At 32.9% G+C, this 125,040-nt stretch overlaps 16 protein-coding genes and 1 long non-coding RNA gene across 29 annotated transcripts; 9 read left to right on the plus strand and 8 right to left on the minus strand.

Moving 5' to 3' along the window:
- The first annotated feature begins 2,366 nt into the window (after window positions 1-2,366).
- On the plus strand, window positions 2,367-2,984 carry LOC138337564 (uncharacterized). The gene has a single exon (XM_069287488.1). The coding sequence runs from the start codon at window positions 2,367-2,369 to the stop codon at window positions 2,982-2,984; it is 618 nt and encodes a 205-aa protein (XP_069143589.1).
- Window positions 2,985-10,910: 7,926 nt separating this feature from the next.
- On the plus strand, window positions 10,911-12,530 carry LOC101254712 (large ribosomal subunit protein uL4c). The gene is made up of 2 exons (XM_004244266.5): window positions 10,911-12,230; window positions 12,304-12,530. The coding sequence occupies exons 1-2, from the start codon at window positions 11,402-11,404 to the stop codon at window positions 12,339-12,341; spliced, it is 867 nt and encodes a 288-aa protein (XP_004244314.1). The 5' UTR covers window positions 10,911-11,401; the 3' UTR covers window positions 12,342-12,530.
- A 3,041-nt stretch (window positions 12,531-15,571) lies between these two features.
- On the plus strand, window positions 15,572-20,081 carry LOC104648572 (uncharacterized). The gene is made up of 2 exons (XR_742547.4): window positions 15,572-16,887; window positions 19,208-20,081. It is a non-coding gene; the product is annotated as an uncharacterized lncRNA (long non-coding RNA).
- A 1,392-nt stretch (window positions 20,082-21,473) lies between these two features.
- LOC101252007 (putative callose synthase 8) lies at window positions 21,474-36,716 on the plus strand. 2 transcript variants are annotated; one of them, XM_004244335.5, is made up of 41 exons: window positions 21,474-22,035; window positions 22,473-22,573; window positions 22,760-22,881; window positions 22,985-23,066; window positions 23,160-23,267; window positions 23,345-23,464; window positions 23,610-23,702; window positions 23,785-23,876; window positions 23,974-24,100; window positions 24,357-24,494; window positions 24,573-24,649; window positions 24,752-24,905; window positions 25,635-25,760; window positions 25,865-25,982; window positions 26,067-26,395; window positions 26,474-26,526; window positions 26,617-26,677; window positions 26,790-26,871; window positions 26,964-27,013; window positions 27,107-27,193; window positions 27,260-27,400; window positions 27,481-27,584; window positions 27,668-27,752; window positions 27,828-27,988; window positions 28,185-28,308; window positions 28,405-28,499; window positions 28,580-28,718; window positions 28,846-28,997; window positions 29,125-29,234; window positions 29,340-29,459; window positions 29,566-29,634; window positions 29,723-29,891; window positions 29,990-30,101; window positions 30,312-30,431; window positions 30,500-30,615; window positions 30,804-30,887; window positions 31,346-31,458; window positions 31,544-31,773; window positions 31,849-32,697; window positions 32,825-33,010; window positions 33,118-36,716. In XM_004244335.5, the coding sequence occupies exons 1-41, from the start codon at window positions 21,801-21,803 to the stop codon at window positions 33,343-33,345; spliced, it is 5,862 nt and encodes a 1,953-aa protein (XP_004244383.2). In that variant the 5' UTR covers window positions 21,474-21,800; the 3' UTR covers window positions 33,346-36,716. The 2 variants fall into 2 exon arrangements, with proteins under 2 accessions (XP_004244383.2, XP_069143242.1); XM_069287141.1 differs by lacking the exons at window positions 21,474-22,035; window positions 22,473-22,573; window positions 22,760-22,881 and having other exon boundaries at window positions 22,998-23,058.
- LOC101254112 (acetolactate synthase 2, chloroplastic-like) lies at window positions 33,529-36,803 on the minus strand. Of its 2 annotated transcripts, XM_069287144.1 has the most exons (3): window positions 34,406-36,803; window positions 34,279-34,335; window positions 33,529-34,134 (listed from the first exon to the last, which is right to left on the minus strand). In XM_069287144.1, exon 1 carries the CDS (start codon window positions 36,801-36,803, stop codon window positions 34,722-34,724), a length of 2,082 nt encoding a protein of 693 aa, XP_069143245.1. In that variant the 3' UTR covers window positions 33,529-34,134; window positions 34,279-34,335; window positions 34,406-34,721. The 2 variants fall into 2 exon arrangements, with proteins under 2 accessions (XP_069143245.1, XP_069143244.1); XM_069287143.1 differs by having other exon boundaries at window positions 34,279-36,803.
- LOC101253806 (C2 domain-containing protein At1g53590) lies at window positions 33,529-44,840 on the minus strand. Its single transcript, XM_069287142.1, has 12 exons — window positions 44,049-44,840; window positions 43,741-43,815; window positions 43,143-43,286; window positions 42,784-42,879; window positions 42,550-42,681; window positions 41,694-41,846; window positions 41,566-41,607; window positions 40,812-40,860; window positions 38,978-39,070; window positions 38,713-38,899; window positions 38,419-38,542; window positions 33,529-38,188 (listed from the first exon to the last, which is right to left on the minus strand). Exons 1-12 carry the CDS (start codon window positions 44,175-44,177, stop codon window positions 37,181-37,183), a joined length of 2,232 nt encoding a protein of 743 aa, XP_069143243.1. The 5' UTR covers window positions 44,178-44,840; the 3' UTR covers window positions 33,529-37,180.
- A 613-nt stretch (window positions 44,841-45,453) lies between these two features.
- LOC101254405 (persulfide dioxygenase ETHE1 homolog, mitochondrial) lies at window positions 45,454-50,994 on the plus strand. 8 transcript variants are annotated; one of them, XM_004244265.4, is made up of 9 exons: window positions 45,454-46,093; window positions 47,634-47,762; window positions 47,889-47,996; window positions 49,126-49,260; window positions 49,929-49,970; window positions 50,083-50,142; window positions 50,225-50,278; window positions 50,586-50,610; window positions 50,691-50,994. In XM_004244265.4, exons 1-9 carry the CDS (start codon window positions 45,884-45,886, stop codon window positions 50,780-50,782), a joined length of 855 nt encoding a protein of 284 aa, XP_004244313.2. In that variant the 5' UTR covers window positions 45,454-45,883; the 3' UTR covers window positions 50,783-50,994. The 8 variants fall into 8 exon arrangements, with proteins under 8 accessions (XP_004244313.2, XP_069143247.1, XP_010324413.2 ...); XM_010326111.4 differs by having other exon boundaries at window positions 45,584-46,093; window positions 50,230-50,278; XM_010326109.3 differs by having other exon boundaries at window positions 45,584-46,093; window positions 50,235-50,278.
- Window positions 50,995-51,731: 737 nt separating this feature from the next.
- Window positions 51,732-55,713, plus strand: LOC101253302 (large ribosomal subunit protein eL20z). 2 transcript variants are annotated; one of them, XM_004244261.5, is made up of 5 exons: window positions 51,732-52,352; window positions 53,121-53,186; window positions 54,548-54,620; window positions 55,092-55,209; window positions 55,477-55,713. In XM_004244261.5, the coding sequence occupies exons 1-5, from the start codon at window positions 52,085-52,087 to the stop codon at window positions 55,537-55,539; spliced, it is 588 nt and encodes a 195-aa protein (XP_004244309.2). In that variant the 5' UTR covers window positions 51,732-52,084; the 3' UTR covers window positions 55,540-55,713. The 2 variants fall into 2 exon arrangements, with proteins under 2 accessions (XP_004244309.2, XP_069143250.1); XM_069287149.1 differs by lacking the exon at window positions 53,121-53,186 and having other exon boundaries at window positions 51,869-52,352.
- Window positions 55,714-61,885: 6,172 nt separating this feature from the next.
- Window positions 61,886-68,838, plus strand: LOC101251701 (cytochrome P450 CYP72A219-like). Its single transcript, XM_069287150.1, has 5 exons — window positions 61,886-62,261; window positions 65,548-65,765; window positions 66,235-66,482; window positions 67,105-67,483; window positions 68,262-68,838. The coding sequence occupies exons 1-5, from the start codon at window positions 61,997-61,999 to the stop codon at window positions 68,685-68,687; spliced, it is 1,536 nt and encodes a 511-aa protein (XP_069143251.1). The 5' UTR covers window positions 61,886-61,996; the 3' UTR covers window positions 68,688-68,838.
- Window positions 68,839-78,178: 9,340 nt separating this feature from the next.
- SppS (solanesyl diphosphate synthase) lies at window positions 78,179-82,769 on the minus strand. The gene is given in 6 exon segments (NM_001320275.1): window positions 78,179-79,092; window positions 79,192-79,319; window positions 80,648-80,751; window positions 80,840-80,967; window positions 82,112-82,221; window positions 82,324-82,769. Coding segments are annotated over 6 exon segments (1,197 nt in total). The 5' UTR covers window positions 82,502-82,769; the 3' UTR covers window positions 78,179-78,543.
- A 5,582-nt stretch (window positions 82,770-88,351) lies between these two features.
- LOC101251401 (glucan endo-1,3-beta-glucosidase-like) lies at window positions 88,352-89,622 on the minus strand. The gene is made up of 4 exons (XM_004244333.5): window positions 89,513-89,622; window positions 89,114-89,142; window positions 88,808-89,042; window positions 88,352-88,589 (listed from the first exon to the last, which is right to left on the minus strand). Exons 1-4 carry the CDS (start codon window positions 89,562-89,564, stop codon window positions 88,564-88,566), a joined length of 342 nt encoding a protein of 113 aa, XP_004244381.1. The 5' UTR covers window positions 89,565-89,622; the 3' UTR covers window positions 88,352-88,563.
- A 2,481-nt stretch (window positions 89,623-92,103) lies between these two features.
- Window positions 92,104-93,168, minus strand: LOC101251109 (glucan endo-1,3-beta-glucosidase-like). Its single transcript, XM_004244332.5, has 4 exons — window positions 93,001-93,168; window positions 92,816-92,841; window positions 92,509-92,743; window positions 92,104-92,331 (listed from the first exon to the last, which is right to left on the minus strand). The coding sequence occupies exons 1-4, from the start codon at window positions 93,050-93,052 to the stop codon at window positions 92,306-92,308; spliced, it is 339 nt and encodes a 112-aa protein (XP_004244380.2). The 5' UTR covers window positions 93,053-93,168; the 3' UTR covers window positions 92,104-92,305.
- A 2,259-nt stretch (window positions 93,169-95,427) lies between these two features.
- LOC101252704 (fatty-acid-binding protein 3, chloroplastic) lies at window positions 95,428-98,543 on the plus strand. Its single transcript, XM_004244259.5, has 5 exons — window positions 95,428-95,974; window positions 97,400-97,501; window positions 97,636-97,791; window positions 97,883-98,097; window positions 98,232-98,543. The coding sequence occupies exons 1-5, from the start codon at window positions 95,782-95,784 to the stop codon at window positions 98,388-98,390; spliced, it is 825 nt and encodes a 274-aa protein (XP_004244307.2). The 5' UTR covers window positions 95,428-95,781; the 3' UTR covers window positions 98,391-98,543.
- Window positions 98,508-101,336, minus strand: LOC101252414 (receptor-like serine/threonine-protein kinase At1g78530). 3 transcript variants are annotated; one of them, XM_026032127.2, is made up of 7 exons: window positions 101,163-101,336; window positions 100,222-100,264; window positions 100,003-100,144; window positions 99,585-99,923; window positions 99,061-99,315; window positions 98,851-98,984; window positions 98,508-98,760 (listed from the first exon to the last, which is right to left on the minus strand). In XM_026032127.2, the coding sequence occupies exons 3-7, from the start codon at window positions 100,136-100,138 to the stop codon at window positions 98,569-98,571; spliced, it is 1,056 nt and encodes a 351-aa protein (XP_025887912.2). In that variant the 5' UTR covers window positions 100,139-100,144; window positions 100,222-100,264; window positions 101,163-101,336; the 3' UTR covers window positions 98,508-98,568. The 3 variants fall into 3 exon arrangements, with proteins under 3 accessions (XP_025887912.2, XP_004244306.2, XP_010324409.2); XM_004244258.5 differs by having other exon boundaries at window positions 100,967-101,316; XM_010326107.4 differs by lacking the exon at window positions 101,163-101,336 and adding an exon at window positions 100,568-100,914.
- A 996-nt stretch (window positions 101,337-102,332) lies between these two features.
- Window positions 102,333-111,230, minus strand: LOC101252101 (SH2 domain-containing protein A). Its single transcript, XM_004244257.5, has 12 exons — window positions 110,915-111,230; window positions 109,819-109,995; window positions 108,945-109,151; window positions 108,775-108,864; window positions 107,444-107,521; window positions 107,190-107,354; window positions 106,275-106,637; window positions 104,987-105,270; window positions 103,970-104,132; window positions 102,921-103,270; window positions 102,685-102,762; window positions 102,333-102,606 (listed from the first exon to the last, which is right to left on the minus strand). Exons 1-12 carry the CDS (start codon window positions 111,050-111,052, stop codon window positions 102,588-102,590), a joined length of 2,112 nt encoding a protein of 703 aa, XP_004244305.2. The 5' UTR covers window positions 111,053-111,230; the 3' UTR covers window positions 102,333-102,587.
- Window positions 111,231-111,807: 577 nt separating this feature from the next.
- Window positions 111,808-114,666, minus strand: LOC101251797 (peptide methionine sulfoxide reductase B1, chloroplastic). The gene is made up of 5 exons (XM_004244256.5): window positions 114,468-114,666; window positions 113,612-113,723; window positions 112,444-112,509; window positions 112,157-112,354; window positions 111,808-112,068 (listed from the first exon to the last, which is right to left on the minus strand). The coding sequence occupies exons 1-5, from the start codon at window positions 114,640-114,642 to the stop codon at window positions 112,041-112,043; spliced, it is 579 nt and encodes a 192-aa protein (XP_004244304.3). The 5' UTR covers window positions 114,643-114,666; the 3' UTR covers window positions 111,808-112,040.
- Window positions 114,667-116,597: 1,931 nt separating this feature from the next.
- LOC101251203 (ribokinase) lies at window positions 116,598-121,122 on the plus strand. The gene is made up of 6 exons (XM_004244254.4): window positions 116,598-117,374; window positions 118,765-118,950; window positions 119,422-119,617; window positions 119,861-119,998; window positions 120,604-120,653; window positions 120,751-121,122. The coding sequence occupies exons 1-4, from the start codon at window positions 116,661-116,663 to the stop codon at window positions 119,950-119,952; spliced, it is 1,188 nt and encodes a 395-aa protein (XP_004244302.1). The 5' UTR covers window positions 116,598-116,660; the 3' UTR covers window positions 119,953-119,998; window positions 120,604-120,653; window positions 120,751-121,122.
- The last annotated feature ends 3,918 nt before the right edge of the window (window positions 121,123-125,040 follow it).

Below are 125,040 nucleotides of genomic sequence, written 5' to 3' on the forward strand. Positions count from 1 at the left end.
TTTATTTTATTATATATAGGCTAACATCTTCATAATTTCTTGGAAACCTTACACTTGCCAAATTAATAGTATTATTTCGTGATTCATATGAACTTAGTAGATTTTGTTTAAGTCACGTACACATGTTAAAATATTAGGTAATTAAGTATCTATAAAAATTTAGACGTGAATTCAATTATTTTTATATATTAATTTGAGATTATTGTAAAAATATATATATTTTAAATCTTAGATCTGTCACGGCCAATAATAGAATAGTAAAACAATGACTTCTCTAACTTGAAAAATAATAATGCATCACTATATTTTTTTTTTTTATAGATAAGTATATTTGATATTCATGTAAATGTACCATGTATCACTCATATTATATATAGGAAGAAATCAAATCAAATCCCAAGATACAAGGTACGTGTACCCAAAACATATCTTAAAAAGCATGGGGTGTGCCAATGCCTATAAACAAAGACAATAATGTTGCCATGAGACAAAAGTGTTTAATATCATATTAAAATATGTATAGTTGCTTTACTTGAATATATATAATCATTATATAATCTTATTACTTGCTGCCACCCTAAGAAAATTGATCTATTTAAAACCTATGATCTCTTTGATACACACATTATTCTCAACTTGTCATACACCTTCATTCCAATTCCAAGTTTTTTTTTCCTAAACATCTTCAAATTAATTCACTAGTCAATTCAACAAAAATATGGAATATTTGGCATCAGAAAACTTAGTAGAAAACGATAGCGCGTTTCTCATGTCATTTCTCGATGAACCTTCGATGGAATGTTGCGACGATGAGAAATTAAATTTTTTAATCCAATCTCTAGAAGCAGAGATTGAATATCCCAATATTAAAGGGGATTGTGTATTTGACGATGATAACGTTCAGAATTCAAACTTTATTGATAATATAAGTTTGAATTTCTATCATTGTGATCAAGATAACGCGTATACTAAATCTGCCTTTGATGATGACGAAGAGCTAGTTGATGATTTTAGTTGGATGGATATGGAAATGTCATCTTCAACTAGTCCCAGTAATAACAACATGATTGAATTTCAAAATTTTATAACATGTATTCCAATTGAGGAGGAAGTATATGATTCTCTATGGCTACAAACTGACTTGTCAATGGTAGATAATATTAGCCAATAGTAATGAGAAATTAATTAGTTGAAATTTTTCTTTTCCTTTTTTTCTTTCAGTGTAAATTATCTAATCCAATTTGGATTATTACTACTAGTTCAACTGTAAATTTAGTTTAATATTATTTTATAGATTCACACTTTTAAGTATTTTCGATCCGTCCTAAAAATTCTGAATTTCAACAATCGAGTTTACTTTATTATAAGAAAGTGGAATTATTTTTGTTGGGCAAACACAAATATATTGTTAATACGGCATGATATGTTCGCTTTACACCAAGTTTGTATTGTTTTTTTCAAATTTCTAGTATCATTAAGAATACTTTCAATTGTACAGATTTTGTTAAGCTCATCAATCAAGTGTATCCAACTTTATAAGTATTCTATTTTTTCTTTTTTACTTTAGATTTTATTTTTTTGTTCACATGGCTAATAGTATCTTCTTTGAAATAAGTTCAACGTAACAATTCATTATTTATGGACTAATTTAATTTGGCAAGTAATTTTATGTTTTTTTATTGAATTGGGTATTTACGATTATCAAAATGATTTTATTTATGTATTTTTTCTTATGGATAAGCCTTATGTGATCACTTTCTTATTTCTATATCATCCTTGTTATAATTAAAATATATAATGTGTTGACGAGATCGAAACTGAAATTTGCATAATTGGAGTGTGAATTAGAGAGATATAGATGGTAATAAAGAACGGTACCCAACATGAATACATGTACAAAGCCGAACGAATTAAAGGCTAAACCCGGAAAGTTTTGGACAAAGGATATGCTCGCCCCATCTTAAACAAAGTGGAAGTGTTAACTTTCCCATTGTTAGTTAATATAGTTAGGCTGTTAGTTTTCCTATTTTCTGTTAATACAGTTGGTTAGTTAGTTTAGCATGCACATGGTTAGTTGGCTGCAGATTCTGTTACTGAATATGTGTGTGTTGTAAACGTGAGTGGAGTGATTGAAGTTAGTTAGAGGAATTGCTGTACTAAGTCTGCATATATATACAGATCACATGTAAAATCTGCACTAAGAAATGATAAGCTTTCCCTTCTTTCTCTTCTTCTTCTTCAAACTTAACTTGTTCCTAGAAGCTACAATGGAGTAATTTCAAACTCCTGGCTAGAATTTTGTCATGGTATCAGAGCGAGGCTACAAGGCTGAGTGTAGGCTGTGAAGAAGACAACAACAGGCAACAATGGTGGCTGGAAGAATTGATCCAAATGATCCACTTTATATAGGTCCATCAGATGCTTCAAGTGCAGTTTTGATTCCTATCAAACTCACAGGACCTGAAAATTATGGAGTATGGAGTAGGTCCATGAGAATTGCTTTAACAGGGAAGAGGAAAATTGGATTCATTACGGGAGCTTGCAGCAGATCTCTGTATCGAGATGAGTTACATGAACAATGGGAAACATGTAACGCAATTGTGCTATCTTGGTTGATGAATTCAGTTAGTGAAGATCTTCTAAATGGAATAGTATATGCTACCAGTGCTTATGTAGTTTGGCAAGACTTGAAAGAGAGGTTTGACAAGGTTAATAGAATGAGAATCTATCAATTGTACAGGGAGATCAACACGATCTCACAAGGTACTGATTCTGTTTCATCATACTACACAAAACTGAAGAACTTGTGGGGGAAATTTGATGCACTTATGCCATCTCCTAGCTGTGCTTGTCCAAAATCCAAAGAATATGCTGATCATCTGTACCAGCTTAGGCTAATTCAGTTTCTTAGTGGGTTGAATGAGTCGTATGAACAGGCTAAGAGGCAAATCTTGCTAAAAGGTGTTACTCCTACCATTAATTAAGCTTATGCTATGATTATAGAAGATGAGCTGCAACAACAAACAGCTTGTATGACTATTGGTAACAAGGTATCTGATGTAGTAGCTATGAATGTTAACAGAGGAAACAATTATAATCTAAGGAAACCAGGTTAACAAAGGAAGAAGATGTGAACATTGTCAATATACTGGGCATACCAAGGAGAATTGTTACAGGCTAATTGGTTATCCAGCTGACTGGAAACACAGGAAAAAATCTGGTTTTAATAATGCAAAGTCAGGTCACATGCATTCTTCACCTGGAGGAAATAACCATAACATTGTTGGAGAAGTTAACAATACATCCAAAGAGAACTCTGGAGAAGCCTCTTCTAGTCATCATGAAGTAAACAATGCATTTGTTGCTAGAGGACATGCATTCACTGATGGAGAATACAAGCAAATAATGGACATGTTAGGGAAAGATAAGAGGGAAGTAAAGCAGGCCAACATGACAGGTTTGGCAGATTGTTTTTCAACTAATGTTGCTTCTCATTGTTGGATAGTAGATTCTGGTGCTTCTCATCATATTACATCAAATGAACATTTACTGAAAAATAGTAAATGTACAGCCAATTCCCATCAAGACAAAGTGAACTTACCTACAGGTGACAAGGTCTCCATAACACACATAGGAGATACACATTTGTTTAACAATGAGATGATCAAAGAAGTGTTGCGTGTACCTGAGTTCAAGTTCAACCTGTTGTCTGTATCACAGTTAACTAAGGAACTGTCTTGTTTTGTTTCCTTTTACCCTGAATTCTGTATATTTCAGGATCTTTACAGTGGCAGGGTGAAGGGGATTGGTAGGGAAGAAGGGAGCCTGTACATATTCAGAACTGATTCTGACTTGAAGAGCAAATGTGAAACTCAAAGTCCTCAGAAGATGGTTGCAGAGGTATCACTACAAGATTGTGAACTGTGGCATAGAAGGCTTGGTCATCCTTCAAACCAAGTATTACATTGTTTAGACATATTACATAATAATAAAGACAGTGATCTACTTACCAGTTGCACAGTGTGTCCATTAGCTAAACAAACTAGATTGTCATTCCCTATCAGTACATCAAAGACCTCTAAATGCTTTGAAATTGTTCACATGGATCTTTGGGGACCATATAAGGTTCCCACATTTGATAAGAAATACTATTTTCTTACAGTTGTTGATGATTACAGCAGATATACTTGGGTACATTTACTACAGCTCAAATCAGAAACTATAGTAGCTATAAATACTTTCTTTACACTGATAAAGAATCAGTTTGGGTGTGTAATCAAGACTGTAAGGTCAGACAATGGAACAGAATTTTTCAACTCTCAATGCAAAGGATTGTTTACAAGTCTAGGCATTGTACATCAGAGTAGTTGTCCTCACACACCACAGCAAAATGGTGTAGTGGAGAGGAAACATAGACACATATTGAATGTAGCTAGAGCCATCAGATTTCAGTCTTGTATGCCACTTAGATTCTGGGGAATTTGTGTTCAAGCAGCTGTGTATTTGATCAACAGACTACCATCATCCAATCTTAATAACAAAAGTCCATATGAGAGGCTGTTTTTTAAGTCTCCTAATATCAGCCATTTAAGAGTGATGGGCTGTCTTGGTTATGCTTCTGTTATTCCTAGGAATGATAAGTTCTCAGAGAGAGCAAAGCCTGTGATCATGATGGGATATTCAGAAACTCAGAAGGGCTATTTGGTAATGGATATACAAACCAAGAAGTTCCTAGTGAATAGAGATGTGGTATTTCAAGAACATATCTTTCCTTTTGCCAATTCAAAACCTTCCCAAGCACCTGTTAATGAGTTATTACCTGATAGCCTTGAAGAAGCAAATGATTCAGAGGGGACAGCACATGATGATTGTACACAGACAGACACACAGATTTCTACTAGTTTGAGTGATGTTCCTGATGAGATATTGCATACTCAGCATGAAGAGGTGCTGATCCAAGACTTAAATGTTGATTCAGTGTTTTCTAGAAAGTCATCTAGACCTACCAAGCCTCCCATTTGGATGAAAGATTATATGACTACTACTCTTGGACAGAATAGTAAGTATCCTCTGGCAAATCATCTTAGTTATGATCATGTGTCATCAAACTATCATAGCTACCTAGCTAACTTTTCAGATTCAGTAGAACCTCAAACATTTGGCCAAGCTTGTAAAGATCCAAAATGGATTGAGGCTATGAAGTTAGAAGTTAAAGCTCTTGAAGATAACAAAACATGGTTGGTGGTTGATTTACCTTTAGGTAAACATACTGTTGGTTCTAAATGGATCTACAAGATCAAATACAAAGCTGATGGAGACATAGAAAGATTTAAAGCTAGACTTGTAGCTAAGGGTTATAGTCAACAAGAAGGATTGGATTATCATGATACATTCTCACCAGTTGCCAAAATGGTAACTGTTAGAAGTGTAATTGCAGTGGCAGTTTCAAAAGGATGGTTTCTTTACCAAATGGATGTATACAATGCTTTTCCACAAGGAGATTTGGATGAGGAAGTATATATGGAGATGCCTGAAGGTTTCAGATCTCAAGGGTCAACCAAAGTTTGTAAATTGCTTAAGTCCTTGTATGGACTTAAGCAAGCATCCAGACAATCGAATATCAAATTGACTAACACTTTGTTATCTGCAGGCTTCACTCAAAGTTCTTATGATTACTCATTGTTTACTTTGAAGAAGCCAGAGGGGATGGTCATTGTACTGATCTATGTTGATGATTTACTCATTACTGGTGACAATGAGTTATTAATCAAAGAAGCAAAAGAAGTATTGCATCAGAAGTTTAAACTCAAAGATTTAGGAGAACTCAAATATTTCTTAGGAATTGAGGTGCTAAGGTCCAAAACAGGTGTTATCTTGAATCAAAGGAAATACATATTGGAGCTTATATCTGATACAAGATTGAGTGGTGCAAAACCTGTGAATACACCATTAGAAACTAACTTGAGGTTGACATCAGTAGAATTTGATCAAACTGCTGGAATACAAGGAGATGATGAGCTAATGGACAATTCAGCTTATCAAAGATTAGTGCGAAAATTGATGTATGCTACCATTACAAGACCTGACATTAGTTATGCTGTGCAAACTCTAAGTCAATTTATGCAACATCCAAAAAGGTCTCATTGGGAAGCAACTATCATAGTGGTGGGATACTTAAAAGGAACAGTTGGTCAGGGCATATGGCTGAAGGCTCAACCAGCTACAACATTGACATGTTGGTGTGATTCAGACTGGGCTACATGTCCTAATACTAGGAGGTCAGTAACAGGCTACATAATGAAATTTGGAGATTCTTTAGTGTCTTGGAAGTCCAAGAAACAACAGACAGTGTCTAGAAGTTCAGCTGAAGCTGAATACAGAAGCATGGCTTCAGCAGTAGCAGAAGTGACATGGTTGGTAGGGTTGTTCAATGAGCTCAATGTACCAATACAAATGCCAATCACAGTATAGAGTGATAGCAAATCTGCCATTCAGTTGGCTGCAAATCCTGTGTTTCATGAGAGAACCAAGCACATCGAAATAGATTGTCATTTCATTAGAGACAAAGTCAAGACTGGATTGATTCAAACAGAGTATGTACACACACATCAACAAATTGCTGATCTATTAACCAAAGGACTGAGTCAGGCTCAACATCTTCATCTGTTAAGCAAGCTAGGTGTGCTTAACATACTGCACCCTTCAGCTTGAGGGGGAGTGTTAACTTTTCCATTGTTAGTTAATATAGTTAGGCTGTTAGTTTTCCTATTTTCTGTTAATACAGTTGGTTAGTTAGTTTAGCATGCACATGGTTAGTTGGCTGCAGATTCTGTTACTGAATATGTGTGTGTTGTAAACGTGAGTGGAGTGATTGAAGTTAGTTAGAGGAATTGTTGTACTAAGTCTGCATATATATACAGATCACATGTAAAATCTGCACTAAGAAATGATAAGTTTTCCCTTCTTTCTCTTCTTCTTCTTCAAACTTAACTTGTTCCTAGAAGCTACAATGGAGTAATTTCAAACTCGTAGCTAGAATTTTGTCAGGATCGAATAAGGTTCAATATCTTATAAGTTCTCTTTCTTTTCTACTTTCGTTGTGAGACTTTCTTAACATGCACATATCTAATATTTTGATTTGCCTAAATTCAATAATATTAACAATTAATCAATAGCGTCTCAATAAAATTAGTGGTCTAAAGTCAATTATAATAAAATCTTTTAAATATATGAACACGTGCACAAAAATATTATTAAATTTGAATTCCTTTTTTGGTTCTTATATACTATTTATTTCTAGTGCATAGTCTTAAAACACATTTAGCGTATGAATTCACATAATAATATTATTACTTATTAGAGTAAGAATTAGTTCTAGTTAATAAGACATTTGTTTGCATTACATCACATTGGATGTTGATGTAAATTTTTATTTATTAGTATGTAGATTTAAGTTTGTTAATTTAAAATTTTAAAATATCCTTGATAAAAAGTAAATAATTGTTTTTTTTTCTAATAATATTTATTATTTTAAGTGAAATTAAAATCATAAAATTCATTTTTTTGGGGACTCAAAACTTTGGAGCCCTAAAACAGACGCTTTACTAGCTTTTCCCTTGAACTACCCCTGCAAATAATATTAAAGCTCTCCCAAATGTTCTTCATTTATCTTATGCCAATTAGGTTACAAGAAAATAATAATAATAATAAGGAAACAGAGTTATAGAGAACACTGAAAAGATATGAGAATCTCAGGTGCTAGTTATAGATATTCGTATCGCCTATAAATAAAATTATCGATTTCTTTTTATATTATTTGAAAGTAATTTAACTTTAAGTTATGAGAGTACAAACGATTTCAAGTGAGAAAAATAGAAGTTTCACCTTTGAATTATGTTGTCTATATATGTTTTATGTAATTATCAATTATTTGCTAAGCCAGACAAGTTGTTTAAAGTTAACCACTATGTCTTTTAATTAATTCAAAAAATAATTCATATAATGTGTTCATGTGCTTATGATTCATCATATCATAATTCATAATTCATAATTCAATTATTTTGAAGGTCCCTTCTTGATTCTTGACAACTCCCCAACTGCAATTAAAATCATGTCTGGTAAAATTAAGACAATTATGTTTTTCAAGTACTATAGGACAACTATAAATGTCACGCCTCCAATTATTTGACTATACACTAATATAGTTATATGATAATGTACTACTCCATCTGTCAATTATAATAATCTTAGACGCACATGATCTGTTGAATCATCAATAATGGATGTACCTAGCAAGTCATATGGACAAGTTGAATAGATTAAAATGAATTGAGTAGGTTATTAATCTGTCGAAATATTGTTTGGATTAAAATAAATTGAGCTAAACAATGGAATATAATTGAAATAAATTGAGCTAAACAATGGAATATAATTCATACCTCATTCAACGCACATGTTTTAAATATATTTTATTAAGATTTTGAATGAATCAGCTCGAATTACATATCAACTTAATTAATGTTTAGATATAGGGATAATGCACAAGTACCTCTTCAACCTATGTCCGAAATCCCAGAGACACACTTATACTACACTAAGGTCCTATTACGCCCCTGAACTTATTTTATAAGTAATTTTCTACCGCTTTTTAGCCTACGTGACATTCGTTTGAAAAAAAAAAGTCAACCAGCGTTAGGCCCACAAGATAGTGCCACGTAGACCGAAAAGGGGTAAAAAATTATTAATAAAATAAGTTCAGGGGGGTAATAAGACCTTAGTATAGTATAAGTGTGTCTCTGGGATTTCGGGCATAGGTTGATGGGGTACTTGGACATTATCCCTTAGATATATTATATATTAGACTGATCAAAATCACAGAATTACTCAATCTGCTTGGATTTATTTGTCAAAATTTGACTTGACACATTTATAAAGAAAACAATAAGTAGTATAGTGACTTTACCATTTTATCTCTATTAACCGAAGAGTCCCAAATATATTTACTCACTAATTTCAAAGATAATTAACTCAATGTAAATAAATTAAGTATATAATAAGAAGAAAAAAAATTGCACTTTCTCGATTTATCAAAAATGACAAGTAAAATAGAAAAAAATTGACAAGTAAAATGAAACGAATGAAACAGTAAAATGAGCAAATCATTAACTTGTTCGGAGTAAAAAAAAGATTATTCAAATTATATTTTAATGAGCTAATTTTATGGTTATCATATGCACCCCATGTGGTAGGATCAAGTTGTCTACTTTGATATGCCTATTTATAGGCCATTTTTTCTTGAGAGAATACATTGTCACTTGCTTTCTTTTTTTCCTCTAATTTTTTTTTTTTATCAATTAAAGCTAATCTTCTCCAAAAAAATCTTTCAATTTTTCAACTTCTCTTTTATCTCATATTCAACATGTCAATGGCCACATATTGTAATAATGAAAATCTTGCACTTAGCAATATTGAGAACGATGTTTTCATGTCATTTCTTGAAGAACCAGAATTTGAGGCAAGTGATGAAGAGTTATTAAGAAGTGTGATTGAGTCATTAGAAGTAGAGAATATTGTTCCTAGTGTTAATACAAATGATTCAATTTTGTTTGAGCAAATGAAAGTAGAGAATTCAACTAATTTGTCTTGTGATGATCTTGGTGAACTTGAATATTGTTGGATTGATTCAGACATGGATTCTTCAACTCCTAGTGATGATGATGATATGAATATTTGGTTCAAGGATTGTTACTATGATCAAAATGGAGTTGAAGATTTCACTAACTTTGTTGGTGCATGTAGGGAGTTTTCTTGGGAAGAATCTTGTGAATCTATGCTTTATGCGCCTGATGTCTGATATTCATATTGGAGCTCAACTAATCTGGATTCACATTAGTACTGAGGGATTCATTGTTTCCTCGTAAAGGTGACTTTGTACTTTGAAAGATTCAAATCTGAAATCTCTAATTAAGGATGAAGGAGTACTTATAGATAGTCATTGAGATAGGAGTATTGATTAAGACGTTTTTCATGGCAATTGTAAATCCCATATTAGTATAAATTCTTTTTACTAAAGACCTATGAACTTTCTGTTGCTTTTAATTCAATGTGGAATAAGCATAGCTTACCTAATTTTAGGATGTAAGCTGCAGAACCTATTTTTATGGTACATTTGAAATTATTAGTTCAAAATTTAATTGAGTTTGTTAAGTTTCAACATAAGTGGAACGAGGAGAAATTGATTTCTTTATATACTCTTGAACAATCATATCTCCTCGATTTATCTTTTGAATTGAGTTAAATCTAATATGGTATTGAAGTTACGTCCATCTCACTTCATTATCATTTAATATTAGGTCTCCATTTTATATTGCTTACATTCATGATATCTGACCATGAACGTGCAAAGGAGCGTTGAGTCTTAAATTGATTGATAAGCATAAATAATCTTGAACAATTATTTCCTCTTGAGCTAGCTACGATGTTACAGTTAGATTAGATTCAAGGTTTGTTTTCTTAACCGAATTCAACATACGAGTTGGGCTTAGCGTATCATGGAAAAATTGGAAAGGGAAGGCAATATGTAGCAGGCTGCATCAATAGCGCCTCAAAATAAAAGAAAATGAAGGTTTTGGGCTTATGATGGTGTAGCCCCAACTAACAAAAGACTTGATCAAGAAAATTGTATAACTTTTATATTATATCAAAATTAATAAAAATAAAGAGCACATTTCATAAAAATTTTATTTGTCGCTTACGCTCTAAAAAATTTATTTTTTTTCCTACACAAAAGAAGATTTAATTATGTTCTTAAAGTATTGTAAATTAAATAGACATGCCCTTCAACTCTTCGTCAATAGTTTGGCTTATATATGACCTTATCATTTTGAATGTGTTATTAGTCTAAATGAAACATTTGATTAACCTCATTTGTTGATTCATAAGTGAAAAAATTATCAAATATACTCTGACAACGATAAGCATAGAAAGAATAGAATATTTGTAGACCTTATCACTATCTCGTAAAGCTAGAGAGTCTGTTACGTCGTAAAGTTGAAGAGTTCATTGGCGCAAAAGGATCGGTCCTTCACTTGCTGATCGTTCGCAAGTCGAACTCGCTCTCTTGCCACGCCTTTCACTCACTCGCTTGAGACGGACTCAATCACTCTTTGAGTTTGGAGGATTCACTCTCTTGTTATTACCCGCAGGGAGCGCATGTTTCCGCAAATATGTCCCTAAATTTATCAAATATGTGCTCAATTTCAAATACTTTGAGGGTATATATGACTTTTCCATTTTCACTAAATTTATTTGAACAAAGAATATGAATACATTTTGATATCCTTCTTCCTCATTTGTGGATAACCCAATCCATAGGCTTGCAGTTTGCTCCTTCACTGCAAAAATGGCTACTTCTTCTTCTTTATCTTTCTTTTCTTCCACCATTTTCTTCTCTAACTCCAACACCCTTCACTCCTCAAAGCAGCAGCAGCAGAAACAACTCATTTTCAAACCCAAACAACAACAATTCTCCATCCGTTCAGAGGCCGCCGCCGCCACTATTCCAATTCTGTCCTTTGATGGTACCGAAGTGGGCTCCACCACTCTCAACTTAAAATCCGCCCCTCTTGATACCGCACGCGCCGTCGTTCATCGTGGGCTTACCACTGACCTGCGCAACCAACGTCGCGGTACTGCTTCCACCCTTACCCGAGCCCAAGTACGGGGTGGTGGTATCAAACCATACCCACAAAAGAAAACGGGTCGAGCTCGACGTGGGTCGAACCGAACTCCTTTACGACCAGGTGGTGGGGTTGTGTTTGGGCCGAAACCTAAGGATTGGTCAGTTAAGATTAACAAAAAGGAAAAGAGACTCGCGATTTCTACTGCGCTTTCGAGTGCTACACAGAATGCCATTGTTGTGGAAGAGTTTGATGATAAGTTTGAGAAACCGAAGACTAAGGAGTTCATTGATTTGATGAGAAGATGGGGATTGGACCCAAAAGAGAAATCTTTGTTTTTGATGACGGAAGTTTCAGACAATGTGATTCTCTCCAGCAGAAACATTAGCACATTGAAGATGTTGACACCCAGAACTTTGAATCTTTTCGACATATTGGATTCTGAGAAGCTGGTTTTCACTAAATCAGCTGTGGAGTTCTTGAATGAACGATACGGAAATGATGATGATGATGATGATGACTGGGAGGTGGTGGACGAGGAAGAAGAAGATGGTTAGTTTTTGCTTCATTTTGGGTATGAAGTTTCCTTTCAATTTTAGCTAACTCGTTAATTTGCTGCATTCAGGTGGCGAGGTGGAGGAGAGTGCTGAAAGTTCTGAGTAATATATGAACATGGGGCGAAAAGGGTCTGTTCCATTTTAGAGGAGGCTTTACCTTACAGGGAGCTTAGTATATTTCACTTTGAATTGTATTTTATTGTATGATAAAACTAGGTGATTTTGGTTGATTTCATGTCACTGACTGCATTTGTCCATTACCTTCGTTGGAATAGTTTACTCTTGATTTTCGTTCCGCTCTCATTACCACTTTGAGTTCTTGATTTTTATGATAAGAGTGATTAGTTACTTTACTAATTAAGTCTTGTGTTCTGGCAAAACTACATTAATTGCTTAGTAGATGAAGCTTTATATAAGATTTATGGGTTACAAGTTGTCAGCCAGGCGAGATTCAGCAAAGTAAAATGATTAGGAAAGCTTTGTGTTTGAGTCTTAGGCTTGAAGCAATTAAGCAAAGTTAAGAAAAGGAAACCTTTATTTGGGTGGAAAAAGCTTCATCACCTTTTTCTTTAATACAAACACAAAGTAATTGGCAGGAAAAAATGCTCTTTACTTTGTTTTGAGTCATTGGGGGCATATGGGATGCTAAGCATTATTAACCTTGAAACAGACCATATCTAGTAGACTATCTATGGAGGCAGATAACTTGGACATTTGTACTATCAAAATATGTGATGGAGAGTATATGAGTATCTCTAGGCTTTTACTAGAACTTTTGAGTTTAAGCGCTAATTGCTACTCTGCTTTTAGCCTCAAAATAGAAGGTTTGAGAATGAATCAATGGATTGCACAAACTATCTCATTGATCAATTTTACATATTTCAAAGCCAGGCTGTTTAAAAAGCAAAAGAAGAACAAGAAAAATGAAAAATTTACATTGTGGAGGGCTATGCTACACTGATGTCTGGAGAAAAGAAGTCAATGGTTTGTATAATGGCATTGAACTCATTTACTAGTCAAATATTTAACACGTGACGCTGAAACTTAGTTGTCTTAATTTTTCCATACATGATCTTTGGTGTAGTTTAAAAATTGTTATTATATTATTCAGAGACTGCTTCCAATTGGCTATATACCATCATTTACTATTTAGTCTTCATACAAATGGCATCACTTTTTGTCAAGCTTGGTAAATGCTATGAAAAATACAATAGCAAACTTCAGGATTCTAGCAGCAAGCATGTCTAGCTTTGACATCCTTAGTGTAGCATCCTTAGTGATCCACTTGTCAGTAGGTTTAAGAAGAGCAAGGGTGCTTGTATTGAGCTAACTCGACTTCAAAGGATGGGTTATTTGCAATGATGTCACTGCCAGAAAATTTTGGCAAGCCACATGGAAATTATTATCAGAAGATACCCTTCGGGAAGAAAGAATATTATTATGGACTAATCCAGGTACAAATATTAACCTTCTTATTTCAAGTTATGATATGATTTTATTTTACATAATTGTTGTATGGAAATAAATAGCCTTACTAGCGACGAGCAGATGTCATCAAAATACTGTGTACTCTATTGATCTTGACATCAATCAAAACTCTAGAAATGCATTTAATATGTCTTCTCTGTCACAACAGTGGGTTTCTTTTCTGTTGTTCCTACAATGAGTAGATTACAATCTCTGCCACTTTCAATTCTTTCTCCTTTTAAAAACTGCGAGAATATCCACTAAACTATCAGCAAGTTAAACTTAAATTGTGTAACTTTGTTCATAGTCAGACATCAGTTTGACTGACACATGTAGAAGAAACTAGAGGGGCAGGAAACACAAGCATGAGAGATGTCATTAAGAGATATATTTTCTGGTTTGTATCTGATAGTTCTTTATAAATTTGAAAAAAATGTTTTAGTTAAAGAATATTTCATCCCTCTTTGCAGTTGGAAAAAGTTTAATGAGGAGGATTTAGTTTACCTACAAGTGGCTTTTGGTATGGTAGATGGTTTGTCCCAGGGGGAGGGGCGAGAGGGTGTTCATTTGAGCCCCTCGGCAAGGTATTACAGCCTATATAGGGTAGATTTTTTGTGTTCATGTACATTTATAAATTTTGAATCATGTGAACAATATGCAAAAGGTTTGGTCAGCGGTCCAAGGCATTCAAAATGCACCCTTACGTCCAAGATTTGATTCTTAAGGACTGCATTATTTTTTAAGATTATTATTTTTCTAGCCGCCTAACTGAATACCTGAGCTCTTACTCCTCCTAATTGGTAATATCAGAACCAGAACATAGCAAAGATTAAATAAAAATGTTTTGGATGGTTACTTTTAATTGCAGATAGGATGAATTCTTAGGTTGTTGTTCTAGCTTTGACAAGTTTGCTGGGAATGTTTGAGTACATTCATCATGATGTAGGCTCGACATTTTGAATAACTCAAAGTGGGTGACTCTATGATCTATTCTTCTTTTTGGTTCTTTGTCGACAATCTCCATTTGATTATTAGAATAACTCAAAGTGGGTGACTCTATGATCTATTCTTCTTTTTGGTTCTTTGTCGACAATCTCCATTTGATTATTTGTAGTTTTGTGCTAAGGTCTTTGTGAAAGAAAGTAAATTGAACGAGTGACAAAGGTCAGTCATAATTTTTCGGCAGAGATTGAATCATTGAAGCATCTGCATCACAATTATCAAATCCAAACTTTTATAGTTTCTGTTAGGGTGTCAAATAGGAATTTGGGCGGGTCAAAGTTACTTGGGTTGAAATGAATTGGGCTTAAATGGGGTAAAAACTAGATCATAACTCCACCCGTCCAACTTTTACTAAATTCTAAATTTTTTGTTTGATTTCTTATAAATTGTTTAAACTACCTAAATCAATTTGTTTTGTTTTATTTTGACTATATCCAAATCAAATAAAAATTGTCATTCTTAAAACTATTAGTTAGTTTCTCATGAGTCAATTTTGGTTGCCTATTAGCCCAATTTTTGAATAGACAGAATTGGGAGGGTCAAATGGGTTGAACTAATAAAATAAGCGGGTTGGGTGGGTCATTAGCCCGCCAAACCTAAGCGGGTCATGATTTTGTAGGCTGGTTTTGCTACCCCTAGTTTCTCTGAATTCACGAAGCTTTTCAGAAGTTAGAAGGTTTCCTTTTAATAAGTCTTCCCATTCATGAGATTTTTTTTCTTTCCTAGCAGGATCTTAAAGACAAATCGCTAATATTATTCAAAAGAGGTATGAATGTGATAGTGTGAAGAGTTTGAGATCTAGAGAAGTACTCATATATTTCTTTTTCAACAATTTGGATGAAGCTTTTCTCTTATCCAAGTAAGTAATCCTCTTTCTATGAATACTTTAATGAGCAATTTACTTTTGCCTTCAACAATGAACTGCTTTTGTATGTGGATTTGGTAAACTTAGCTGGAATACATTGAAGTTACAGATAATTTGTGTCCATATCCATTTGGTCATCTAGTTTACCAAATATGGCTCAAGTACTCATTTATTACCTTTATTTTATTTACCAAACCAGCTCAAAGCTGAAGTGCAGAAAAAGCCAAGTTATTGCAAAATTTGCGGAAATTCACTCTATAAGGTAGGGCTTTAGTCTTTCCCTAGAAGCTCTGATTGGCAGGTTAACGGTTAACCCCGAAATAAGTTGATCGATCCCCCCCTCCCCCCCCACGTAATTGACCCCTAAGCTCGGGGGAATCAGAAACTATTGCATCTTTTCTAAACCGTCACTCTCCCTTAATTTCCGCAATAACTTTTGCATATGAAACTTTTTTTCACGTGGTTTTGGTCTCTTTTCAATTGTTTAACAAAGGGAACAAAAAGAAAAGCCTTAGGATGAGTCATCAAACGTCTTAGCTAGAAAAAGCTATCAGAAAGTAAGCCAATGAGCTAATGGTGACTAGCCTTTGATTGAAGACCGGGTCGGTATAAAGGATAGGCTAGTCCAGCTTGATTAAAGACTCTCCCTTGATTTCTGCAATAACTTTTGCATATGAAACCTTTTTTCACGTGGTTTTGGTCTCTTTTCGATTGCTTTACAAAGGGAACAAAAAGAAAAGCCTTAGGATGAGTCATCGAATGTCTTAGCCTAGAGAAAGCTATCAGAGAGTAAGCCAATGAGCTAATGGTGACTAGCCTTTGATTGAAGACTGGGTCAGTATGAAGATAGGCTAGTCCAGCTAGTTTCTATAAAAAGCTAAAAGGAGCCAAGTTTTTGTAAAATCTAGTCCCCAAGCTCTATTTCCTTCTTTTTCTCTTCTCATTTGCCGCTGCCGCAGACCATTACTTCAACATTGTTTGTTGCCTTCTCTACAGTGGTTGAAAATCACCGCCACCGATCGATAACCTCCGTTCACGTTCAAGGGACACCACTCGAATCGTCTTCTTCTCCTCTACCAAGATCCATAACTCAAAACCTTCAATTCACTCTATCACGAATTTCAGAATATCTGAAATCTCTAGTTACTCTCTTCTCAAATTTGTGAAGCTACCCTCATCTCCACCATACAAAAACCTACATAAATATATAGATCTTGGACGGATCCATCATTCGGCATCGGTTTCGGTACGAAACTCCGACAACCAATTTTTGCATCGAGTAGCTGGCAACCATTGTCCTCGATCATATCATGTCAAGGTACGTGTTAGTTATCATAAGTTGTTAATGTTTTGTGTTGAACGAGCTACATCATAGACCTCCCAATGCCTAGATGAAGAAGCACTCTTTTTTTAAAAAAATTACATAGGGGTAGGGAAGGGGAAATTGGGGAGGGGATTACAAGGTGGGAGAAGTACCTCTTCCACTGACTAGTTTCTTCCTTCTCCTTTACCAAGATCGTAACCCAAAGTCTTCAAAATCCACTCCATCTCCACGAATTTCTGAATACACGAAATCCCTAGTTTCTTCCTCAAATTCGTGTACGCTCATCTCCACCACACAAAACCTACATAAATGGATAGATCTTGGACGGATCTATCATCTGGTTCAGTTTCAGTATGAAACTATGGCGACCAATTTTTCCGGCAAGTCACTGACAACCATTGTCCTTCATCATATTTTGTCAAGGTGTGTGTCAGTATGTTTTGTGTATGAACATCATCATTGACCTCCCAATTCCCCAAAGAAGAATGTATCTTTTTTTTTTAAAATTACAGAGGGGGTAGGGAAGGGAAAATGGGGGAGAGGATTACAAAGTGGGAGAAGCACCTCTTTCTCTCTCGTCAAGCCACAACTTTTTTTTTTGGACAATTAATTTTTTTTATTAAAATTGTACAAAGATGGTGCAGAGAAGATTACAGGACCTAAGTGGCATCTCTCACTCCAAACATACTACATAGATTCCCTTAATGAATACAAAAAGTTCCGAAGACTTATCCATCCTATCAAGAGAACTTCTATAACACCAAAAATACAAGTTCTTTATACATTTGTTTTTGAATCTAGGTATCTGCAGCTTCTTCCCCTCAAAGCATGTCTTGTTTCTTTCCAACCATTACATATACTCTCCAAAAATATTGTACAGCGGTGGTGGATCCTTAAAAAATGCACTACTTTTCAAGGATCCGACACACACTCAATGACATTTTTGAAGAGTCCAAGGAACATAGCGTATAATAGTGTATCATGATGTGTGTGTAATATCTAATAGTTTATCTATTGCATATACATTTTCTTAACGTAGTATATGTAATGTATAGGAGTGTGTAAGGATGCATATGCAATATATATGTGTATATATATGCTGTTATGTAGATTTTTAAAATGAAAATTAGAAAATATGAAGAGGGTTATATAGTAGTTTGGGGAACAAGGTTATAAAACATTAAAATAGATTTGGTTACATATGTTGTCTTTCTAGTTATAGAAATTTGTTGGGTTATATTCATTGTAAGTTGTTTGTTTAGGCAGTACATATGGTTAGGTATCCCTTTAAGTTACATATAGAAAACCAAGACAATAGTTTGCTACTTGGTAACCTTAGCCTGGAATCTGTGAGTAGCTAATGAAACCGATTCTTGAAATTTTTTATGGATTCATCAACCTTCTCTAAATTTATTGCACATAAAACTGTTCTTATGGCAATTATCAACGGTGGTAGATCAAATGGTTAAACTCTTACTATTGACCAAATAGTAGAACTTTAATGTGCTTAAGAAGAGAATATGATAACAATTTATTGAGTATGATTTTTTTCTCTTTAATATTACAGGGCATCACGTGGGTACTGTAGTAGTTAGACTTTGATTTTAGATTAGTGTTCCATCTGTGAATAAGGGCACAAGTCGAAGGAAATTTTGGGCCTCTTTCCTTTTTTTATAACAGTGATGTCTGACCCAACTTGCACGTACCTCGACTATTTTACCGGGTACTTGTTATCTTTTACCAACATAGGCACTGGAGTAACTCTGTCATCAAGACAGGAGTCATCCGGCATTTTCTCTCTTGAACTCAAGTCTCCCAACTCCTATGGTTTTCGGTACTTCATTGACCACTAGACCAAACCCTCAGTGCACACTTCCATGGAACTTGTATAGATGCTAAAACCCCATTGCAAATCCAAAAGATTTGATATTGCTGCTATTATCTCTCTTATGTGTTATTTCTCTTAATCATTAGTGTTGATTGTAGTAGTCCTCGAAAAACTTAGTTGATAGAGATTTGCATTATTAGCACTAGCATCACAACTTTGCTTATTCAAGTTTTAGTAGCAGCTACAAAGGAGTGCAGAGTGGAGAACTCCACAATTTGTGGTAGAAAAATGCTACACACCAATGGTTTCAAGTGTAGAAATGCAATAGAAGTTTAATCCACTATGTCAACAAAGTCTCATATTTGTGACTTTGTCATTCATAAACCATTTACTGTAACAAGTCAAAGTCACATAGAGCTTATTCCATAGACAGTCTATTCACCATTCTATAATTATGCACTAAAAATATTTGTTTTCATGTTGCAGGTTCCAAGTTGGAGCAGCTGTGGTGATCTTTAAGGAACTTGGCAACCAGAAGCAGAGTGATCACAGCCAATGGCAGCTTTTCCCTATTCACAAGTTGAAATAATGCGTTTTGAGACTGCTGCTGATTTAGCTATGTAATGATTTGCTCGGTAGTTTTCACACAAATGACGTCCCTCTTTGTTGAGCAAGGTGATGCCATGAAAACTACAAAAGTGAACTTCAGGATCCCAGCAGCATGTATGTCTACCTTTGACATCCTTAGTATAGCACTTGCCATGTTTCTCAAACACGGAGTTCTTGATCCACTTAGGTTTAAGAGGAGCAAGTGTGACCACACCGAGCTAACTCAACTTCAAAGTTGGACTAGTCACAACGGTGATGGCTATGCTTTCTGTAGGAATCGTGGAGCACTATTGGCTTACTCATGCTATAAATGACGGCAAATACAGTGAAGGCTCTAGCTCGGTAAAGTTACCCTTGCTCTTGTTAAACCTATTGACAAGTGGTCAAGAACTCTGTGTTTGGGAAGTATGACAAGTGCTACACTAAGAATGTCAACGGTAGATATACTTGCAACTGGAATCCTGAAGTTCGCTATTGTAGTTTTCATGGCGTCTCCTTGCTCAACTAAGACTGTTTTCATTTGTGTGAATACTAGTGGGTAAATCATTATATAGCTAAATCTCTATTAGCTATGTAATAGTAGTCTTCTCCAACCAAAAAAATTATCTATTAGCTATGTAATAAGAGCTTAACCTATACACATCTTCCATTTGTTTAAAAACATTATCAGGTCTATCAAAGGATATCTACGTTGTAAACCTTTTTTTAAAAGTGAAATTTTGTACTGTTGAAAGTACAAGTAAAAATCTCACTGACCCTCTTTTAATCCTTAACAGGGAAGAAATAGCTGAATGCAGTCATAAAATAACTTATCATTAATAAGTTACTTTTCCAATGTCTAGCAAGTACTTTTTGATTGCCCCATGGCCTAATAGTAAGAAATCTAATAATTTTATTGTGATTGTGTAAATAGTCTCATGGTCTTTTTTAAAGCTGAATACCCCATAGGGTCCCCATGACTCAACAACATTGTAAGAGCATTTTTGTGTCAATTATTTGGTTGTGAGTATTAAAAGAAAAAGGTAGGTGAAGCTTTTTCCACTCAAATAAAGTAAACCCTTTTATTAACTTATGCTTAATTGCTTCAAGTCTTTAAGTATTTGTTGCTTAAGCACATAGCTTTCCTATTTATTTTACTTTGTTGAATCTTGCCTGGCTGACAAGTTGTAACCCATAAATCTGATATATGGCTTCTTCTACTTTGCAATTAAAGTAGCTTTGCTAAGACATACTAAGACTTCATTTTGTAAAGTAGGTATCTATTATCATATTAACTCTTTATATTTAGGTATCTATTATCATATTAACATAGATATGAGATAACTTTGATATGGTTTCTCTAACCGAGGATCTATCGAAAACAGTCGCTCTACTACATATATATCAGCCTTTGCGGACCTTACTTACTTGTGAAAGTGTTGTATAATTTTGTGTACCAAATATTTCGATAGATGAGAAGAACTACCTAATAGTTTGATAGTCGTTTACTTCATTGACTGCTAGATTACCTCATAAAGGTGTGTCACTCTAGGCTAATCCTACATCTTTAAAATAGAGAGGGATGCTATGTATAAAGGGAAACAAGCTGACCCTGACACACATTTTAAAGTTGTGCGGACCTAGATTTAAAGCGGACATCATCATTAACGGGCTGAGCTGTTACAAATGGTATTACAATCACTGCGTGTGCTGCATTGAGCAATGGTGTAGGACAAAACTGTAGATGTTTCCTTTTTGTTTCATATTCTTGCAATAACAGTTAATTCAGAACCCCAGCAGCACCCTATACAAGTCCATTCTCTTTGTATTTTCAATTCTGTACTAAATTTGCCTTAAAGTTGACTTGATACAGAGAGAAATTTTAACAGGAAAAAAGTAGAACTAAACAAAGGTGAGTTTATTTTAAGGCTGAATATATCAACAAACACACGAATTGCTACAGCTATATATTTTAATTGAGCATCTGAACAGATGATTATTTTGCGCATTATAACACATTTCAAAATTTTGAGATGGAAGTGTTGAATACAAGCACTTTATCCTGATGTTCATGTACTCAATCAGGATAGGCCCTCATTCGAGTATCTAAATAAAATTTACTGACAAGTTTAAGTGCTCGTCCATATATTCCGCCTTATTCTGAATGGTTTCTTTATGTAATGTCATGCCTTAACCAAGTGAACAATGGCTTTTGTTGGTCCCATTTCTTTATAGTATTATTTTAACATTAAAATACCTGCTTAGAAGTTCATTCAACTTCCTTTTTTGATTTTCACAGTGAAAAAGTTCCCTCTCCCATTCAGAAAACACAAACATCAAAAGCAAAAGTGAAAAAGATTACATCCCAAAAGCAACCAAAAAGCAAATTAACACTTTTGACACCAAACCAAAAAAACATGTATATACAGTCAAGATCCTATTTTTATACTCTCAATAACATGCATACTTGTTCCTCTTCATTCCCAACAAAATGGCAGAAATTGTTCTAGTAGAACCAATTCAAGAAAGTACTGCTAGTACCAGCAGAAGAGCTTATACCACAAGCAATGAAAGAACCTATACAAGATCAATCACTTACGGGCGTGATCATGTGCCTGAGCCCTTTGATAGTGAGAAGTTGCCAGTGACTTTGATTTCGGAGATTCAAAGATTTCTTCGTGTTGCTAATCTTATCGAGTCAGAGGAGCCTCGAGTGGCTTATCTTTGTAAGACTTCAACTAAAATTTTCTTGTGTGATGACTTGTTTTAGCTGTTATACTGAAAGTGGCAGAGTGTCATTCTTGTCTGTGAAAAAGATTATGAGTATAATTCTTTGAATTCGAAGAGGTTACATGTCTGTTTGTATGCAAAAACAGTCAAAAGGATCCACAAGCTAGAGATTTTCCAATTCAACTTTCCCAATACATTTCTGTTAGATATTACTCCCTCCGACCCAAAATAAGTGTTCTTAATCTCATTTCGCACACATAAAGAAAAATAGTAAATATAAGGTATAGTTTACGAAGTTAATCTGTTTATAAGACGTTTCTTGAGAATTGAGCACTATTAATCATAATTTGGGTTTCTCATTCTTCTTCTTAATGTTATATTAGTACTTATTTTCTTTTTGGTGATAAGTGGTTAATCTAGTTTTCTTAATCAGGCCGGTTTCATGCATTTGAAGTAGCACATAACTTGGATAGGAATTCTAATGGCCGAGGAGTACGACAGTTTAAAACTGCCCTTCTTCAACGGCTTGAACAGGTACACTCTTGTTCTGCAGAAAAAAGGATAATTAGTCATTCATTCTGATTGTATAAATGTCCATATCAAATTTTGCTTCAATATGAGCTTTCATGTCTACCTTTAGCACCATTTCATTTCATCCTTAAACTGAATACTATCTAGATTCATGCTATTGAATTGCCACGTCTAACTTATGAACTATAGGATGAAGAAGTTACTCTCAGGAAAAGAAAGGAAAGGACTGATTTACGTGAACTTAGACGTGCTTATCGCGAGTATAAAGAGTTCATAATCAAACATGGTGGGGAGAGTAATCTCGAAAATAGGTAATGATTCCACTCTTTTAGGTATTATATTTGTCAGCAAGAGTGCTGATGTCCACTACTTACTTCAGTAATATTCATGTTTGTGTTCTCTTACTTTGCACAGAGAAAGGCTGACTAAAGCACGTGTCATTGCTTCAGTATTGTTTGAAGTATTGGATACAGTTTCCAGAGCAGCAGGTGTTCAGGTTTTGTTTACGCGATTTCCTTCTCTTAGTACTTTGATTAGCTCAATCTTTGGTTTACGTGCTAATAGAACCTTCCCTGTATCTTCTTATTAGGCTTTAGCTGGGAGTGATCACGATGCCAAATCTGAACTCTTTGTGTCATATAACATTCTTCCACTTGATCAAGGAGGAATTCATCACGCGATCATGCAACTCCCTGAGGTATGTATAGATGAGTTTGGCTGGCTAAATAGTTTTGACTGTGGCAGCTCATATGCAATGAGCTTAATGTTCCACAGGTTAAAATTGCGGTTGCTGCAGTTAGGGATGTTCGTGGGTTGCCTTTCCTGGAAGATTGTCGAAAACAAGAAACCAACCTGGATTTGTTCAAGTGGCTTCAGTTTTGCTTTGGATTTCAAGTACTAACCTTTCTATCATTCTCAGTTCAAATATTATCCATTTCTGTTTGTGTCAACATCATAAAAGCTGGAAATTTCATCATATTTCTTATGGACTTCACAGCTCTATGATATCAATAGTTAATATCACTTTTCTCTTTGCCAGAAAGGGAATGTGGCTAACCAGAGAGAGCATTTAATTTTATTACTTGCTAACACACATGTTCGGCAGACTCAGAAGCAAGTATTAGTACCCAAGGTGCTGTCCTAGTGTTACCTGCCTCTTTCTAGTTAAGATGTCATTTTAATTGACTTTGTTATGCTTACTTTCTGGGTATTAGCTAGGAGATGTTGCTGTTGATGAGCTGATGAAGAAGTTTTTTAAAAATTATACAGATTGGTGCAAATTTTTGGGACGAAAGAGCAATATTAGGTAATAAGATAATCTGTGGCATGACGATAGACTTTGAATTCCTTCTGCTTTCTGACTTCTTTCTTAACATATTTTTCGTTATCTCATGGATTTTCAGGGTGCCATATCTGAAACAGGAGGCTCAGCAGTACAAACTTCTGTATATAGCTCTTTATCTTCTGATATGGGGCGAGGCTGCTAATTTAAGGTTTATGCCAGAATGCTTGTGTTACATGTTTCACCATGTAAGCTCACATTTTATAACATTTCTATAAAGGTGACCCCAAATAGGGATGGACCTGGTTGTTATACCATGTAAATATATGACGCTTGAGTCTTAAGTCAACCCAAAAGCTAGCTCATTAGGGGAGGAATACCCAAAGTCTACATAAGCAAACCACAAGTCTATTCCTCAACCGATTGGGACTCTAACCCACTCTAACACCTCTATTTTATAATACAATGCAAATATGATCGTAAAAAACATATTCTCTCTTGCAGATGGCATATGAGCTGCACAGCATGCTAACTGGTGCTATAAGCATGACAACCGGAGAAAAGGTCATGCCAGCTTACCAAGGAGATTCAGAATCTTTTCTCAACAATGTAGTGTTTCCGGTGTATGATGTCATATATAAGGTACTTCAAAGTTTGGATATGCATTTATCTCTGATCTCCATAATTTCAGTTTCTAACCTTGTCCCTGAAACACTCAAGGAAGCTATGAAAAACGGAAAAGGGACAGCTGATCATTCGACATGGAGGAACTATGATGATCTGAATGAATTCTTTTGGTAGAGCTAACTTTCTCGCAATGCCAATCTTATATTTCAGTTGAGGGACTCCTAAATATGTCAGGAATTTGTTGTGATCCACTGATTGCTTCGCTGTTTCAGGTCTCCAGATTGTTTTCAAATAGGTTGGCCCATGCGTCTGGACCATGATTTCTTTTGCACAGGAACTCCAAATAATGTCAAAGATAAAAAAGAAAAGGTTTCTGCTTCTAACGTTGAAGAAAACAAGGATGCAAATGAAGATGAAGAAATGGGGGTAAGTTACCTGTTGACATTTCAAATTATAGTAAACAGTGTACATAGACACAAGAAAACATCCCGACCTTTCATTGATAATACAAATTTGCTTTTTATCTCATCTCACTGTATCTTGTATTTGTTTTGTTACCGCTTTTCCGTTTCTGCAAAATAAAGAGAAAATGGGCTCAAAACCTTTATCGGACACTATATAAGGTCTATGGGAAAGGGGATACATGGCTTTTCTCTTTCAATGATGCAGACTTCTGTCTATCAACGTATTGCATTCCTGTTTCTTATGTGTAGCATGTTCACATATTAGCTTGAAAGGTTCTCTGTATTGGTTCAAACAACTCCTGCCTTTTATGATTTTGTCAACTAAAATGGATATTAATTGTATTGTAACAACAATTCAAATGATCGAAAAGGAAATGTGAATTAATGTATGCTCTAAGGTGGCTTTTGATGTCGCAACTAAGTAATTTGCTTCTCTCGTACATGCGTATCCGTCTTCACAAAGAGTTGATCTTCTTGCAACACCAGGACTAAGCATGTTCAGTATCAGTTCTTTTGTCCTTGTGTTTACATAGTAAATTCCAAAATTGAAGGGAGCAACAGTAAAGTTGTCTTCATCTTCATGTGACCTATAGGTCACAGGTGCAAACCGTGCGAGTAGCTGGATGCTTCATGTACCAGCTGCCCTTCTAGTAAAATTCCAAATATTACAGTTTCAATCTATGATCTGCAGATCCTAGTGGATGAAGTGCGTGAACCAAAGTGGCTGGGGAAGACAAACTTTGTAGAAATTCGCTCATTTTGGCAGATTTTCAGATGCTTTGACAGGATGTGGACCTTTTTTATCCTATCACTTCAGGTGTGTTTGTCTAAGAGAAGATATTAACAACAGCTTAAGTATACATTCTTACTAGGTTTCTAAGCTCCATTTTTTTTTTTAATTTCTTGACTGTTTTCTTTTAGGCAATGATAATTATGGCTTCTCACGATTTGGAGTCCCCTCTACAAGTCTTTGATGCAACAGTACTCGAGGATGTTATGAGTATCTTCATCACCTCAGCGGTTCTTAAACTTGTAAATGGTATGTCTACTAAGTCTCTTGTTATTTTATCATTACATATCATAACTTAAGACAAACCGTATGAAGATATTCTCATTCTTGCAGTTATTCTTGATATCATCTTTTCATGGAAAGCTCGATGTACAATAGACCCTAATCAAACTCTGAAACATGTGTTGAGGGTGGTTGTTGCTATGATGTGGACCATCATTCTTCCTGTATATTATGCTAGCTCTCGTAAAAAATATACTTGTTATTCAACACAAAATGGGAGTTGGCTTGGAGAATGGTGCTATTCTTCCTATATGGTTGCTGTTGCATTCTATTTGATGACCAATGCAGTTGACATGGTTCTATTTTTTGTTCCTGTGGTTGGAAAATATATCGAGACCTCCAATTACCGGATATGCATGTTCTTATCCTGGTGGACTCAGGTAAACTTTCAGTGTCCTGATCCTAGCATGCAGAGAAATTGTGTCAAATTTTCACTTTTCTTGGTTTCCGAAATGCAGCCTAAGCTATATGTTGGGCGAGGAATGCAAGAAAGCCAACTCTCCCTTCTGAAGTATTTCCTACTATCCCTACTCTGATCCTATCTTTTAATGTGAAGCAATCTCTTGATGAGAGTCTCATTAAGCCTTATTTCTGGTTTTAGGTATACCATTTTCTGGCTGTTCTTGTTAATAAGCAAACTTATATTTAGCTACACATTTGAGGTGAGTAGTTCTAAGGCTTCTTATTGGTTTACAAGCTAGTATTACTAATTTGATCGTTGACACGACCATCTGTTCCCACAAGCTACTAGTTAACTTATCATGAAATATCCAGATAAAACCACTTATATCACCTACAAGACAGATCATGGCAATCGGAGTAAAAAATTACGACTGGCACGAGCTTTTCCCTAAAGGTAATTGTCTAAACCTTTTTATCTTCTTAAGTACCTGAAGAGTGTAGATATATATATATATGTAATCCTCTGTATGATTTTTTCCAATTTAGTCAAGAGCAATGCTGGAGCACTAGCTGCTATATGGGCTCCAATTGTACTTGTAAGTTATATTATGATTTCATCTTCTGTTTCTGAAGCTTCATATTTTCTTTTAAAACATAAGTATCTTCCGTACTGAATCTTGTCGTTTCAGGTATATTTCATGGATGCACAAATCTGGTATTCTGTCTACTGTTCAGTCTTTGGCGGAGTGTATGGAATCCTCCACCATCTTGGTGAGGTGAGTTGTTTTTAGTTTAATTTTAAGCCATTATATAGATACTCTCATCTCTTTTATTTACCACAGATTCGGACGTTAGGAATGCTGAGAAGTAGATTTTACTCATTACCTGAAGCTTTCAGTGATCATCTTGTCCCACCCGAAGCAAAAGATTCTAGAAACACCTTAATGAATTGGCTCATCCCTTTGACATTCCAATTCCAAAAGGTTTTTACCGTTGATTTCTTAAGTTAACTTAAGGATTTCTTTATAGTTCTGTCTCATCCCTCTGGTCTTGTGTTTGGCAGAACTTTCATTTATCAGAAAGGGAAAAGAGCAATGTTGTGAAGTTTGCTCTTGTGTGGAACCAGATCATCAGTAGCTTCCGAGAGGAAGACGTGATAAGTGACAGGTTAATCATTTTTGTCTAGCTTATTTCGACATGCTGTTCTTTATAAAAGAAAGCTAAGACTTTTGTGTAATAATTGACAACAGGGAGATGGATTTGATGAAAATACCTGTATCACCAGAATTACTCTCTGGTCGAGTTTATTGGCCCATTTTTCTGTTAGCAGATAAGGTACCATGTTGATCTTGAAGCTTTGTCTAGTTTGATACTAGCATTTCTACTGTTTGACTTATCGTTCATCTGCAGCTTGCAAATGCATTATCTATTGCACGAAACTTTGAGGGAAAGGATGAAACGCTTTTAAGAACAATAAAGAAGGATACATACATGTATTTGGTGGTCATAGAGTGTTATGAATCGCTGAAATACATACTCGAAATTCTTGTTGTTGGTGACCTTGAGAGAAGGTAATGTTTCATACTATTATCTCAAATGCAATTTAATACTCTCTTACTTTCTTAAACTCCGTATCAAGTCAAAACTACACAAACGAATTGAAACGCAGGGAGTACTGAAATCAATACTAGTGAAAGTGCTTTCTGCATTTTCATTTTTTTTTTCAATTCTAAACTCCCATTCATGACATGGTTGTCTACCTTTTAGGGTTATTTCTGGTATATTAGACGAAATTGACGAAAGTATTCAAAAATCAACACTTCTCAAGGACTTGAAGATGAGCCAACTACCAGTTCTATGTGCTAAGTGTATTACTTTACTTCAACTTCTGGTAAATTCACTCACAAGCATCAACCTTTTACTCTCTTCCTATAACCAATTTCTTCATTTACTCATGCTTTCCGTATTGACACATTGGTTTATCAAGGTCGAGGGAAAGGAAAGCCTTCATAACAAAGTCGTATTGGCAATTCAAGATATCTTTGAGCTTGTGACAACCGATATGATGTTAAATGGGTCAAGGTTAGATTTCTAAAGAATTTCAAGTCATAATAGTACTTACATTTATGTTGTGTCTAACTAACCATCCTTCGTGGTTGCAGAACGTTGGAGTCACTTGATGCTCACCTGTATAGTGAGAAAGAGGTTGTTGAATGTTTCGACTCGATTGAAGTACCACTGTTTGCATCTAAGAATTCAATCCATTTTCCATTGCCAGATAGTGATTCCTTATTGGAAAAGGTGTTCCAAATACTTTACTACTTATGGTTCCGTTTACTTGTAGTGTACTTATAGGCATACCTGAAAACATATGTGTAGCTACACAAACCTATTGTATGTATGGAGACTGATCTAACTTCAATTGTAGATCAAGAGGTTCCGTTTACTGCTTACTGTCAAAGATAAAGCCCTAGATATACCGACTAACTTGGAGGCTCGTAGGAGGATTTGCTTTTTCGCTACTTCTCTGTCTATGAACATGCCAAGTGCTCCAAAGGTGCGGAACATGTTATCATTCAGGTCAGATTCATCACATTTACTTGATATTTTTGTCACTTCGCATAAAATACCTACGGGTATGTGGAATTAACTACATATTCAGGTTTCAACAAGTAAACTTACTTACAGGGACATGTTTACTATACAGTGTTCTAACTCCACATTTCATGGAGGAAGTCAAATTTTCAAAGAAGGAGCTCAATTCAAGAAAACAAGCTGGAGTCTCTATCCTTTTCTATATGAAAAAGATATTTCCAGGTTGCCACGACGAAAATTCTCTATGACTTAATAGAGTGAAAGAGAGCTTCTTCCATCTCATAAGTTTTGATTAACTAAATATTCGTATTAATTATACGTCCTTAGATGAATGGGAGAACTTTTTGGAGCGCATGGAAAAGGAAGGAATAGATGAATCTAGTGATGAAATTGAAGAAGAGGAGAGAAGTTGGGCTTCTTTCCGAGGGCAAACTCTAAGCAGAACTGGTGAATTTACCATTCCTCTAAAAGTTATTTCGATATAAGCTGAAATTTTGAACTTTATCCTTACTAGAAATGTTCTTTATATGTTTCCTTCCGTTAACCAAAACAGTCCGAGGGATGATGTACTACAGAAAAGCACTGAAGTTGCAAGCTTTTCTCGACATGGCTGAGGATGAAGGTTTGTCATATTCAGATATTTTGACTCTCCCCCTACACCGATATTCAACTCAAGTGAACATCATCTGCATGTTTCTGTCTTGCACCAGATATCCTCCAAGGTTTTGATGCAATTGAGAGGAAAAACGATACATTATCAGCTCAACTTGAAGCCTTGGCAGACATGAAGTTTATACATGTTGTGTCTTGTCAAATATATGGATTACAGAAGACTACTGGTGACCCTCAGGCTCAAGACATACTAAATTTGATGATAAGGTACTTTTTCCAAGTGAAACTTCCATTCAGGGTACTTTTGTACTTGAAAATTAGTCTCGAAACTTAACTATGTTAATTTATCGATGTTTTGCTTAAAGGTACCCTTCTTTACGAGTTGCTTATGTTGAGGAGAAAGAAGAAATTACAGCAGACAAGCCGCGAAAAGTTTATTCATCTATTCTAGTTAAAGCTGTTAACGGTTTTGATCAGGTATTGAAAAAGAATCATCCAAGCAGTTGAAAACTGTCTTTTGCTTAATATTTTTGGACACTTCACTGTCAATATGCACAACTTCTCAAGAAAATACAGCAAGGAAGATCTATCTAATTGTTTCGTGTTATGTATCAAAATGAACAATGTCTTCTAATTCTAAAAAATTGGTCTATGCTTACTCTTACAAGTCTTTTGCCTATGTTGTAGGAAGTATACCGCGTAAAGCTTCCAGGTACACCAAATATTGGAGAAGGAAAACCTGAAAATCAAAATCATTCCATAATTTTCACACGCGGTGAAGCTCTCCAAACAATTGACATGAACCAGGTATTCATCAGCTTCAGGATTTTGAAAAAGAATAAGCTCATATATATGTTTTAATAGTGTTTTTACAGGATAATTATTTAGAAGAAGCTTTGAAAATACGAAATATCTTGCAAGAGTTCCTAAAACACAGTGGTCGGCGTCCTCCTACAATACTTGGCATGAGAGAACACATATTTACAGGAAGGTCAGCATCTAAGAACTGTGATTACCTGTTTATGAAACTATCTAGTACATTATCAACAACAATATTTTTGCGCGTTATGCAGAGCGAGTTTACTCTAAAAAGAGAAAAATAGATATTAAGAGAAAAAAAGACTAAAAGAAGAGATTTTTTTGAGTAAAATGCTAAAGAAACTTTCATCCCGATTGCAGTGTTTCTTCTTTAGCTTGGTTTATGTCCTATCAAGAAACCAGTTTTGTCACCATTGGCCAGAGGCTTCTGGCTAATCCACTCAGGTAATTTAATCCCTATTTTAACATGTTTACTTTTATGTAATAGTGATCAAATGAATAATAAGGAAACTATCTTGGGGAGGGGTGTGTGGGGGGGGGGGGGGGGGGGGGGGGTAAAACCACACCTAAACTATCTCCTTTTCGCAAGTTCATACCTCAACTATCACTCCCTTTGTATTAAAACGTGTGTTGATGCTGAGTTAGCCTACAGACACCTGCTGTCAGTTAGGAACAAATATTTGGCCAACTCAGTATCGAGGTGTGTTTTAATACAAAGATAGTGATAGTTTAGGTAGGTAAAGAGAACAATGGATAGTTGATGTATGAAACTCGCGAAAAAATGATGATTTAAGTCACATGGTATCTTTTCTTGTTTAGAAGCTCTTTGCATAAAGGAAACAAAAAGTATATCATGCTGTATTCAGATTGCTTACAACATCCTTCTCCATCGAAAATTTCAGGGTCAGGTTCCATTATGGGCACCCGGATGTGTTTGACCGCGTATTTCATTTGACAAGAGGTGGCATTAGCAAAGCATCCAAAACAATCAACTTGAGTGAAGACGTTTTTGCAGGTTTTCCTGTTAATGCAAAATGTTCATTTGACATCATAAAGTTATATAGACTAGAAAACACATGACAGTATCTGATATAATGTAGGATTTAACACGACTCTGAGACGCGGACATGTCATATATCTTGAGTACATGCAAGTTGGAAAAGGTCGTGATGTAGGCCTTAACCAGATTTCAAAGTTTGAAGCTAAAGTTGCAAATGGAAACAGTGAACAAACAATCAGTCGTGATATGTATCGCCTTGGCCATAGATTTGACTTCTTTAGAATGCTCTCATGTTATTTTACAACAGTTGGCTTCTACTTCAACAGCCTGGTAACTACATTAAATCCTGTAACTAATATGCTGGTTTATATGTCTCTTTTAATCTCTGCTGTCAAAACTATGCAGATATCAGTGGTTACGATTTATGTGTTTCTATACGGTCAGCTCTACATGGTATTAAGTGGTCTACAAAGAGCACTACTAGTTGAGGCAAAACTACAAAACATAAAGTCACTGGAAACAGCTCTAGCTTCTCAATCATTTATCCAGCTTGGACTTTTAACAGGGTTACCAATGGTCATTGAGTTGGGACTAGAGCGCGGTTATCTTAATGCTCTTAAAGATTTTGTTCTGATGCAACTGCAGCTGGCTGCAGTTTTCTTTACTTTCTCCTATGGAACAAAGTCTCATTACTATGGCAGAACAATTCTTCATGGAGGAGCTAAGTATAGACCTACTGGTCGTAAAGTTGTGGTTTTTCATGCCAGCTTCACTGAAAACTATAGACTTTACTCTCGGAGTCACTTCGTCAAAGGATTTGAACTTCTACTCCTGTTGATTGTTTATGATTTGTTTAGACGATCATATGAGAGCAATTTGGCATATGTTTTAACTACATATGCAATATGGTTCATGTCATTTACTTGGTTGTTTGCACCGTTTCTGTTTAATCCTTCTGGATTTGATTGGGGCAAGATAGTTGATGACTGGAAAGATTGGAACAAGTGGATTAATCAACAAGGTGGTATAGGGATACAACAAGATAAAAGTTGGCAATCATGGTGGAATGATGAACAAGCTCATCTTCGTCATGCTGGGCTATTTTCGCGGTTAATTGAGATACTCCTTTCACTGAGATTTTTCCTTTACCAATATGGACTGGTGTATCACCTTGATATATCCAATCAAAGTAAAAATATTGTTGTCTATGTGCTCTCATGGGTTGTCATTGCTTTTATTTTCCTCTTGATGAAGGTAAGCCACTCCCTGCACATTGCCTGTCTCTCTTTTACAATGCTGATATACTTCCAGTTTGTGAATACTAGAAGACCCCACTTTGTGGAACTATACTGAGTATTGACGCTGTTGCTGAATTTTCCAGATGCTGAATATCGGAAGGCGGTTTTTAAGCGCAAACCATCACTTAACTTTCCGGTTGTTTAAAGCTTGTCTATTTCTAGGAGTTGTGGCAACTATTATTACCCTGTCCATCATATGTCATCTGTCTGTGAAAGACTTGATTGTCTGCTGTCTAGCTTTTCTACCAACTGGTTGGGGCTTGATATTGGTAAGTCCAGTATATGTTCTTGCCTATTTTGCTACACATACTTCCTCCTCTTCTCTGTCCTGTTTTTGTCTCGTTTTGAATCGCGTAAATGCTGCTGTTCTCCTCAGGTTGGCCAAGTAGTGAGACCAAAGATTGAAGGTACTGGATTGTGGCACTTCACTCGAGTGTTTGCTCGAGCTTATGACTATGGAATGGGTGTTGTTCTTTTCGCGCCTTTAGCTTCACTGGCTTGGCTTCCAATAATTTCAGCTTTCCAAACTCGGTTTCTGTTCAATGAGGCTTTCAGTAGGAGGCTGCAAATTCAGCCAATTCTTGCAGGAAAGAAGAAACATTAGTGATCTCTATTTGACTTTACATTACATAACTTGCATGTACACATATTGTTCTGTTACTGTAGAATAGCAAAATACTGGTAAAAACATGTTGTCGTGCGGATATACTCCATAGGGAAAACAATCGATTGTATAATTCTTTCATGTACAGGTATAGTTGTATACTAGACTATTGTGCATAGACGCTAATGAATAATACGCATTCTTAAAATCTCAAGGTTATCATCTTTCAGTAGAGTGTTGGTCAAAACTGAAAAATAAGTTCGTCCAAGTGTAAAACCAAATATGTTTTATATTATATCGCGTATATCACAATTCTACATCAAGAGAGAAATTAATACAAGAGAGAAGTCTCAATACCGGAGCTGGCTGTGGAACTGTTGTCAACAGAAGGTGCTACAACTGGAGGTGAATCAACTGATGAAGACTCTGCATCAGAAATATCAGATTCCACAGAGCTCATTCTTTCGGTCTCTGATGATTCTAGTTCCTCTTTAGATTTCCCTGATGACTTCCCAAACATCACTTCCTTTATGCCACCACCAACAGATTTGCCAGCATATTTAAGGATTTTCTTCATCTTGCCCTTTGTGGGGCTTTTCTCATTTCCTGCACGGTTCTCTTTTCCATCTTCTGTAGGTGTTGTTGCTAATGACACTATAATCTTCACTCTGATATCCTTGGCATTAACTGCCCTAAGATTCACACGCAGAGATGAAATAGGCTCTCCAAGATTGCTTGAACTTCTCCGGAGAACTGAGCTGATCTTATGTAAACCCCTGTGTAAACGACCTGGGGAATCCCCTAGGTAATTCAGGCTTAAACCAGCATTTACAGTGAATAAGAAGATATCAAGGTCACCCAGAGAACTGTACCGCAGAGCATACATGGTAAAAGTCAACGGACACACGGGGAGCAAAAGGGGTCAAAGATTACCTCATCAAGAATTAAAATAGTGGCATTCTTCAGTAGAGCCCTTGCAACAGCAATTAGCTGAAAACAGAAAGATGGTGTAATCAATATAACTCTGCAAACTTGTGCTAATCTGATTTTTGGCATTCACCTTTTGAATCAGCACTCTCTGAAAAATTTGAGCCCTTAAGCTGGACATAGCCTTCTCCCAAATGGAATTCATGTTCACCAAATAACAGAGAATGTAACAAAGCTTATTTATCGAACATAACTACTTCACTTGTAATTACTCTTAGTCATACTAAATAGAGCTCCAAATACTTAATTGGTGCTGCCAATAGAACAAATAATTCTAAAATCCTTCACATTTAACCAAAGCAAGATGATGAAAACTTTTAAATAAACAAAAATATCAAGTTTATTTTAGATAATACAATGCCTTGAACTAGTTATGTAGCTTCTCAAAGTCAATAGGAACGTCTCCCATCACCCTCCGTAATCACATCTTTGAAAGCACCGCCACTGGGAATCATCGGTAGAACATGCTCCTGATGAGGTACAATCACATCCAACAAGTATGGCCCAGGAGTGTCTAACATCTTTTGAATGGCAGCTCTAAGATCATCCCTGTGTGACACTCTTGCAGCAGGTACGCCACAAGCCTCTGCAAATTTCAGCATATTAGGGAAGATCTCTTCCTCATTAGCAGGATTACCCAAGTAAGTGTGTGCTCTGTTAGCCTTATAGAATCGATCCTCCCACTGAACCACCATTCCCAAGTGTTGATTATTCAGCAACATAATCTTAACTGGGAGATTCTCCACCTTAATTGTTGCCAACTCCTGCACATTCATAATAAAACTCCCATCACCATCAATATCAACCACAATCTCACCCGGTCTTCCAACAGCCGCACCTATAGCAGCAGGCAAACCAAATCCCATTGCTCCTAATCCACCAGATGTCAGCCATTGGCGTGGCTTTTTGTACTTGTAGTGTTGGGCAGCCCACATTTGGTGTTGCCCCACACCAGTACTAATGATGGCATTTCCGTTAGTTAACTCATCAAGAACCTGAATAGCATATTGGGGAGGGATGGCTTCACCGAAAGTCTTAAAATTCAATGGGTACTTCACCTTCTGCTCCATTAACTCCTGCCTCCAAGCAGAAAAGTCCAACTTCAGCTTACCTTTTTTACTCTCGAATATGGAATTCAAACCCTGTAATGCCAACTTGATATCTGCACAGATGGAAACATGAGGTTGCTTGTTCTTTCCAATCTCAGCCGAATCAATATCAATATGGACAATCTTAGCTCGGCTAGCAAAAGCTTCCAATTTACCAGTAACTCGATCATCAAACCTCACCCCAAATGCAAGCAACAAATCACTACTATCCACCGCATAATTAGCATACACAGTCCCATGCATACCCAACATTTGAAGAGAAAGCTCATCCCCACTTGGAAAAGCTCCAAGACCCATCAAAGTACTCGCCACAGGAATACCCGTAAGCTCCACAAAGCGTCTCAGCTCCTCACTCGACTGTGAACACCCACCACCCACATACAAAACAGGCTTCTTTGACTCCGAAATCAGCCTAACAATTTGTTCCAAAAGCATCTCATTAGGTAATTTAGGCAACCTAGACATGTAACCAGGCAACCTCATTGGCTGATCCCAATTAGGTATCACCAATTGTTGCTGAATATCCTTAGGAACATCAATCAAAACAGGTCCAGGCCGTCCTGATTTCGCTAGAAAAAACGCTTCACGAACAACCCTAGGAATATCCTCTACATCCATAACAAGATAATTATGCTTCGTAATGGATCTCGTTACCTCAACAATAGGAGTTTCCTGAAACGCATCAGTACCAATCATCCTCCTCGGCACTTGACCGGTAATAGCAACAATCGGGATACTATCCAACAAAGCATCAGCAAGACCGCTAACAAGATTCGTAGCTCCCGGACCAGATGTAGCAATACAAACACCAGGGAACCCAGTAGCCCGTGCGTAACCCTCTGCAGCAAACACACCACCCTGTTCATGACGTGGCAGCACATTACGAATAATATTTGAACGTGTCAAAGCCTGATGAATCTCCATGGAAGCACCTCCTGGGTATGCAAACACATCCTTAACCCCTTCCCTTTCAAGTGCCTCCACAAGAACATCACAACCCTTTCTGGGTTCGTCAGGGGCGAAACGGGAAACAAAGATTTCGGGTTCAGAAACGTCGTCATGCGTCGTGGTTGATAGGATGACATTTGAAACAGTGAAACGGCTATGATGTTGGGTGTGTGTAAGGTGAAGGGGTGATGCTTTTTTGGGGTGATTGTGGAAAGTAAAGGTAGATTTGGGAAGAAGGGTGGAAGATTTTGATGAAGATGGAGGTAGGGTTTTGGAAAAACAAGGAGATGGAGATGCAGCCGCCATTGTTGTTGAGGAGCTAAACTCAAAGGAGGGCCATGAAAATGAGGTGGTGGCTATTTTATTCAACTTGATTGAGAAAAAAAAATACTGTGCGCCACAAAAAAAAAACATTTGACTCAATCCAAATAGGAAGAATTTTTTAGTTGAATTTGAAATAATGGACAAATTCTCATCACCATTCGATGAGTCATTTTTAAAAATTTTAATCCCACTTAAATTTTTCATGTTGCGCTTTAAATCTATACGACAAATATGACAACTTTTTTTTGCATATGATTAAAAAAAATACTTATGTGATATTCACTCTTGATTTTTCTAAAATTTTCATGATACAAAGCTTGAAACCACAACAAAAACTATCTATGGTACATTAGATTTTCGCCAACATGAAGCTATTACAGGAAGGGCATAACAACATATACATTCAGAGACTATACAATGGGGGAAACTGGGAAAAACATCTTGTTATAACATATTCAAACTTCACCTCATTGGTCTACCTCAGACTTTTTAAAACTTGAAGACTGACCGAAAGCATGATTTTCGTTTGAGTTCGCTGCTACCTCATCTGGAGTTTTGATGCTTTCACTATCTACCAGTTCACTGGTTCTTATTGTGGTGTCGGAATTCTCTATACCGGAGCTAGGTGTGGAACTGTTGTCAGCTGAAGGTGCTACAACTGGAGGTGAATCAACTGATGAACGTTGAGACTCTGCATAAGAAGTATCAGATTCCACAGAGCTCAGTCTTTCTGTCTCTGATGATTCTACTTCCTCTTTAGATTTACCTGATGACTTCCCGGACATCACTTTCTTTATGCCACCACCAACAGATTTGCCAGCGTTTTTAAGGATTTTCTTCGTCTTGTTTCTCACTCTCCCCTTTGTGGGGTTTTTCCCATTTCCTGCGCAGTTATCTTTCCCATCTTCTGTAGGTGTTGTTGTTAATGATGAAGGCAAAATGGTGTCATCCACTATAATCTTCACTCCTATATCCTTGGCATTAACTGCCCTAAGATTCACACGCGGAGATAAATCAGGCTCTCCAAGATTGCCTGACTTATCCTCTTTACTTGAACTTCTCCGGAAGAGCGAGCTGATCTTATGTAAACCCCTGTGAAAACGACCTGGAGAATCTGGCTTACTTCCGTTACCACTTCCATCAAGCTTGTATTCATTATAGTGAGAGGAGCCGCCTGATGTTGACTTAAGACTTCCCTTAGAACCAGCATTTTCACTATGAACTTCTCCGCCAATAACCCTGTTCTTCCCCTTTCTTGGTTCCCATACTTGTGCTACTTCACTCCCTGGTTGGTGTACCCATATACCAGTCTCCCGCTGCCCTTCAATATTAATAGGTTCATACTTATCTCCAGTTTTTGAAGGTTCATCAACTGATTCAGTGGTTAAGGAGCTTTGTTCAGTTTTATCCACCTCAGCAGATTTGCTATCCTGTTCATTGACCATACTTCCGCTATCATATGACTGCTCCGCGCCCTGAAAATTGCTGAAAACTTAGTACTTCCTTATTTTCCGTCATTATTTATCATAATAAACTAAACTTATTCCTCAGCACCGTTATTTTTGTTTACTGAATTCATCCATTATAAAATTATGAGTAATGGAAACCATTTTTCAGGTGCAAAAGAAGATAATAAGTGAGAAATCTTTGCTTCTTAACATTTCAATTTAGTGTTCATGACAAATTTCACAGGAAAAACATATACCTTTTTGGCACAGTCAACAACAGTTATGGCAAGATGCAATCTCCCAATTTTGATGTTCTGAAGAGACAGCCACATATCATGCCTCTGGCCATCCCTAAAATCACAGATATTGATGGAACATTTTCTGTTCACAAAGAACAAATAAGAAGTGAATAAGTTGCTTATGTAGGCTTCGAATAATATTCCATTGGAGAACATACTGATGTCGAAAGAAAAGAAGAAGAAACTATAGTTAACTCATACACCTATAGAGAAGAATATTAGTATTTAAATTGCCAAGAGAACAGGACGAACCCCAATGTATCATCATATAAATGGTCTTTGTCACGAACTTCGACATTGAGCATGTTGTTAGGAGACTCCCATGTACAGACTGGAATCTTGAACTCCTCACGCCACTGTGGATTCAATGTCTTCTTCTTAGTCTTAGTCCTGAATCTGTAAAGGCCAATGTGCCCCTTAACATATGGATCAGCCAATCCTGAAAATGACCACCCAGCTTTTAGCCATACATAGCTAATAATTTGACAGAAGTACAGTAAGATTATTTTCTAGGTACCATTTAAATCTGATGGCTTCATGTCAGCTGCTTCAAGAACTTCTAAAATCACAAAAGCAATGGGCTCCTTAGCATCAGCTGAAAACCAGTTTTCTGACAAAATGAAAAAAGAAGACTTATGTAGCAGTGACAGAACATAACAAATTGAATTCAATCACTTCAAAAACAGAAGCTCAACAACTCTAATATCATATATTTATCTAGACAAAATACGCTGAGCACACAAATGCGTTTAATTAGTACTGTACAAATGAAAGATGATAAGTGTTGCATCGAGAACTATCAGCATGAGATATTAAAATCTGTGAACCACCTCCACCAGTAATAGAAAATACTTAATGGTATCCCATCCTGTCTGTATGTATTAGACATCAAATAGACTAAACTCAAGCACATTTAGGGGCTAATGCTTTTACTTCCCTTTGTCTTTATCCCTGGGGGGGAGGGAGGGGGAGAGGGGGGGGGGGGGTACATGGTAGCAAAAAAGTTCACCCTCTTATGTAGTTTGAATTATTAATTAGGTCGAGACACCCACTACAACACACTAAACATTTTAATAAACACTGACCACCAGCTTACACTTCTTTTATAGCTTATCTCCTCAAATACAATTCAATCCCCTACCAACACAGAATGGATTATATTAGAAAATTTATCAACAATATGTTGTGTATCAGCTAGTTCAAGTTCTCAAAGATGAATAACTGACACGGTTCACTCGCTGCCTAATACCACCTTACAACATTGTATATAATGAAGTTAAAACATATGAAAAGTTCTAGGCTTTCCAAACAGTCAAAATAACTTCACTGCAATTCATGGAATCAGGACTTCTTCCAACAACACTAGCACAGAATCATATATTGGTAGAATTAAAATGTTTGAAAGCCGCTATAGTCATCCCTCTGTTCACAGCTTACTCAAACAGGAAGCGGCCTTCTAAAACTTCTTTTTCTTGATTGACTTAAATTCACATAACTAACCTGATATCTGAATGGGTTAAGTAGGTTACAAATTCAGGGAGGGAAAAGGTTTAGCGGCCCTCTTAACAAAGGTAAGAGAACAAAAGCATCACAGAAAGGCCTAACACTGTAACATTTACTGGTGTCACCTTTTGGATGGAAAAGGTTTTGTGCCATGCACTTGACTCTTATTGTTAGCCTTCTCTTTTTTTGACAAAGGTAACAAGTTTTTGTATAAATCTTCAGCACTGAGGCTGAGGTCCCAAAAATTTACATCACAGAGCTACTTACAACTGAGTAGGCTCAGCAACCAAAAAAAAAAGGAAATTTATCACTAGTCTTGGACATCTAAAATAATTTGAATTGGTATTTTCTCCATCACAGTTATTGCGAAGAGACATCTAAATAATTAGTCTTGGACAGTACATTTGTGAAATTGTATGTAAAGCCTAAAAATGGGCTGCTTTTAGGCCACTCTCGTTTTTCTCGCTACACTACGGGAATCACTTTTGCTTTCTTTTCCTCTAACTACTAAGATGTTTCAGTTCGCCAGGTTGTCTCTTGCCCAAAGTCCATTTTCATTTTTTTGGTGAATAAAACTTAAACAGATTGAAATCAAATTCATCAAAAAAAAAAAAAAAATTCAACAATATTTATAATGATTTTTCAGAAAGTGAATTTCCATCTCAACCAATTGAAACATTCACTAATAAAAATAGAGTATTAAGTATTTAAAAAAAAAATAATCTTTTAGTTTCTCAAATATTGATAATCTCTTATATTTAATATTCATGTCAAATTTCCTGTCAATGAGTTGGACTCAATTATATTGGAAACCAAACGACAAGGGTGGAAGCTAGGGTGACCATTACCTGGTTGCGGCGACACAAACTTCTCAACATCCACCACCAGCATGTTGGGCTGCAAGATATTAAGAATAACTTAGTCTAAAAGCTCTTCATGGCATTTTTTTCCTTTTCTTTTGGGCACATGGAAACTAGTCCACAATACCTGATTGTAAATTATTCAAACCATTGAAGCGTAACTTCTATTTGGAACTTCTGTCGCCATCTAAGTTGCTCGGACTCGGGTGGGGATCTAGAAGACAGATCCTTCATGATCTAAACTTTAAGATTTGGGGGTACGGATCCAAGTATGGAGACTGGTGCAGGATTTGGCTAAAAATAATTCAAAATCTAAACAAAGAATTATGTCTAAATTATGAGACATTATGTGGAAAATACAAAAGATATTTCGAGGAGAAAATATTGATCAAGAGGCAATTTAGAAGGTGATATAAGGAAAAGATGATATAGAAATTTCTGTATACATGGTACTCATTGAATGATATCTTAGTTTTTGTTTAGATTTCAGAAATCATTGTATTTGTCCCGAGTTACTCCATCAATTTTGGTCAAAGTACCCAAAATCGGTTCATCAAATATGGTACGGATCCCAACCGCATCCACATTGTGTTGACATGGGTGCGGCACCAAAAGTGAAGAGTCCGAGCAACTTAGGTTTCCATTCTTAAGCACATCAAAGTCTAAAATATGTTTCTACCACAAGTATATTAGGGGGTATAATATTAAACAGAATACAGACTCAAATCTGAATGAACCGCACCTCGACAAGTGTCTGCTCAAAGGCAACAGCAAGAAGTTTATCCTGATAAAGATGACAAGCAAATCTTAAAAAGATTGTATATATGTCAATTCAATGTTAGAGAAACACACAATACTCATTGAACTAACCATCCATCCAGCAATTCCAGGAAGTTCTGTTACATCAAGTCCATGTGTGAAAATTGGCTTCACAGTCATCTGAAAATAAGGAGGCTCCACAAAGCAAACCCGCAAACGACCGAGAAATGGCCACTTCCTTAAGAACTTTACCCCAACCAAGACCTACATGGAACAGCAATACCTCCAAACATATTATTTTAGGAATTAAAATCTGGTCATCAAACAATACAAGGGAACAGAAGAATTGAGAGGTGAATAACTACACTCAATGGCTATACTATCAACACTGAACATAGAACTCTCTAAGATTGTCATAAGTTTCCTCATTCCTTCGTATGCCATGTATTCGACTAGAACACCTAAAAATAAGTGTGCTAGTTTGCTTGGCTAGCAGCACAGGAAGACATTCTTATAGCTGAAAATTTAGGAATAGAAGGGTAGCTCATTTCATTTGGTTCTTCATGTGCAAGAAATTAGCAGAAAATGTAAACCACTTGGTAATTGGTGTCATGTAGCGCACTCATGCACCCACAAACTGTGGAGCACAATATGGCATATTTGTTGTATTGAATGCGTAATGCCTAATTTTACACAAACTTGCCACTGAGATATGAATTTTGAAAGAAGAGGAGTACAGCATGGGAGATGGCCCATACGGCTACAGCGATAATATCAATAAATATTTCACCAAAAGAGGAGCGAGTTGATGCTAATAATTAAGACATTCACAAAATCTGCAACCATAAGTACTGAACGTTAAACTGATACTATTAATCCCCCTCCCCCCACCTCATTTCCCTTTTCAGTGTCAGATTTTTACAACGGAAGAAGATTTTCACAATATTAATTGCCATTAGTGAATCACCTTTCCCTCAACATGCATGCCCAATAGATGCAACTTCGCCCACATCCCAAAGCCCAACCTTTTTCTCAGTTTCACAGCAAGAATTGCACTCATGTCATCGGCAGCACGGAAATTCATTCCTAACTCCAGGACCTGCACGGATAGATTTAAATTTAACCATTACCAAAAAGAGCACAAGTTGGCAGAAGCCAAACTGCTGACATATATAAACATTTTTGCGTCAAGACTACATACCAAGTGATCATCTCCAGTAGATTCGCGAAGAACCCTCATTTCTGTGAACATAGGTGGGCTTCTTCCCAAATAGAGGTGCTGAACTACAGCTTCTTTCTGTATGCATCAGGGGGAGGAAATTACTCTTCATAACTCAACTCAGCAAACAATTAATTCTTCGGAATAAAGTTAAAAATTGGATGGTTACAGCATAAGGATGAAACTATAATGTTGATGAAAGCAGAACTGCTTGAATTCGAGAACACTAAATAAAGGGAAAATATAGAAAATAGAGGCATTAAATGAAAGGTGATGCATAGAATCCAGAAAGAAAGAAAGAAAGCTAGTAACAGAAGGTAGACATGCTTTGAACCACTTACAGCAGTCCAGGGTTTGTACTTCTGAAGAAACCATGGAATGATAGAGAGAAGAATTTTCTGTGAAACAATCTCCTCCATGCAGAGAGGCCAAATCTTTTCAATCGCATAGTTTAACCATCTCACTGATTCAGAGTCTGAAAGTACCTGGTAAAATCCAAAAAGCACATAAAAAAGAAGAAGCAGTAACTCAAGTCCAAATTAATCGAGAGTCGGCAGGAAAATTGCTGCTTATTCAGCTCTTAATCTTGCTGATGAATGACTCAAGTCAAAATTTTGGTATCAAAGAAACATAGAGGGAAAAATAAAACAATATTTAAATCTTGTAAGTGAGTGCAAGAATCAGAAAAACTGTTGGTAAATCTTAAAGTTCCTAAATTTAGAATATTCTTCTGCTTTCTTGCAATCTCAGTACCTTTTCTCTTTGAGAAACACAAAAAAAAAAAGAATTTTCTTGAGAATCAATTCAGTATCTTTTCTTTTGCCTGTCAAATCTAACAACAAAAATAATAAAGTTTCCAAATCTATCATATTAACTTTAACAGACAAAAAGGGGGGGAAATGAAACTAAGTTCCAATAGAAGTCCTGCAAAATGCTTACTCGCCGCTGACAAGACTGCCTTTTTTCCTCAAACTGTAGCTTCCTCCTTAATTTTGTCACATACTGCTCATGAACCTTCAAAATTTAAAGAACATAACTTGATAAATCCACATCAAATACTTAAAATTAAAGCAAAAATATCGAAACTTGATAGTCAACGAAAAAACAACAACAAACACACCCGCGTAATCTCACAAGTGAAGTCTAACAGTCTAGACTGTACCAAACCTTAGCCCCTCAGCTCAGCAAAGAAACAACACATAAAAGAGTACAAAATTGAAATAAAAACACAATCTTTAGCAACTTACCATATAGAGATAGATAAGCGATAGGAAGTAAGCAAAAGCGTGGCAACAATCGAAGGAATTAAGCAACCATAGTGCAAGCAACACAATACCCACATGATGAATAATTGTAGCATCCGTTATACTCGACATTTCAATCCACCCCCAAAACCCAAAACCCAAAACTCCTTCTTCTTCTCTCTACTATATACACAGCTCTTGATCCCAAAATGACCAACACCCACTGCAACTAGCTAAACGCTTAACCCAAAATTCTGATTACGTACTTAAAACCCCATTTAACTTGAACCCCATTCATTGCAACAGTATTAAAGACATTTATTCAGTGTAGTTTACGCGTGAGTATACACTTTTTATATCACTGAAACTGACATAACTTGGAGGTTTAAGATTTCAAATTGGGTAATTAAGTTTCAGGATGACGAAGTAGTCAACCAAATCGGCTAAAGATTTTCATTTTTGGAGAAGTTGATCAGAGTTACAAGTTGGGAAAGTCTCTGTATTTTGGTGTTTCTAGTTTTTTCATGCTTTTTGACTGCCAGAAATTTCCCAAATACTCGAATAGACACATAATATATAAATATGTCTTTTAATGTATTATTTAATTCTGTATTCTCAAAATCATAATTTCTTTCTATTAAAAAGCGCGATTAAACTTTGAAAAGAACCTAAGTAAAAATGCAGAAATGAGGTCCTATTATTTTGAAGATTTAATTTTATTAGTCAACTAAGAATATACTTTTAGTTATGTTATATGAGTATATAATATGTTGCATGTCTGGCCATTATTCTGGTAAACGTATAATTAATTAAACTCAATCGTATATTATCTTTTTTTTTGTGACAAAAAGCACGTTTTCACATGATGGAATTCCGCTAATTATGTGGCATGTTGTGCTTGAAAAGGAAGTCCATGTGTTTTTTTTTTCTTGGTAATTAATTTTCTACAATACATATTATAAATATATAAAATGTGTTATGTGTGGATTTATTTTTCCCTAACATCAGGTCATTAAGATATATATATAAAAAAAATTATAAATATTTTGAAGTAAAAATGTATTGGAAATGAATTAGTCAACTGATGATAAGGCCAAGGAAATTGATATCATTTGATTAAAATTTAAATATCTAGTAGAATAAACTATTGTCGGCGTAGAAACTAATTCACGTCAAATAATTTGATAGATAATTTAATAGTATTAATAATTTAATTATTTCAATCAACTTCACTATTCTATTAGTATATATTAATAATTAATACTGTTGTAATTTTTTATTATATATTATATATAATAATATCATGAAACTGTTGGAGATTTACATCCCACCTAATCTTTTGTCTTAACAATATTGATACATTCATAAAGTAGTAGTGAATTAAATTAAATACGTTGATTAATTGGAGATTAGAGTCCCCATTCCACCCACGTCTCTTCTTAATTGGCTACAATTTTTACCTCAAGTAATATTTTTTGTGTTGCTCGTTTAAACATTATATATTCGTTATTGAAACATAATATTAAAAAAAAAATTGATATATTTTTATTTTGAAATTATAAAATTAATTTTTTATTGATAATTCTTTTTGAAACGAAGTAAGAATTATTTTTGTACACGAATTTAAATTAGGCCTGATTTAGATGTAGATTCCAAATTAATTGAATTTCAGATTTATTTTAAGGTTTAAGCTTGGTGACAATGGAGGCCAATGAGAGAGAGAGGCACTGTACACTGTGAAAACCATCGCCAGTTGGAAAGTTACTTTCCATTGACGTCACTCTTCTTGTAAAATACGGGAACATTTTATAGAGATAATCGACAGTAAAGATAAGATCATGCTGAGATTCCGATGGTTCGAAGCCCCTTTTATTCAATCGTTCAAACCCCACAATTCTCCCATTCGTGCTCAAATGGGTTCGTATTCTACGACTTCGTCTTCTGCTCAAAATAGCCCTAAACTTGTTTTCCGTCAGCTCTTTGAGAAGGAATCATCTACCTATACTTACCTTCTTGCTGATGCTTCGCATCCCCAAAAGCCCGCTTTGGTAAATTTATTTACCCCTTTGTATATTTTGTTCATTTGCTTTGATTTTGATTTTGGTGTGTTAGCAATTTGGGGTTATGAGGTTGTAATTAGATAAAGAAATTTCTGTCATGCTTTTATGAGTTTAGGTTTCAACAACTGCAACATATCCAGTGTAATCCCAAACTTGGGTTGGGTTACCCTACTTCAAGAAGGCTGATAGAAAAGGGTTGTTTTTGATAAAGCTTGGCTTAAGTAAAGCGTATCAAAAGTCAAACTGTGTAATGTAAATACATCAGTGAATAATTAATACTAATATTATGAAAAAGTTTGTAGCTTTTTGGTACTTCTCTGAAGTGAAAGGACACTGGGGTATTGTAAATGGAAAATAGGTGATGATGTTCTTATACAAGTACACAGGGAGTGGAGAAACTGAAGTTTTACCTGTAGTCTGTAGTTAAGTTTAAGTTTATTATGATGTCAGGTCATTCAGTTGCTAACTATTGTTGGGGTCACCGGTCCAGATACAGTTTTGAGTTGTTTGATGTACATAACTCGTATTGGTGATAAAGTCCCTTAATTATAAGAAAAAAGGAAAAAGAAATACATGAAGATGGTAACGGAAAGGATAGGACTTAGTTAAAGAACTTATACCAAGGTGAAATCTCTAACTTTAACTTATATCATGTTTCCTGTGGATAACTACTTCTCTACTGCAAAAAGGTAGGGTAAGTATTGCGTACAACCTACCCTCCCCAGACCCCCCCACTTGTGAGATAACAGTTAACACTGGGAATGTTGTTGTTTCCTATGGATAACTAGATCAACAGTTGAAACCTCACGAGTTTATCATTGAGAGGTGTTTTAGCAGAATAAATTTGTTGTGTAGCTTTTCGGTCTGAAGGACATATAGAAAGAAGACGAGCATTATTCTGCTAAAAAGAAAAAAGAATCTCTGTGAAGAAGGCTTTGAACTTCTCAATTGATTAAAGTGGGTGATGCTAGCAGACTAAACAATTTACATTTCCCATCCTTTTCAAATCGATAATTCTTTGAAGATACTCTGTTAATGCAATACCAATGTACTTACTAGCCAAAGCCCACGAAACACTAGTAGAAGAAAGGGGTGTCTAACTAAATGTGCAATTATTAAACCTCAACTCTGGTACATCAGTCGTAGCAACTATATTTTTGGATAGTGTTTTCTGATCAACTAGGAGCATGTGGAATGGAATTTAAATCCAGACAATAAGGGATTGAAAAGTCAAACAAGGAGATAGTGAAGTTAGTGCAGCTTATTTATAGTCTTTGTCAATGTTTTAGGGTGAACATCAGGTAAACTGTAGCACATAATTCATTATGCTGCATCGTGTCTATGATTATATTATTCATCACTAACTGTAAGTTGAAGTTTTAATTCACATTGCATATATATGTCTTGTAAATTGAAGGAACTAATATTGATTTAGTTCAATTATTTTTAAACACCTCTCATTATCTGCTATTGCTTTATGTTAGACACTGTGATTTAAAGTTGACACATGAAAGTAATCCAACTGCAGCTGATTGACCCAGTGGACAAAACAGCGGATCGTGATCTTGCACTTGTTAAGGAGCTGGGTTTGAAGCTTATATATGCTATAAACACACATGTACATGCTGATCATATCACTGGTTCTGGCTTGATCAAGGTTGGGCTTAAACTTCTTAAATTTGGTAACTAATTAGTTTATTTGTAAATGATAATTTGCTTGATACTGCTTTTCCGTTTCTCCTGCTGATTTTATAAAGGTTCACTATAATTTTCAATCTCGCAGACAAAGTTCCCTGGTGTGAAATCAATCATATCAAAAGCAAGCAATGCAAAAGCTGATATTTTTGTTGAACCTGGTGATAAGATCTACTTTGGTGATATTTTTCTGGAGGTATAGACATCTGAAGTTTTTTAACTTTAGATTTTTCCATATAGCTTTAGTGGTAGAAAATTATGTCGAGGCTCTATAGTATTTCCTTTGCAAGGAAAAGTTAGTTCAACGTTAGGAATATCACCTTGTTCTATATGTTTGAACCATGTTCCAAATGTCTGAACATTTATATGTACTACAAAAAACATTTATGGGGTTGTGCCTAACGGTTCTTGAAAATTATGTCAATGATTACGGTTCTATAGTATTTCCTTTGCAAGGAAAAGTTAGTTCAGCGTTAGGAAAATAACCATGTTCTAAATGTCTGAACATTTGTATGTACTACAAAACATTTATGGGGCTGTGCCTAACGGTTCTTAAACAACTTGCAAATTCAGTGTCATTTTACCTTTGCTTATTGTGGTCTATTCATCAATAATCATGGAGAACATGTGATTTTGTTTTGAGATAAGATGAGGTTGTTTGAATGCTCTTCGTTATTTTGGGCATGGCCTAGTTGTTATCACAATTAGAAATAGAATGAGCTTGATTTTTTTTTTCTTGTAATTACTTGGCAGGCCCTTAATTGGGTTAGTCAGTTTTCTTGATAAGCATTAGTTCTTTAAATTCTTGGTTCTGTGACAAGAAGATCTATGTTTAACATCATTAGGGTAACATGGTATTTGAGCATTATGGCAAATTTAATTTGTTTAACTTTCATTTAGTTTCATCTTTGAAATAATTAAGATGCCCAATTTCAATTTTCAACTCGTCGTACAAATTTCTTTGAGAGAAATATTTATGATCTTATTAGTTGAATCCTGTTTGGTCTTCAGTCACTGAAATGTATGGCTTAGTGACATGTCATCTCAATAAAGACTTCAATAACACAATTAAATGATTAATACATTTCCTCAAAACTTTCTCTGAACTGCAGTTTTTTCTAGTTTACCTCGGCTTAGAACCATTCTATAACTGTCATTTTCTACCTCTCTTGACACTTACAACATTGTTTTTTCCCCGTTTCCATGCCAGTCATATTGAACCAAATAGAATTGTATTAGATGAATGAGCCTGAAAAATCAACTAAACTAGGCTGTAGTGCATGATCTTTGAGCCGTTTTCTAATGTAATAGTGCTTCCATTGCAGGTTCGTGCAACTCCTGGTCATACACTTGGATGTGTTACCTATGTCACGGGAGATGGACCCAATCAACCTCAACCAAGGATGGCCTTTACTGGTGATGCCCTTTTGATACGTGGATGTGGAAGGACAGACTTTCAGGTACATCCTCTCTATGCAATATGCCATGCAATTTGCTGACTTATAGTGGATCTTTGACTAAAGGGAGAAGTTTGATAATGCATACACTCATTTATTTCTCTGGTAAACTCTTAAGATTGCTTTTCTAGCTAACATTAGCTAAACAATGTGATTACATAGATAAGACTATTCTTTAAGTAACTGAGGGGATTAAACTAGAAAATGATAGGATAATGTCAAATGTCATTGTTGAAAACATCATATTTGGTCTTGATAATATCCCTACCTGAGATGGTGGGACAAATAAAGCTACAATCCACGCTAGTAGCATCCTTATTTTGGATGCCATCCATACATGATACTGAATCGAGAACAGATTATATCAGGTGACAAATTTTCTCTTTCCAATTGACTATGGTCCACACTCTCTTATCTTCTATCCTTCTTTAAAAATAATTCTCCTTGTACATTCTGAGAGTAAAATTTATTTGACCAAACAATATGAAGTTTTCCAGGGATTGGGTCGTAGGTATTGTGAACAGTATTTAGTCTTGATGCATCAGCTTTTTTTATTTTGCTTCTCGTATTGTTTATCAAGGAATGACTTTATTTGTTTGGGTTTAGGGATGGATATTGGGATATGAAAATTCTGTCTTATAATAACAATACTTCTCTTACTATATGAACAGGGTGGAAGTTCAGACAAATTGTATGATTCAGTTCATTCACAGGCAAGGACATAAAACTGTTACCCATTTTTAACATGAAAGAGAAAAAACAGCATACTATGATGCCGAATGTTCCTTCTATTCTTTCTGATTCATCATCTTTTTGTGAGAACAGATTTTCACATTGCCTAAAGACACATTATTATATCCTGCTCATGACTACAAAGGGTTCACCGTAAGGATACATCCATTAGTTGTTTACTATTAATTTGCATGTCTCAGTTGCTTGTTTACAAGTGTATATGTTTTATTTTTAGGTCAGCTCAGTGGGAGAGGAGATGCTATACAATCCACGCCTATCAAAAGATAAGGTACTTTTCTGGCAAGAAGTTTTTACCTAAGTTTCAAGATTAGGCTAAATTTAGTCTATGTAGTTAAGAAATAGAAACACTTGCTGAATCAACAGCCTACTTTAGTTGAAAACTCTGAAACGAAAAAGTTCCTTGTGTTTGCCGAACAGTAATTGACGAAAGCACATTTTGATAGTGTTATTTTGATTTTTTGCTTATTTGTTGTTCAAATTTAGGCTGTCATATGAAGACCTCTTTCTACAATCATTTCAGTTCTCTTTTTGAAATTAGTTTAAGTACTCATGTTTTTCTGAAACATTCTTTACAGGAAACATTCAAAAACATCATGCAGAGTAAGCCATTCTACCTCTTTGTATTTCTTTTCTTTTGTAATTTTCTCATTACTTGCTGATGATAGCATCTTCTATAACAGATTTGAATTTGTCATATCCAAAAATGATGGACGTCGCAGTTCCAGCTAACATGGTTTGTGGATTACAAGAGACAAAATCAGAAGCTTGCTAAATTCTTCTTTCATGGTCACTACGAATGTAAATGGGAAGCAAGGTATACACGATTTGAAGCGAAAGTTAACAAAATAATGTTTAGCTGGAGAAGTTGAATAAGATATTGTTTCAAGAAGCTATGTAGTTTTAACTGATAAGAATCTTGAATATATGTATGTAACTTGATTTCTGAGATTTCTGAGATGGGAATAATAGAAGTGAAATTTATCAGTTGCTGCATTTTCTGAATTATAGTAGCAATTCAGATCCAAGTTTATGCCCGAGTGTTCTACTGTATAGAACAGTGCAACGAGATTTTGTTCATATAAAAAAGAAGAAAAATTACAACCTTAGCGGATTTGTGCCAGGTAGTCCCACATTTTGGGCAGGCAAAGTTCTTCCTAATGGCGATTCAATATCTAGGGGAACTCGAGCACGAGACCTCAAATTAAAGATGAAGAAGTATTACTCGCTACCGTTGTTGCTTATCATTGACTGCAGCTGCACTAAGTCAAGGAAACTTTGGAGGACAAAAAAACAACAGGTCCTAGTGTTCCCATGTTCTATGCTAAAACTGAAATAATTGTAGAAAGAGAATATAAGTCTTGACAACGAAGTATCAATAATTAGGTGAGAAATAAATAAGGACAAATTGAAATTATATAATTATAAAATGAGTAAAAGATGAGAACAGGAAATTAGAAAATATCCAACTCTTATTTCATTTTTCAGTTATTATAATTCCTTAATTAGTAGTGTTATGGACTTGACAACTGAAAACTATGATCAAAACACCATCTTCTATGATTATTATACTATAGTATGTGACTTACATCCAACTAATACTTCAAAATAGTTCAAAACATAACCTCCCTTATTATCTATGATAAGTTCAAAATTTAAATATAATGAGTTATAAACTTAAATATATTTAATTTAAAAGATATTGTAATTTTGAGATTTTAAAAGTACTTGTTAAACCATGTATGCATGTAAAATATCTTAGGGGCTAACACAATCATTCAGGGTAATGAGAAATTATTTAAAAAAAGTAAAATTTAATTATCGAAATAATTGTTGAAGATTCGAATAATTTAGTAAGAGTGAACTAGTCAAACAAGAAAGTGAAGAAGCAAATATTATATTTATTCTATTCAATTTATTTATCTAATTTTGATTTATGAGGGAGTGGGGATCTTGTGATTTTGAATTTAAAGATAGATAAATAATACGTGCGACAGGGAAGTCATTTGCTTGGCTTTTTGCTTCTTGTGTAACAAAAATTTCAACTATTTTTAGTTGATAACTCCAAATTTCAATTATGAGTGAAGGAGGCAAGGACAGTCATTATCACCACCATGGCCACCACTATGACCACCACCACCACTACTATGGACACCACCATCATCACCAAGAGAAGACCCAACCACCCCCACCATGGCTACCAACAGCACCACCAGAAGTAGCTGAATATGGTACTTTTCAACCACCTCCTCAACCAGTAATTGGTTTTCCTCTGCCAGTTCCTCCACCTGGATCAGTACTTGAACCTTCTGAATACTATGCTCGTGGCTATCATTCTGTTCCAGGTAACCCATTTTGTTCTCATTTAAGAATTCATTATGTATAGCTAGATTGATTAATTTTCTTGAAATGATTCAACTTATTTGATTTTGGGTGAAAAGTTTGCGGCTTTTTGCAATATTTAGTTGAAAATCGGAACTGGATGTGGTCACCTTTCTGATCTAACACCACAGGGGTTACCTGGAACAGACTGATTTATAGGGCATCCAGAAAATGCTAGTCATCATTAGCTCATTGGCTTGCTATCTGATAGTTTTCTCCAGGCTAAGAAATTCGATGACTCATCTTAGGGCTTTTCTTTTTGTTCCCCTTTGTAATGCAATCGGAAAGAGACCAGAACTAAGTGAAAAAAGGTTTCATAAGCAAACATTATTGTGGAAATCAAGGGACAGTGCTGTTTTAGAAAAGATGCAATAGTTTCCGATTCCCCGAGCTTAGGGGTCAATTACGGGGGGTAATGGGCGTTCAACTCATTTTTTGTGTCTCTTGCAATATTAAGTTGTGTTATGGTGAAATGTTGGTGTTCTTTTTGCAATATTAAGTTGTTATGGTGAAAAGTTTGCGTCTTTTTGCAACATTCACTTGAATTAGGTTGAGAAGTTTGTGTCTTACTCTTTTATATCATTCAGTTGAATTATGTTGAGAAGTTTGTGTCTTTTGCAACATTCAGTAGATTTGTGTTGGAAAGTTTTGTGTCTTTTGCAACATCCAGTTGTATTGTGTTGAAAAGTTTGTATCTTGTCAACCACCTCCTCACGGTATTCCTCTGCCAGTTCCTCCACCTGGAGCAGTACTTGAACCTTCTGAATACTATGCTCGTGGCTATCAGTCCGTTCCAGGTAACCCCTTTTGTTCTCATCTCAGAATTCATTCTGGATTGATTAATTTTCTTAAAATGATTCAATTATTTGATTTTGGCTGAAAAGTTTGTGCCTTTTGCAATATTTAGTTGATTTGTATTTAGAAGTTTGTGTCTTTTGCAATATTAAGTTGAGTTATGGTGAGAAGTTTGTGTTTTTTGCAATATTAAGTTGAGTTATGGTAAGAAATTTGTGTTTTTGCAATATTAAGTTAAGTTATGGTAAAAAGTTTGTGTCTTTTGCAATATTCAGTTGAATTATGTTGAAAAGTTTGTGCCTTTTGCATCATTCAGTTGAGTTATGTCGAAAAGTTTGTCTTTTGTATCATTCAGTTAAATTATGTTGAAAAGTTCGTGTCTTTTGCAACACTCAGTAGAATTGTGATGAAAAGTTTAGAGTCTTTGCAACATCCAGTTATATTGTGTTGAAAGTTTGTGTCTTTTACAACATTCAGTTGATTTGTGTTGCACAGTTTTTGTCTTTTTTAACATTCAGTTGAATTATGTCAAGAAGTTTGTGTCTTTTGCAACATTCAGTTGAATTGTTTTGAAAAGTTTGTGTCTTTTGTAACATTCAGAACAATTGTGTCAAAAAGTTTGTGCCTTTTGCAACATTCTTGTTAATTATGTTGCAAAGCTTGTCTCTTTGCAACATTCAGTTGAATTATTGAAAAGTTGCGTCTTATGCAACATCCCATTGAATTGTGTTGAAACTTTTGTCTTTTGTGACATTCATTTGAATATGTCGGTAACTATATAAAACAGTAAGCTGTCTTTCCCAGATTTGGTTGCAAGATAATTGATTTGTTATATGACTTGCATATTTTCAGAATTCTACTGGATAAGATTAGGGACATTCTTTTTATACTGTTTCACGTTTGTGGATTCTTTGCTTACATTTGTTTTCTGTCTTCCATATTTAGTAAATACAATGGTGGATCAAGGGTCTAATCTTGATCGGTTCAAACTTTACATTGTCTCCTTTGTATGCAATGCAACTTATCATTTATGGATGAGATTTTAGTATTTGTTAAAACTTAAGTGATTTTTTCACTTACATAAAATGTTGGTTATGTTGAAGCTGTTTCTACATTATATACGCCTCTGAATAACTATGTGCAATTGCCTCCCGATGTTACTGTTAATTTTGTTATCTTCAGTTAGTAAAAATGTTACTGATGAACTGTGTGCAGTGCAACATGTAAAGAGGTTTAGTTTTCGGGATTGTATTTGATCTGCTTGGATGTTCACTGAGCTCTGTCATTTGGGTCATAAACTGTTATTCGTTTTATAGAACTGTTCGCAGTTTTAAATTTATTGTCATATTTCTTGGTATTTTAGGTTATGTGATTGATGAGAGGAGACCGGTAACAGAGCCCCGCCTTCCTTTCGGTATTGGTCTTGGCTGGTTCTTGTAAGTTCCTTATTTTCCTTTACACGCGTAGACTAATGCCATCACGTCCCAAGTCCATTGACCACATGTTAAGGTTCAACAAAATTCGTTTTTGGTAACACTAGTTTTTAGTCTATGACATGATCTCTTTTCCACTCATTCTGTGATTATTATTTTTTTGGATACAGAACATGTATCATGTTGTGTTTTTCGTCTATTTTCTTTATAGCCTCACTTGTCAACATCGAACTTGAATCCCATCATTCATCAGCAAAACAAACTAAGACAGAGAGGCTGAAGGCGGAAGCAAATTATTTTTTTTTTATGTATATATAAATATTATTGATGATGAAACCCTTGGTGAAAATATTGTCTCCGCCACTAGTACAGTAGTACCCTCTATATATGGCACATTTAGTCCTGCAGTTTGATCTTATGAATGTAAAGGATGTCTTGATACAATGAAGTAATTTGGGGTTTTACTTTTTGAAGGTTCATTATTGGTTTCTTTCTTGCTGGCTTCCCTTGGTATGTTGCTGCATTTATCCCGCTTTGCAACAGATCAATTGATCATCGAGAGAAATCAGGATTCGTTGCATGCACCATTGCTGTAAGTGATCTCTTTCGTTCTTTTTGTGTGATGTTCTCAACTGCATGAGAACGAAAAACTAAGTGTGTTTTCACATTTGATTCGAGATTGACATAAGAATTTTGTTAATGAAATGGCACTCAACTAGTATAGCGCGATAGACATATCATTAATGACCTGTCACGTCTAATATGATGAACTATTTCTAGATGTAACGCGATATACAACTCTTATTGTGTATGTTCTTCGTAGCTTAATGGCTCCGTCAAACTCTGTTGCATGTTGCAGGCTGTTCTCGCTGTAATTGGTAATATCGTATTTGGGTTGACATGGATATTATTAACAGCATAATGGTGATCAACTTCTGTGGAGTATTCGTGTTCTAGCTAGTTTGCTTGATTAATGCACATTTTATCCAGAACATTTCTGTAAAACAAAAGTTACATGTTATAATTAAATAAATAATTATATGTGCTTCCTGTATTAATCAGAAATAATTCAAAACTTTTCTTGTTTTGTCTTTAAGATTTGGTTATGACTTATAAGAGTGACTCCTTTAAACATGGCACAAAAGTTTCTAACTCTCAACGTCCATCTTTACTCTTATCAAAATGGGCTTGACTCGCTAGGTCGATCCAACTCAATTTTTTACTTAAGTAGGATTTGGCCTAATCTTTTTGGCCTATTTTAGGAATGAGACTTTTTAACCTAACTTTATTTGATCTGCTAGCCTCGTAAGCTCAACCAGAGCAAGCCTCTAAGACTAGCATGTGGGCTATGAATATTTAAAATAATAATAATAATAATAATAATAATAAATCAAGTCCTTTGAACTAGCTAGTTTTTTTGTGGGAGGAATGGTAGAATGATCGACATTTTCCCTCTAAATCTTATGTTGACCAAAGTGTGATTCGTAAATGTGTTTTTATAAGCATTCACCAAAGTGTGTGATTCATAAATGTATTGTTGTAAGTATTCACCGAAGTGTATGATTCATAAATGAAAATTTGTACGTATTGATGTCGTGTTCATAGACGTCAACATCGATACTCTTAGATGTTCTTTCTAAGAGAGTAATATTGTACATTTTTTGGTTGAAGGGTCAATCCGTCCCAACCCTTGACCATCTTAGGGCTGGATTGGATTGTTGTTTTATAGGTTCTTTAATTAAAAGAAAAAATACTGAAATACACATTTTATGTTTATCTTATTTTCAATATCCCCTTCTATTTCTAAATACCTCTAAAATTTCTTATTTCTCTTCTAATCTATTTAATGTATCTGAATTACGTATAATGTATTTGAACCAGTATTTGATGTATTTGAGCTACATATTATATATCCGATTTATTTTATAATGTATCCGAACTAGTTTTTAATGTATCCGATTTATGTTATAATGTATCCAAAATATTCTTTAATGTATTCGGAAGATACAAATTTTAAGGGATTAATATATTTTACTCCTTACACTATGAAATTTACGTAAATTATACATTATTAAAAGGGTCAGTCCATCTCAACCCTTTTAACTTTCTACCACGTTAGGATTGGATTGGGTTGAGCTGAATTGGGTCAACCCATTTTGTCAGCTCTAATCTTTACTTGTCCAATACTCCTGAAAGTATGTAGTTGTACAACTTTACTTGTCCAATTTAGTAAAATCAGAGATAATTTATCATTTTGTGTCTATTTTACCTTTGTTACTCTCTCATCCCAATTTATGTGACTAACTTTCTTTTTTAGTAAGTCCCAAAAATTATAACACATTTCTATATCAAATAATAATTTGACTATTAAATGTCTATTTTTACTTTTGATGAAATGATATATAACTTCACAAAATTTAATTTTAATTATTCATTTTGGACGTTTTTTATTTTTTAAACTTTGTATCAAGTCAAACTATCTCACATAAAATAAAATGGAAAGAGTATTAGATACTATCCATTCTCCAACATGAAGGAAAACTAACTAGTTAGTATTAGTACAAATTAATAAGATTTTAGGCCTAGTAGAAGCAAATGTAGGCCTAGTAGAATACAAACTCTTAAGAAACTGAGGCCCTGCTCGAATATAACTCGTAAAATATTATAATATGAAAACTATATTTTATGAAAAAGTTAAATTGGATCAAATTTAAATTAAAGTGCAAATGACCCTTGAGTGCATATATGAAATATCATGATGAATGTCTCACGCAAGGCATTAGGAGTTTTTGGGGAAAATGATTGCAAATATGTTTTTCGCTTTTACAAAGAAGTTTGAACCCAAACCTGTAGTGCGAAAAGTATTTTCACCGTCCTTTTTTTATTATTATATTGTCAATTAGTTTTATTGGGAGGTTCGTAAATATATTTATTTATTTTTTTAATATAAATATAAAAAAAATTAGTGAATTCATTTAAACTTATAGACCCTACCTAGATCTGTCTCTGATCGTAGGAGTAATATTTAATTACTGCATGCATGTTATACAACTTCATTGAATGTGTTAGAAGATACCTAGACAGTGGACATAACTTTTGATTCTTTCTATAGTTCCAATACTAGGATGAATCCTTAAAAAACACATATATCTAGAACCCAAAAAGAAACATCAAAGTGGTGTTCTAAAATCATATAAATAAAGGAATACATATTATCGATCGCCTCACCTTATATTATATCACTCTCATCGATAATTTTTATTTTTCGAGAATCAAATTATGTAAACTCTGGTTAATATTTTTAAATTGCATTTCAATCATCATATTAATTCGATAAGAATTACAATTTATAATACTTTTCATATAGTTTTCTAACATTGTACAATCTAATTTAATTTAAAGATTAATCAATTCGACTCTGGAAAATCGAAAAGTGTTATTGTGGGAGTGCTATTCCACATTGTTTAATGCATGGTCCAGCTAATAACCCCCTAGAATAGCCTATCACATTTGTGTTATTTCAAACCTTTGTTCAACAAAAAGATATAAAACCATAATTTCTAGACTCTAGATATAGATAAAATTTTATTATATTAGGTGTAGAAAAATTATATACGAATTAATGGTCCCCAACCTATAGGTTATAGGCATAACATGATGATAATTAAGTGAAAGCATATTCCAAATAAAATTGTATTAGCTGTAAAATAATAATTGTGATGGTAATAATATATTTTTTTTTTTTAGGAATAGGATGCTAAACGTTAAAATTTAGGTAAAGAATAATATCCTATATCTTTATAAAATGAAAAAAGGAATCCCTTTTTTCTTTGCTTTAATTTCCATTTGTCTTTATATTGTGGTCAAAATTAAAAGAAATCAATGTGTGTAACAATATTCCATTATAATCAAAAGGTGACAAACTTCTACATAGAGATGGAAATAATATATGTTATGTATTCATATATTCTTTAAAATGAAGAAACGACAAGATTAAAGAGATATCTAAATTTGTCTTCCTTTTTTTTAGCGTAATTATAAATTGTTGTTTGGTTTATTTTTTCATGAAGTATTGAAAATGAAAAGAAGTTTATTTAAATTTGGTCAAAATATTTATTTTTGCATTATTACTCCTTCTTGATGTATATATATGAAAGTAAATAATTATTGTTAGGACTTTATTTTAATAAATTAGATCTCAACCATTAATTCAAAATTATGACATGTGTCTTCAATCTAAACTAGAACTTGGGGAAAATGGAGAGAAATCGAATCCTACTTACATATATTGAACTTGTGATTGAAAAAAATGAAAGAATTTAGCGAAGAGCTTTTTTTTTATATATACATTTTGAAGTTTAGTATATTTTTTTCAAGATCAAGGGGTCAAACTAAAATTTTAAAATGTATCGCTTTTAAGTGTAATTCAATCTCTAAAATTAGTTCAAATATGTTAGGGTTGTCAATGTCATATTAAAAATCACCCAACGCAAGATTCTTCACAAACTTCTTAGGTGCGGAGTAGGATATATGATGCGTGAACAAATTAATATAGAGATTCAATATCAAAAATAAAATTTGGAATTAGTTTGGCTCTGATACCATCTCAAGGTACGAACACAACTCAACCTCAAAAGTGAGTGCAAGAAGTTACCGAGATGATATTTAAGATATCATCCATCTGATTCCTTAAGTGTCGATGTGTCGGACTCTTTATACACCTCTCATACTTAAGACTGAACATCTGATACGTGAACAATTAAATATGAGGGTTAAACATCATAAATAAAAATTGAGATAAATTCTAATATAATACCATGTAAAAACATTCATAACATTTAAACGTAATTGAACTTGAAAAATTATCTAAAAAAATAAAGATTACACATATAATATTAAAGAGACAGCTCATCCGTGGAAAAGACATATAAATGTCACAAGAGACCACATGGTGAACCCATATAAAAGAAAGTCAACCTAATAAAAGTGATAAGGGGATCACATTCTTATTGTAAAACTGACCTTTCTATTTTTCAATAGTCCATTTCTCCTCATTGGATGATTTTGTAAGGTGTAACAAGTCACATATTTTGACTTATTTTAAATAGCGCAATAAATTATACATATAATTATCTTTTAAATGATTTGATAGTATATTTAACGATAACATAAATAATGCAGTGTACGCAACGAGATTTAATTCATAACAAGTCAACTTATTAAAATAATTATTAAATCATTTGTAATGCCTCTCAACAACCAGCAGATCTAAACTAATAGAGAAAAAAATTCAAGAATAAATTAATTAAAAGCATGTGGAAGATTTGCAATTTGTAATGTGATGATTAAAAAAAAGAAGCTTAAACTCATCAACTTGAAGTCTTAATTGAAAGACAACCAAACAAATTATAATTAGTATATAGTTGATTGAAAAAACAGGATTAATGAAGAATTATTAAATTTAAGTACAAAAAGATATTTGAAAAAAAGTAACTAAGCTACAAAAATAAAGCAGTGCGATGTAAAACTACTAGTACTACTACTATATACAATATTGTGGATTTGTGGTACTAAGCTCCCACATATTTTACTGTCTCGAAAAGATTGTTATATTTCTATATCATTGAATTGTTTAATCTTATCAGGCTCATTTTTTGCTTAATATAAAATTAAAATACATATTTTTAAACAAAAGTATTTACATGATTTAGTACTACTGATTTAAATGTCGATAGATCGAACAGTTTATTTTAAGATTTTTATTTAAAATAAAATTAATGTCTAATCAAATATCGTTACATAAAATGAGATTGATGAACCATTATTATAATAGTAGAGATGCAAAATGTAATTAGAAGGGTTAAGATTAAGATAGTACTACTAAAGAAGATTAGGATTAATCACTCTTACCTAGTACTTAATAACTACTAATTTTAATTTATAGCTATCTACAATTATATAAATCATTTAATTTTACTAAACATTATAATTAGTGGTCCATAGAGTGAAAGAGATTCCCAGAATCACTACAGTGCAAGCTAGTAATAAAACAAGGCTAGCTAGCTAGCTAGCTAATACCTACACAATTAGGTATTTAAAATATATTCTCTAAGAAAACAAACTCGTCCTTAATATAATTAACATTGAAAAATAAATTTTATAAATGACAATTTAAGTTTTATTATTGTCTTCTTCTCACTCACCATTTAACTATCGCACTTCTGAACCCTCACTCTCACCCCCACCCCATTCCGCTCACATAGTATTTGCTAGATTGTACATAAATACTTTTGGAATATTAATTTATCTATTTTTTTGCTTACTTAGCAAATACTAAAAAATAAATATAAAAAATATATCTATATTGAGACAAAATATTTTCATGCCAAACACTAATTAAATTGCCTCCTCCTTCCTTATACACATGTTACTTGTTGTTTTAGCTTTAACACCGGTTTATTGATTAAAATAGTCATCAAAGGAATATTTAAGATTTTAAAAAGATGGATACACTATTACGAAATGGTGAATTTAAGAAATAAATTGAATCAATTTGATCTTTATATTTTTTTTAACATCAAAACTGTTAATTTTTTTAATTTTATAGGTCCAAATTAACTTTTATTTATTCAAATAGCATATATATATATATATATATATATATATATATAAATCATGATTGATTATATGTTATATCATTCAATACTACTGGTTTTAATATAATATTTGGTTTAATTATATAAAAGATTACATTGCTAACTTTCTTTTAAAAGACTGACTTGAAAATTTTGAAAGGCTAAAAACAAATAAAAAAATATATATCAATTAAAAGGTCAAAAGTGTTATCAATAACCATTAAGGAATGTGTTGCTTGATTTTAGAAAAAAAAGAAGAAGATATATATAAGATTCAATTTCACGTCCTACGTAGAGAGGTACACTCAATTTACATCGCATTATATGATACTTTGAGTGTGGGTTAATTCATACATCTATATTAACATTTTTTTTTTAAAAAAAAATAATAATGTAAGACTTACATAGAATCTCGGAGGGGGTAGGGGTTCACGTGAACCTACGAAATTACCCTAGATACGGCCCTAAAAAATAGTCTAAAAACACTCTTAACATGGTTTGCTTCTAACTTTGAATTTCTAGTAAGAAATTTTTGAGTATGTACAAATTATAATTTCAAAAAACTTAAACAAAAATAAAGCTCATCTTATATGTAGCTTCTATTTCTTTTTAAATATCAATATGAAACTTTGTTTATACGTCCAACGATTTCTCTATATAACATGGCTTATAAATGGCACATAAACTCATCCTCTCCTTCTCAATTAGTAACCTTTTCCCTCTCCATTTCTCTTCATAAGAAAAATGGTTGTACTAATCTGTTTTTCAGCTTTGTTAGTGACCATGATATGGATGTGGAGAATGGTGAATTGGGTGTGGATTAGACCAAGAAAAATAGAGAAGTGCTTTAGGAAACAAGGATTGAATGGACATCCTTATAGAACATTATATGGAGACACAAAGGAGATGGCTAAGTTGACTAAACAAGCAAAACTTAAACCAATGAAACTCACTGATGACATTCTCACTAGAGTCCTCCCTTTCTATCATTATACTCTCAATAAGTATGGTAAGATCCACCTTTATTTTTTCCTTGAGTTTTTCCTCTTTGCCTAGATTTACATATTTCCTATGGGATTATATGTGATTATGCTGGTGTTCGAATTAGTTTACACGCATCTTAATTAAATTTTTGGCACCTTACAGGCATCTTAATTAATTTTTTGGGCACCTCACTATCTCTTACCAACAATGCCTTGTTATCTCCCACCAACAAATGTACGCATCACCATATTAAGTAACTTTGTTCATCAACATTTGAACAGATAAAAACAAATCATCTAGAATATAATCGTGAAATTTCATAATTCTCAACTTAATTCATTGACTACTGGACTACATAACTAGTTATATGTAAATCTCTTGATAGCATTAATTGATCACCTGATGAAAATTGTAACTAACTGTAACTAACCTAGTATAATAACATGTGTAACAAGTTATACTAGGCTGAGAGGGGGTAAAAATCTTTATTTACATTCTCATGCATATATTAGAGTACTTGTATAAATCCTTTAATTTAGAAAATAAGAAAGTGAAAATCAGGTATATGAAGAAAAAAATAACTTTTTTTTTCAAATGAGATGTATGCAATAATTAAGGTGAAGAGGTGATTCTTACAAGTACCAACTTGAGCATGTAAAATGATATCAATCTGTGTGCTTTCATTAAGCTCTAGATATGGTTGTGTTAATATGCAAAAAAAAAAAAAAAAGTATATCAAATATGAAGCTAGTTATATTTTTAAAATGAAGAGAAAAAAAGAACAAAGGACCAACTTGTTGTAAAGTATATTTAGAGATCTATATTAGTTGCAGAATATTTATTTTCTTTCTACTCTAAAATATTCTAGAAATATAATTGCAGAATATTTTCTTTCCTTCAAGTTTAAGATCTACATTATATAAATTCTATAATATTTATTTTCTTTTTTAATTAGCATTAATAAGAAAAACAACAATTATACTCTTTTATTTTCAATTTATGCTATGACTTACTATCATTTATTCTTTTATACCCCATGTTATACTAATTAGTAGCTTATTCTACCATGAAAAGATGTAATTCAAAATAACTGTTTTTCCTTAACTAGAGGTCTAGGGTTCATGGAGCCCTATGTGCGTAGATATGTAATAGTGATAATAATTTTTAGGAAAAATTATGCGGATAAGTAAATTTAGACTATTTAATTACTCATCGTAGCTATATTATGCTATATACCACTCGCGACTAACATTATACATTAATTACGTGGACTGACTTTGAGTTTGTATAATTAGTCATGTTTGTATATGTATAATTCGCCAGGATATACAAATAAATATGTATAATATATAATTTTTTAGCCTATATACATATACAATTCACCTCTCTACCATCGCCGCTCTCTCTCGCTCGCCTCTCTCTTTCCTCTCTCAATCTCGCTCGCCTCTCTCCTCCCTCTCTTAATCTCCTTGCCATTTATATAAATGTATATGTATAATATATTGTTATATACAATTATATACATATATAATTCACCTCTCTCTCACTCTCTGCCCTCTCTCAATTGCCTCTCTCGATCTCGCTCGCCTCTCTCCTCTCTCTCCCAGTCTCGCTCGCCTCTCACCTCCCTCTCCCAATCTCTCTTTCCATATATACAATTACATATGTATAATATACAATTATCTAACCAATCTACATATACAATTCACCTTCTCCCACTCTTTTCCCCCTCTCTCTTGCCTCTCTCCCAGTCTCGCTCGCCTCTCTCCTCCAAATAACATGTAGCTATAAATTGTAATTGTCAAACTACAACTATAGAGAGTAATTAATTATTTTTAAGTGGCTATATGTGAAAGCTTTCCTAATTTTTATTTGTGGGGAGAAAAATAAACATGTACTCCCTCCGTTCATTTTTATTTGTCATATAGCATTTTTTGAAAATCAATTTGACTAATATTTAAAGTTAATTTAGATTACATTAATTCGATATTTTAAATAAACAATTTAAATATTCAAAAACTATACAAAATGTACTATAAATTCCAATATTTTGCATATCAAAATTAAAAATATACCATAGAATGTTAATCAAAAATTTTATAATTTAATTTTTTTTAAAAAGAAAAGTACGACAATTAAAAATGGTGATAGTATAAATTAGAGGAAGAATTAAATAGTTGTGTAATGAAAATAGGGAACTTGTGGGAGTATAGCTTATTATCAATTTAATTTTTTTTAAAAAAAATATATAAATGGAATATATAATTGTTATTTATGCGTGTTTCCCGGTAGGAAATGAGATCTTTTAATTTTTATATATACGTGGTCCTATAAATACATCCAATCATCAACCATCTTTGTTTGTGGTCCATTTTATTTGTGTTTTTTAAAAAGTTAGGATTCAAATTCAGGATCGTTTTTTGACTTATGTCATAAGATTATTCGAGTTTACAGGTGTCTTTGCTTATTTCTTTGTTTATTAAGATCCGTAAAATATATGGCTTATGTTTTTCTTAAACTTTGAATTTAAGTTTTATGTACTGACATTAAAATATATTTCATTAATTAATATAGTTTTATTTGACTTGTTATTTGCAAAGTAGAATTACTTAAATTTTATCCTCATAAAAAAGAATACCAAAAGTAGATTGAACCTTTGGAAGTACCATGCATGCACAAGATGCACACACTCAAAATTATTTTATTTTTAAAAAAATTAAAATGAAGAAATAAGGGACTAAAATATATTTGTAAACTAGAAGAAAGAGAAAGTAGTTATTACTCCTATATAACAACTATATGTAATAAAGGCATACTTTGACTTAATATTGTATAATGTAGTGATCAACGAGTGGTGATAAGATATATAAGTTCTCAGATTTAATCTTCTATAGTGACAATAAAATATTAGTGGGTGATTTCTTTCGGTGATATATGTGTTGATAGAAGATAGATATCTTATAAATTAATTAAGATACTTATAAGTTGAATCTAAAAAATAAAAATATTATTATGGAGAAGATGTCATCACCAAATTTAGGGTGTAAGAGGCTCTTTTCTACTCATTATTGTTATGAATAGCAAATTGAATTACATATTTTGCATCCAAATGTTCCTCTCATGTGATTATAATTAGCTCTCTACATTATTTTATCATAGCCAATTTGTAATCTAATATTGAATTGTCAACCTTTAAGAAAAAAGAATCAATTGGTAGAATTATGTTTATTCATTAATTAATCAGCAATAATAATGATTAAAGTGGATCATTTTAAATTTTTTTAATGAAAATTCTGACTTTGTTATCGCAGGAAATAATTGCTTCATATGGATAGGTCCAGAGCCTAGAATTTTCATAATGGAACCAGAATTAATAAGGGACATAGTAATGAACAACAACATTTTCAAAAAACCAAAACCAACTCCATTGGTACAACTTCTTGTGAGTGGCATCTCAAGTTATGAGGATCAGAAATGGGCCAAGCACAGAAAAATTCTTAACACGGCATTCTATACCGAGAAGTTGAAGGTACATAAGGAGTATTAGTTGTTGGTCAAAATTCAAGTAAAATTAAAATAAATAAGTAATTCTCTTCTTTCATTGAATAAATAACATGGTAATAGAGTAATAAATTAATAAGAACATGTGATAATGAGTTAGTGGATAAATAATGTAGTAAATTATAGAGGAAGAATGATGAGAAATACAACTACTTTAGATCATCCTTAAATAGTGCTTTAGAAAAAAGTTATAATATATAAAGTAATATAATACAATTAACTATTTTAAAATTAAACTACACACTTTTCTAACATTTACTACGTATTTATTGATTTAAATTTTAAATCTATCTTTATAGTATGTTTCAATCAAATGTACACTTCACTAACAATTACTGTGTATTTACTGATTTAAATTTTGAATTTGTCTGTATGGTACGTTTTTTCGATTGGAATAAATCTTATAACATTTTTTTTTCCTCTTGAAAATTGTACAGTATATGGTGCCAGCAATGCACAAAAGTTGTGAGGATATGATGAACAAGTGGGAAATTCTAATTTGCAATAAAAATAAATCATGTGAATTAGATGTACATCCATATTTTGAAGATTTAACAAGTGATGTGATTTCAAGAACAGCATTTGGAAGTAGTTATCAAGAAGGGATAAAAATATTTCATCTTCAAAAAGAATTAGCTGAACTCACACGTCAAGCTTTCCAATCTGTTTATATTCCAGGATGGAGGTAAAAAATTAGTTTATATTATATTAATGGTGTAAATAATTTTCATACTAATAATAATTATATGCATGTTAATTACCAGTTCTATCACCCTATCATGTCACTCGGAAAATATCTACTAGTAAGTCTACGATTAATAATCTCGAAAGTAAGATATATTGTTTATTATATGAAATATAGGCAACGGTGATCTGGTAGTATTAAGTATCTTTATATCTATAAACGATATATGTATATAGCTTAAACTCTTGTACGTATATACTAAGGTATGACTTAATGGTCTTGCGTTTAAATCCCAGTTGAAACAAAAGTGCTTGGTGATTTAATTTCATCATGTCTATTTAAGTGCTATTGAATAGAGTTATCTAATACTTGTGTGTATAGACTTAGTTAGCCTAAAAGATTTTCTTTTTCCTTTGATATCCACATGGGAGCCCGATTCAGTTCGGATTTATGTCGAAAAGTCTCATTGGGGCAAAGCACTCTGGTTAAGCTTACCGCTCCACCATAACCCTTGTAAAACAATAATTAATCTATTATAATAAGTATCTCAATATTACATATAGTTATATTTTAAATGACCTGATTGTCAGTATTATATAAGCTATTGTGATAATTTCAACAGGTTTTTACCAACAAGAAGAAATAGAAGAATGAAAGGCATTGACAATGAACTCAAAGATACTTTAAGGAAAATTGTCAACAAAAGAGAAAGATCCATGAATTTGGGAGAAACTCAAGAGGATTTGTTGGGGATTTTATTAAAGTCCAATGTGAATGAAATTCAACAAAATGGGACCAAATTTGGTATGACAACTGATGAAGTAATAGAAGAATGCAAACTTTTTTATTTTGCTGGCCAAGAGACCTCTTCAAATTTATTAGTTTGGACTATGGTTTTATTAAGTGTGCACCAAAATTGGCAAACTAGAGCTAGAGAAGAAGTTCAACAAGTCTTCCACAACAATAAACCAGATTTTGAAGGGTTAAAGCGTCTCAAAATTGTGAGTAAAACAACCTTTCACATGCTCTATTACTCTTGTTCGTTTCGATTTGTTTGTCCGATTTTAACTTGACATAGAGTTCAAAAAGTAAGGAATACTTGTGAATTTTATGTTTAAAGATATATCAAATATATTAAAGTACTTTTTAATCTCGAGGTATTAAACATATCATATGAAAAATTAAAAGAGAAGTACTAAATAGCCAAAAAAAAATTGGCCAGAAATTTAAAAAAACTATAATTTTTTTTACTTTGAAATATACTGATTTCTTTTTCCATTTTTTAATTAAAAGATATTAAAATCAAAAAGGTAAAAATGTTTTAAAAGGTAAAATAACATTCTGGCCAAATTTTTTTGCCAAAAAGATTTTTCCAAATTGAAATTAAAGAGTTTTCAAAAAAGAATAAAAGATCGTCTTTTTAAAAAATAGACTAAAAAAAAAACATACGACAATCAATTCGAAATGAATATCTCTTTATGGGTTAAGAGTGGTTGAAGAATAAGTAAGATCGAGATTTATGTGTGTTATTTAGTTTAACTGTGCACAAATATGAAAAAATTCAAAACTATGCTTAGATTAATGAATTTTTAAATAGAAAGTATATCTTTATAAACTTTTTGTCAGGAACTTACAAATGTGTCATTTTTATTAGACCGATTAAAAGTGTAACATAAATTAAAACAAATAACAAACAAAAAGTTAATAGCCAAATTTGAACATGTACTATTTAGAATCTAACATTTGCCTCAATTGTTTGTATTATATTAATATAAACAGGTTACTATGATTTTGAATGAGGTACTAAGGCTATATCCACCAGCACCATATTTCCTAAGAAAAGCAAATCAAGAAACAAAGCTAGGAAATATGAATATTCCATCTGAGGTTATTTTAATGATACCAACAATATTTATTCATCATAATGAAGAATTATGGGGTGATGATGTTAAAGAATTCAAGCCAGACAGATTCTCTCAAGGAATTGCAAAGGCAACGAAGGATAGACTTTGTTTTTTGCCTTTTAGTTGGGGTCCTCGTATTTGCATTGGCCATAATTTTGCTATGATGGAAACTAAAATTGCCTTAGCTATGATCCTTCAACGTTTTGCATTTGAACTTTCTCCATCTTATACTCATGCACCTACTTATGTTGTCACACTTCAACCTCAATGTGGTGCTCACTTGATCTTGAATAAGTTATAGACAATACTCTTCGGATTCTTCATAAATGGATCAATTTTCTTTACTTATTTTGAAGAATTTAAACATATATTGTTCTGGATTTGTTATTATGAGTCATGTTTGCATTACTGTAAGGTTGTTTATATTATAGACTTTGACATGTTATTTACAACTGAGCTTTTAAATTTAATTTTCTTTTTGAAGAATTTTTAGTGCTAGTATAACTGCTTTTTGTTTTGGAGTGAGTTTAAATCGACATTATTACTCAAAAACATTAGAAATATTGAAATAAATCAATCGAAAAAGGCTGGCGCAGTGATTTGGACTTGAGGATTTTCACATTGGGAGGTCTTAAATTCAAAACTATTTGCCAGCGAAAGCAAGAGATGTGCGGATTACCTTTCTTGCGTGATTAGAAGCAAGAATTTCAACTCTGCACGCTGTGCAAATTACCTTTCCTACGTGATTAGAAGCAAGAATTTTAACTCTGCACGCTAAAAGAATAGCGACTGCAAATTTTCCTGATTGTTAAAAAAACTCTAAAATGTAAATAGGTGATTGGTTCAGAGTTTCAAAATCAAGCAATAAAATTCATATCATAATTAACATGTACTTAAGAAAACTGAACGGCGTGTTATTAAAATTTTGGGTTAATTAGAAAACTTTGAATACAAATCCTTTTTTGTTAGTTTGGTTTATTAAGAACATTTAAATCAGAAAAACTAAAAATACTTTATAATACATTGAGAAGATTTATCTATATTACTTATAAATGGCCACAAGTTCATATTTGATAGCTTCAAATTAACAAAAAAGGGTCTAATTAGAAGAGTTTAGTTAATATTCATGCAGCCACAACAAAAAAAATTAGAGTGAAAATAATTAACAGATAGATTAACCTAATCTAATTAGGCAGCTAAAATGTAGAGCAAAATCCGTGAATTAAAACACGATGAAGATTAAACACGATGAAGGAACGTGCAGAACCTTGAAACTGCCCTAATTTGCATATAGGCCGGGTGAAATTGAATTCCCACACACAAAAAAAGGAACTCATTTGGATCGGCCGTAAGTGAAAATAAAGAAAGAAATAACAAAGAATTGTGAGACCTTTCTCTACGGAAGCAATCGATTCGATAAAATACAACAATTGCAGAGATGAAGAAAGGACTGATAATCAGTATATGCCCGCAACGGAACTAGAGCGCCATTGTTTCATAAGCTCGCTCTGATCTCTCATAGGCAATATTCTAAACCCTAGCTTCCATGGTCATTTATATAGAGTTTTGTTTGTTGGGCTTTAACAGGTTGGGCCTAATACTTTAGCCCATAACAGCTCATCTTTTGGAATTTTAACTACTTGTAGTACATAACAATGTTCTTTAATTTAGTCTCGATTGTAACCTTACGTGTATATATAGGACATAATACATATGTATCTACTTATTCATCATTACAAATTTAACGTAAAATTTTTTCATGTAAAAGGCATGTTCTTACGATGTAATTAATGTTTGTGAAGATATTTGATATCTTAGACATTACCTGGATGATATAGGTTTTGTGTATGTGTAACAGGTGTCTTAACACTAGGGCAAAGGACAAAAACCACATAGAGGCGATAATTACAGAAATTTCTCAAACTGATACAATAATATAAGCACTGATACATTAATTCGATGTGTGAGACACATTAATCGTTAAGTAAGATACATTAAATTTTATACATGATACACTAATCTAATGCGCGAGATACATGAATCTGATGTGGTGATATATTAATTAAATGCGTGAAAATGAGGGGTTTTGTGATTTATATAATTAATTGCCAATTTAAGAGAAAATTGCTTTGAAGAAAAGTGAAGAAATCAGAATTTCCAAATGGTTTTCTATTTGGAACTTCAACTTCTGCAGATCAAGTACTTCATACATCTTTTCACTTTTAATTTTTGTTGTTTGGTGATAGAAATTATCCGTTGTTAAAAGATTTTGGTATGTTTCTCTTGTCGTGTATATTAAGTCAAATTTTTGTATAATAATTAATATCATTTGTTTCGATATTTTTTTAGTGCTTTAACGAAACTTTATTGTAAAGAATATGAAAGATTGAAATGATTTCATGTGAAACATGATTGTTATATGCTTAAAGTTGAAGATTTAGTCAAGTCATTCAACTGCCGCTTAAAATTTAGCATATACAAATAAAAAAGTTGCATAATAAGTGATTAGAGTTCAAAATAACCTTCTATCTTCAACAGAATTCACTTATGTAATTATATATAGTAGCAATGCAATTTACTTGATGTGTTACACAATTGGTACCAATTTCTACGTCGAACTCAACTTTCTTTCCTGGTAATATATTGTCAAAAAAGTTATAATATCTTTATCGTATTGTCAATTTATTTAGGGATAATTGTATATAATAGCAAACTAATAACTTAAAATAAATGGAGTAGCTACTGTTTGATTTAATTGTGCCTCATAGCAAACGTTTGCCAAAGTTTGTCAGTTGCCTCTCTCCCAAAACTCTCGCTCGCCACTCTCCCGTTCTCACTCGCCACTCTCCCTCTGCTCACCCTCTCGCTTTATACAACAGAACTGTATAAATTGTGTTTCTATTTTGTATAAACCAAGAGAAAATTGTATATACACATGCAAAAACATATATATTCGTGCTATACACTTAATTATACAATTTACAAACATTTTACTTCGATTTAATTGTATACAAATGCAAATTTTATACAAATATTGTAGCGAAAAAGGCCAGCGAATTACACAATTGTAGTGAAATATAATTTTCTCTCGCTTTATACTACAGAAGTGTATAAATTGTGTTTCTGTTTTTGTATAAAGCGAGAGAAAAACATATATCTTCTTCCTATACATTTATAATTATACAATATACAAACATTTTACTTCGATTCAATTGTATGCAAGCAAATTTTATACACTTATTGCAACGAAATATGCCAGCGAATTATACAATTGCGCATTATACAATTGCAGTGAAATAGGCCAGCGAATTACAATTGTAGCGAAATAGGCCAGCGAATCATATAATTGTATATGTATAGCGAGGCCAGCGTATTGTACATTTGTATATGTATAGTGAATTATACAGTTATATGTTTGCTATGGAGCGTAATTATGCAAACTTTGATATAGCATACAAATATGAATTTTTTTTTGCTATATGTGAAAGTTGCCCATTTATTTATCCCATGTTTTACTATAATGTTGATTGACAACTCAAAAGTAAAACTATAGTGTACTCCGTGATTTTTATCATGTGCATACAATTTTGAGAAAAATGGTCTGAAAAATACTTCAATTTGGTCGAAATTGTTATTACGATATCAAACTTTATGAAACTCGCGCATTTAGAAATTAAAAATAAGAACAACTGAAAGTTAAAACTATTTTATTAAAAAAAGATGCAAATACTCAGGTTCAAACTCGTGAAGTAAGCGCTGGCCTTGTGAAATCCTAAACCCCCTAAACACTGAGCCAAACCCTTTGCTTATGTTCAGGGGGTTATCACTTAATATATACCTCTAAATCAAAAAAATTATCCTATATATACAACATAATTTTTTCGACGAAGGGGGTTCATTCCTCGGCCCCATGTACTTCCGCCCCTGGTGTTTAAAACACTCTTAATATAAACTTAGCGCGAATTTAAGGATGTATTCCACTCATGTTACAAGATCGGGTATATTTATGTTTAGTTAGTCAAGTAAAGGAATGTTTTTAAGGTTTTCAATAGTCCGAGGATGAAACCAATATTTAGGCTTAGTTTGGCATATTTTTAATACTTCTCCCTAAAATAAAAAGTAGGATATAGGTAAAATTTTATTTAAAAAATAGGATAAAAGATGAAATATATAATTATTAAATAATAAAGAGTGAATTATTCTAAATATCTCTAAATTTGGTGTAAATTATTAGTTTCATCCATGAACAATTGTTAGCCTTAAAAACACACTTTAATTACTTGACTAACTCAAGTTAACTGCACACTTGATCTTGTAACATTAGTAAAATACACTCCTAAATTCTCGTCAAGTTTAGGGGTGTTCTTTCAAGAGTTTGAGACCACTTCTATGTCATGTGGCATATCGAGAGTGTATCGGAAGTGTATCTAAGTTTAGTTAATCAAGAGAGTGGTGTTTTTAAGACTATCAATAGTTCGAGGATAAAACTAATAATTTGCGTCAAATTTAAGATGTCTTTCTTATTTCTCTGAACAATAAATAAAGATAAAATAAGAAAAAAATTATTATATCAACTAGGCAATCACACCAAATTAATTATTACATGAAATGACTTTTTCATTGTTACCTAACAATGTATTTAAACGATACGATATAATAAATTTAAACATGCTTGCAAACCCAAGTGATTTGGGATTTAATTAGGACACACATTTCCTACTCGTAAAAGGTTTCTAAATTTCCAAAAATAGTTTAGTCCTAGTCCTGTAAGATTTCTAAAATCAACAACTTATATTATAAATAAATATACACAATTCCTTGAAATTGTGCATCACGCAATTATTTTTTTTAAAAAAGGAAAGTTACTGATTACTCTTTATTTATCCGTTAGATTATTTTATTTATAAAATATCCTAATCCTAATTGTAAAAGGACTTAATTATGGCATGTAATTGAAACTCCAAATCATAACAGGTTTATGAAAGAATTAAAATTATAAATAACCTTGCCTTGCATTCAATTATTCCATCTTCAAATTAAACTCTCCTGCTTTTTAATACTTCGAGATTTGTCATATTATTTTATTCATTATAATTTTGAAATTAGTAGTTCTTTAGCAATTGCATACTCATAATTTTTTATCAAAAATAATAAATGTGGAGTCCCTTGGATATTATTTACTGTATTTGGTTAGTAATAGTACTTTATTATTTCATAAAAATAATATATCAGTTTTTTCACGAAGAGTCACTGTCACCACAGACGGTTAATATTTCAGAAATTCCACAAAATCATAATGTGGCTATAGAAAGAGCTTTGGTTATGGAAGTAGTGATCGATATTCCCGATGATGATCGAAAAATTCGAGGTATAAACAACGATTGTTGTATCTGTTTAGGAGAATTTGAACAAGAAGACGATACGTGTCATGAACTTATACTTTCTACTTGTCGTCATCGATTTCATGCGGCTTGTATTATTCCTTGGTTATTAGCAAAAAACAAGACGTGCCCATTTTGCCGGACCTGCGTTACTACTATCACCACATATGCTCAAGTTGAAGATTTAGGGAAGTTGTTCAACGGCCGTTTAAAATTTAGCGTCGATACAAATAAAAAAATATTTATAATAAGTGATTAGGGTTCAACTATATATTATCTTCTATGTTCCATAGAATTCACTTATATGTAATAATAGTAGCAGTGCAATTTACTAGATGTGTTACACAATTGGTACCAATTTTGCATCGCCAATCATATATTTATATAAAAGAGAACCCTAGGTCTGCCTACGTGGCGTTATTGTAAACCAGGATTTCCTTTTAAATTTTATAGGCGTCCCTTTTCATGAAAAGTTGTGACTTTGATGAAGAGTTGCGATTTTTATGAAAAATTGCGACTTATATGAAAGGTCGTGATCTTTCAAGAGAGTTGTAACTTTTTCAAAGAGTTGTGACCTTTCTGATAAGGTACGATAAGTATTTGTTCCATTATCCTATGTTGTCTATAAATATAAGAATTTCCCAACACTATAATTTGTAGGGTTTTTTTTTTCCGTTATAGGATAGTCAGATTCAAATACATTAATTAAATTTTTCCGAAGTTTGTTTCATTTCTGAAAGTTTTCGTCTTTCAATTTCAAGAAGCTTAATTTTTACTTTAAGTCATAGTGATTCATGTAACTACTCCTATATATTTCTTTTTCCTATTTTGATGATTTTTTTTAACTCTGTTAAAGTTTCAGTAAGGATGATTGAAAACTGATCTTCTCTTTTGTCTCTTTCTACGGGTTTCTTCATGTAAACAAATGAAGTTGATTTCAATTGCAATGCGACATTAATACTCTTGGCCTCTTGGTGCACAACTAATAACGTTGTTGAAATGGTTGATGGTTCAATTCATTATATTTGGCTATTTAGTAAACAAATACTTTATTTCTGCCGCTATTGTTTGTATGCTTTTTTTTTTTAATTCAAATATATTAATTAAGCTTCTTATTAAATGTGTTTCATTTCTCAAAGTTTTCTTCCTCCTATTTCATTAAGCTTAATTTTTACTATAAGTCATAGTGATTCATGTATCTATTGCATTTTCTTTTTGCTATTTCGGTGACTTTTTTGAATTATGTTCGAAATTCCAGTGAGGATGATTGAAAATTTATGTTCTCTTTTGTTCCTTTCTATAGGTTTTCTTCATATACTTTTTGAAAAAATTGCTTGAGGGTTAAAAGAACCAAAATGATTCTTCTCTTGCATGCCACAGTTAGTATATTATTTTGATTGTTTTTTTTAGGTACAAAGATTTTGTATGTTATTGCACCATTCTCAAGAATATTTTTATAGAGACAATTAGTCCACATATTTTATCGCAAGTTAACCAACTTGTCATATTTCTTCTTCTTTCTTTTTGGGCGTAATAAGAGATCAAGTTTTCATGAAATTAACAACTGTCAAAAATACACTATAACAGAGTATATTTTATCGGCAATAAATATGCACGTTCACGGAGAGTGCTGTAATCTTTACCGACATTAATGAATTGACATCATATGCAATGTTACTATAGACTTTTGGAACATTTATACATAGTATCAATCGCCTCAGAAAATACATATTTAGCGACAATTAAACTATTAATTGTCGTTAAGATCATTTTTGTTGTAGTGATAACTTATTCTTTTGATAAAGTTTTTATTTTTTTATTTATAAAGAAGTAATAATTCTTTATTTTGGTTTCTTTCAATTAAATTTGTGAACAGTAAACTTGGATACAACCCGAAGGACTATCTTTTGAAAAATATGTTAAGCAACGTGCCTTTTTCTTTTTGATTGTTAGGAAAGTAAGGTCGTCTTTGTTATTATTGTTGGATATTTGTTAGTTCAAGTGCTCATAAAATTATGTTCTGAGATTTTAATATATTATGTGTCGAAATTTTGGTTTAGAATATCCTTTGTGAACATTGAGATGCCACCTACGGCTTGATTGATAATTACATTATTTTTTGTAACTACATACTATAACCATTACAACAACTGTGATTCAATTTCTTGTAACTACATACTATAACCATAACAATAACTGTCAATAATTTGAGAATGAAACTAATAATCTGCGTCAAATTTAGGGATATTTTTTATACTTCTCTAAAAAATAAATAAAGATAAAATGAGAAAAAAATATTATATCAATGACGAAGTCACACTAAATCAATCATTGTATGAAATGATATTTTTTTTGTTACTTAGCAATAAATTAAAATTATATAATATATTAAAATTTAAGTAACAATCAAAATAAATATTTTATTTAAATCATATACTTTCTGCTTGTCGCCATCGATTTCACGCAACTTGTATTATTCCTTGGTTATTAGCAAAAAACAAGACATTGCCCGTTTTGCCTCACCTGCATTAGTACTATCACCACATATGCTCTCTTGAAGACCTGTTTGGCTTAGCTTAAAAACTGGTCAAATTGATTTAAAAGCTGATTTTTAACTTATAAGTTGTTTGGCAATACTCAAAATAACTTATTTTAAGTTTAAAAAAAAACTTATTTTAAGCCAAAAGTTAAAAGGTGGGGTAGGGATGCTTTTTTTTTAGCTTATAAGCTCTTTTAAGTTGATCACATTTTTACCTTTTTGCTCTTAATATTTTTATACAATCTCCAATTACCCACATAACCCTAACAATTCTTTCTTCCATTTTTCCCTTTTCACGTGTGGATGATAGACAATTACTATTACTAATGAATGAAAATAAAATAAATCTTAAATCTTTCAATTGATCTATTCAAATTATATATTATTAAAATGTAAAATAAGTTGCACATATAACTTAAATAAAAAATTATATTCCACTTATAAATAATTTGTGATAATAAAAAAATATGTGAATGATAGACCATTATTATTACCTATGGATGAAACTAAAATAAAATCTTAAATCGTTCTTTGATCTATTCAAATTATATATCTTTAAAATCTATAATAAGTTTATATTCCTCTTATAAATAATTTGTGATGAGAAAGAAATATAAGAATAATGACAAAATATAATTATTTATGGCTGTAAAATATAAATTAATTAACTTTTATTATGTTAACAACTTTTAAGGGTATTTCAGACATTTTGATTTAAAAAGTTGTTTATCAGCACTTATTTGTCAAACACATCAACAACTTTTTTTTTAACTTCAGCACTTTTATCGAAACGCATAATTGCTTATTTTAAAAATAAGTTTCAGCACTTTCAAAAGTACTTTTTTAAAGCTGTTTTTATTAAGTCCATCCAAACGGGCCCTTAGTGAGGTTAAAATCAAACTCTCAAAAAGGGTTCATCTATGTTATTTACTATGTCATTTTCGTTTGAGAAAAAGTTTATTTATGTCATTATTTGTCTACGAAACAACATAGATGAGCCAAAATTTTAACTGGATGGCATAAATGAGTTTTTTTTTCTTAAAGTTCAATTGTCTATTTTAGTCAATGTTTAATTAATGACGTAAGCGAATCATAATTGACGACGTGTGAAAATCATTTTGCAAAATTAAATTTTTTTCAGTTTACAAATAATGGCATGGATGAGCATTTTCTCAAATGAAAATGATATAGATAAACCAAATTTTTAATGGTTGACATATATGAGTCTTCCCATAAATTTCGATGGCATAATTTCCTCAAAAAAAGTAGGGTTCAAGATAAAATAATTATAAAAAGGTAAGGTAAATGATAAAATAGAATTATTACGTAATAAGTTTTTTAAAGAGACAATATTTTCTTCTCGTAAAAAACTTATTAAAGAGAAAGAACTTAGTGTCATATCCCGCCACCAGACCAGTCAAATTTTACATCAAGTGTAGAAGACTCCAGAATTATGGAGAGACTTGCGAAGAATTTTAAAACTCCCTAGACAAATCAAGAATGTCTTAGGATATCCTAGAGTATGTAAAATTCTCTAAAAAGGGGATCAAAATATAAATATCTTAGGAACTTGTAAAGTAAATATTAATTATACTTTTGTGTAGTATAAATAGAGGTGTTCTTCATTTGCAAAGACACCAAGTAAAGTCGTAAAACATTCTCCAGTGTAATATATTTATTGTATTATCAATTTACAACATAAATGTCCGTCCAAGAAAGCCAAGGGTAAATAGTAATACATGACATTAACTGATAGACACAAAAATTTAAGGTGTAATATGTTTATTGTATTATCAATTTATAACATATATGTTCATCCAAGAAAGCCAATAGTAAATAGTAATACATGACATTAACTGATGACACAAAAATTTAAGGTGTAATATGTTTATTGTATTATCAATTTATAACATATATGTTCATCCAAGAAAGCCAATAGTAAATACTAATACAATTTGTAATGTGAAATTTCTTTAGTGTACAACAACAGTTGAAATTTGACAATTTATTAGCCAAATTATAAAGAATGCTGGAACACCATATTGCTGTATTAGGAACTGAAAATTACAACCTGTATGGGTATAATATATGAACATAGTGAAGCACTTTCGTTCTGATCGTTGTTGCCATTCAAACTATAGTAATAGCTTCTACTCTGTGCTCCAGATATTGTTAGATATGAAGAGCTTTCAGAGAATAATAAACCAAAGTTGTATAGTTTCGTCCTTTGTTTTCGTCTATTCAATTCTCTCCAGATTATACTTCACGATTTCCTCAAGTGCTGCTTGAAAAGGACTAGATGGAAGGCATTTTAGGTTCTGCATTGCTAAATCAGCTTTCTCCTTTGCCAAATCTTGTGCTCGTTGAATTCCCCCACAGCTTTTCACCAGATTGATGGCCTCCTCGAGAGAACCAGCATCGTGAAATTCTGATTCGATTATATTCCTAAGGTTTGGCTCTTTCTCTAATGCAAAAAGTACTGGTGCAGTAAGGTTTCCCTTGGCTAAGTCACTTCCAGCTGGCTTTCCCAGTTGTGCTGCTGATTGTGTGAAGTCCAATATGTCATCAACAATCTGGAACGATAAACCAAGATTCCTCCCATATTGAAACATTTGTTCACTAATATCACTGCCAACGTCACTGAAAATGGCAGCTCCTTTGGTGCTTGCAGCAATCAAGGAGGCCGTTTTATAGTAACTCTTGAGCAAATATTCATCCAGTCCAACATCACAGTCGAACAAGTTAGAGGCCTGCTTTATTTCACCACTTGCAAAGTCTTTAATAACCTGTCATAAAAACCAATAACCACAAAGGGCGTTGAGGTACAACGAACTAATAATGATATCAATGTTGCCAATTCTAAAAGATGTATAAACCTAAGATACCTGACTGATGAGCTTTATGACTTCAAGGTTTTCAAGGTTAGCTAGGTACCAGGACGACTGTGCAAACATAAAATCACCAGCCAGCACTGCCACTCTAGTACCATATAATTGGTGAATAGTCTCCTTTCCTGCATTAGAAGTTCTATTAGGAGGCTAATATAAAGAAGCAAAGGAGAAGGTATAATAGAAATTGCGATTAAGAGAAGCAAGTTAGAAGAAGAACAAGGGTAAATGATTAGATTGACAAACAGAGGACTCATATTTGGAAGTGCTATAACAGAATCAATCATCAATTGATCTAAGCTAAACTATTAGGAAAAGGAAGTGTTGATGGTAGAAATAACAATCTAATATTATCAGTCTCTACAAACTTGGGAAAGCAAAGATCTAATCTAGTCTTGCTCTTTTTTGTAAGCCTGGGAAAGCGCATACCTAGTCCAATCTTGTCAGTTTTCTCTCTTTTTTTGGTGTATCCATTGTTAAGTGTACCATTTCACAAAACAGTTGTACAGAGTCTCACATTTTTTTCAGAAAGCATACAAATCTGATAAATGCTGAGAAGATCTCAGAAACCCGAAATGAAAAGTAGGAAGAATATTTAAACAGTAATGACCTCATCACATAACCTGTTGCTAATCAAGCATATTTCCTGGACTAACCCTTGAAGTTATTAAGGTCTCTGGATCCCCCGGGAGAGCAGGGGAGATCGTCTTTCATAGAAGAAAGTCAACCACATCAAGTTAGACAACAAGAACCTCATGTAAATCAATCAGGGCAGCATCAATAACAATTAGAAAATACTTGAGAAATAAGTAACTAGTCCTAGGAAATGCACAAGAGATAGCTTAGAAACGATAAGCCCAGATCTCATACACATCCAACCAATGTTGTAGGGTCAAATAAAGTTTACTGGGGGGTTTCTAATCAATAAAAGGTATTGTCATCATTGTAAGTCTGGTTATTCTGTTAATATCATCTGTCCAGATTGTCTGGCATCCACAGTAGATTCTAGGGCATCTTTATTTCTTTTTTCTTTAGATATACCTTACAAACTCTTCATCAACTGAAATTTTCAGAATGAGATTCTTTAAAGGATTGATATTGTTTAGAGAGTTAGAACATCCATCACAGTATCATCATAGAATCAGAAAGAGGACAATATCTTCTTTAGCGTTTTCTTCTAAATATTCCTCCTAAGATAGTACTAAAATTATTATTTTAAGAACAATAACGCGCAACGATGCCTGGAAAATAACCCTATTCCTAGTAATGGTAGAGCTGAAGATTTTGAGTGATATCCAAAGTAATAACCACTGAATACGTACAATAACCTTTTCAGCCATAAAGTATTAAACTAGATGCAAGAGTGATAATCATTTTGAGTTTTTAAATAATTAAAGGCGGTGAATTTGCAGACGCATCAGAGGAGAATAACAAGTTGCTTAAAATGGTTTACCTCTTCGTGTGTCACTTTCATCTAACACGTCATCATGTATCAAGCTTGCAGTATGGATCATTTCAATGATTTCAGCTAACCTTCTGTGATTTGTGGTGAGTTCCCTGGCAGCAAGCATTTTAAGACATTAGCTTAGCTGATATGTTGTTGTTGAGTATCACAAGAGAAAAAAAAACAAATAGTGTTCCTCACTTTAAGCCAGACATTTCTGCTGTGGCCCTTGACACTAGGAACACTAAAGCAGGTCTCACCCTTTTGCCACCAGCACCAAAAATCTGCTCAGCTGCAGACATTAAAACTGGGTTCTCTGCACCAACAATCTGAAAAATGATTTCTCTTAGATACAGAATAGAATAGAGATATGTTAAAAGTAAATTGGCCTGATATGCCATCTGAACATTCATGTGGCATTGATCCAATTAACCACATATTTTACAAATTCTAATAATAGCAAGTGACAATATGAAACTTTTTCAGTTATGTGTATTTATTTATCAGGATATACGTTTGAGATACTCTCAGGCCCAACTGCAATTATTTCTTGTATCAAGTCTTTGAATCAAAGTAAATGAAATTGTCAAAAAGCTAGGACCTTTTAAAATGAACTTCATAAGCTCAAGGTCAAGGTACCTGTGCCAATGGGAGTTAGAAGGTAACCAGGTAGAATAGTTGAGGTGTACACATGCTGGCCCGAACACCATCATCATCCAAATTATAGATACCATTTGGAAGTAATTGTGTAGCTCTTACTCCTACAGTTAGATTTTTTAAGGCCAATAACCCGGACAAATAAATATATCTATTAAGTCCGGTTGTTTATCCTCCATGACCATTTGTTAGTCCAAAAATTGCACCTCTCATACATATAAAGCATTTCACTCGAGAACAAAGTATATTCACCTTAGCAGTTGTTCACCTTAGAATCATTGAAGTCACAACGACAAGTACAACCATCAGTTATCTGGTATTTGAATCAAACCATGACCAAATACCAAATAAAACCGTCCTCACAAATGTTCCAAGATTAAGATATCATTTGGCAGAGTGATACTGCAACTCCTGTTCCCCTTATATGTTAATTCTAGTAAGGCCAATAAACACAAATATCATCAAATAAGCATCTCTATTGATTTGAATCCCCACTAGCATCACCACTAGTCCAAAATTGTACCTCTCTCTTACATCTAGAGCACTTCGTTAAAAGGAACAACTCGACCAAGCATCAATGAAGTTAAATTATGAATAGTACATTAGTCATTTGACAATACCAGCAGTAATAAAGCGAAAGGAACGTGTTCCGAATCATACCAGATAAATGATTATATGTATTACCTTGGCAGCTATTAGTCTAAAAATAAGATTTTATCACATATAATCCATTAAGCTATATAGCTGAAAAAACACATAAGGAAAAGTTGAAACATGAAAGAATGATTAATCAAACAGTGTCAACAGATTACTCACATTATGCAAGTTCTTGTTTAACGTAAGTAGGTCATCAGCAACCACTTCAAAAACATTAGTCAATGAAATAGGTTTTTCTGACTTATTCAAATCCAAAACTGGTGCCAACCCTGCAATACAACCACAACAACAACAAAATTTCAAAATTTAAATCATTCCAAGAATACCCTTATAAACTGTAATCCTTAAAAATATTGAATTTAACTATATACCAGTAAGTGAAGCCTTAGTTGAAATACGCCCAAATTCTTGTCTGCAAGACAACAACTTCTTCCCACTGAATCTTCTACTTACATTTCTCAAAACACCCTTTGAAAAAGAACAGCCACAAGCCAAAGACTCCAATGGGGTTCTCCCAATTTCAAGATTATGGCAAGTCACAGACATCATCTTTGTAACACCCACTTAGCTAAATCACCAGATTTTTTGCCTTGCAATGCTTCAAGATTGCTTTTTTCGACACCCCAATAGGCAAAAAAGAACAGAAAACTACTATGGAAACAATTTGAACACTTGGGTGTGCTTTTATATCCTGTCCCAAGAAGAAATAATTGAGTGGATAAAAAAGAACCACATAAAAAATGGAGTCTTTGGTCTGATTAAGTGACAGAAAATGGAAGAAAAAGACAGTTGGGCTGTGTTTCAACTCCTAAAATTCTCAAACACTCAAATCAATTTATCATCCAATACAAAAGCAATATGATGTACTAATTGTATAGCTATTTTTATCATTTTTTCTGAGGTAGTATGATAGCCAAGTAAGTGAGGTTGTATGATCCAAAGCGGCCGTGTCTGATATTTATATTAGAGCCCTATTTTTTTAATTTTTAATTATGTATTGCGTAAGTATCTATATTGGAGGCCGCGTAAGGCCCAACTTGAAGGAAGCTTTACTTTTCTGGATACGCACCGCGTAAATATCTATATTGAAGCCTTACTTTTTTAATAGATGCTGTATAATTATTCATATTGGAGCCCTATTCTTTCGAATATGTGTGACACAAGGCCCAATTCGAAAGAAACTTATTTTTTCAATACGTATCGTAAGTATCTATATTGGAGCCCTACCTTTTTAAATGTGTCATATAAGTATCTTTATTGGTGCCCTATTTTTTTTTCATATATGCATCATGGCGTATTCTACTGAGGATTTTTCCATGTCCAATTTTTTATGATCAAAAGTAATGATCCATTTAGATATACGTTATAAAATACTGATCCAAAATCAGATTGATTTAAAGTTAAAATTTTATTGAAAATACAATTTAAATTTCATAAATTATATATTTTTTCCACAAAAGTGAATATTATCAAAATTTTCTCCTATTTAATCTTTATCAAATGAGTACATAATTTATAAATAAAATATCAAAAAATATTAAGGTGTCATATCGATATTTAATGTCCTTTTTTAGCTATTTTGTAACCCTATCTATAATCTTTCCTATCAGGCTATCACATACTGAACAATAATACATTTTAAAACTCGTGAAATTACATATAGGTAATTAATATGATATTTCAAATGTATTTTTGTATCTTATTCATTATTTTAATTATATTGCATGAAGCTCATAACTATGATAAACTAGGAAAGTTATATACATAGGGTTGAAGATAAAAGTTTATGGTATGAGTTCGATGAGGGTTGAAGATAAAAGTTATGGTATGAGTTCGATCAGTCGAATCAAATAATATAATTTTGATTTAAATTTTATATTTATCTTAAGAGATTTATTTAATTAACATGTATAACTTATTGATTTAGAACTCAAATATTTAAATGGATTTTTAAAATTTTAAATTTATAAGCTTCAAATTTTGACTATATCTCTATACATACATAGGTGACAAATCTATAATATTAGGTGCAGATACACATGAACCAAATAGTTTTTACGTACTATATAATTCATCAAATATTCATACTCGAAACGAAATGAGTTTCATGAATTCAATAACAAATTCAAATTCGTAAACTTCAAATCTTGACTCCAACTTCTTTCGTCTTCACGTCAATCAACAAAGTGGAAAGATTTTGTGTCCATTTCACGAGTTCATAAATAATCTAAAATGTAAAGATAATAATTCTCCAAGTGTTTGACATTTAAGTTATTTCTTCAATCTCAGCAATTTCATTCCTCCACATAATATTTTTAGATTCCTTTTTTCTTTCTTTTAGATCAGAAAAAAAAAAGAGTCTCCTTTTTAAATTTTAAAAAATAATTATAAAATCGATTGGTTCTAAATATTATTTCATTGACATACATCCCATTATCAGGTTAACAAATGGTTCAAAGTGATCAAATTTTGTTTGGATTTTAGATTTTTATGAATATATGTACATGAATTTTCCACTAATTTAATTTATTAGTGGAAAATATGCATTTACGTAAGTGAATATTCATCTATTGCTGTCCTATTTTGGGTTTCATTTGACAGGGACTAAAAGAAAACAATCGTATATGAAAAAAAAATGCATATATTCTAAAATATACAATATATTAATGATAAAAAAATACATGAGTATTTTTGAGTCATACTAACTATCAACGGTTCCTTTTTTTAAATTGAACACGCCTAATTCACACTCAAAAAGTTAGCTCAAATGGAGGAGGATTGTCCAAGCCTTATAAGGATTCCGCTCATCTCATTAATCACTGACTTTTGTCATTCTTTAACACCCCACTTCACGCTGTCATTCCTCTCGTTAGACCGTCTGTAGCACTCATAGCTACAAGCCTAACTCGATTATTTCCTAATAATTGATGTACCTCACAAGCCACATTAGTTGGTTGATCAACACTATCTCGACCTTGAACTACCTTATAAATATTTGACATCTTGCCAAGGGAAAGGCTACATCTAGTACCGGACCGATGATTTGGACGGCACGCCCCAGATTTTTTATAAATATTTGGCATCTTGCCGGGGGAAAGGCTACATCTAGTACCGGATCGATGATTTGGACGATACGCTCCGAATTTTTTTTTTCAAGCGTGGAAACCTCAGAACCAGAAGTAGTAGGATTGATTTTCACAATAATAAAATAACACCGTGTCAAATTAGGTCTTATACCTAACTCACACCCCAAAAGCTACCTCAAAGGAAGTTTGATTGCCCAAACCTTATAAGGAGTCCACCCATCACATTAATCATCGATATGGACTTTTGTCATTCTTTTAACAAACGCAAACACTTAAAAATACCCTTTATCCACCTTTTGATTAAATGTACCTTTCTATTCATCTTTTACCTTAAAACTAATGTCTCTTTTTTTAAAAAAAAAAAAATATTTATCATGTGTTATTTTTTTATTAGATGAAATAAAAATTTTACCTCAAAACTAAACTTTTTCTCATGATTTATTCAAAGTAAAAATAATATACCTCTTGAAAATTCAAATTTCATTTTTTTTTGTATATGCTATTATTTTTTTTATTTTTTTTTGGATATTCAACAAATTATGGGGAAAATCTTAAAAAGTCTTTTAAAAAAAATTGTTTGTACGAATTTTATTTCCTTCGACCGATCGATTTCTCCTTCATGTAAGTAATGTTTCCTACGAATTACATATGAACTATAAATGAGAGGAGCAGCAAGTTCTGCACCAAAATGTTAAGCCAAATCATACACAAACAATATCTAAAAAAATTAATATATCTCCATGATTCCAAAAAAAAAAAAAAGAAAAAAAAAGCTAAACAAAATACAAAAATTAGTAGTTTTCTAAAAAAATTATTTTTTCCATAATTTATCCAAGTCAAACAATCTCAAAACAATTTTTTTAAAAGAAAATAATAAAAAACTGCAAAAATATAAAAGTAAATTATTAGATTTTTAAAAATATTTTTGTGGGACTCTTGAAGAGGTATATTATTTTGATTTGAATAAATTAAAGAAATTAGTAGTTTTCTAAAAGTTTGTTTAATTTATTGAAGTCAAAATAATATCTTCATCATATTAAAATATTTATTTGTTTTAAAGAAAAACTACAATAAACAAAAAAAAATCTTAGATTTTTGAAAAAAAATTGTGGGAGTCTTGAAAAGGTATATTATTTTGGTTTGAATAAATTATGGCGGAAAATGTAATATAGGTGAAATTTTTATTTCACTTAATAAAAAAAAAGATACATAATAAGTATTTTAAATAAATAAAGAGAGAGGATTGCTAGTTTTATGGGTATAACTGAGCCAATAGCTGAATGAGAGTAAATTTTAGATTAATTAAAAAAAGAGAGTAAAAGTGTATTTTTAGATTAAAAAAAGGGATGACGGATATTTTTAAATAAAATCTTTCCATAATTCAAAGTATAATTTTAACTGTTTTTTATTTTTTTTATATTTGAACTATCACTATCTACTCGTATTTTACTACACGTATATAATGTAAATTAAGATGGAATGATTCTTTAAAATGGAGAATTAAATAAATAATTAAAGATATCAAACGAACAGATTATTGATCCGTCATATTCAAATTTACTTGAACTTCAATGAGCTAAATAATTCAACTCACTCAATTCTTATTAACTGTTAATTATTTTATATTATTTGGTATATTTAGTTACTATTTATTGGGTTGTTTGGACTTTGGAGCCAATTGGGGAATATGCTTTATTTTCCAATTTACTTGTTCGTTGGCCATATATATTATACCAAAGTTCTTGTGGACCAATTGCTCTACACGTCAACATAGTTTTAATTTATTTTTATTACTTTTTTAAAAATAATTTATGTAATTTTTTTTATTTTTCGGGAATTAAATGTTTGAATTTGACTAAAATTAAGAATGAAATTTTCAAGTTTTTACAAATAAAATTTATATATTTATAAATCACATAAAAAAATATTATAAATTATAAAAATTAATAATTTAAAATATTTAAAAAATATATAAAATAATTATAATAAAAAGTAAAATTATTTAAATGTCAAAATCCTTAAATAACAAGTACACTTATTATAACCGTCATTCTTATCTGTTTTTGTCATTTGTGTTCACTAGCTACATGTCTCCATCTCTTTTTGTGCTGCTTTTCTATCTTGATTATGACCTATTATTTCATTACGAGACGATATAATAAAATTATTTTATAAAAATATAATTAAATTTATTTAATATTAAATAAATTAATAATATATTAATTTATTGACTAATTTATTTGTTTCATTCAAATTTAATATGGTCCATTTCTTTAATATTTACATGGGAAGAGTGTGTTTCTCTCTTTTAACTTTTTAGTATGACGAAAAGTACTAAATATTAAACAAAAGGCTTGCATATTTTAAATTTTTAAATTTTTTTTTATAATCGTTAAAGATTATTTTTATCGTCATGGTAAGCTATACCCTATATTGATAGAGTTAAAAAGATTATGTATTTTTCTTCTTTTTTTTTTCCTTTTCCCTTGAAGTTGATTATTAGGAAACCTCCATTTTATTATTTTTATTTATTTGGTGATTGTGAATAGTTCATATTTTTTTTTTGTTTTGATAAATGTGAACGGTATCTACGTGATCATTTTATATGGAACATATCTTATCGATTTTAGGATTTAATTAAATTTTTTAAATATTAGAAATGTCAAAAATCTAACATATTCAATCTTTTTCTAAAAATTCTTCGTCATGCACTGAAATACATACTACTTGCATTAAGGAAATTCAACAATAAATATACGATCAATAGCAAAATAATGTTATAAAGAACATATACATAATATAATAATGAAAATTTTATTTTAAAAAAATTATAACTTTTTTTATAATATAAAAGCCGATTATTAAAAAAAATAGAAAGACATAATAAACGATATCTTTATATATGCATCGTGGAAATTACAAAGGTGATATTCCCCCAAGTCTTAACCATGTTTATGTCAACATTATATACATAAAATTCTAATATATAAATAGCATAATTTTCTTTGAAAGAAATTTAAATAAATTGAGGCTAGGGAGGGCTCAACGATAAGTCTCCATTCAAATTATGTTAGGAGATTTTTAATTTTTAACAGATCTAAAAAAATACTACAAGTCATCCGCACTATTAGTCAGGCGACTATTTCACTTTCAAAGAGTTAAAGGCACAAGGAAGAAAGTAAGAATCCAAACATTAAAAAAGGAAGTACATTAAGATAAAATCTAAGAAGAAAAAACGTCAATCTAAAATTTGTGAACTAAAATAATCTTATTTAATGATATATATTATTCCATTAAAGGGTAAAAGCAAGAATTGCAAAGTTAAATTATTTTTTTATTATATGAATGTAACATTCCATTGTAATAGATTAAAAAGACAAATGTATCACATAAATCTAGACATAAGTCGCTAAACTTGATTTTGCGAAAAAATAAGAAGAAATTGACTTTTTTATTAAAAAATAATTAAAAAAGATGATAATAATCTCCTCATGAGTTGCTTCTCCTAACCATGGCTTGATGACTTCACCCATAGATGCAGCCACCATAACCTGCCATTGTCAAAAATTGAGTTATTAACATATTTATAATAAGTAATAGTTTCAGTTGAATCCGTAAAATCCATTCTAGTTAAATTGTATTTACTTACATCGATCAATTATCAAGTGAATTTACGAAAAGTAATAGTCCTAGTTCAAGACGAAAATAACAGTTAAATTTACAAAACTCGTTCTAATTAAATCGATTTCCAAGCAAAACAAGGACTTACTTGGATCAGTCATGACAACAAGGGCAGAATTATTAAAGTAACAATCCCAAGGATGTCTTCCAGTAAATTGATAGTACAAATTCATGGAAATAGAAGCATGATTCATCAAATTATTTGGTGAAAAACAAGGACCACCCTCTTTAATTATATTGCAATTCACATATTTGCATGCATAAATCAAGTTTTGCTCAAGTGCCATATCATCTGATGAAGGTTTAGCCACACACCAAGTCTTCTGCAAAACCAAAATTAGTCTTAATTACAATCTAATTAACTACCAATTCAACTCTTTAATAATTAACTTACCTGTCCATCTGCTAACGTCAGACTCCTTACTGAAACAACATCATTTAAACATTTAATTAGTTTCATCCAAACACGATTCAACGTAATTAGTGTCCTAAAGTCAAACTATATTAAGAGCCTCAATTAATTACATAATGATAAGTAATATATAACAATACGCCCCTGAATCAAACTAAGAATATCGCACTGAACATCACTATAAGAAAACTGTGAATTACATATGGGATTAGTATAAACATTTGCAGAAAACTTATTTTCGTGCAAATTTTCATATACTAATTTCCACGAAAATTCTTATTTAATTCACAATTTCCTTATCGTGCATGGTTGAACAAAAATATTAATTGTAATACTATAACAAAAATGACCTTTTAATGATACGAAAAAATTGTAACGAACCTGAGAAGTTGGACAAGAGAAGAAACAAAAGTGTGAGAATTGGTTTAGCCATAAGTGATTAGAAGAGGAAAGAGAGGTGTAAGGTGATTGTTAATGGAATGTTATTTGGCAATTTATTTAAAGAGAAAAAAGGTAGATAAAACTCGAAATATTTAAGTTGAGACGTTACTTTGAATCTTTTTGAGTTAAAAGATAATATAAAAAAGAAATTCAATATGCAATATGATTATTGGTAAAAACTTACTCATATAGGATTAATATTCATTTTAAAGATAACCAGTTAATCATATTTCTAAAAAACGTATGTTATATATTTATTAATTTAATATAAACATCTAATAAATGACGTAAATATATTTCATGTTATATCAACGGTCACAACATTATGTTATTTTGTTTTCCACAAGCAAAGGAAACATTTCAATGGAGCACATAAGATGTTGTGGACGAAGCTAGCCTAGGTGTGCAAAAGGGGTTATTTGAATTTTTATCATATTAAAGTTTTTCGTTAAAAAATTATATTTTATGTGATAATTTTTTTTTCGTGCGCGTATATATGTTGTGGAATTCCGTTTATGTAAGAGGTAGGTTCTAAAATAGCAAAAAATTGAAAATTTAACGTGTGATATTGCTATATAGTTTTTAATCCGCATGCTATTAGTATCTTTAATCATTTTATCGATTATATTAATCTTTTACATTTCCTTGTTATTAAAATTCTCTTCTTCTTTTTTCGATTCTCTTAAAAGTGTCCATGAAAAAGTTTTAAGATCTACTTAAAATCTTTTGTCAATAACTTTATTCTCTACTTCATCTTTTAATTATTAAAATTAAGTATGAATATTTAAAAATTATAGAACAACTCTATTTAATCCTTTGCTTATAAATTAAATAGAATAATTTACCAAGTGAAAAGGGTAGATTCAATCTAAATACCTTTAGCTCAAATTATGTATTTGTACTAAAAAAAGATATGCTAACAGTATATATATTATCACATTTCAAATCTAGAAATTCAGATAGTCATGAATTTAATGATATTTCAAACCTATAAAAAATTTAAAATTTAAATCTTAAATCCATTTGATCGAATCTTCCGCTAGTGTTCCTAAAGTAGTAATGGTGGATGACCATCTGCGCCATGTGAGTTAAAATCAACGAGCTTAAAAGTTAAACAAAGCAAGTAAAGAAGATCATGTGCTTTGATCTAGACTACAAAGAATTGAAAATTAAATTCTCCACCGGCAAATCTAAATAAAATTGCTTCTTTTTTTTTTACTTTCTATACTTTTTTACGTTTCGGATTTATATTTTAAATTTTAAAATGTATATCCTATGAATTTAGGCCTTTTATTTGTGCATTAGAATATCTTTTTGGTACATTCTAAACATCTTCAAAAACACTTTAAAAACACTAATTTTTAATTGTTTCTTCATATGTCTCCATCTCTTTTTTGCTGCTTTTCATTCTTGATTATGACCTACTAGTTCATGGTAAAATTATTCTATAAAAATATAAATAGATTAATTTATTTAATATTAGATGAATTAATAACATATTAATTTATTAACTAGCTTATTTTGATTCATTCGAATTTAGTATAGTTCGTCCCTTTAATATTCATTGTTTCTCTTATTTAAACTTTTAGTATAATGGGAAGTACTATATATTAAACAAAAAGGTTACGTATTTTTTAATTTTTTGACATTTTTTATTATTATTAAAAACTGTTTTCAATGTAATAGTAAGCTATACCCTATATGATAGAGATTTTTCTTCATTTTTTTCCAATTCCCTTTTAAGTTGATTATTAAGAAACTTCCATTTTATTATTTTTATTTTGTTTGGTGATTGTGAATAGTTCATAATTTTTTTATTTTGATAAATGTGAACGGTATTTATGTGATGATTTTATATGGAACATATCTTACTAGGTCGGTTGTAGGATTAAATTAAAACTTAAAAAACTATATTAGAAATGTCACAAATCCTAAATATTATTTTTATAAAAAAAAAATCTTTGTCGCGTACTGAAATACTTACTATTTGCATTAAGGAAATTCAATAATAAATATACAGTCAATAACAAAATATAACAATAAAAAAAATTGATGTCAAAGAAAACATAAATATTTAATTATAAATCAGAAGACGATTATTACAAAAATTAGAAAGACATAATAAACGATATCTTTACATATGCATTCGATATTCACCTAAGTCTAACCATGTTTAGGTCAACATAGAATTCTAATATATAAAATAGTGTTATTTTTCTTTGAAAGAAATCTAAATAAATTAAGGTTATAATGGACTCAACGATATATCTTCATTCAAATTATATTAGGAAATCTTTCATTTTTATTAAATCTAGAGAGATATTACAAGTGCTCCGCACTATTACTCAACCAACTATTTCACTGTCAAAGAGTTTAAGGCTCAAGGAAGAAAGTAAGAATGCAAACATTAAAAAAGGAACTACATTGATATAATATTTCTTCTTCTAAAATTTGTGATTTAAAATAAATTTTAGTTATTTATTTGAATATATATATATATAATTTCATTAAAAGGTAAAATAAAAAAATTGTAAAGTTAAATTTATTTTTATCATATAAATATAACATTCCTTTTATAATAGATTTAAAGGAAAAATGTATCACATAAATTTAGCCATAAAGTCGCTAAACTTAATTCTGTTATAAGAAGAAATTGACTTTTTTTTTAAAAGTAAAAAAAAATGATAATAATCTCCTCATGAGTTGCTTCTCCCAACCCATGACTTGATGACTTCACTCGTAGATGCAGCTACCATAACCTGTCATTGTCAAAAATTGAGTTACAGTTGAACCCACAAAACTCGTTCTGATACATATAGGACTATTATCAAAGTGAATTCATAAAAAGTAGTAATCGTTCGTAACAATGACAATTCAAGTCGAATTCATAAAATCCGTTCTAATTAAATCGATTTCCGAGCAAAAGAAGGACTTACTTGGATCAGTCAAGACAACAAGGCCAGAATTACCAAAGCTACAATCCCAAAACTGGGATCCTTTAGATTGATAGTACAAATTCATGGCAATAGAAGCATGATTCATTGAATTATTTGGTAAAAAACAAGGACCACCTTCGTTAAATATATTGCAATTAACAATAGGACATGCAAAATTCAAGTTCTGTTCAAGTGCATTCTCATCTGATGAAGGTTTAGCCACACACCAAGTCTTCTGCAAAACCAAAATTACTCTTAATTACAATCTAATTAACTACCAATTCAACTCTTTAAATAATTAACTTACCTGATCATCCCCTAACGTTAGACTCCCTGCTTAAAAACAACATGATTTAAACATTTCATTAGTGTAATTACTGTCTTAAAGTCAAATTATAATAAGAGGCCTCGAATACGACTACATTGAATATAGTCAAACAAAAACATTAATAGTAACAACACAAGGAAAAATACGAAAAATTGTGAACTAACCTGAGAAGTAGGACAAGAGAAGGAACAAAAGTGTGAGAATTAGTTTAGCCATAAGTGATTAGCAGAGGAAACAGAGATGTTAAGTGATCGTTGATAGAATATATGTTGTTTGGGCATTTATAAGGAGGAAAAAAGGTAGGTAAAAGTGAAAACTTTTTAAAGTGAGACGTTACAACTTATGTTTGAATTTTTTGGAGTTAAAAGACTAACATAAAAACACAATATGATTATCGGTATAACAATTAACCATATCTCTGAAGAACAGGTGAGAGAATTTTATAATACGAGGGCTAGTGATTGATTAAGTCATTAAACTTAATCTGTTAGTCATTTTGATCAACATAACTGTAAGTGAACTGTGTTTATGAGATCAAACCATGTGTAATATATTTATCAATTTGATATAAACATACGCACATATATTTCATATTTCATGTTATATTTGTTAAAGAATGACAAAAGTCCCACATCGGTGATTAATGAGATGGGTGAACTCTTTATAAGGCATGGGCAATCCTCCTCTCTTTGAGCTAGCTTTTGGGATGTGAGTTAGGCCTAAGACCTAATTTCACCTGGTGTCAGAGCAGGGTTCGTCTCACCCGATGTTGGGGTCCCCAAAATTAAAATTACCCACGCACTAGATGTTAAGCACTGGGCAGGCTTGGGCAATCCTCCTTCCTTTGAGCTAGCCCACGCACTAGATGTTAAGCACTGGCCAGGCTTGGGCAATCCTCTTTCCTTTGAGCTAGCTTTTGGGGCGTGAGTTAGGCCTAAGACCTAATTTCACATGGTATCAGAGCAGGGCCCGTCTCACCCGATGTTGGGGTCCTCAAAATTAAAATTGCCCACGCCCAGTGCTTCCTTGGGCAATCCTCTTTCCTTTGAGCTAGCTTTTGGGGCGTGAGTTAGGCCTAAGACCTAATTTCACATGGTATCAGAGCAGGGCCCGTCTCACCCGATGTTGGGGTCCTCAAAATTAAAATTGCCCACGCACCAGATGCGAAGCACTGGGCGTGAGGTGGGGTGTTAAAGAATGACAAAAGTCCCACATCGGTGATTAATGAGATGGGTGGACTCTTTATAAGGCATGGGCAACCCTCCTCCCTTTGAGTTAGCTTTTGGGGTGTGAGTTAGACCTAACACCTAATTTCACAATATTAACAGTCACAGCCTTGGTCTTGACTCATGTCATTTAACTACTTCTACAATATTTTTCTATATGCACTTTGGTAAATTTTGTTTTTCACAAGCAAAGCAAACATTTTTATGGAGTACATAAGGTGCTAGGACGAAGCTAGTGGGGGGAAAGGGGTTTAATTGAATTTTTATCATATTTAAGTTTTTTTTTGTCAAAAAATTATACTCTAATTATATTTTTATGTATGTGATATATATGTTGTTGATTTCCGTTTATAAAATAGCAAAAATTAAAAATTTAAGGTGTAATATTGTTATATAATTTTTGAACTCCGCATGCTATTAGTATCTTCAATCATTTCATCGATTATATTAATCTTTTACATCTTTTCGTGATTGAAATCCTCTTCTTTTTATTTTTTTAAATTTCTCTTAAAGTGTTCATGAAAAATTTTGAGATCTACGTAAATTCAGTTGTCAATAGCTTTATTCTCTGCATCTTTTAATTAAAGTTAAGTATGAATATTTATAAATTATAGAACAACTTGTTTAACCCTTTGCTTATAAATTATATCAAATAATTTACCAAGTAAAATGGGTAGATTCGATCGAAATATTCTTTAGCTCAAATTATGTATTTGTGCTAAAAAAAGATCTGCTAATAGTATATATATTATTACATTTCAAATCTAAAAACTCAAATGGTCATGAGTTTAATAACATTTTGAATTTATAAAAAATTTAGAATTTAAATCTTAAAACCATGAATAAATTTTCCACGTTTTTAAAGTAGTAATGGTATATGCACCAAGTGAGTTAAAATCAAGGACTTAAAAGTTAAAAAGGAAAATAAAGCAAGTAAAAAAGATAAATTGCTTTGATTGTATCCTTTTTATACTTTTTTATATTCGAAACTTGCATCTCAATTTCTAAAATATATTTCCTATGAACCTATGCCTTTATTTGTGTATTAGAATATTTTTTTGGTACATTCCACACGTCTTCAAAAACGACTTTTAAAACACTAATCTTTAATAGTAATAAAAGAAAATAATATTTACTAATGTAGATGTTGTTTTTCCACACTCCATATATTTGTTCTTGGATATATGGGTACATTTTTCTGAAAAATGACTTATTCCATATCTAATACACAAAAATGATAAACTTAATTTTATATCACAAATCACAATACATGCCTAATTTGTAATTCTTTTTATCTCATTTTATGTGACATTTTCCTTTTTCTGTTTCATAAAGCATATTACTCATAGTCCACACACAAATATTAAAATTTATTTTACGCAACAAATTTAAAAATACAATATTTTAAAAATTATTGTCATACCATGTAAATCGAAACGAAAGGATTAGTATTTATGAGGAAAGGTTAAAAAAAAAAACTCCTTATCATGAATCAGCTTGATTGGATTTTTCAAAGAAACTGATTAACTCCATTGATTAAGGCTGTTTAGGTCAATACTGTGTTCTTAAGTGATTGAGTTCAGATTGAACAAATAATTCAATAAGCTAGATTTATTGTTTGTGGGCCATTAATTTGGAGCAATTTGTATAAACAAAATATTCTGCATAAACACAAATAACAATTAGTACTATACAAAAAAATACATTTTTTTTCAAGAAATGGCAGCAGCTGGAGCCATTTCAGTATGGATTTCAACATCCACACCCACAAAGATCACTGCTTCTAACTCCATACCCAGAATTTGTTATCCTCTTAAACTTTCAAGAAATGGTATTTATCGCTTATCTACATTTGAGAGAAATGGCCAATATGAACAAAATCTCACAATCAAAGCTGCTGCCTCCTCTTCTGGTAATAATTCAACTGATTCTTGTAACAAGTTTAAGTCTTTATGTCTAACTTACTATTAGTAGATTTTAAGCTGAATTTTACATCTTTTGTGCAAAAGTGGAAGGAAACCCTTTAAACTGAATACTTACTAAATTTCAGATTGTGGGTATTCTTGGTTTCTTGAATTTTTACTAAATGTTTATACAAATCTGATGTTTGCCATAATTTAGTGAGAAAACCCTGTGTGGAGTATCTACTGTCAATAAAGGTTTTAGCTTTATAATGGTATCTATTGTTAAATCGACTTTAGGCCTAAATCAACACCAAAAGCTAGCTCATGAGGAGAGGATTGACCATGTCATATAAAGAGACCACCCATTCCATTAACCTCTGATGTGGGACTTCTTGACATCCCTGGGGTGGACATCTAGACCGTGAACGATTTAATATGGGGTTCCATTGTCATGAAATAAGAATTTAATTGGGTCCTGCTCTGATATGGAATGGACTTAGGCCTAGATCCACGAGACGTAATTTGCAGTTATTATATTCAAGTCTAAGAAATGTTCACTGAATCAAAGATGGTATGTAAGGAAAAGATTTGATCTTGGCATAAATATATTTGAGATGCTGGTCTGTTTAGAGTCCTTCACAGGACCAGTGCATAACGGGAGCTTAGTGCACCGAGCTGCCTTTTGTTTTTAGAGTTCTCACCATTTTTTTCTATTGTAATGGCCATCTTTTTTTGTTGAAACTGCCTTTAGCATCTCTTTTATCTGGTTTACTAACCAATAAAAAGAAAAGTTAGTATGGAAGAAAAGATTTGATCTTGGCACAAATGTAGCCAAATTGCTGGTTTATTTAGAATTCTTCGCCTACACAATTTTGTTTTGTAATGACGATCTGTTTTGGTTGCAACTGACCTCCAGCATTCTCATTTTGCTGGTTTACTAATGAAAATTGTTGATTACCGATATAAAATTAAAGATGGTATGGAAGAAAGATTTGATCTTGGCACAAATGCAGTTGAATTGCTGGTTTGTTGAGAGTTCTTCGCCTACTTGAATTATTTGAAGACTTTAGATTCGTTCTGATTAGATGTTAGGAAGGACCCTCAAGCTATGAGAGTAGAATTAAACAAAGTCAGAATTCTGGAGTGGCAAAAAACCATCAAATAGGTAGCTTAAATAGTCTTTTAATCCACATTTAACACGTAAATACTGCGTCATCATATAGTTTAATGTTTCAGTTCAGAAAGACAGGATTCAACTAGCAAAATACTCTTTGACTTGATCTTGCTATTTTTAATCCTTAGTGCTCACTTCTTACATAAAGCAAGTGGATTCATGTTTCTACACTATGGCTTCATGAAATAAGGAAGACACTTGATCATATCTTTATTTTTGTCTGTGAGAGCTGACGACTTGGCATTTTTCGTGGATTCAGTTGGAAGTGCAGAATACACAGAAGAACCAGCTACTAAGGTGAAATTTCAAAGATCATTGAGCTTACCTGGTTGCTCTACTTCCTTGTCATTGCTTGGAACTGGTTAGCTTCAAATCAATCAATAATCTTTCCCAATAATTTAAGAACAAATTTCAATTATTAGTTTATCTGCCTCAAGTTCTTTCAGATGGTTATGTTCTATGCTTATTTTTGCTGCTCTTCCTACAAAATTTTAGGATACAGGGAAAAGATTTTTGCAATTATTGGTGTCAAGGTCTATGCTGCAGGCCTCTATGTCAATGACTCCGTCTTTAGTAGCTTAGATGCCTGGCGAGGACGTTCTGCTGCAGATATTCAACAGGATCCTTCCTTGTTCAACAAGATCTTTGAAGGTGAGTCGGCAATGCTTAATTGTTTGACTGGTGAGATGGGGAGGAGATCATATCATCTAAGTGATGCTAAAAATGATTCTATGAATTGCAGCGGATCTGGAGAAATCTTTACTTATTGTGCTGGTCAGAGATGTTGATGGTAAAACTTTCTGGGATGCCTTAGATGAAGCCATCTCTCCGAGAATCAAATCCCCTACTGCCGATGATAAGTCTGCTCTTTCTACATTCCGCGGTGTCTTTCAAGGGAAACCTCTTAAGATAGAAACTTCCATATTCTTGACTTGGATTGACCCAAATAAAATGCTTGTAAGTATGCAGTTTATTTACATTATTCTCTTAAAGCCTAGATTATATCAACTCCAGGCATCAAATGTGGCTTTTGTTTTCTTCTTAGCTTTCTTAGTTCTAATTTGTTGCTCTTTTTTATGGAAATCTTAAAGGTTTCACTCTCTTTTGATGGAATGCCTTCCTCGGTTGACGCAACTATTGAGTCACCAAATGTTGCATCAGCTCTCTTCGATGTATTTCTTGGAGGTGATCCAGTTTCTCCTACACTTAAAGCATCAGTTGCCAAAGGATTGGAAGCTACGCTCAAGTGAAGTACGTAATGAGTTAGTCTTCCGTTTTGTTAGCATAGCTCCATTGGAACAAATTGCTCAAAGTTTTGTTACTTTCCATGTATTCAGACCAAGGGCAAGTATTATGCAAAATGAGTATAAAAAAAATAAAGTTATATTATTTGAGAGAAAAAAGCATTGGAACAGAACACCAAGAATCTCATGCCAAAGCATTTATCTTTATTTGCTCAAGCATTATAACGACTTCAGCCATAGTCGGTCTATTACATGGATCTGCCTCAAGGCAAACTAATGCAATGTTAAATACATGGTTAACTTCATCTATGGGAAACTCTTGTAAGTTTTTGTCAAGTACATACTCTTCTCTTTTCTCTTGAACAACTGTCTTCACCTGTAAAGCAGAACAGTATCAACTGACCGAATTAATGACAGCTCGAAAGCAGCTAGGATAAAAAAGAAAAAAGGTGAACTACAAGCTTACCCAAGTTACAAGTCTGGTTCCTTCCTCCAAAAATGCTTCATCTGATGGCTTTTTCCCAGTTAGAAGTTCCAGTAAGACAACTCCAAAGCTGTAAACATCTCCTTTGACTGTTGCTTTTCCGGTGTCAAAATATTCTGCAAAAGACCATAATGTAATTGATAGTTTTCCAAACACAGATTCGAGTCTTCTGATGGTCTAATAAAAACATACCAGGAGCCAAATATCCAAAAGTTCCAGCTACCAAAGTTGAAACGTGCGTCTTATCTGGCTCCATCAGAGTGGCTAGTCCAAAATCAGATACTCGAGCCTCCATGTTATGATCCAACAAGATATTACTTGACTTTATATCTCTGTGGATGATGTGAGGGATGCAATCGTGATGTAGATATGATAATCCTCTTGCTGCTCCTACTGCTATTTTGTACCTTGTAGGCCAATCCAAAACCTTCCTGGCAGCCGATTTTCCTGCATTATGATGTTACCATTCTTAAAGTTCATCTGTATATCAAACACTTGATAGGTCTTTATTGTGCATCTCTGATTCTAGCATCAGCAGAAGCTGAAATAAGCTTAAAAGATTGACCATCCTTAGAGCTATGTTGCTTGGACTCCAAAAAGTACCTCTGTAGGCAAGTCAGGTCCTCCAAAAGTAAAGCATTTATGGAGGGTCGGAACATTTTTGAGAGTTCGAGCAACATAGACTTAGACAATAAGAAACAGACATAAACACATACCATGAAGTACTTCATCTAAACTTCCATTAGTCATAAGCTCATATATCAGAAGGTTATACTGCGTTGTACTGTAGTATCCATGAAGTGTCACTATATTTCGATGCTTTATGTCCCCCATTGCCTCCAACTCTCTTTCAAAACCTCTGTCTTGTTCTGCACTTATTCTGTTTAACCTCTTTACCGCGAAAGAAATTGATTCGTTAATTGTCAGTTTATAGACTGTTCCATAGCCTCCTGATCCTATAATATCTTTGTTAGTCAGCTTCATGGTCCTCTTCAAGAACATGTTGGACTTCAACGTGTTCATTTTCGGTGACTTAAACATCACTAGTTTTCCACCTGGATATGGACATAACAAAAACATAAGATATTCTTGATCCAACCTATCGAATTCTGAATACTGAACATCATATCATACCAGATAAGCTGTCTTGAACAACCATTTGCTTTCTCTTCCATCTACGGTAACAGACGATTGTCATAATAATCTTCGAGATGATAAAAGAAACCACACATATTGTTACATAGAGTGCAATATTTTTAGAATTTCCCATTTAGTTCTGCAAGTAGTTAGACCAAGTTAGAAACCAACACACTGTTCATTTGAGCAGAAATATAGAGTAAAAAAAACAGGTACCTGAATACTCAATAACTTTAGACTTTTGGCCTCTCAGCTTTAACTGTGAATTACATAAAATGTTGTTAATCAGGTGTACCAGAAGAAAAACACAAAGGAACAACAGATTGTTAGTGAATAGGAGCTGTTTAAACTTCCTGCAGGTTTTAACTATTCCTGGACTAAATTTTTTTTTTTTTACTTTGAGCAACGCCTTTTCACTTGGCGTTTTTTGGATATCACTAAGGCTGATTTTCGTCCCTACAATCAATCTTCCTTCTGTTTTTTCACTCGAGGGTCAATCTTAACACACAACCTAAAGATCCTACATTCCACTTGCAGAAAATACAACCACAACTTAACTTACACGAGATTCAACAACCAAAGCTACTGATATTCCCAAGCAAGTCATTAGTCCAAAAAAAGAACCATCTTCTAAGAAAAAAATAACTATCTAGGCCTTCAGAAAAAAGACAATAATATCGTTCACACGACTTCAAAATTTACTTAGCGTTTGACCATAGATTTTGAGAGTAGTTTTAGAAAAATCATCTTTAAATATCTTTTTTGGCCATGAAATGTTCAAAAAAAAGTGTCTGTAAATATCTTTTTTGGCCATGAAATGTTCAAAAAAAAGTTTCACAGACACCACTTCAACAACTCAAATTTTAAACTTCAAAATCTACGATCAAACGGAGAGCGACTAGAATCAAGAAGAGTAGTTCAAACACACACAAAGCTTTAAGAAGTTAGAATAGGACTTCACCTTGAAACTTTATTGCAGAAAGTGCTCATTTTCTTGAAGCAGACATCAAGAAGGTACCCCAGCAAATATTTTTTTTTTTAAACCAAAGAAAAAAATCATGCATAGTATTCTCAAACCAAAATCATTCAATGAAGTTACTAAAAGACATAAAATTTTAGGAGCATCTAATATAATAGTGGGTCCAAAGTTAGCTCACCTGTCTCATTATCAGTATGAACAAGTCTCATGTGAACATGATTTATTTATTTTTGCTTTTTTTCCCTTACTGATAAGGCTGTTTTTAAATTTTCAATCATTGATATACATGTTTCACAAAATAAAAATACTACAGTAGTACTTTACTATTCATGGAAAGTCACAAAGACCTGTCAATTTTTCATGTATGCATATATGTGCTTTTTGTTGTCCCCTCTATGAGTTAGGTTGCCAACATACTTATAATTAAATAAAAAAATATACGTAAACGTAAATATTGAAACTTATACATACCCAACTTTTGTTGAAAATGTTGACATTTTACACTTGAAGATGCTATTAAAAGCAAACATATACTAGTTAATTACTTAATATAGCTATAATATAGTTTGTATAATTTGAAATTTGTATAACTGTTTACACTTTTGATGTTTGTAATTTTATAAATTTGTTATTTCAAGTTTATATAAAAATAACTAAATTGTACAAATGTACCCGCAAATTATACAAGACTGTCAGATTAAATTATAGCTACAACCCATAAATATGCAAACTATTTGAGAAAGTTACTCTATATTTTTAGAAAAAATATAAATAAAATAATAGATCCGTCTCTCTATCCTTCTTCGCGTGAAATTTTCATCGATCAAGAGTAAAGTTCTTATGAGAAAATGTAACTATAGTGTAAAATTTTGTAAGTTAGATGAGACTTTAATGTTTGGTTTTGTAACGTTGAGCAATATATGAACAAACATAGGGCTATATTTGTAGAACTATTAAAAACAAAAACTAAATGATGGCCTTTTAACATTTGCATAATCAACTCTTCTACACTTACATATCAGACTATTTAATACTCTTATTATTGTTTAAAATTGACATATTATTTGCTGTCTCATTAATATGGCAGCAGCTGTCGTTTTACAATTATGTGGATGTTGGGAATATTATCAACATTACAAAGATTTGAAAATGTTTGTTTACACGCTATTAATACTCTTTTTTAAACTGCCTCATGAATCTTGTGAAAAACAAGCAACTTTTTTTAAAAAAGAAAAGAAAAAAGCACATCTTTTTTACTTTGGGGTGTGTTTAACTGTTAAATTAGGTACGTAGTTGAATTTAATATTTTTGTAGTTGAGGGTTGTTCACACGAACAAATCAATGCCACTATTTGAAGTTATTTTTACGACTACACTCGATATGTTGTTGCGTTTTCAATATCCAGTCAAGCAGAAGGAAGTTTGCAGGAACTGTCACAAGTTTAAAAAAATCTATTACAATGTTTACGATCACAAATTGCTCAGACATTCATATATACAAAGGATAAAACAACATCCCCCCCTCTTAGTTTCTCTTTCTCCTTTGAACACTTCATTTTTGTCATTTCTCTGATATGGCTATACAAGTATAAATCTTGAGTGACCTACAAGCTTCTCACAATCCTGCAGTTTGAAGGTTTCTAACAATTATTTAAAGAGTAAGCTGGATGAATGGATGATCAAAAGAGTTAGAAATCTTGCCTTCCGAGTCGCCTGAGCTCAGGCTGTTCAAGCAGCATGTCTTGAATTGGCCTTATCGTCGTTCCCTTGACCCCAGAACTACAATGGACAATAGAAAAAGGACCCTCTTAGTGATGCTGAGATCAACTCTGTATGTCTACATGTTCCCAAACTTTCTTCCACGGGGAAAATCTTACAATGCAATGGAAATAGGTGAAAGGTTAAGAAAGAGAACAAGAAGAACATAGTACATTTACCTGTAAATGGACTCGAGGGATATAAGCCTGTGGTGAATGGTGTAGTCACTTCCAACATAAGTGACGACCAAGTTACCAGCGTCAGGGTGGGGCCAGCTCCTTGATGTAGGAAATCGCAGTATATAAGTACCTGGTTCTTGAAGAGCTCCCAGAATTGTAAGTGAAGATTCTGCTTCTTCCTTGGTAATGAACCCTTCGATCCACACGGGTGATGTTGAACCCCACAATGAAGAAATACATTGCTGTGACAATGTAAAAGCTACTGGGTACAGCCAACACCACAACTTTTCAAAGTTGTCTTGAGACACTAGATCTTGACAACCAGAGACTCTCCTCAGGAGGTTGAAATCCTGCAAGTTGGACGAATTCATCAGCAAGAGAAGCAAATAATTTTCAGAGTTGTAATATTGTCAAAACAGTTTTGGAATTGTCAAAAGGCCAGCTTTCATACAACTCAACTATTCCACCGGATACTTGCTACCTCCCACCAACACAAGTAAGGTGATTCTGCCCCACGCCCCCACCTAACCTAGTGTTTTTTTGTTTCTATTTTTTTTTTTTTTTTGCTTTTTTTTTTACAATACATCATCAGAAGAAGAAGAAGAATCTGATTCAGTGAATTTTTTGTTTCTATTGGAATTTTGAATCCTGGTCTCCATGGTTTGCACCCACTATGCATTGGCCATACCCTTAATATGCAATATTGGCCCTTCACGCTGCCCAAAATTATCACATCCCAACGAAAAATGACATCAAAATAGAAAAATGAGAATTTCACAAATTCTCTAAGACAGATAATTAATCCCTCCGGCAAAAAGGGATGTTTCTCTTTCCCTTTCACTTTCCCTTTTACTTAATCTAGTCTTCTGCAGAAAAAATCCACCAAACCTTCCCAAACACAATTGACATTGCAAGTTAAAAAAAGGAATATAGTTCCGAATTTGGTGAGTAAGTGGATTTGGAACCTCAGAGAACACACTAACTTCTAAATAGCCCTTTTTGAAGTATTCTTTCAGACTTCCTACCAGTTTAAAGAGAAAAAAGAGAACCTGATGAGTTAGAGATCTGATACGACCAAATGTCATCTTCAGGAAATGCTCTTGAAGCCCAGACACCAAATTCTCCCAGAGGACATGGTGGTTATAGTTGGATATTAAGTTCCAACAGTTAATTCCCTCTTCTATCAGCCTCTTTGAAATTGATATTTGATGCCTAAAAAGGTAATGTGATTCAGACAACAGCATACAAGGTCACCAAATAGTGATGACAACAATAAAATGAAAACTGAAACCAAGACATGTACATTTTGTTTATATCCTATTGAACTGTGTGTCAATTTAACCCTGATCCATAAATTTAAAATCAATGTATTAATTCCAATAGTTCAAATTTTCCCTAGAAGCATATTGCAAGTGCACATGTTTTTATCCCGACCATGATATAAGCAATCCTTTCATCCTAAATTGATAGTTGATCATATTTGTGATGTTAGAGATAATATTTTTGCTTTTCAGAAATAACGTTTACTTATATATTAGTCATTTAAGAACACATGATTCTAAACCTCATGAAGACATGAACTAATGAGGAAAAAACTTGGGAAAACAGCTACGCCTTGTGCTAGTCATTTTTCTCTCGACTTAATTTTCTCAGAAGCAGCACATTTATGACGATCTTTTACTTATTGGATGTCAATATCATTTTGGTATTACCCTTCCAAATATCCTATTTTTTTACGTTTTCATATGTTACTTGTTTTCTTCCAAAGAGTATGCAATTTTAAAAGCTCAGGAGTCAGGGCCACAGGGGACAAATATAAAGGAAAATGACATAAACCATAACACACAAAAAAAACTTCTAATTTTCTGCCATGAGATAAATCGCAAAAGTTTTTTTGCTTGCACATGCATATGCTCTATACATATTTCGTTCTTTCAGAACTTTAATGAAATAACAGCGTAACTCTGAAAGAAGGGAATAAATGCCAAACGTGGCCCTAAGAACTAGATGCTGTTAATATAACCATTCAAAGACACCTCAAAATGCAACAATATAAAAAAATATACCTGTGGTGTGAACATCCAGAGAATAAAGAGACTCTCTCGGCAAAGGTTGCAAGTTCTTCTTCTTTAGCAGTCATTGCCATTTCCTTGAGAAGAAGACGCCTCTCGTTGAGATCAGCGAGACAGTATTTAAAAACAACCATATCCGAAATCGGATCTCTGTTATTTGGCAAGTCATCAACGGGCGAGTTCGTAGTTTCACTGTTCTCTGAATCAGAGGAGAAATTTTCTGCCCCACCATGGCTCACTGGTCTTGCCACCAAAGAGTTCTGATGTGCATGGTTATCCTATTTTCAATGCATGTTTAGTGAGAGTGATGATAACAACAAGGTCGGGTATAAGAAGTTGTCAACAAGAAAAGATTTTAAGGATTAAAAAAGGGTATAGGATACAATGAAAAGAAGAATAATCATGATGATGATCGTGCACCACCAATAAATATTAAAGAGAAATGCAGGTAGTAAAAACATTATTCGAGATCACAGTCCCTTGAGTGATGACATGCATAATAGGAAAAACTTATTGCCAAATAAGAAGTTTTAGAAAACACTCCCGAGAAGACTGAGTGGTATTAAGAGAAGTAAACAGAAGTAGCAGTGTTTCTAGAAGTGAATGCCTGAAAAAGCAACCAGGTAAATGAGTGAATTGCACGGTTTACGGAAAATATTAAACACCATACATATATGAATTTGACACTGTAATAACCAAATTACAGTTAGAAACTAAGGATAACATCCAATATACAATAATGACAAATTGGCAATGTTAATCTAATTCCTCACAGTTAAGATTCAAAAACCGAACATTTCTCATTTGGATCACTTTGTGCATCATGGTTTGAAGGGCACAGTTCTCTGAAGAGCATGACCTCACCTAAGAACCAATTAACCCCTGCTTTGCATCGCTTCATCACTTAAGAGACGATGGCTTTTAATAATGCAGAGGACAAAAATTTGATGACAAGAAGAAACTTCATTTTCAAAACCAGCAATGACTTATACATTCAACCTTATTCACCCACTTAACAAGTAAGGTAGTTATATGGCCCTATTTTACTTATCGTTTTGTTTGAACTTGGATTTGGGCACTAGGCCCAAATGAGTGATGTAATTGTTTTTCCCTTTTTATATCAATAAAGCTGGAAATTTGAATTTTTTAAAAAAAGTTAGTTATACAAGGTGCAGCATTCATAAACATATACTCTTTGTTACGTGATCTAAGCAATAGTGTCACTACCATATCTATCACGACCTGCTATAAAATAATATGACAAGGCAGATGTTAAAAATACCTCAGAGGTCCAGGAATGAGATCTTGAACCACCGTTAGCTTGCTTCAGCACAAAATCATCCTTAAAATTTGCACATAGTTTCTCTTGTCCTAATTTGACCCGTTTTGATGATGGACTTTGTTTTGCTTCACGTACAATACAGGGACGATCATAAGATCCATCGTCCAACACAGGAGATTGAGATCCATTTAGCAAATGGATCCCCAAAGATGATTTCTTCAACATTAGAGAGGTCGCCCGCGTGCTGCGATTCCGAGAAATACACCGTATTGGTCTGGAAAATACCTCAAGGAAAGGATATTTACCCAGTCTTGGAATGTCAAACCTAATGCGGAACAGCCTGTTATCGCACTTGGATGAAAGCTGCAATTGAGACAGAAGGTCAATTTTCTAAATGGATTTAATAGAAAGAAGCATTATCTAAGTAATCAGATAGCATTAGTATGTTTATTCATCTCCAAGCATAACTCTCGTCAATTTACAGGTATAAGTGAACTACAACAATGCACTCTACTTAATGTTGTAATGGTCTTTGCGTTTGACCAGCTACACAAAACGCTCCACAAGTAGTCAAGTTCACAGATTATAAACTAGGATGATTTTTATGAGGCATAATATATCCATATTGAGGTGCTCATCCAGTAAATATTATCATTCTAACTGTGGTGACACAGATTGGCAGAATTCAATGTTAAATTTGCAACATCTATGATCATGTAAAATAACTCGATGGTAAAAGGAACAAGCACTGACAGTATTTGCCTTGTTACACATACCTTTTTCGCAAGTAGAGATTGTGTTAATAAATATACCTTCTCCAAAGCAAGTATTCTCTAGTTCAAGATTGCAATCAACAAACACTTCTGTCCACTTTGTCTTACAGGTACTAAAAGAAGAGATACAACTATCCAGTACCTGAGATATCTTGAGCTTAAAGGAAGCACGTCCACTAATTACTTTGCTTGGTCTATCAGAAGAAGCATATTCAATTCCATCATAACTTGTAAGAAGGGCTGCATCAGCATCAACTGGCTTCTCAACCAGTGTATTATCATCAGAGTACACAAGCGAAGCAACAACCTTTGGAAGCATAACATATATCAATAAGAACAGTTGCAGCAACTTACAGACTTCACTTAATTTTTTATATAGACAAATAAATGACAAACCTCCGCTTCTTCAGTCATGGGGCGGCTAAAGTTATCCATCAGTGTCACATCTATATCAAAGTTTCTCCGACAGGAGGCCTGCTTTAAACAAATAGTTAGAGGAGTAAAAGAACTCGTATCAGATAACATAAAGACATAAATGCTTCAGGAAACTCCCTCTTTCTATTTTAATCTTTATGAGAGCATCAATTTTACAACAGCTTTTCACCATGTTCATCTCAGAATATTCTCTCTCTCTCTCTCTCTGTGCTTTCTCACCCTACTTAACCAGCACACTAATTACCTTTGAAGGATAGTGTGCTTGGATCAGTCTCACTTTAATAAATTCTGCATTATTACCTCATATAAGAAGAACTGCCTAATCAAATAGGCATAAATGTGCATTTCGAGGATAACTATTTTTCTGCCTAGTCAAATAGTCCCTCGTGAAATAAAAATGAAAAAACATTAGGAAAAACGATGAGCAGATAATGAGCTCTACCAACAATTGTACATGTCACTGTGCAACAGCTCATAAAATTACAAAGTCGCTCTCAATATAATGCAAAGTTATATGACATATTGCATAGCAATACAGGTCCCACAATTCTCCAAGTTCTAAAGAGATGTCAGATCTTCATGGACAACCCTTGAAGATTTTAACATTTAAGATTAGCAGTTTCGCAATGCAAGTTCTGCTGGTTCTCTCCCTCGTTCTCTGCCTCGTGTTCCACAAAAGAAATGCGGAAATTTTGCAATTTTTTCCATAGTTCAACCTACTCTGCTGTCATTTCTGAAGGACTTTGCTGTATGGACAATAAGCAAATCTACAGAAAATATTTGCAGAAACCTCGCAAAACCCACACATTTCACCTTTTGCAGAACAAATGAGGAGAAACAAGAAGAATTAGTGTTACAAGAAATTCTGAAGTATGCTTTTATTGCTAGTAAAATATCAAAGTAAACCATTGTTGATCTTGAATATTCAACTGTTGCCAATGACATTAGGATGTCTATCAAAGACTTCGAGTCATGTGGATTTGATATAATGTAGCTAGCTTTCACCGCCTAGATTTGACCTCATCACTTAAAAATCAACTTTAAATAGAAGATGCATGAAAAAATTGAGGAGTAACACAGATGTTCAACACATTCTAAAGTAACAGTACTCGATCTTGGGAAGATTATTCACAATACAGAGCTAGAAGTTCGTACAGGGAAGCAGGGATCAATTTTTTATAATGTTTCTTAGTATACTGATTTGTGTCCAAGTAATTTGTCAAGATTTGATCTGTTTCCAGAGCCCCTGGATATTTCTCCCTATATATTTCGAAGCAGTATATATTTTTTACCTTTCCACCAACAATGCTCCAAACACCATCACTGTCTTCTTCAATTTCATAGGCGCTTGAACTATCAATAGATAGTTGTACTGGAGGGTCCTGATAGGTGCACATAGCAGAAACTAGTAAATACATGAGTAGAGACAATCTTCGCAAAAATAAATGACAATTCTGCTTACCTTAACATAGTGATTTTCTATAGTTGATAGCATAGGAAAGAGCTCTGAACTGTGGACATAACCATCCAGCTGAGAATTCTTTCCACTAATGCAAGTCAAAGATATTCTAGAATTGTCTGATCCCATATCATTACTAAGTGAGGAAGTCAAACACTTCTCACCTACAATCTTCCCATCAAAGTAGAGGTGCAAAAGATCTTGTGTGACCTGAAATACTCCACTAATAAGTGTTGCTTAAACAGCCATGAAACAAGACAGTCACCAAGAATCTGGCTGTCAGAGAAGAGCAGATAACAACCTTATGAGATCTTTGGACTGGTGATAGATTTACATGATGATTCAATTAGTGTATTACCTTTGTTCCATATCAAGGAACTTCTTATAAGATCTCGTTTGTGAATTACATTCAATTTTTTCTTAAACATTATGTCACACCAGTAATTATACTAATTCTGGCCTAGTTTGTGCTGTCAGAACAAGCATACTGATGTCACTAGTCTAGTATGTTGGACGGAAACCAGTGAAGCAGATGAGTCATGGAGCTATTGGATAATGAGTTTCACATTAATCCGGCTTTGCTAACTTTTGGGCAGAAAAACTTCACTTGACAAAGTGAAAAGCAACTAGGTGTAGGCCAGTCTTTTAGTTTCCGTATTCTTGTGTTAAAATTTGCTTTTCCAGAGAAAACTTAACGACAAAATCAATATATCTAATATAGTGACAATGAGCAAAAAAACAACTGTAGAAGGTAACAATGGGCATGGTGGAGTAAGAAAGTAGTAACACAACAAGGTTAAGAGTGTATAAATTGCAAAACACACATCAAGTGCTACGAATGTAATTACAGGAACTAGGGCGAGTTCAAGTTATTTACCTCACATCCAACATGAACCCATTTCTTGGTAGGAAATTCACTTTCAGAAATTGCATGTGCAACTTCTCTCCAGGAAGTAATATTTGAATGGCTTGAAATTAGTGAAGGGAAAAGTAAAATTTTCTTCCTGTCATCAAGTAACAGGAAAGGAGCATGGGATGTGACATCTGGATGCTCCTGCATAATTAACAAACATCATCAACCATATCAAAGGAAAATGGTGCAAAGGACACAATTATATCTTGCACAACATATTCAATGTAGTGATCATAAAGATTCAAAAGCCTTTTCCTTGACCATACGAGGTATGGCTAGGTTTATGTCTTCATCGTGAGTAGTTGCAACTCTCAAAAAATCTGTTCTTTAGTAGAAAAGCATGATTTGCAGATAGCTATATGTGGTCACAGATTCAATTACCAAACATCAAGAGCTAAAGCAGGCACACAAAGTAATAATGAATAGAATATAGGCTTAAATAAAAACAGTAAGGTAATCCAGAAGACACACACAAAAAAAAAAGACTTTGTTAAGTTGCAAACTACCAAACAAACTGAACTTAGGAGGGTATCTGCACAATAAAGAAAAACATATCCATAAAAGCAAAAACAAAAGAACATGAACAATTCACACTAGCCTGAAGAAACAATTTGCAAATCGCCAATGCCTAAACCATGGACGATCTAAAAAGTAAATATGTTTCCACAAGACATCAACAACAACAGCATATCCAATCCAATCCAATCCCATCCCACAAGTGAGGTCTGTAGACGATAGAATGTACGCACACCTTACCCCTACCTCGGAAGGTAGAGAGGCTGTTTATCATATACCCCAGCTCAAGGAAAAGCATATCAAAGAGGTAAAGAAAGCATGACAAAGCATTCTAAAATTCTTTCTACAGCAGTGTAACCTAAATCAGCAAAAAGAATGTCACCACCATAAGAATGTTAAACCAAAGGAATACCAAAAACCCCATCTCATTCCAACAGTCATACACTAACTAGTTAGACAAAATGAAGCAGCAAATACACATAACTACTCAAAAAGAACTGTAAAAACAGCATTTTTTCAGTGAGAAAAAAAAGAAAAGGAAAACCTGGTAAAGGATTGTAGAGGGTAAAGTTGAGGGTTCATTCAAGTATAACCAGAAACACAAAGAGAACTTGTTTGTTACTTCATAATTTTTGAATTCCACTTGAAGATCTCTCAAAAAGCTGTAATCTTGAACACCCATAGAAAACCCCTTTTTCAAAAAAAAAAAAAACACCCACAAGCACAAAATCGTAGAAAAAAACGATCTTTAATCTTTGGGACTCAACGGCGACAATGGCTGCGTCGGTTTTTCTTGACGGCTGTTAATTAACGGTTTGGTAGTGTCATCGGCAGTTCAGGTTCTAGTCTTTACAGTTCCCCCCAAATTGAAGTATTTGGCTACAATCCTCTGTAACTCGGACTTGTGTATGTTTGAATATTGACAAATAAAAATGTGAAACGTACAATTTTAAAGAGGATTATTTTTTTTCAAAGTTGAAGTGGACGCCAAAATCTTCCTTTTTTTCAATTTTATTTCATAAATTTTTTTCTAAGTATCTATTCATTTTTACTTGTTAATGATACTATAAAAAAAAATAGACGGTTATATTTACTTGTTTTGTTTAGAAAGCTAGTAGATAATTTATCATTTATATTCATTCCTTAGTGAGTAGTAACATGATAAAAATAATTAGAGGTGATATAGTAAAATATTATTTACATTTTGAGGATGTTAAGCTTTTTGGGGACAAAGTGTTTTGAAACTTGAAAATCGAAAAGCATTTCATAATAAAAAATTCACAAATAATTTACAATAAAGCTAAAAAAATTATTGGTATATATATAATCATATAGTTATGAATCATATTTGACTTGGTGTATATTGTTGCAGCATCGAAACTTAGGGTACAATCACAAGATAATGAGATATGAAGAGGATAGACTGTACGCAGAGTATAAACAGGTAAAATATCTACGTATAGTAGGCTAAAAATGAGTACATTTGACCAACTTATATATTATGTATATGTGAACATATGAACTTTAACAACATCACAGAGAAGAAACTCTCTCAAAGTTCGATTGAAACTTTAGAAGCAACATTATTCGTGCATATGAATAATTCTGCAGCTTGATATCTTGCATTTCTTGAGGAATCAATAACCTTTGGTATTCTACACAGCACAGCTCTACTTTGGCTTCAATTTCAGGGAAGCGCTGCACGTATAAGCTAGGTTTCAATCTCATATAAATGGAGCAACTGAGAATGAGCATAGACTGTAGTAAAGGAAGTAAAGTAATGTACCTATTGATGCAGTAACGCTTTCCAGTAGGCGGAGGGCCATCATCAAATACATGCCCAAGATGAGCATCGCAAGCTGCACATAGAACTTCTTGACGAGGCATGAAAATGATAGACAAGTCCATCTTTGACTTCACATTGTTGTCTATGGGCTGGTAGTACGATGGCCATCCGGTTCCACTATCAAATTTGGTAGAAGATCTGCAACAAGCAATATCGAATTTCAGGTTTCACATGTCAAAAGTATTAAGAAAGGTTGAGTAATAATCAAATATAAGGAGAATACATACTCAAATAAAGGAGTATCGCAGCAAATGCAGTGATATGTTCCAGGGGTCTTACTGTTCCAGTACTCCCTGGAAACAAGAACAATGAAGAGATCGGTAAAACAGGCAGCAGCGAAAAATTTATAGCACCATATTTACCATCCCAATGGGAGGGTACTAAGCAATCAATGAAACTACATCTACTAGACTACTACATATATAAGCAATGCAATCATGGGATATCCATAATTAATATTGTCTACAATTTGATAAAAGTTAGAAACTTGTTTGCATGCATAACGTCTGGAGACGTACCAGTATACCACATCATGTCTGTGTTAATGATCCTTGGGCATTTAGAGATAAATTCTGAATTTAGAGCTGAATCGGTTTTGGGGAAGATTCTCAAATTTAGCATAGACTATTATCATCTAGCATTAATGCAAGCATTACTAATACACTCTATTTAGATTATTCTTATACACTTTACCCAACAACCCCTAAAAGATCATCTAGTTCCTAGTTCTTGCTTTTAAGTAGGATCAAAGAAATACAGAACCCAGTACCCAATATGCTGAGTTGCTGACAACCTCCCCGTGTCTTCCTCTCTCTGACACATGTAAAATAACAAGCAGTATGTTTAGTGGTCCAGCATTTGACACAGATTATTACAAGACAATAGGAAATCTGAAGGTTAAAGTAGGGTGCATTTGTAAAAGATCTAAGAGGCATTGTGATGGTTGCCACAGGTAGCTGAAACTGGACGGCCAAGATTGTTGTAGAAACTTTAAATATCGTATTCTGATGAGGACCAAATATACACATTCCCTCTAAATACTTCTCCTTCTTTTTGCGTTTTGGTGTATAGAAGTCTACTGTTTCCCCTAAATCATTGAGTTTATAAATGGAACCCTCAAAAAATTTGCCGCAATCTACATACCCCAAGTAATCTAACTTTTCCTTCTAAAATCCAACTCTTAAATTAACCAGCCGTGTCCTCCTCAAATGTATATGCTAACATTTGATCAATCAGCAATACAACAGTAAGCATCAGACTACTCACCAATATTTGAATACTAATGGTTCCTCGAGAGAGCATCCTATTATTAATGAATTTACTGACAATCAAACGACAAAAGATCCTCTCCAGTCTCCAGCATAAAAAATAAAGATGAATGGAAAAAGATCATACCCAGTGAATGCCCGTTCTGTACCCTTTTGCCGTGTAATATAAAATTGTTCATTTGTAAGCTTCTTCTTCCACTCCTCGTCGCTTATAGAGCTATAATCCATTTTACTGCCCCCTGCACAATGATGTTCATTTTTTATGTATGGTCCCTGCTTTAACTATTTCAGCAACATCCCATAAGATGAATAGACAAATATGCTTTCCAAAGCTTATTTTTATGCCAAACCATTTTGAGACTATTACTCAAAAACACAATCAGCCTCAGCAGTTTCTTATTCTTACATCTTTGTAAAATCAACTTGTACATTGTCACACTGATACGAATACAGACCTTTGGGCATAATTCAACCCCAAAGCTAGCTCACAAAGTGATTGATTGCGCAAGAGGCACATAACCCAAAATTCTTTTATAATGGTTCTTGATTATTCTACAACAGTGGCTGCTACTTCCCACTAGCATGAATACACGTAATTCTATCAATCTCCATAACAACTTTGTACAAATTTCATAAGAGAAACAACAAGCTCAGAACGTAAAAACTAAAGACTGAACCTTTAAATTTCTTTCATATTCCAATTTTCACTACAATGTAAGCTGAGCTACCATTGACAGAACCCAATAGCTTTAGCTCAAACCCGTAATTATATTGAAAAAAACCCACTTAATATGTATATAAGTAACATATCTGAGTTATGTGTTTCTATAATCCAAAACCTATAAACTAACAACACAACAACATCATATTCGGTATAATCTGACAAGCGGAGTCTGAAACGCAATAAATTGGAGCATTCAAACAAAAACGGAAAAGTGATTCTCTATTCATACAAATTATACTAGAAGAGAGAAAAAGGTGACCTTGAACACTATCGGATTTGGAAGAAGAAGCTGAGGAGCCCATTGCACGAATTGAGACTGAAATTTTGCTTTTGAATCCTCCAAAAGTTGGCTTGCTGTTTAATCCCAATTGGGGTTTCGATAAAAAGTTCAATCCTGAGCTGAAAGAGGAGATTTGTATGGTTCGAGAAGCCATGGATATATGCTTAAAACTGATTCTTGAATACGAAAATGCTGGCATTTTCTAGTATTCGTAGAGGAAAATTCCCATGCTTCGCAAGTACATGGAAAAGATGGTGGTTTCATCATCTTAAACCGTTCAAATTTGTATGATCTACTATGTATTTAAATTACAAATTATAAACATGTATTTATTTTAAGCATAATACATAAAATGATTTTAACTTAACGTCAGCTAACAACTATGGCTTTTAGCTTTGAGTGTGCACAAAAGAACACTTAAACTTGTATAAAATTAAGCAAATAAAAGCGTTCGTCTTACATGGCACTCTACGTGGCAATTGTGTGTCCAACATGACATTTTACGTGTAATATGTCATATAGGACACGTGTGCCTACTTGTTCAATTTTATACAATTTTAAGTGTCTGCTTGTATAAACTCAGAGTTGGAGGGCAGAGTTATCCGTTGAATCCAAGTGAGGGTCATGTTTATGTATTATGTCTTAACCGAGTTTTTCATTTAGGTAGTTTTTGTTTCTTCGTGTTCTTCCTAACTACTTCGAGATAGTTTTATGTTTTTTATAATGATAATCATGGAAAAAATGACTATCAAAAATAAATATCTTATTTTTTAATCAATTGAGTGAAAGATACTTTAAAAGTATAACCTTTAATACTATGTGCGATCACTTTATTTAAAAATTCATACGTTATAAAGAGAATTTACTTATTTACGAAACGTTATATTTATCTAAAATCTTACTGGTTATGACCAGCTTTTGATCGTGAAGTCGAGTGTAGCTGAATATGCCTGATTTTGAGTAGTGATGTTCTTTCAGTTGGCCTTAATTGAGGCTTATAGATAACCACGTTAACTGAAAATTTCTTTAATGGGCTTTGCCTTGCTAAAAATACTGGGCTTGGGCCACAAGCTTTAGTACTTAATTGGGCCTCAAGTCCTCTGACGGTAAAGGTTTATATGTTATAGCCATTTTGTACGGTGGTGTTTAAGCGGTAGCCACTCTTTAATTATTGTTTTTGCAATTAAAGTTATTTTGTTTTAAGCAAATGTTAGATACTTTATTGTCCTTATTAGTAATACATATTAGCTATAAGTTGGAATTAACGGAAAATTACATAAATTTCGTTAATTTAGGATCTAATATTACCAATTGTGTTAGATTTCGACGTAAGATACATGTATCTTGCGCGTATTAATAACATGTACCTTAGATATATGGAGGTCAAAATTTATTACATTCTCTGTTCCTATTTATGTGATTTGCTTTCCTTTTTAATCAGTTCAAAAAAGAATAACACATTTCTATAATAAATAATTATTTGGCTATAAAAATGTTTATTTTACCCTTAATGAAATGATTTACAGCCACACAAAATTTTATTATTCATTTTGGACTACAAATTTTAAAAGTCTTCCTCTTTTTCTTAAACTCCGTGTCAGGTCAAACTACCTCATATAAAATGGCACGGAGGGAGTAAAATTTATTTCAGATACATTGTATCCCAATGTGATTCACATTTATTTGGGATATACTGACTCTCTCGCCTCTCTCTCCATGTATTTATATTTCAAAATGTCATTAATTGTATCTTGTATTCAGAATAGATGTATCTACTGTGATTCACATGAATTTGAGATACATTGTCTCTATTTAGTCTCCTTCCTATCTCGCTCACATCTCTCACGTCTCCTCTCTCAATTGCCTCTTTCCTTATGTATTGTGTTTCTGAGTTATATCTGATAGCAAAAAGTCATATATTTGAGCGTATCTAATTTCAAATTTGATATAAAATTATTAATTAGTGAGGTATTATCTAATTATTTCAAATGATAGGAAGAATTAATAAACATAATAAAAACATTTATAATAATTAAGTAGTTTTCCATAAATTTTATCCAAATAGTAAGCAAATTGACTATATAATAAATTGGATAAGTCTTAAGTTGTGTCCTTAAAATAGGTTACATGTTACAATAAAATATTGTGTTGTTACATGTGGCGTCTTTATCAATGACTCAAACGCCAAAGCAAAATTTTGAAGAAGAAAAGAGGGATACTGTAGAAAACATGAAAGGTCTAGCAACACCTTTACAATCAAAATACTGGCACCCAACAGCCCAAAACAACCTCAAAAACCCAGAAAGTTTCAATCTTTACAGTCACCCAGTTCAATTTAATGGCAAAAACAACAACCCCATATCAAGAAAAGTGAAACCCATCTCTTGTTTTGCTTCAGAGAACCAAAATCAGCCAATCTTGAAAGAATCAAAGCCTCCATTGGTTGTAGTTGGATCAGCCAATGCAGATATCTATGTGGAGATTGATAGGTTACCAAAAGAAGGGGAAACAATTTCAGCTAAAACAGGTCAAACATTGGCTGGTGGAAAGGGGGCTAATCAAGCTGTTTGTGGTGGAAAGCTTGATTATCCAACTTTTTTTATTGGTCAAGTTGGTGAAGATGCTCATGGGAGATTGATTACTGAAGCTTTAGAGAGTGGTGGGGTTTGTGTGGATCACCTTACTACTGTTGCTAATGCTCCAACTGGAAATGCTGTGGTGATGCTTCAGTCTGATGGGGAGAATTCAATTATTATTGTTGGTGGTGCAAACATGTCTTGCTGGCCTGAAGAATTGTCATATGAGGATTTGGAGATTGTGAGAAGTGCAGGGATTGTGTTGCTCCAAAGGGAAATTCCAGATTTTGTTAACATCCAAGTTGCAAAGGTTTGAGCTTTTTGGTTATATTTTTGATTTTTCGATAGCTATATTCGTCTAAGCGAAATTCAATTTGTGTGTGGATTTGTTTAACTTAGAATCGAATATGTTAGGGTTGGTAGTCCTCATTGATTGGGGAATGGAATGATGGTTTGCTAATACGTAGTTTGACAATGCCAGTCGGGTGCTATAGCTTTACATGGTATCAAGTTAGGCCCAGTGTAAAGACCGATACCAAAATTGGGAAACCCGGTCCACGTTTCAACCTGGCCTGGATGTGAATGGGGTGTTAGAATGTGTTACAACCCCACATTGGTTGGTGAACGGACGGATGGTTTGCTTATATGGACCTGGGCAGTACTCCCTCAAGAGCTTGCTTTTGGGGTTGAGTTAGGCACACATTTCATATCTTAACAATATTTATATTTTCTCATTGTTCCAGTATTTCTTTTAAGCTATCTTGTTTTTATGTTTTTGCTGAAACTAAGGACTTAGGTTTCTCCTTTTGAGGAACTGTTATCATACGTAAGTAAAGAAAGGTATTAGATTATATTAAGTTATTAAGTAAAGTGTGAAGCAGTACAAAGAGCATCGTGCTGGCTTGGTCCAGCATCATTACAGTAGTAGCCAGCATCATTGCAGTAGTTACTTACAGTAGTAGTGATTAAGGGGCGATCAATTAGGGAGTTGTTACTGTAAGAAGCAGAGACATGGACCCTATACAAAAATATGCTTCTAAGAGGTACTCGAGTGAGTCACTAGTGTACTATTAGGGGATCCTGAGATGTCTTCCGCTAGTATACTAAGCGTAAAAGGAGATGGCGATGCAAAAAAAAAGAAGGTAGATCATAATAATGTATTTTCCCCACCCTCCTTTTTCTTGTGGTAAATTAAAATTCGCCTTGGATATCTTTTCTAATGTATACTTGGATGATTAAGGTCACTTTCAGATCAGCTTACCCAGTCGTAATTGTGAGTTTCGCGCTCTGAGAAGGAAAATGCCTTATTTTACATAAAATTGGAGAGAACTTACTTCCATTGATTTTTCTGACTTTCTTTTCATTTTTTGACATTCCAAAATACCATTCCATTGATGTATTACTTACTTTATACTACACGAATCCAAACTCATTAGCTGTTTGAATCTCAATCTGTGGTGGTGATATTTTCTCTATCAGACTAACTTTCCAAAAACAGTTTTAATTTTTCTTCCACTACTAAAATAATACACAAGGCAATTACTATCTTGAGCTTCATGTCTAATCAATCATTTTCGTTTATTGAAATGAAGGAAGTATATTTGTGTGTGTGTTTTCATGAGTGTGTGTGTCCCACATGTGTCATGAAGATGTCAAGTGTCTTTGGCTGATTGCTTCTTTAAACATCTTGGTATCTTCAGGCTGCCAGGAATGCAGGTGTTCCAGTTATTCTAGATGCTGGTGGAGCAGACTCTCCAATCCCTCTAGAACTTCTTCGTTGTGTTGAGATTTTCAGCCCGAATGAAACTGAGCTGGCTAGAATAACAAAAATGCCAACTGGAAATTTCGAACAAATCAGCAATGCAGTGGAACAGTGCTATGACATGGTCTGTTTTTCACGTACCTGTTTATTCATTTTTTCTAAAGTTTGCATCCTAAATTCAGGACATATGCTTGCAGCATTTCACTTGATTTAGACTGTATCCGTGACCCAAAATAACTATCTGAGTTACATTTTCGGGTTCTGAGTCTAAAAGTCCCTTTTGATTTGTTATAGTTACCTGCCCTATTGATTTTGCAAAATGTAGTGGTCCTGACAGACTTTTGCTTGGTGAGTCATAAATGTCTGGTGATGGCTTTGCTTCTCCATATAAATATGATGGATTAATGCAGTGTTGTTTGTGGGACTCTGGTTTGGTCCACCGACCTAGTAGGACATTCCTAGTTAGATTTAGCTACTTTTCCTGATTTCTTGCTCAATGTTTGGGGTGTCACAAATTACAATAGATATCTGTAAATTTGTCACTATATCAATTTGATTTTGTGGAATGATGTTTCCACGCTCTTTTGTTTCCCAGGGAGTTAACCAGGTCCTTGTTAAGCTTGGGGCCAATGGATCTGCTCTTTTCACCAAAGGAGAGGAACCCTTGCGGCAACCCATTATTAAAGCTGCAAAAGTCATTGATACAACAGGAGCTGGTGACACTTTTACAGCTGCTTTTGCAGTGGCCCTAGTGGAGGGTAAATCTAAAGAGGAATGTTTGAGATTTGCTGGTAAGCATGCTGGTGCTTTCTCCCAATTTTGGTTTCAGCTTCATTAGTCTTATATTTTTTCTTCAAACATGTTTCGTTAAGCTTTTTTCTTGAGCTGAGGGTCTATCAGAGACAACCTCTCTATCGCACAAAGGTAGGATGAGGTCTGCGTACATGTCACCTTCCCCAGACCTCACTCGTGGGATCATATTGGGTATGTTGTTGTTGTAGTTACCTATCTAATAAAGGCTTGTGCATTTACAGCTGCAGCCGCTTCTCTATGTGTTCAAGTGAAAGGAGCCATTCCAAGCATGCCTGAAAAGAGAGCAGTGTTCAATCTTCTTCAGTCAGCTTGAAGACTTGGAGTTTCCTTTATCATCTCCTTGTACAAAAAAATAAGAGGTACTGTTCTAAATATTCAGAACTTCGGATTATATTAGTTGGTGCTTTACCTTAATCATAGGAGGAAAAAAAAACTGTTCAAAAGGACAGTCTCCTACGAAAAAGGGAACGAGAGTGGACTCAAGGGTATCTAGATGAAGTTCCAGTTGACAATTACTCCCTTCATTTCAATTTGTTTGTCTTACATTCCTTTTCTAATCCGTATCAAGAAAAAATGTCTTCTTTTTTTGCAACTCTTTGATTCTAACTTCCCACATAACATGTTTAAGACCATAAGATTAAAGGTCAATTTGGTACGTTCAAATCAAAACCAAACAAACAAGCTGAAATGGAGGAATACATAATAAGATAATGTTGTCTTCACAATCTCGGCATATACATAGGTTTCCCAAATATTTTGAAACCAAAAATTAGAATGTAGATGAAAGATGAACAACAAACCAAATCTGACTTTGTTATAAACTGTGATAGTAATGAAATTTGAATGTCCCTCTTCCCTCAAATATGCCTCTGCTGTATGTGGTTCAATCAAGTTCCAGTTTCTGGTTATTGAAACACTATTGCTTCGCGTTGGTGAAAAAATTCCTTTATTTCTTGACATGAAGGTTCTCAGGTTGATGAGTTGAAGTTCCGGACTCTTGATTTTCATGAAGAGGTGAGCAAATACTATCGATTTGCTCTTTTCTTTTGGTAAAACTTTTTCGACTTCCCATCTTCTAAACCACCATACTTGTGCATCCAATATACTTCAGGACTGCCGTGGAGCACTTGTTAACTTCGGGAAGTAGCACTAATCTGCATATTTTGCTGATGATGCTATCCGCTTGTTAAATTTGGGATTGAAGATACAGCTCTGAAATGATTACTTACTCTAGCTCTCTCTTTTTTCCGAAGAACTTCTGGTGTAGCATAGTTTTCGATAAATTATTTTTTCTTGTGCTTCTGTCATCTCAGCTGATAACTAACTCCAGGAAGTTGGTTAGCATAGCTAGTCCTGTGTGCCAGGAAACTAATGAAGCAGCAGATGCACAGTATTTTCGTTAACGATGGATCGCTACTGATTGTTGCTGGAAAAATTGCCAGCTTTGAAAAACTTGAATGATATGAGCCTCATGTTTCTGACAGATTTACTTATTAGTTTTGCTAGTATTCTTGTGCTTTGTTTTTTTGTATTGTCATTTTCAAGTTTGATTGCATGAAGTGAAAATATATATATGTTTAACTGATCATGGTTAAGTAATAGTTGTGTTAAACACATATCACGTATCTATTGATTTATCGTAAATATCTGATGCTGGTAAATATTACGACCTTTACAACATTAGGTGCAGATAGTTTAAATTCAAACTATCTATATCCATACACTTTTTGGTTACCAAAAACTTAATAATTACAACCAAAATTCTATACCTAACCTAAATTTTTTAGTTCCTTACCTAAGCCATTCAATAATGCAGAAACAAAGAGTGATGGATTTAACTGTTGGTTCTGTTTTCATGATATTTCATAAAAGGACAAATGCAAATGATTTAGCTTATAAAACAACTTATGCACTTCTTCGTGAGACTCGATCATTTTCGGACTTGTTAATGTGAGATGCTTTGTGTATAGAACTGTTTATTTGTTCTTAACGACGAGTGAAAAGAAAGTCCAAACTATCAACTCTTGCAAAAGATGAGGACCTTCTGGACTTGGAATTATATGAACACTTATTTCTCCATCTCAATTCTCAGGTTTTTTTTTTATATATAAAAAAAATTGTCCAAGAACATTTTTCAAGTATTTCTGTTGACTACAATTTTAAATTATGTAGTCCCTATGACCCATTATAATTTATGTAAATGTATTATCATATAAGAATTTTTCAAATTTTACTAGAAAAAAGAAAAAGTAATACGCGGTATTTTTGGTTGTTTTTTTTTTTTTGACAGTAAAATAGTGGTCATCTTTTTGTCACGTTTTATGCAATTATATTGTGATAAATAAAACTAGAAAAAAATAATGAAAAGCCTAAATACATAACAATGATTGAGTTAAAATTATATATATAAAATTATTGTTAATCCTGTAATAAATTAGATAGGTAAAAATATTCTCAGTCATTTTAAAATACTCCACATTAATTATTGTTTCGAGTAATATTAAATCAGAAAAATGAGTTAATTTCAATTTTTTAATTAGAGATGGAAAAATGAATTTCGAAAAAATAAAAATGAATATATAGAAGAAAGCGAGTGAAACCTTAGAAGTACAGGGGGTGACACAATTGAAAAGTATTCATTGAACATTTCTAGTCACACAAAAAAGAGGTCAATTAATAAGATAAGAAGACGGAATAACACCAACATCAACGATATTTTGATAAAAAGAAAAACATTTGTCAAGTTATTGTCGAAGGATACAAAAACATATAAAAATCCAAGAAGCACAAATTGATTCGCAAATTCAAAACTACAGCTTAATAATGAATGAAACAAAATATTTGAGGTTTATCCGTTAGCGATTTATATAATAATCAAGTCCGCAAATAATATTATAATTATATATATTATTTATTATTTTTATTATAATAATACCCCAGAAAAAGCAACATCAAATGATAATATGATTCATTAGGAAAAAAACAAATAAGGACGGACCACATAGAGAAAGAAGTAAATAGAAAGTTGTAATTGTGATAGGAAGCATCCAAGGCCATACCATTTTGGAATATATATATATAAAATAAAATACTCATACCAAAACTGACTAAATAAAAAGCATATTCTAATTTTATATCTATTTATTTGTGGTTGGTGTAGTCCATTGCAACTTGCAAGTTGTAACTACCAATGTCTATGAACAAGACGACATAACTAGTTCTTGTTCCTTGTTTTTTCTCGGTGATCGTTCGAATTAATTTGTGTATATTTTCATATTATTTAGAAGTGAATCTAAGATTCAATATCGTCTAAATTAGTTTTGATTTATTTTCATATTTTTAAAAGTTGATGGCGTTTAAATTAGTTTATGCATGTCTTCGTATTTTTAGAGGGAGATTCAAGATTTAAAGTAAATTAATTTTTATAAATTATTTAAAAACAAAACACTTTATATTACGTGCTCAAGAGGAATCAAACTCTAATTAAAGAACGCAACAAAGTTAAAAGCAAAATTCTTTTTTCTGTCACTAGATCAAGAGACTATCTCGTTGTTAGGTACCCAACAAATATTTGTTATGTGTTTATTAGATTTTTCAAAATGAATACACGATTTTTGCTAAAGCTATTGAGTTTTCGTAGATCTATTCCCACATATTTCGTATTATTTTTAAACACAATTAGTCCTTTAATTATGATTATGTACATTTGACCTTCAATTAATTAGTATATATAATTCTGATCGCTAAGTGATCGATATTTATAAATTAAATAAATTATTAAATAATTCAATATGGATGTATTATGTTAAATTGTGTTATTCCATATTCAAGGATAATATAGTTGTTAAAATAGTCTAAATATGAAATACTTTCTTTATAGCAAAACAAATGTATAATTTGGTTAAGTAAATAACGTTAAATATTTTTAATCAACAACAAAAACTAAAAAAAAAGAATTCATCAACATATCCAATTTCCTTCTAATATGTTTCAGAGAAAACGCTAACCATTTTTTTTATATTTAGAATTTAGAAAATATTTTTTATTTATTCTGTCTTCCCTTGTATTTGTCTTGTTCCTATAGGCTATAAGAATATATAATATATTCTGTAAATTATTTATTAATCTTACATGTCAAACGTTTTATTTTGTTATCTTTAAAATTATATACTTAGTCAAGCACCGTCCAATAAATTCGATGAAGTATTAAGGTCAATGAGTAGTAGTGTATTCTAAAATATTTGTGACTTTCTCATTTTCTCAATTTTTTTAAGATGTGACGCATATGAATCTTGATTAATAATACTTTATAAAAATGTTTCTTTAAGGTTTAACAATTACATAAAATATAGAAATAGAGTTGTAGAAGAAGGAATGATCAACTCCTCTTCGGAAGATTTATCCGCGCTCTAAGTTTTATTCGGATTTTGTCAAGCGATTCATAATTCAAATTTTAATTTTTTTATTTCAAAATAAGGTTAGTATAACTTTAAAATTTATATTCAGATCCATATACATATTAAAAAAAATTATAATATTATTAATTTCGATATAAATTTAAATTAGTCGTAAAAAAAATTCCTAGACACACATGGGTTGTCTTTATCGACGTCATTCCCCACGCCCACCACCCAATATTTTGCCATCAACTTTGGGTTGTCTCTTTCATTTAAAAGAGGTCCTATATATTAAAAAATATATATATTTGAAATTATTAGTCAATACAACTATTAAGAATACCTTTCTTTTCTAAAAAAATATTTTTATTGCTCCAAGTATTGAAAATATATTATTATTTTAAAATTGTGGTGGGGAAAGAAAAAATAGGAAGGAATTAAGATTTTCAAAAAATATGTATGACATATTAGATAGATATTTTTATAACTAATACTATTTTAATCTGTTCCAATTAATATAAAACTATCTAAATTTTCGTTGAATATAATTGGTAAGAATGAAAGGATTTCTTCTTAAATTATTTTTGTTAAAAAAAAAAAAGATATTAGAATATGTTATTTATTTCGCCTATAAATATTTTTTTTTGTATAATCAACCTTTTCCCACAATAATATTTTTCTTGTATCAAATTAAGTAAATGATAATATTTTAATTAAATTGTTCAATCAAACCAAACCCCACCAACCGTACAACTCTCACCATGGGTTTTTTTTGATAGGGCCACCTAACCTAAATGTAATAAACCACGTGATATTCATTTTTTTAATTAGAATTATTTTAAAATATTTAGAAAAGGATAAATTAATAAATTATTCAATAGAAAATTTTATCCATAACACATGTCCAGATTTGTTTCAATCACCGACAGTCCCTTATCCTTTTTTTCCCCTTATATTAAGTTGATTTTTTCAATAGAAAAAAAGATCATAATAATTGTGATAAT

The sequence above is a fragment of the Solanum lycopersicum genome, chromosome 7 (genome assembly GCF_036512215.1).
Source record: "Solanum lycopersicum chromosome 7, SLM_r2.1".
Classification (NCBI taxonomy): Eukaryota; Viridiplantae; Streptophyta; class Magnoliopsida; order Solanales; family Solanaceae; genus Solanum; species Solanum lycopersicum.

Excerpts from the sequence above, each read along its gene's own strand:
- LOC101251797 (XM_004244256.5), bottom strand. The coding sequence starts at position 114,642 with ATGGCTTCTCGAACCATACAAATCTCCTCTTTCAGCTCAGGATTGAAC. Across the intron at positions 112,510-113,611 it reads ACAGAACGGGCATTCACTGG|GGAGTACTGGAACAGTAAGA; the intron begins GTATGATCTTTT and ends TCTTGTTTCCAG. Across the intron at positions 112,355-112,443 it reads TGCGATACTCCTTTATTTGA|ATCTTCTACCAAATTTGATA; the intron begins GTATGTATTCTC and ends TGCTTGTTGCAG.
- LOC101251401 (XM_004244333.5), bottom strand. The coding sequence starts at position 89,564 with ATGGCTAAACCAATTCTCACACTTTTGTTTCTTCTCTTGTCCAACTTC. Across the intron at positions 89,043-89,113 it reads TGACGTTAGCAGATGGACAG|AAGACTTGGTGTGTGGCTAA; the intron begins GTAAGTTAATTA and ends TTGGTTTTGCAG. Across the intron at positions 88,590-88,807 it reads TGTTGTCATGACTGATCCAA|GTTATGGTGGCTGCATCTAT; the intron begins GTAAGTCCTTGT and ends TGACAATGGCAG.
- LOC101251109 (XM_004244332.5), bottom strand. The coding sequence starts at position 93,052 with ATGGCTAAACTAATTCTCACACTTTTGTTCCTTCTCTTGTCCTACTTC. Across the intron at positions 92,744-92,815 it reads TAACGTTAGGGGATGATCAG|AAGACTTGGTGTGTGGCTAA; the intron begins GTAAGTTAATTA and ends TTGGTTTTGCAG. Across the intron at positions 92,332-92,508 it reads TGTTGTCTTGACTGATCCAA|GTTATGGTAGCTGCATCTAC; the intron begins GTAAGTCCTTCT and ends TGACAATGACAG.
- LOC101254712 (XM_004244266.5), top strand. The coding sequence starts at position 11,402 with ATGGCTACTTCTTCTTCTTTATCTTTCTTTTCTTCCACCATTTTCTTC. Across the intron at positions 12,231-12,303 it reads GGACGAGGAAGAAGAAGATG|GTGGCGAGGTGGAGGAGAGT; the intron begins GTTAGTTTTTGC and ends TGCTGCATTCAG.
- LOC101252704 (XM_004244259.5), top strand. The coding sequence starts at position 95,782 with ATGGCAGCAGCTGGAGCCATTTCAGTATGGATTTCAACATCCACACCC. Across the intron at positions 95,975-97,399 it reads AGCTGCTGCCTCCTCTTCTG|TTGGAAGTGCAGAATACACA; the intron begins GTAATAATTCAA and ends TCGTGGATTCAG. Across the intron at positions 98,098-98,231 it reads TTGACCCAAATAAAATGCTT|GTTTCACTCTCTTTTGATGG; the intron begins GTAAGTATGCAG and ends GAAATCTTAAAG.
- LOC101254112 (XM_069287144.1), bottom strand. The coding sequence starts at position 36,803 with ATGTTTTTTTTTTGTGGCGCACAGTATTTTTTTTTCTCAATCAAGTTG.
- LOC101252007 (XM_004244335.5), top strand. The coding sequence starts at position 21,801 with ATGGCAGAAATTGTTCTAGTAGAACCAATTCAAGAAAGTACTGCTAGT. Across the intron at positions 23,877-23,973 it reads GGACGAAAGAGCAATATTAG|GGTGCCATATCTGAAACAGG; the intron begins GTAATAAGATAA and ends ATGGATTTTCAG. Across the intron at positions 26,678-26,789 it reads TATTTAGCTACACATTTGAG|ATAAAACCACTTATATCACC; the intron begins GTGAGTAGTTCT and ends TGAAATATCCAG.
- LOC101252414 (XM_026032127.2), bottom strand. The coding sequence starts at position 100,138 with ATGGGAAATTCTAAAAATATTGCACTCTATGTAACAATATGTGTGGTT. Across the intron at positions 99,316-99,584 it reads TTTAGATGAAGTACTTCATG|GAAAATCGGCTGCCAGGAAG; the intron begins GTATGTGTTTAT and ends ATCATAATGCAG. Across the intron at positions 98,761-98,850 it reads GAACCAGACTTGTAACTTGG|GTGAAGACAGTTGTTCAAGA; the intron begins GTAAGCTTGTAG and ends TCTGCTTTACAG.
- LOC101253302 (XM_004244261.5), top strand. The coding sequence starts at position 52,085 with ATGAGTGAAGGAGGCAAGGACAGTCATTATCACCACCATGGCCACCAC. Across the intron at positions 52,353-53,120 it reads TGGCTATCATTCTGTTCCAG|TTCCTCCACCTGGAGCAGTA; the intron begins GTAACCCATTTT and ends TTCCTCTGCCAG. Across the intron at positions 55,210-55,476 it reads TCGTTGCATGCACCATTGCT|GCTGTTCTCGCTGTAATTGG; the intron begins GTAAGTGATCTC and ends TGCATGTTGCAG.
- LOC101251203 (XM_004244254.4), top strand. The coding sequence starts at position 116,661 with ATGACTCAAACGCCAAAGCAAAATTTTGAAGAAGAAAAGAGGGATACT. Across the intron at positions 117,375-118,764 it reads TTAACATCCAAGTTGCAAAG|GCTGCCAGGAATGCAGGTGT; the intron begins GTTTGAGCTTTT and ends TGGTATCTTCAG. Across the intron at positions 118,951-119,421 it reads TGGAACAGTGCTATGACATG|GGAGTTAACCAGGTCCTTGT; the intron begins GTCTGTTTTTCA and ends TTTGTTTCCCAG.
- LOC101254405 (XM_004244265.4), top strand. The coding sequence starts at position 45,884 with ATGCTGAGATTCCGATGGTTCGAAGCCCCTTTTATTCAATCGTTCAAA. Across the intron at positions 49,971-50,082 it reads ATGATTCAGTTCATTCACAG|ATTTTCACATTGCCTAAAGA; the intron begins GCAAGGACATAA and ends TTGTGAGAACAG. Across the intron at positions 50,143-50,224 it reads ATGACTACAAAGGGTTCACC|GTCAGCTCAGTGGGAGAGGA; the intron begins GTAAGGATACAT and ends TTTTATTTTTAG.
- LOC138337564 (XM_069287488.1), top strand. The coding sequence starts at position 2,367 with ATGGTGGCTGGAAGAATTGATCCAAATGATCCACTTTATATAGGTCCA.
- LOC101253806 (XM_069287142.1), bottom strand. The coding sequence starts at position 44,177 with ATGTCGAGTATAACGGATGCTACAATTATTCATCATGTGGGTATTGTG. Across the intron at positions 42,682-42,783 it reads CTACTGGAGATGATCACTTG|GTCCTGGAGTTAGGAATGAA; the intron begins GTATGTAGTCTT and ends CTATCCGTGCAG. Across the intron at positions 39,071-40,811 it reads GTTTGTGTCGCCGCAACCAG|AAAACTGGTTTTCAGCTGAT; the intron begins GTAATGGTCACC and ends TCATTTTGTCAG.
- LOC101251701 (XM_069287150.1), top strand. The coding sequence starts at position 61,997 with ATGGTTGTACTAATCTGTTTTTCAGCTTTGTTAGTGACCATGATATGG. Across the intron at positions 66,483-67,104 it reads GTTTATATTCCAGGATGGAG|GTTTTTACCAACAAGAAGAA; the intron begins GTAAAAAATTAG and ends TAATTTCAACAG. Across the intron at positions 67,484-68,261 it reads GGTTAAAGCGTCTCAAAATT|GTTACTATGATTTTGAATGA; the intron begins GTGAGTAAAACA and ends TAATATAAACAG.
- LOC101252101 (XM_004244257.5), bottom strand. The coding sequence starts at position 111,052 with ATGGGTGTTCAAGATTACAGCTTTTTGAGAGATCTTCAAGTGGAATTC. Across the intron at positions 108,865-108,944 it reads TAGAAAATCACTATGTTAAG|GACCCTCCAGTACAACTATC; the intron begins GTAAGCAGAATT and ends TGCACCTATCAG. Across the intron at positions 105,271-106,274 it reads CTCATTCCTGGACCTCTGAG|GATAACCATGCACATCAGAA; the intron begins GTATTTTTAACA and ends CATTGAAAATAG.